Source organism: Cupressus sempervirens, chromosome 8, assembly GCF_028749045.1.
Source record: "Cupressus sempervirens isolate cs-2001-9-10 chromosome 8, ASM2874904v1, whole genome shotgun sequence".
In the NCBI taxonomy this organism is placed as follows: domain Eukaryota; kingdom Viridiplantae; phylum Streptophyta; class Pinopsida; order Cupressales; family Cupressaceae; genus Cupressus; species Cupressus sempervirens.
In genome coordinates, this window is record NC_143125.1 from 8,032,097 (window position 1) to 8,176,275 (window position 144,179).

At 35.5% G+C, this 144,179-nt stretch overlaps 2 protein-coding genes across 2 annotated transcripts; one reads left to right on the forward strand and one right to left on the reverse strand.

The window, feature by feature from the left end:
• Positions 1-18,930: 18,930 nt before the first annotated feature.
• On the reverse strand, positions 18,931-99,386 carry LOC149541301 (protein ALTERED PHOSPHATE STARVATION RESPONSE 1-like). Its single transcript, XM_089796593.1, has 5 exons — positions 98,060-99,386; positions 74,446-74,712; positions 42,297-42,463; positions 41,940-42,160; positions 18,931-20,015 (listed from the first exon to the last, which is right to left on the reverse strand). The coding sequence occupies exons 1-5, from the start codon at positions 98,763-98,765 to the stop codon at positions 19,208-19,210; spliced, it is 2,169 nt and encodes a 722-aa protein (XP_089652719.1). The 5' UTR covers positions 98,766-99,386; the 3' UTR covers positions 18,931-19,207.
• On the forward strand, positions 21,800-24,042 carry LOC149541302 (uncharacterized). Its single transcript, XM_089796594.1, has 6 exons — positions 21,800-22,171; positions 22,337-22,635; positions 22,751-23,148; positions 23,267-23,490; positions 23,616-23,803; positions 23,910-24,042. The coding sequence occupies exons 1-4, from the start codon at positions 21,810-21,812 to the stop codon at positions 23,408-23,410; spliced, it is 1,203 nt and encodes a 400-aa protein (XP_089652720.1). The 5' UTR covers positions 21,800-21,809; the 3' UTR covers positions 23,411-23,490; positions 23,616-23,803; positions 23,910-24,042.
• Positions 99,387-144,179: the final 44,793 nt, after the last annotated feature.

Genomic DNA, 144,179 nt, shown 5'->3' on the forward strand with positions numbered 1-144,179 from the left:
TACAAGAAATAGTGGGAACTTTTGTACACTTCCAAAAGGTAAAAAATAGTATTTCGAATACCTTTTCCAATTTTACACCGTCCCAATCTATAACATTTATGACATTTGTGAGGTTCTTGTGATTTTTCTTTGATTTTTCTCTTCTTACTTACATTGTAATAGGTAAATTTATTTGTATGGAATAAACACATAAAAGCTTTGGATTTAGATTAAAGAAAAATATGTTAGTAAGTGATGAATGCTTGGAGATCTTTCAGGATGTTGGTTTTGTGTAGTCTTCCATTACAATATTTGTGATGTGCTTTCTTGTTGCATCTTATCCTTAAGAAAAAAATATGTTAGTCCTTGCTTATCCTTGTTTCCAAGGATCTTCGAGTGGGGCATTACAAACATACCTTTATCACTTCTAGAATCAAACTTCCCAATATCATCATCACTTTTAATATAACACTTACTTCCAAAGATTATAAAGTGTTTCACTATAGGTGTATGTCCAAACCAAATCTCATAGGGTGTCTTACAAGTGCCTTTCCTTATCTGCACTTTGTTCATTGTTAAAATTGTGGTGTTCACTGCTTCACTCAAAAAGATACGTGATACATCATTCTCAAACGTCATTGCTCTAGTTACCTCACTTACTAATATGTTCCTCCTTCTAGCTATACCATTTTTTTTTGGTATCTTATGTCTCTTAACTCCACTATTCTCACAAAATATGTTAAACTCATTTGAAATGAGTTTTTCTCCTCTATCTGATCTCAATTAATTAATCTTTAAACCAAATTCATTCTCTATTATATTCTTAAATTTCTTGAATTTCTCAAAAGCTTTATATTTATCTTTAAGAAATACTATCCACATCATCCTTGTGCAATCATCGATAAGAAGTATGAAGTACCTTTCACCATGAAATTCTCTTGTTCTTATATGACCACTCAAATCTATGTGCACAATATCCAATTCTCATGTATTAGTAAACATATTGCTCAGAAATGAAATCTTCTTATGCTTTATCATCACACATTCCTTACAAACCATGTTAGAAGGATCCACAATCTTAGGAAACTCTATAACTACATGTGTAGTACTTATCTTCATAGTTTTATCAAAGTTAATATGATAAAATCTCTTATGCCATAACCAAGTATCATCAACCTTTGCAACCAAACATTTCATCTCAGTGGGATTCAATTGAAAAACATTACCTCTTGTTCATGTTCCTGTGTGCATCAAATTACCATCCTTATCCTTGGCGATACAAGTCTTCTCAATGAATTTTAACATATATCCCTTTTCTACAAGTTTTTCAACACTCAAAATATTATGTTTCAAACCATCCACGAAGTAAATATCTTCACTGTTAGTCTTTCCATAAAGTGTAATACATCATCTTCCCTTAATCTGACATGGTGCATTATTTCCAAATCTAACTATCACTCCATCATAAATTTTATACTCAAAAAATATACTCATATATTTAGTCATATGATGAGAACAAAAAATATATATAATCCAATCAGGCTTCTTGTTTTGAACATGTGACACTAAAGTGCTTTCTTCTATTACCTCTTCTTTCTCGAGACTTTCTTCTTTAATATAAACAAATCCAAGCTCATCATCTTCATCATCACTTTCTAATAAATTCACCATCTTAAAATTGAATTCATCATCATAGAAGCAATCTTGTGTAAACTTTGAATTATAAAGATTCCTAGGTTTTGTCATCTCCCAAAACATACTGACAATCTCCATAAAGAATTCGTGTGAACAAAATTATGTCATGATCAATGATATATATGTACATTGATGCAGAAGCATAATGCTTCCAAAGACTTTAAAATCTTGGAGGGAAAAGATCAATAGAGAGGTCTAAGCATCCAAGAAAAAAATTCAAAATTCTTAGAATAGAAACATTATGCTATTTGTGTTTCTAAAGAGGATAAGTCATACTCTAAAATATTTGAATGGATAGATTTAGATGAGTGAGAATCTACTGTTTCAAAGGCATTAGAGATTATAGGAAGAAAGATTGAAAATATTTTAGGATCAGTTAGCAAGATATTGGAGTTTTGATCTTAAATTCTACTTTCCAATGTAAGCCTATGAGAATTAGGAGATAGTAAGAAATGAATAAATTATATAATAGAAGGAAGAGGTCAAGTGTAAGAAGAAAAAGGGAGGTCATGGTTGTGTATGCATGTGTAGTATATCAAGGAAAACATTGTGTACTTAGTAGAGATTAATGAATATAAAACATTTTGCATGCTCTTCTTTATGAATATCTTTGCTCATGCATGATAATGTTATCGTTTGTGTTAAATATTTAATGTTTTCATATGTGGTTTAGGGTACATTGATTATATATCAAATAGACATAATTACATGTATTATGAATTCCTATAGAGAAGGTTGTGAGTACCTTTGACAATTTAGATTGTCGTTATATTGGATTGAATCCTATCGAAGAGATAGTGGGTTTTTTATGCAAAACTTCATCATTTTTTGTACCAAAATTAGTTAAAGGTACTAGGTTAGAAAATGTTGAAGAGTTATATAGTTTGAAAGGGATGATTTAAAATTATCTACAAAGGTATATTTGTCACGTAAGTTTCCCACTTGGATATTTTGTAACCACCCGAAGATATCTTGAAGATTTGATTTTATATAAGATCCAACAACCAATCAAAGTAAAAAGAAATTGACATGTTGAAATCTACCATTATTACCTTTGAAGGAGAAAATAACAGAAATCACAACCTTTGATTTGAGAATAAAATAAAAATAATTTGGAGTTATCTTTTTAGGGAGATCAAAGACACTTCTAGTAGAAAGTTTTATTGTTTAAAGAGATTGACATCAAGAACCCTCTATTTGTAGCCAAGATGTTTGTATTTTGAAGATTAAAAGTCATTATGTGAGAAAATAATTTATTGACCAGAGGTTTGTAAGATACATGTGGCCACCAAAAGTCAAAGGTATGGATTAAATTATCGTCATTTATTTTTATTCTAGACCTATAATAGTTTTCTGGTAACTCTATAGTGATGGTCATTGAGGAGGTCACTCATGAAATTCTAAATTTATGGGAGTTTCTAAAGAAAATATAAAGAGATCATCAGTAGCTTCTCACAAAGGAGACTCCAATTATTTTGTGAAGGAGATATTATATCTTGTCACAAGGCCTTTTTTATTGTTTGGAGATTAATTTTTAAATTGATAATTATAGTAAGGAAGATTGTAGATATTAGAATGTTGGAAGGTATTTTTGTTAATTAAATAAATTGTAGGCCATAGTTATTGAAAATCACAAATAATGCCAGATTAGATCCCAAAAAATCATGATCTAAAGTCAAGGTTGGTCACTTACAAAGGAAAAGAAAGTCAAAAGTTATTAAGACCATTTCAAAGTGTGTATTGTTGTTGCAAGAAGAAAATCAAATCGTTTCTAGAAGTCATAAACTTTCAAAAATATTGTTAATAAGAGCATATTATCAAATTTATTTAAAGTCGTTAGTGCAAAAACCATCCCTGGTAAAATATATGTGACTTTTTTTATTCCGAAAGAGATTGAGAAGATTAAAATATTTCATAAAGTTGCAAAGAAGTAGCATCAATCTTAGAAGTCATTTTCATAATCAAATAGTTATGATCAAAATATGATGAGTTTTCCTATTGCAACTATAAATTTGACATCAAGGAATCAAATGTACAAGTCAGGTTGGTGTTGGAGCATCCTGGGTGTCAGAGCAATCTTGCATCACCCAAAAATATTTTTGCTTTCAATCTTTTTTGTTTTAATAAGGACTAGTATACAAGGGGGTTACTATTTTGAGGAACTTGCTATTTTTAGTAAGTTTTTTGTACAAGCTTGGAATGCTCTCATTTTCTACATGAAGGTTCATTTTAGAATTATAAGCCTACCATAAAAATCCCATTGCTCCATCATAAGTATCAGAGAAGTTATTGTAGATTTTTGATGGAAAATTTTGGAGAAAAATCTTTAAGCGTAGTTCTGAAGGCCTTGGAGGCCCCGGATGAGGTTCAAAAACTCAATAGAAGGGCGCTTGCATAGTTTTGAGCCTGTAGATCAAGAGCCAACATTTTTCAAAAGTGGTTATAATAGCCAATCAGAGCAATGGTACAAATGTTATGGCCTTCCAAAGTTGGGCCAAAATTTCTAAAATAATTGTCAAAGATGTATTTGGCCAACTCTATATGTGTTTTTATGGTCTGTCAGCCCTAGGTATTAAGTTTGAATGTCTAGAACCTTCCTAGGTGGCATAAAATTGCCTATTTAAGAAAGGCTCGAACATTGTCTAGAAAAGCTCTAGGTGGTAGTTTGCAGTTTAGTCTTGCAGACTACTATAATGAAGGCACCTATGTGGGTTAGCATATTGTACTTGTGAATTCTATAATTCTACATTTCTAGCAATAATAAGAAGTTCATATTTTGTTCTTGCATTTGTTGTTGTTTCTTTGTTTTTGTTATGTTCTTATGGTATTAAGGGGAGCACCCTTCATCAAGTGGTATCAAAGCTAGAGTTCTTGAGTGTGAGGATAGATCACCAACTATAAGGAAATTTGACCCAGGACCATTGTTTGGGTTGAGCATGTAGACAAATCACTGATTGTGAGGCAATTTGCATCAGGGTTTCAATAGAAGCACGAAAATGCCTCCATGAAGAGAGTGTGGTGAAAGAGTTGTCGGTATTACACTTGAGGGTTTTAGAGCCCTCCAAAGACAAATGCAACCATTGGAAGAACAAATGCATAGAGGAATAAATATTTTCGTAAGAGATGAAAGCAAGGATGAGGACAAAGAAGAAGAAAATGGAGCAGAGGTAGTTCTAACCCAGAGGAAGAGAGGCTTTTTAAGGCCATCTCCAAGATTGGAAAAAGACCTAAGTTTGAAGTTCCCACATTTTCAAGAAATCTTAACCTAAGGAGCTGGTCAATTAGATCAATGAACTGGAGGAGTACTTTGAGTATGAAGATATTGAGGATCCTGATAAGGTCAAGTTTGTGAAGGAAAAACTGAAGGGACATGCAAAGATCTCATGGCAAGAGGTTCAGTTGGAGCGAAATAGAAAGGGAAAAGACAAAATCACCAGATGGGATTAGATGATAACTAAATTGAAGAGAAAATTCATTCCCATGGATTATGAGCTTGATCTATTAAAGAAAATTGAAGCAAGAAAAAAACTTTGTTCAAGAGTATACCAAAGAGTTCTGTCGAGTTCTCATTAGAACTAGCCATGCAGAAGCTGATAAGGAGAAAGTAGCCTGGTATTGTAATGGGTTAAGGCCAAGTATTCAGGATGAGCTAAGTCTAGTTCAAATGAACAATATTGAGGAGGCATACCAGTTTTCCCTAAGAGTTGACGAGAAACTAAGTAAGAAGTTTGACAACAAGAATAGTGGAAGAGCTCGCAATGGAAGATCTAGCGGATGATTTTATGGAGGTCGTAATGATGATCAGAAGAAGAAGGATGAGGCTAGAAGTAGTAGTCAAAACTAGAGGGGAAATAATTTCAATCATTTCCATGATTAGAACAATAGAGATCATAGAGGAAGAGGTAGAGGACAAGGATCTGGAAGATGAGGCTTCTATGAGGAATATTTTCACTGCAGAGAAGAAGGGCATAGAGAATTTGAATGTTCCCAATGCCAAGGAAGGATAGGTTGAATAAAAAAAGGGCAGGCTAGAGTTGCACATGTTGATGAAGATGCTAGATCATCACATTCTGAAGATGTTGAAAGAGGAGAAGTCCTAGTTAATAGAAGAGTCCTGTTGAGTGGTGAGAATGAACCTAATCAAAGGAGCTTGTTTCACACAAGGTGTAGATGTGAAGATAAGTGTTTTTGATGTGATCATTGATGGTGGAAATATTGAAAATATGGTGTCAGAAATGATGGTAACAAAGTTAAAGCTGAAGAGACATAAACACTCACATTCATACCGTATTGCTTAGGTGCAAGATAACCACAAGGTCATGGTCAATGAGCAATGCTCAATGAAGTTCAAGATTAGAAGCTACTAGGATGAGGTACTTTGTGATATCATGGCTATGGAAATATGTCATATGTTTCTACATAGGTCGTGACAATTTGGCAAGCATGTTGTACACGATGGGTGAGCAACTACCTACACTTTGACCAAGGATGGAGTGAACCATAAGTTAAAGTTGTTAAAAGAGAAAGAAGAAAAGGTATGTAGTGTAGTGTTGCCAGAATATCTTTTTTTGATGAAAAAGAGTTTCTCAAAGGTATGAAGCATGAGCATATGTGTTTTTCTATAATTTGAAAAGATAGTAAAGAAGAAGTAGATGAGATACTTGCAAAAGTTGCAGATATATTGGGGGAGTTTTTTGATATTGTATCAGATGATGTACCTAATGGATTGCCCCCAATGAGAAAGATCAGTCACCAGATCTATTTGGTTCCAAGAGCCAGTTTGTCAAACAAGGCAGCACACAAAATGACACCAAGAGAAAGTGAAGAGTTGAATAGACAAGTTCATGAGTTATTGCAGAAGGAGTCGATTCGAGAGAGTCTAAGTTCATGTGTTGTACTATTTGTATTAACACCAAAGAAGAATTGATAATGGAGGATGTGCACAAATTCTCACACTATCTACAAGATCACAATCAAGTACAGATTTCCATTTCTAAGGATTTACGATATCATGGAATGTTTGAGTTGAGCTAAGTATTTCACAAAGATAGATCTGAAGAGTGGGTACATCATATTCATATCAGAGAAGGTGATGAGTGGAAGACTATTTTCAAGACAAAAGAAGGATTGTACGAGTTGTTAGTCATGCCTTTTGGGATAACCAATGCACCAAGCACTTTCATGTGGCACATGAATGAGGTACTGAAGGAGTTTCTAGGTAAGTTTTTCATTTTTTACCTAGATGATATTTTGATCTTTAGTAAGACATTGGAGGAGCATTTTATTCATATTCGTAAGGTGTTTGATAAGTTGAGGGAAGAAAAGTTGATAAACCTGAAGAAATGTAGTTTTGTAAAGGAGTTGGTGTACCTAAGATTTTTAGTCTCAGTAGAAAGTCTGAAAATGGACCAAAAGAAAATGAAGGTTATCCTTGAATGGCCTACTCCAAAGAGTGTCACAGAGGTAAGATCTTTTCATAAACTGGCTAGTTTTTATAGAAAGTTCATTAGAGTTTTTGGCAGTATTTGTGGACCCTTGACAGAAACAATGAGAGGGGATAGAAAAAAATTTAAGTGGACTATAGGAGCAGATAAGAATTTTAATCTATTGAAACGAAAATTTACTGAGCAACCTATTTTAGCACTTCCTAATTTTAACAAGGTGCTTCAATTATACTGTGATGCTAATGGTATTTCAATAGAAGCCTTTTTGAGCCAAGAAGGTAGACCTGTTGCTTATTTTAGTGAGAAGTTAAATGATGCAAAAAGAAAATATTATGTTTATGATCAGGAATTTTATGCTATAGTTCAAGCATTGAAGAAGTGAAGACACTATTTTCTTCCTAAGGAGTTTTTTTGTATACTGATCATCAAGCTTTGCAATATTTGAATAGTCAAAGAATTTGAAGTGGGTTGAGTTTTTGCAGAGTTTAAATTTGTTTTGAAACATAGGAGTGGGAAGTCTAACAAAGTTACAGATGTTCTTAGTAGAAGACACCTTTTGTTAATAGAAATGCAGATAGAGGTGATTGGGTTCAAGAAACTCGGTACTTTGTATCTAGATGATCCTGATTTTGGTGAAACGTGGAAGGCTTGTACAGAACTTGTTACACTTGACAAGACAAAGTGCTTTAATTTCATGATCGAAGATAGTATGTTGTTTAAAGGAAGCCAATTGTGCATCCCCAAAGTTCAATGAGAGAGAATCTCATCAAGGAGAAGCATAGTGGAGGATTGGCTAGAAATTTTGGCAGAGATAACACCATTGCTTTGCTTTTTGAGAATTATTACTAGCCACAATTGTAGGAAGATGTAAAGAAGTTTGCACAGAGTTGCAGAGTATGTCAAATGGCGAAAGGAATGAAGAAGAATATAGAGTTGTATCAACCATTACCTATACCAGAGAGGCCATGGCAGGATGTCAGCATGGATTGGATTACCGAGGACTCGGCTAGGGCATGATTCTATTTTTGTGTTGGTTGATAGATTTTCAAAGCTAGCACATTTTATTCCTTGTAAGAAGACTAGTGATGTTGTTCATGTGGTAGAGTTGTTTTTTAGAGAAGTGGTGAGACTACATGGTCTATCAAAGAGTATAGTTTCAGATTGAGATACCAAATTTGTTGGGTATTTTTGGCATATTTTGTGGAAGAAGTTGAAGACAGATTTGAAGTTCAGTTCATTGCATCATCCACATATTGATGGACAAATAGAAGTGGTGAATAGGAGTTTGGGAAATTTATTGAGAAGTTTGGTTGGAGACAAGCCAAAGGGATGGGATTTGATTTTACCACAAACAGAATTTGCATATAATAATTTTATCAATAGGAGTACTGGTAAATCACCATTCCAGATTGTATATGGGAGTAGTCCCAGAAATGCTTTTGAATTGTGGTAGTTGGATAAAGGAGAGATAAGTAGTGCTGAAGCAGAAGATTTTGATGATCATTTGAAGAACATCCTTGAAGAGGTGTGGAAGCACACCATAAATATGAATACACAGTACAAAGCTTAGGCATATGTGAAAAAGAGGTATAAGGAATTTCATATCGGAGATGAAGTCATGGTTCATTTGAGAAAGGAGATTTTTCCAGTGGGTACATATAATAAGTTGAAGATGAAGAAGTTTGGATCGTGCAAGATAGTGAAAAGGAATGATTCTAGAAATGCTTATGAAGTGGAGTTTTCTATTGAGTTGGATATTTCACTAGTATTTAATATTTCATATTTGATAGAGTATTATGAAGGAGGTGATGGAGACAAATTTGCAAAAGTGCAGTGGAGTATTCCAGCAACTAGTTTGGCTACAAAGGAGATTGAGGAGATACTAAACAATCGTATTAGAAAAAGTACAAGGAACAAAAATTATGAGGAATACCTGGTCAAATGGAAAGGGAGACCAATAGAGGATTCATCGTGGCTAACAAGGGAGGAGGTTAACTGTCTTGGTTTTCCTCTGCACACCTAAGACATGACGAAGTCACTTCTCAAATTAACCCAAGTGTCTAATGCAGGAGCATCCTAGGTGTAAGAGCAATCTTGCATCACCCAAAAATATATTCTTTTTTAGTCTTTTCTATTTTAATAAGGACTAGTAGACAGGGGGATTACTATTTCTGGGAATTTTCTATTTTTAGTAAGTTTTTCATATGAGCACGAAATGTTCTTGTTTTCTACATGAATTGAAGGTTCATTTTAGAATTATATGCCTACCATAAAAATCTCATTGCTCTAACTTAAGTATCATAGAAGTTATTGCAAATTTTCGATGGAAAACTTTAGAGAAAAATCTTTGAACTTAGTTTTGAAGGCCTTGAGGTTTGAAATCACGATGGAAGGGCGCTTGCACAATTTTAAGCTTGTAGATCAAGAGTTGGTGTTTTCCAAAAGTCGTTATAATAGCCAATTGGAGCAATAGTTCGAAAGTTTTGGTCTTCCAAAGTTGGGCTAGTTGAAATTTCTAAATAATTTTCAAAGATGTACTTGCCTAACTCTATATGTATTGTTAGGTTTTTTTGGCCCTAGGTATTAAGTTTGAATTTTTGGAACCTTCCCGAGTGGCATAAAATTGCTTATTTAAGAAAGGCTCAAACATTGTCTAGAATAGCTTTGGGTGGTAGTTTGCAGCTTAGTCTTTCATATTACTGCAATGAAGGTGCCCACGTGGGTTAGCATATTGTACTTGTGAATTATATAATTATGCATTTGCGGCGATAATAAGAATTCCATATTTTTTTCTTACATTTGTTGTTGTTTCTTTGTTTATGTTATGTGTTAATAGTATTAAGGGTAGCACCCTTCATCACATGTCTAGAGTTTATTTCAAATGTTGAGAATCAAGTTCAATAAGTAAAAGTATCACAAAAGTTTGTAACAATTAGAGAGAGAAAAGTGTGGTAACCCTTATAGTAAAGGTTGCATGATTGAGAGAAGAACAATTTCCAACTAAGGTTGGGTAGAAGTTGTTAAGACAACTCCACAAGCTATGGATGTGGGTGGAGTTTTCTAAAGAAAGAACTAGTGAAACTCTTAAAAGTAAGTAGTGTACATAAGCCTAGAGGAGTAGAGGAATCTCAAAGGTGGTGGAACAAAGAACCATTGTTACCAAAAGGCCAAGTCCAGAGGAGAAAAGTTTGGTGAGGTACTTATATAGAGGTGAAAAAAACTTGTTGTTACAGAGGCTTAGTGTAGCTCATAACTGTAAAAGGAAAATTTACAACCAAACAGTGAAAATGGCTACTAATAGTCATGACAAGGGTTAAAGTAAATTCCACAATAGAATGTAGGAAAATGCCAAAGTAAATGGTATAAAGATTAAGAAAGTGATTCAAGATGAATTTGATAGAGAAATTACTAATAGGAAGGAACAACTCAATATAATGATGTAATTGTTACAAGAAAGTAAAGAAGACCAAAGATATGGATGGAGGATGAAGAAGCATGTCACATAGCCTGTTAAGAAATTGTTTGCAAAAAATATGAAGAATAAGTTGAGACATATGTTGAATTCTCAAGTGAAGGAGGAAGTTAAAAAATATAAGTTTGAGGAAGAAGTTCAATATTGTACCAAAGCAATGTTCATTCCTAGGAGAGGATGATCATAATACTAACAAATCACTTCATGAAAGTCTTACAAATTATTTTGAAATTTCAATCAACGTGATGATCAACCAATAGAGATATCAAATGAGGCTAGAGAATCTTACATTTTAAAAACTAGCAATTTGTCTGCGCATGTAGATATTGCAGGTATGGAAAATGATGCACATTCACTTATAATTATCAAATCCTATTGCCAGAGAGGGAGACATAGAATTACCGTATAAAGGTAATTAGAGTAGAAATCATCTACAATAGAAAAGACTGTGCATGAGAGAAAAACCGCAAGAACCTATTGTTGCAGTGAACAAGTTCATGGAAGTTTATGAAGACAACCCAAAGAAGGATTAGGAAAATGACCAAGGGAAGAATTAGATGTAATTCTCTTAAAGTATTATGAAGGAATCAAGATGGTTGAGGAGTTCCTGAGAGAAAATGAGCAGATGAATAGATTACAACCAATGATGGTAAATAATCACAAGTACCTAAACGGGAAGTGAATTTGGAAGTGTCTAAAGAGACAGAGATAATTTGTGGTTGTCAAACTCGTTATAAATGTAAACCTCAAGGACAAACTTTAGAGTAAATGTTTAAATCTTATGAGGAAAAGATGAGGTTCTTAGATGAATGGTTAAGATGGGATAGAGGTGATCACAGGTTACACAGAGTTTGTAGACTTAGTTCAAATTGTTTTTGAGAAACATATCAAAGCATCACACAACAATAGGATGAATGATGAGGAGACATAACTGGTGAAGATTAGTGACAATAAACATCAGCTAAGAAATTATAGCTTCAATAGGCGAAAAGATAAATTATCTATATAAAAATTGATGAGATATGAATGGTTATGAAGAGCATGTCAAAATGGTGATAGAACAAGAAGAGAAGGGAAATAATAATAAAATGCAATTGATTGAAATGTTTTAAATTAGAAAAGAAACTATAATATAAAATTTGGAAGTATGGAAGGTTAAATATATCAGTAGCAAATCAACAACATAAATGAATGACTGATCTGTAACATAAAAATTGTGATCTTACAAACTTAAATAATCAACCATGACCAGGAGGTCATGAAGTTTTTCTACTTTGGGAGTCTGATGTAGGAAAATCATGCTTCCAAAGACATCAAACTTTGGAGGTGAAATTCCAATAGAGAGGTATAGGCATTCAAAAAGAAATTCAAAATTCTTAGTATTAAAAAAAAATTATTTTTTTTTAATTTCTAGAGAGGATAAGTCATAATCTAAAAGATTTAAATGGAGAGAGTTGGTTACGTGAGAATTTTTCTTTTCATAGGCATGAGAGATTGTAGGAAGAAATGTAGGAGATGTTCTAGGATCAATTAGCAAGATATTGTGGACTAAGATAAATCTTCTTTGTTCCTAAATTTTATTTATCATTGTAAGCCTATGAACGTTAGGAGATAGAAATAAAGGTGTCGATGAGATAATAGTAGGCAGAGGTCAAGTGTGAGAAGAAAAAGTGAGGCCAAGGTTGTGTATGCATGTATTCTATATAAGGCCAAACATTGATAAGGTATTTTACATGCTCTCATTTATGAATATCTTCGTTATGAAAATTGATAATGTTTGTCTCTATGTTAAAATTATTTTATGTTGGATCAGGAAATTATGGGTGGTTCCAGATACATTAATTATATATCCAATAGAGCTAATTGTAGGTATTGTAATTTCATAAAGAAGGTGGTGAGTACCTTTGACAGAAGAGATTGTCATTGTATTGGATTGAATCTTGTTGAAAAGATAGTGTGTTTGATATAATGTAGAACTCCATCATATGCTCAAGTACATTGGTCACACACTCCCACCCACAAATCTTGGTACAAGAATGTCTTACATTCATTGATATGTTTGTATGCTCAAAAACATTAATCACACCTCAACCCATAGAGCCTTGTGTTTGATATTCTATCTGCGCACTCAAGAACATTGGCTACGATACTACTAATGAACAAGTACTCTCCCCAATACTACTTTGTTACACTAATGATTGGTACTCTCAATAGACACTCAAAAAAATTCTTTGGTATACTTGTTGAAGAGTTACTCCGCCCGACATTCACAAATAATGTAACGAAGAAAATAACAAAAACAACTTGCAAGAAATAACTTTCCACTTAGGCTTTACAATAAGCAAACTAAAGCAAAGAGATTTTTTTTCTCAAGCTCAATCAATTCCTGATGATTAATAACATTTAGGACAAAAATGATGGCTCCCACTCTGGCTGCATTTCAAAATGTTGCTCTCGCTCACCGTTGCGTAGCTTCTGCTAGAGTTGTCCTTCCTGTTGTTGCGCTCCCTCATACCGCATTTAAAGGTGTTCTGCCAACAATCACCAGTCTTGGGAAGCCTTTTGCCCCTGTTGTTGTGTCTAGTGGTGGATCTTCTGGGTTGCCTCAGACATTGCCAGGGTCTTCCCAAATGGCCCTCTGAGGGTCTCTGATAGCTAAGGGGAAGTCAATGAATTTTTATGCAGACGTGGTTGCTTTTGAGGCAAGTATCATTATAAGCATATGAACATTAGGAGATAGAAAGAAAGGTGTCAATGAGATAATAGTATGCAGAGGTCAAGTGTGAGAAGAAAAAATGAGGCCAAGGTTGTGTATGCATGTATTCTATATAAGGCCAAAAAATGATAAGGTATTTTACATGCTCTCATTTATGAATATTAGTAGCCAAAGGTCAAGTGTGAGAAGAAAAAGAGGACAAGGTTGTGTATGCATGTATTCTATATAAGGCCAAACATTGATAAGGTATTTTACATGCTCTCATTTATGAATATCTTTGTTAATACATGAAAATTGATAATGTTTGTCTCTATGTTGAAATTATTTTATGTTGGATCAGGAAATTATGGGTGGTTCAAGATATATTAATTATATATTCAGTAGAGATAATTGTAGGTGTTGTGATTTGATAAAAAAGGTGGTGAGTATCATTGACAGAAGAGATTGTCATTGTATTGGATTGAATCTTGTTGAAAAGATAGTGGGTTTGATAAAATGCAGAACTCCATCATATGCTCAAGTACATTGGTCACACACTCCCACCCACAAATCTTGGTACAAGAGTGTCTTACATTCATTGATATGTTTGCATGCTCAGAAGCATTAATCACACCTCAATCCATAGAGCCTTGTGTTTGATACTCTATCTGCACACTCAAGAACATTGGCTACGATACTACTAATAAACAAATACTCCACCTAATACTACTTTGTTACACTAATGAATGGTACTCCCAGTATACACTCAAAAAAATGTGTTGGTATACTTGTTGAAGAGTGTTACTCCGCCTGACATTCACAAATAATGTAACAAAGAAAATACCAAAAACAACTTGTAAGAAATAACTTGCAACTTAGGCTTTACAATATGCAAACTAAAGCTAAGAGAATTTTTTTCTCAAGCTCAACCAACTCCAGATAATGAATAACATTTAGGACAAAAATGATGGCTCCTGCTTCGGCTGCATTTCAAAATGTTGCTCCCGCTCACCGTTGCGCAACTTCTACTAGAGTAGTCCTTCCTGTTGTTGCGCTCCCTCATACTGCATTTAAAGGTGTTCTCCCAGTGATGGCCAGTCTTGGGAAGTCTTTTGCCCCTACTGTTGCATCTAGTGGTGGATCTTTTGGGTTGTCTCAGACATTGCCAGGGTCTTCCCAAATGGCCCTCTAAGGGTCTATGATAGCTAAGGGGAGGTCAACGATTTTAAATGCGGATGTGGCTGCTTTTGAGTCAAGTATTTGTGGTCCTGCCTCAGTTGGGAAAGGGGGATCCCATCCTTTAGTGTTGCATGTCTCTATAAGTAGCCCCATCGTGGTTAATCTTGATTCAAATATTATGGATGAGATCTTCAAATTTGTGGAGGATTTATCTTCTACTAGTGTTATTTTTTTGTTTTAGGGGTTTCTAGCCCTCTCTCTCTAAGTTACATGCTTGGATTTCCAAACCTTGGGAACTCATCATAATAGTTGCACATCATATTTACCTTGTGGCAAGGGGTGTTTTTATTGTGAAATTTGAAAATGATGCAGATAGGAACACCATTTTGTGTAATTGTTGTTTCTCTTGGGAGGAGCGGTTTCCCCTGATGGCCAAACCCCAGTATCAGGGGTTTGATCCTCTTACTGAATCCTTTAATAAAATACCCTTATGGGTAAGATTGTTGAATCTTCCCCTTCATCTTTGGCTAGATTTAGTCTTGGAATCCGTGGGGGAGGCCATTGGGGATTTCCATATGATTGATACGGATTCTTCTAATATTTTTAAGACAGTGTATGATCGGATTCTTATGGAGGTTGATGTTTCTAAGGGTCTCCTTGAACAAATTAGTCTGGCTTCTTCAAATAGTTCTTGGACCCAGAATCTTGATTATGAGGGTATTCCATTCAGAAGCAGGAAATGTCATAAGACTGGCCATCTTGTTGCATGGTGTTCCTCTGATAAGGTTAGATCAAAGAAATCACCTTCTTGGTGGTGGGGGGTTTTAGACCATCATTATACAGTACAAAAAGTTTCCAAGGGGGTATGGTGGATTGCTCACCTCAAATTGATCATTTTTTGGCAGTTGTTACTCATGCTATCTTGGATGCTGCAGATGATGTCTCTAAGGAGGCTTTGGTTCAAAATGTTAAGGTTGTCATTTCTATTGTTGTTGTCCATGTCCAGAACATAGTTGTTAACGTTGGTTCAACTGTCATATCTCTTGTTGCAGGTATTGATGCCCATGTTTCTCTTGTGCTTACTGATGTTTGTCTGCCCTTTAGTAGGGCCTTCGAGTTTTTCTTTGGATTGGCAGATGGCTACTAAAAAGGTGGAGGATGGATGGACATCAGTTAAAGGGAAAAAACTTAAATACTCCAAACCTTAGTTTGATATGTCTTTACGTTCTCATAAGATTGGGCCAAAATGATCTTGTTGGTCCTTTGTTGTGTTTAGCTAGGATGGTTTTTGTTGGGTTGGGAACTATGGTGAGTTCTTCTAGTTTGTTGGGTGGTGTTCCACAGTTGTTTTAAGATCTTTCATTGCTATATCTTTCTTTCTCTTTGTACAAGGTTTTAGATCCTTTCAAAACTTGTTTTTACTTAATCAAAACTCTAGATGATGAACAACTAGTCGAAGCTCTATTTCTTGTGCCTCTTGGAAATCCCACTCCCTCTCTTGATGAACAACACATGGTCACCAATGAGATCAAAACAACCAAAGGTGGTACCTCTTAAATTTTATAAAGTAGATAACTCTCATTCCTAACAATATCTTCCCATTCCCCAACCAAACACGAAGGTAGAGAATTTCACCGGATTGAGTTATTATTAATGTTGAAATATTTATTCTTATTCAATACTTTATGTAATTCTAAAGAGTGTCTTTGTAATTCCATATAGAAATTTATGGAATTTGACATAGAAATCTACCAAATAGTTACGTCAATCAATAACTTATGGAAATGCAATAATAACTATTTTTTATTATGTCATTCTCCATAAATTGTTCCCTCTAAAACCTTAGATCTGGACATACAATCATGGGATCATGTTTAAATAACTTTAATAGGTTTTATAGATTACTCAAAACTTATCCAAACTAATCCTCGAGCAATTTTTTATAATATTAAGATAAGTTATCATTTTTGCAACTTGACAACTTTTTGCCTATCTTGCAAATATGACCCCAAAACATGATGATCAATCCTAATACATATCACCTAGGACCAAAGCAATCCAATTACATCAATTCAACCTATTTTGACCATTTGTCTAACATTTGACCATAGTTGACCAACTCAAGGTCCATTAGGCCTAGTGGTTACAAGATGGCTTAATGGTCTTACAATTTGATTCAAATGACACAATAAACTTATTTAACCTTGAAAAATTAACATTTGTATGGCCTCATTTTGGCCTTACTACAATAATTTGATCCATGGTGGCCCAATGTGTCCTTGATACTCTTGCATGCATCATTATATTAGGTTTCAAAGACCTTATTTGAGCTTGGTGGCAAGCCCTATCCCTCAACCCACCTTGTATCACAAGAAGAAACATACCAAGAGTGTTTCCCCTGACCTTGATAAAAGTGTTTCCCTCAAACTCCATGAAGGATGATGCGCTAGTGTCTATCCAACCTTCACAAACTTGAAATTCATCAACGACCATTCAAATAAGGAAAGTTGGGTTGATATAATTTAGGTTTGTAATGGCCGAAATTATGTTTCTAGATGCTATCACTCAACTCCATTAGGTAGTCCACTCTCAATTCCACTAGTTATTAGGATTTCATCATACAAGAAAATTGATAATGAAATAATAATAAAAATATAAAATTGTTGTGCTAAATAAAACATAGCCTATTGTATTTTCTGGGCAGATTGTGTTCCTTTATGTTTACATCGATGTTTCAAATCACAGTCTATGATCCATCGTCAAGATGAGAGGCAAAGAAGAATGATATCATCTATCATCCTAATGATGGATCACAGAGTGGTCCAAAGAATTGATACAAAAAAAAACAAATACAATCTACCCAAAACACACAACGAACATTGTAATGGATCATGGAGAAACTACTATCTTCTAAGATAATGTCATTGCACAATTCTTAAATATCTTTTTATACAAACTGAATTTTATATGATATAGCTACTTAAAGTAGCATTAAATGACAAAAAATTAGATAACTTTCATGTTTAATAAAGAACAATATAAAGATCGTGTATACATTGATTATAATTTATCATACTTATTGACAATTAGAGGTCACTTGATTATTCTCATTATTTATTAACATTTTGTTTATTTATTAAATATGAAAAAGTTTTAAAAATAAACTAAAGATCACTATTATAAATCGATAATTGTAACTTTACACTTTCCCAAATAAAGTTATTGTTTAAGTGTAATCAATAAACATATATGAAGACGTAACCATAATAATGTCATATCGACCAACACAAGCCTACCCTCAATAATACACAGGACTCAAAAATAGATAATGAGATTAAATAAGAACAAATACCACAAAGTTACAATAAACTGGATATAACATGTATGTTCATATGAACTTTTCTAAATTTCTTTCAAAACTTTTCCATTCAGAAAATGGTTAATACTGCTACTGCATATAACTTGTATGTTCATATTAACTTTTCTAAATTTCTAAATTATTTAGCTTTAAAACTTTTTTCCATTCAGAAAATGGTTATAATACTGCATATAACTTGTATGTTCATATTAACTTTTCTAAATTTCTAAATTAATAGTTATAATACTGCATATAACTTGTATGTTCATATTAACTTTTCTAAATTTCTAAATTATTTAGCTTTAAAACTTTTCCATTCAGAAAATGGTTCATGACCGACTTAAATTGAATGGAAGGGATGGTGTGTATATAAGTAAAGAGTTAAGGGATGGTGTGTGTATATAAGTTATGTACTAACCTTTTTACTTTATTTTCTATTTTTAACATTTATATGTTTTAAAATGTCTAATTTTAAAAAGTAAGGTTTTTTTTCCAAGGAGTTTAGTTTGATTGAAGCAATGAATTCTTTGTGGAATTCTAAATTGTGACTCGTGGTATTCCATTAATTCTATTTGTCCTATTGTAAAAAGTCAATTTATGTTGCATCTCTTGATCTTCCAATTTTTATTTATAGTGTGACTGCTCTAAAGAGCTCAATAAGCTTATAAGTCTCATCATGATGTTTGAACGAATATAAGGTTTGTAAATAATCTTTAAGAATAATAAAAATTAACTTTTTTCTTGCAAATTTCCTTCAAAAATAATCCAACTTTTAAACTTTTTTCTATTTAAATGATTTTTTAATTTCAACTGTGTCAAACTCATTGACCCATATTTCACAATTATTAGGACTATACTCTACTCAGTTCTCTACAAAATAACATAAATAGGTTGGCATGCCATGAGTGCAGATATATTGAGAAAATATCAATGTTAAAAGTGACTTTTAACGGTCCAAACTTCATTAAATGCTCTGTTTTCGATGATTTTGAATGCCATACAAGTTTTTAAATGTGTGGGCTCGTAACTGTAACCCAGAGGTAAATAAAATAAAATTAAAATTTAGTTATGAAGAAGGTGAAAACTAATCTGAGAGTTTTCCAACCTCAACAATGAAAATCACCTCCCTGATATGTCATTCAATTACAATAAATACATAGTATTAGACATCTGCTGTCAAACAATTCATCAGCAGCGGGGTTAAAAACTCATGTACTGAAGCAAATAGCAACCAAATAACATACATAGGTGTGAAGTGTAAGACTCTGACCGGTTCACAGCAACATTCTTAGTATACATTATACTCCAATCTCAAATGATCTTTGTATAAGATAATCTACACAGGAAAAATAGTAAATACACAACAGAAATTGCACAAATTACCTCTACTGACCATTTTCCAATGGTTTATCCAATAACTTATCATTTAATGTATTCAGATTTTTGTAAACCTCGGAGCAAACACGAGCAAAGCCAACCATACCCTCAAACACTGCAGGTAAGCCAGTTTTAAGACTATTAAGAGACAACATTCTAGTATAATGGCAAGATTTCTTGTGTTTCTCTCTCTCCTCATCTTCTCTTTTTCTTAATACTTCCAGCTGATTTAATCTTTCTTCTATTACTGGATCCTTATTGTCTGGCCCTGTCGGTTCACTTCCATTCTCTACAAATAGTTTTTTCTCTCTGTATCTTTGATGCCATTCCTCATAAGCTCTAAGCTTTTTTACATGCTCAAGCTTGATCTCCTCATATTTTAGTTTCTGTTTTATTTCTTCTTCTTGCTGTTTGAGAATCCTGTCAACAATTGCTGCAAAGCTCTTTATTGCTTCCAGTACTACAGTTTCTGGCAATTTGTCAAGTTCACTACGCCATGCTTCTAACAGACCATGTATGGGTGGCACGACTGTCCTTTGAGGAGAGGAAACTTTCTCCTTCAAGTTGCTCTCAATAGGGACAAGGTTCAGACGTAGCCAACTATCTAGAGCATTGACATACTCTTTTTGAAACCGGACAAGTTTGCTAGACTGTGATTGCCACTCATTGACAACATTATGCAGCTGTACTGTCCTCTCGTGGTGCTGCTTGGTAGTTTCCTCTGGAGCATTTGAAATATCAATGTTCCTCAAACCAGTAACAATTTCCTGTTGCTTACAATGACACTCATACATCCTTTTCCACATTTTTGCCATCCTGAATCCAAAAGGAATGAAAAGATGAGTGATTAAATAAATGCAAAGTAGATAAAATGCTTACATGTAAACTACTTAAAACTTTTCCACTGCTCAATCATGTGCTTTGCACCTAGAAAGAACTGAGGGCTAACATGAAACCAGATCTTTACACTAGCTTTAAAAGGATTTCATGAAAAAAAAAAATCTTTTGACATGCATATTGCTTAACTTGTTTGTATTCCAAATGATACAATACAAAATTTGTAAAATTTGAGTCAAGGATCAGAATGATTCCCATATGTACTTCCCACTGAATAGATTCAAGAAAAGTTTTGAGGACAGCGTCTTCTCTAGGTGCATCTAAACAGCAGGGAAAACATCCTAGATACCCATAAATCTTTCAAGTGAAATTTTCTAGAAAGAATCCTTGAGAAAATAAAAATATCCAATACCCAACGAGATCCATAAAAGCTAAACAGCTCCTAACTATTTTACAAGAATTGCTTTTGAATTTAAGGTCTGTTCCATGGTGTTTATGATAAGCCTTCCCTCATTAGTGCAAAAGAAAAGGTAAAAAAGTTCTTAACTTGGATTTTCACAATAAAAGCTCAAAATACACAACAAAAACATATATAGTTCTTCAAATAAATCAATTGAAATCAAGTCATACTAGAAAACAAAAAGGAAGCCCAAACAGTACTTTTCCAAATGAAACGTGCAACCATAGATGTGAGTATCGCCGATTAATCGGCGATACGAGATAAAATCGCGATTTTTTGGGGCCGGCGATTTAGTCGCCCCAAAAATCGTGATTTTTTTTTGCAGATTTTTTCCAAAAAATCGCAGATTAATCGCCTAAAAAATCGCCTAAAAATCGCGATTTTTTTGCAAAAAATCGCTCGCGCCCGGCAGTCACATAAAGTGACGAAAAAACACGTTTTTTTCATTATGTTTTTACATTGCTTAGGGTGTTTTGGAGAGGAGAGGATAGAGAAGGAGTTCTTGGCAAGAAATAGGCAGAATCAAGTGCATTTGGAGGCCTTTTGATTCGATTTCTTCGTTACTAGGTAAGTGATTTGAATCTTTGTTTTTTGTTTTTGCAAGAGATTGTATTTTTTTTTCTTGCATGTAAATGGATAAAAATACATTCCTAATTAGTTAGGAATGCATTTGATGAATGTAAGCAAGATTAAATGCATTCATTTGCATTTTTTTCCATTCTAGATCGAATTTATGCTAAAAATTTGCCCTTTATAAAAAAATTTGAAACCCTAGCAGCTAGTTTGTTTGAATGTTATTTGGATTTCAATTTATTGGTGCTGTTATTGGAATGTTGCTTGAATTCTTTGTTTAACTGTTAATTTTGATCTTGTTATAATTTATTTATAGTTTTTTTTTAAAATTTGTATGTGTAGGCAACCCGCAGCAGTTTTAAATGGCAGACAAATGGCCATTGACTCCATGCCCCTCAGGCTACATTGGCACCAGGCCAAAGAATGCGAGAGATCAAGCATGGAAATATGCCTATGAAGCACCTGATGAACCAACCAAAGTGATTTGCATTCGATGTGAAAAAGTAATATCCGGGGGCATTTACCGGTTCAAATATCACATCGCAGGGATCTCAAAACATGATACAAACCCTTGTGAGAATACAACAGAAGAAATAAAAAGGTTTGCAAATGCCTTGCTCGCAGCTGGAGAGCAAAAAAAATTGCAAAGAGAGCGGAATAAATTGCATGTCAGGGCAGCCATAGCAGAGACCCAGGGCAGTTTCGTTGATGTTCAAGAGGAGGAGGCAGCCATTGAGAGCATGGCTGGCTCTTATCGTGGGCCGCGTGTCCGCAAACAGGGTGTTTTTTCTTTCACGAGTTCCACTCCCACTCCCACTCCTACACCTCCTAGCACTTCCGCACCATCAGGATCAGCAGGTGCTTCTGGGATAGGGAGCTATTTTGTGACGAGGCACACACCTGGTGCACAACCTTCATTAGAGGCCACTAGATGGAATAAGGAGGTCCATGACCAGTTGGACAATGCACTAGCAGATTTCTGGGTTTTCAACAACCTTCCTATTAGTGTTGTTGACAGTCCCTATTGGGAGGCTTTGGCCACAGGGTTGACAGTTGCAGGAAAGGGGTACAAGTCCCCTTCTCGTTTTGTGTTGGGTGGCAGGTAAGCGAATAATTTTATTACACTCGATTTCCTTTTAATTTTTAACTTTTTACTTAGTTCTAAATTTTAATTAATTTATCTAGAAATTAGAATGTTGATTACTAAAGTCTAAATCAATTTTAAATTACTAAGAATCTAAGACATAACTAAATTTTGTTTTTGTAGGCTTATTGGAAATGCTGTTGAGAGGGCCAAAGCATTTGTTGAGGAACAGAAACAAGAATGGACAAAATTTGGTTGCACCATTCTTTCTGACGGGTGGACGGATGGGAAGAGCAGGACCATAATTAATTTTTTGGCCTGCTGTAATGATAATGTGGTGTTCCTGAAATCAATCGATGCCTCCAACAAGGTAAAAAATGCTCAGACATTAGCATTGATGTTGGAGAATATGGTCTTAGAGATTGGCATTGAAAATGTGGTGCAAATCATCACAGACAATGCTGCTGCATATGTATCAGCAGGTAAACCGTAATTTTATGTTGCATGTGCATTGTGAATTTCACAACAAGAATTTTTAATAGTTTGATATATTTGAAAAGTTGGAAACTAATTAGTATTTGCTTTTACAATTGGCAGGAAAACTCCTACAGCAGAGGCACCCCACTCTCTCTTGGACCCCGTGTGCAGCACATGTCCTTGACCTTCTTTTGGAGGACATGGGCAAACTTGAGTGGGTCACTCCAATTGTGGAGGATGCAAGGCGGGTGACAAAATACATATACAATCACCCATGGGTCCTTAGCCTGATGAGAGAGCACACTGATGGCAAAGAAATTGTCAGGCCTGCCGTCACAAGGTTTGCAACGATTTTTTTGACATTGCAAAGCATTCTCGATAATTTGGCTTCTTTGAAGCAAATGTTTGTTTCCAAAAAATGGCTTGCTTCCACATTTTCAAAGAAGAGTGAAGGAGAGAATGTTGTGCGGATTGTGTTTGATAAATATTTTGAAGATAAGGCTGATGAAATAGTAAAGGTAACTACAAAACTTTAAGTTTTAGTTTGCACTTTACAACTTTATAACATACTAAGTTTGTAACTCAAGTAAATAATAATTTTGTAACTTGTCAACTAATTTCAAATTTATATTGCAGGTGTCTGAGCCTTTAGTCAGAGTTTTGCGTTTGGTTGATGGAGACCAAACGCCAATGGGTGAACTATATGAGGCCATGGACAAGGCCAAAGAATCTGTCAAAAATTACTACAAGGGGGAAAGCATCAAATATGAACCCATTTAGCAGATCATTGATAGAAGGTGGAATAATCAGCTTCACCAACCCATTCATGCAGCAGGATATTTCCTCAACCCACGTTTTAGGTATACTGTAAGCTCATTCTTACTCAAATTTAAGTTAACAAAGACTTGAGTTCATTTTGCTTTCGTAGGGTGTTGGGTGTGTACTAAAATTGGAAGACTTATTTGTTTTTGGTTTTTGGTTTTAGGGCTGATGGTACATATGCAGATCCTGATGGAGAGGTCATCAGAGGCCTAAGTGAGTGCGTCGAAAAGATGGTAACCAGCGAGGAAACAAGAGATAAAATCATCGTTGAGCAGGAGATCTTCACTTCAGCAGGAGGCAAGGTGTTCTCCACTTCTCTCTGCAAGAGAGCAAGGCTTACACAAACCCCAGGTAATACATTTGCAAACTTCTGAATCTCAAATGCTAAATTAATATTTATGTTTCATTTTTTGTTGTCTATTAGTATTTTCTAACTTGTACAATTTTTGTGATGCAGTGGCTTGGTGGACCACTTGGGGTGCAAGCACTCCAAATCTTGCAAAATTTGCTCTCAGAATCCTATCACAGCCTTGTAGCGCATCACATTGTGAGGGCAACTGGAGTTTGTTTGAGGCCATCCACACAAAAAAGAGAAACAGATTGTCCCAAAAGAGGATGAATGACATGGTCTATGTGCAATATAATCTTAAATTGCGCATGAAAAAGGCGCAACAAGATCCGCCTGGGCCAATCGATTTGGATGAGATAGATCCTTATTATGATTGGACGGCACAAGAGCAGGCTCCCTTATTTACACAGGAGGACATCTCCAATTTGGAGAGGGAGGCCGCGGAGGAGGCTGCGAAGGAGGAAGGGGGTGGAACTGGATATGACATCGATTTGGATGACATCGAGGAGGGCGATGATGAGGATGATGACATTGAGCTTACTGCAGAGGACCTTGACATCTTGCGCGCAGCGAATGTGGAGATACCGACATCTAGTTCTATAGCTACACCATCTCCTGCATTGGCACAGACACAGACACGGGCACAAACCCTGTGGGGTTCTAGTTCTAGAGCTTTACCCTCTCCCGCACTCGCTAGTAAAGTGACTGGGAAGAGGAAGATGTAGTCCTGTATTTGACATTTGTACTTATTTGTAGTCATGTTGATGTGCTTATTTGAACTCTTTACATTTGACACTTTATTTATGAGAATACTTCTCATGTGTTGTGAACTTGTTAGTTGTTAGTAATTTACAACTTGTCACTACTTACTTGTTAGTAATTTACCAATTAATAACTCTTTTTGCATTGATATATATCTAAACATGATTGTTTCTTATGTATTGTTAGTAATTAAGTCATTAGATGCAAAAAAAACATTGAATTCTGTAAAAAAATCGCATTTTTTTATTAAAATTTAGTGGTTTTTTAGTTCCCGATTTTTTCCCGATTTTTCCCGATTTTTCCCGATTAAACTTTTTCAGGCCTAGGCGATTAATCTCCTCAGGCGATTTTTACATCTATGCGTGCAACTATGAACTCGGATTTCCCTTCAAGAAGATTAAAGCAAGATAACATCCAAGGAGAAAATTTCCAAGGATAAAGAAGACGTTAATGAAGATGAAGCAATTTGGCAATATGAAACATCACATTTAGTCAAAAGCCTTAAACATTTAGATAAAAGCCTTAAAGATGTTTGAGCATCAAGAAATGTCTTTTCTCTATGATAAATGATGATGTTTACAAGATTAATAACAAGCTGATGTGGCACCTACGTATCCCCAACCAATCATAATTCCAAGGGAACATGTCCAAGATCATCTAACCCAACCCATTTGTAATCAATTTTGTCACTGGTTCAAATTTAAAAAATACATGTACTTAAAGATTTGTAATTTCCTCATTGGATGGCATTTAATTTATGTAGGTCATAGTTGTAACTATCCCAATCAAGGTTTTCTTTGAATTATAAGTGACAGCTGTAACTACCCCATTCAGGAATTTCTTTGAATCATCTTGGCCATTCATTTAGAACTAAGTCACCGATCCTTGTTCAGATTCAGATTCCAATTCAGGCTCTCTGCAACAACAAAAAAAATTGACCGGGTTCTAGTACTGCAGGAATATATTAGAATAGTTTTAGAATCCTAAGTCGCTAAATTTAACTCATTCCTCTACAACCTTACTTAATGGTCATTTAGTCTTTCTTTACAGTTTTTTTTCTATTAAGTCTATTTTTAGACTACGCTATAATTAGTGTTTGTAAACTCTATTTCAGAGTCCATTGTTAATGCAATATTCAATTCTGTTTCTTCGGATCATTCAGCTTCCAACAATTTCATGGTATGAGTGTGTCTGAGTATGAGCTCGGGATTTTGGAAGTTTTCAATATTTGTTTGAACTTTTTGAAAGTTTCCACTGTGATCAGATGTTTACTGCAACTCCATGTGCATCTGATATTTTTTAGACACTGGTTGCAGGTTTTTGAAGTCGCAATAAACAGTGGTCCCATCTGTGTATTTTTCAGCTACATATTTTTAGAAATTTTTGGTAGTCTGAAATTACAATTTTTTCCTGGTCCATGCCACATCCGTAATTTCCCTGCACTTGTTTTTGGCAATTATTGGCAGCCAGCTGTGTTTGGAAAGAAAAATATTCGAACATATGTTCGTGACATTTTCTGCAAGGCCCGCAACTTCCAGCTATGCAAGCATCTTCTGAAAAAAATTGGTATTTTTCCGGCACTAAACAATTACTGAGTGGAGTTAGAAGATTCTCAAACTTTTGGCGATTAGGAAAAGTTGTTTTTATCGGTAGAAAATACTTAAGCCCATTCGTGATTTTTGCATGTCATCTGTTTTGGTAAATTTATTGACATTTTCTGTCTGCAAACAACCCACAACCTGGCAGCCAGCAGTGACCTGGCCGTCAGCACAGTGCCTTCAGGCCAATTATTTTCAGCGACTGTCTTTTTTCTACCCCGCCCTGCATGTACCCGAGTTTTTATCTTGAGACTCTCTTTGGCAATTTTTGCTTTCGTCTGCTTTCTGCAACTTCCTCATATCTTCACCGCATTTCTCTCAAGACTGCGTCTTTGTCTGCAAGCAGCGATTTTTCCTGAGACATTTTTTGCAATTTTCTGCATTCAAAACCTACTCCAAAAATTTAGGGCCCGTTTGGTGAGCAGAATAGGAATACGTATTCCAAAAATTGTGAATTCCTTGTTTGGATACACCAAAACGGGATTGGAATACAAAGCAAAAATGGAGTACATATTCCATTTTTGGCCCAAAAATGGGGTTTTGCAATTCCACCAAAATAGGTGGTATTGGAATACGTATTCCTATTCCATTTTTTTTTATTTTAGAAAACATAAATTTTCGGGTCCGCGAATTCCCATCAAATATTGGCTGAACCAAACGGAGAACAGGAATACGTTCTATTCCAGAATACGTATTCCTATTCCGCTCACCAAACGGGCCCTTAACAGTTTCTGTTTCTGGGTTTCCAGTTTTTTTTTTAGATTTTTTTGTAATCTGGGTTTATCAATGTTTTCTGATCAGCTCAAATTATGGGAGTGTTTTAATAATCTTTTCCTCAAAAAATTATCTGCTGGGTTTTCTTCAAAAAAAAACAAATTAAAAGAATTCAGTTGGGTTTTTTACTGTTTTTTCTCAAAAACAGAGTTCCGTTTTCTCTAATCGGTATCTACATTTCTATTTGGTTTTGATTGATTTTCACCTCTAAAATCATGTTTGGTTTTAGTCAATTTTCCGCCTCAAAAATCGTTTCTGGTTTCTGTAATATGCAAAGTTCACATGGGATGTTATTTCAGGTTGTGATGTTGCTATCAGGACTTAACTGTGTGATTTTGAGTCAAACTCATTGACCCATGTTTCATGAGTAGTGATTCAACATGAATCCATCTCTCATGAGAATAAATGGAACACTTAGCACTCATTGGATCTAGGTGATGCTCATAGGGGTGAAGCACCGAGACTTCCCGGGAGGTCACCCATCCCAGTACTACTCCAACCTAAGCGCACTTAGCTACAAAGTTTCCTCCATAGTTAAACCCAAAGCTTGCAACCCCATTTGCAAAACCTTCACCAAGTTTTGTGCCTTATGAACCATTCATTAGAAAGCCCCTTAAGCTCATCAATTGATGAGTACTACTGGGATGGGTGACCTCCCGAGAAGTCCCGGTGCTTCACCCCTGTGAGCATCACCTAGATCCAATGAATGCTAAATGTTCCATTTATTCTCATGAGAGATGGATTCATGTTGAATCACTACTCATGAAACATGGGTCAATGAGTTTGACTCAAAATCACATAGTTAAATCCTGATAGCAACATCACAATTTGACTTGCTGTGGAAATTATCTCCTACTTATCAATTGATGAGCTTAAGGGGCTTTCTAATGAATGGTTCATAAGGCACAACACTTGGTGAAGGTTTTGGAAATGGGGTTGCAAGCTTTGGGTTTAACTATGGAGGAAACTCTATAGCTAAGCGCGCTCAGGCTGGAGTAGTATTGGGATGGGTGACCTCCCGAGAAGTCTCGGTGCTTCACCCCTGTCAGCATCATCTAGATCCAATGAGTGCTAAGTGTTCCATTTATTCTCATGAGAGATGGATTCATGTTGAATCACTACTCGTCAAACATGGGTCGATGAGTTTGACTCAAAATCACACAGTTAAATCCTAATAGCAACATCACAATTTGACTTGTTGTGGAAATTATCTCCTGCTTATCAATTGATCAGCTTAAGGGGCTTTCTAATGAATAGTTCATAAGGCACAACACTTGGTGAAGGTTTTGCAAATGGGGTTGCAAGCTTTGGGTTTAACTATGGAGGAAACTTTGTAGCTAAGCGCGCTCAGGCTGGAGTAGTACTGGGATGGGTGACCTCCCGGGAAGTCTCGGTGCTTCACCCCTGTGAGCATCACCTAGATCCAATCAGTGCTAAGTGTTCCATTTATTCTCATGAGAGATGGATTCATGTTGAATCACTACTCGTGAAACATGGGTCAATGAGTTTGACTCAAAATCACACAGTTAAATCCTGATAGCAACATCACAATTTGACTTGCTGTGGAAATTATCTCCTACTTATCAATTGATGAGCTTAAGGGGCTTTCTAATGAATGGTTCATAAGGCACAACACTTGGTGAAGGTTTTGCAAATGGGGTTGCAAGCTTTGGGTTTAACTATGGAGGAAACTCTGTAGCTAAGCGTGCTCAGGCTGGAGTAGTACTGGGATGGGTGACCTCCCGGGAAGTCTCGGTGCTTCACCCCTATGAGCATCACCTAGATCCATTGAGTGCTAAGTGTTCCACTTATTCTCATGAGAGATGGATTCATGTTGAATCACTACTCATGAAACATGGGTCAATGAGTTTGACTCAAAATCACACAGTTAAATCCTGATAGCAACATCACAATTTGACTTGCTGTGGAAATTATCTCCTACTTATCAATTGATGAGCTTAAGGGGTTTTCTAATGAATGGTTCATAAGGCACAACACTTGGTGAAGGTTTTGCAAATGGGGTTACAAGCTTTGGGTTTAACTATGGAGGAAACTCTGTAGCTAAGCGCGCTCAGGTTGGGGTAGTACTGGGATGGGTGACCTCCCAAGAAGTCCTGGTGCTTCACCCCTGTGAGCATCACCTAGATCCAATGAGTGCTAAGTGTTCCATTTATTCTCATGAGAGATGGATTCATGTTGAATCACTACTCATGAAACATGGGTCAATGAGTTTGACTCAAAATCACACAGTTAAATCCTGATAGCAACATCACAACTTGACTTGCTGTGGAAATTATCTCCTACTTATCAATTGATGAGCTTAAAGGGCTTTCTAATGAATGGTTCATAAGGCACAACACTTGGTGAAGGTTTTGCAAATGAGGTTGCAAGCTTTGGGTTTAACTATGGAGGAAACTCTGTAGCTAAGTGCGCTCAGGCTGGAGTAGTACTGGGATGGGTGACCTCCCGGGAAGTCCCTGTGCTTCACCCCTGTGAGCATCACCTAGATCCAATGAGTGCTAAGTGTTCCATTTATTGTCATGAGATTTGATTCATGTTGAATCACTACTCATGAAACATGGGTCAATGAGGTTGACTCAAAATCACACAGTTAAATCCTGATAGCAACATCACAATTTGACTTGCTATGGAAATTATCTCCTACTTATCATGTTATTTCAGGGTTTTTACTATTTTTCCCTCAAAAATACAACACTTTCTACTCTTCAAATAGGATACTTGGTATTTCATTCTATATTCGCAAGTGTCATAAAAAACAAATTAGGGAGTGGTATACAAAATTTCTAAAATGATGCATCTATTCCTTGTGAAGATTGAATGACGCATCTAACATAGCTAATTTGTTCTTTGACAAGATAGTTTTGATGCATGGGTTGTTGAGCAACATGACATTAAAACCAAAGATCCCACAATCACAGTGATTCAGGTGATCTTACGAGTCGAGTCAAGTAATCCGAGTAATGGTGACTCGGTAACTCATATTGGCAAGTAATCGCTATAAATCACCAAGTTAGGCGATATGCCAAAAATCGCCTGGAATCATCACAACTCAATGGCATTATTCAGTTACACGGCTGAGTAATTCGGCCATCATTGTTGGTAGTTCAACTCTATCAAGGGTCTATTGAATGTTCAACTTTATCGCTGACGTCTACTTGCCAAAGAGTAGGGTGATGAGTTGAATTGACTTGTGTCTATTGCTATAAGGATGATTCCACGCATGAGCCCTTCCAATTTATTGTACGAGTAGCATGATGAGTTGAATTGACTTGTGTCTATTGATATAAGGATGATTCCACGCATGAGCCCTTCCAATTTATTGTACACATTCCTCAACCACGCATGAGCCCAACATGTCACGCACTGTGTTATTTTACCACCAGGTATATCTGTTTGAATATATTAGCCCATGTCTTTCTCAGTCTATTTGTAACGCTTCCTCATGGTCGAGTTGATGTACCCTCAGTGCGTTGTCACTAATTTGGAATAATAATATTTTATTCCTATCTATGAATGATGCACACATACATGACAAGTTCAAAGGTTAGTTGCAACCATATATTCTCAATGACATACGATTCAAAGTTTTATCAGAGGGCTTAAAATAATATATTACTCCCGTGATCCTTGTTGCTCCATATGTTAGCTTCTATTTGATACTCATAGTGTTTTTAAGTTATATTCAATAAAGGGTGCATGAAATTAGTTTTCAATCATTAAAATCTCTAAAAAATTTAAGGGTTTTTTCATTTTGCCAAGTCATAGCCGAGTCACGAGTTGGATCGACCTTGTTGAGTTCGAGTTTGTGAGCTATGATTAAAACACAAGACAGATTTAGTATTTTCAAATGCACCTTGTGGGAAATGTTGGGTACACAACTCAACTATACATATCTAATGTGAGCAAACAAACAAATAAAGGTTATCAAAGTCTTGGATATCTACTCAAATATTTGGTACGAGAGAAGTGTAGTGAGTGTGAATGTGTTAGTGCAAGCGGAGTTTGCATACAATTGTCAACAAACAAATTGTCAAGATACCATTTCAAATGGTATTGACACATCTTTGTGAGGTGTCACAAATCTATCAAGTAGAGGCCAAGGAAGTACATGAGGGGAAAATCTAAGGACTTCACACGACATTTAAAGGAGATTCTTGCACAATTCAAGAAGCAGCTAGAGGTGAGCAATGCAACATATTAGTGGTTTACAAATGACTGTCGAAAAGAGGAGGGTTACTTAGAGAGCAAGTTGCCTATATACTAAAAGAAATATATTTACCACTTGTTGCCATCAAACCATGATTGGTACTTCCTACATGGCAATCAATCAAAGTCACAAGTTATTTCTCTTTTTTATCACATAATAATCTATAGCACACAATAACACTGGAAATCAGATCTATTATTAAGTAATGTTGTGAAAAGAATGACCTGCAAATTGATGCTTTGCATTTGAAAGGATATATAAGGACACTTAATATGCTTCTGTAAGGATCTACACAATAAGTCATCCTACAAGGACTCAGAGTGTTGGATTACATCCAAAACTCCCCTTTCAACTGATTATGGTATAGCTCAATTACATCTCTCCCCTACTCAACACAACCCTTCAACAACAAAATTCATGATTTGGAGAAGATTCCTTTATATTCATATAAATCTCCATGATGATTCATTCTAATCCCTTTACTACCCCAACAACTACAGGCTCATCACGATTAAGCATACATTTGCCATGTTGAATACTGTCTTATCTACGGAGCTTGATTGTCAACACTGTCGGGCTAGGGGGCAAGCCAGTTTTTGTAATGATTTTCAAACCATGCACCATATCCTGACTCTGTGGACTATCATTGAGGAGGCTTGACAGTTCTTGGCGAAATTCTATTGTTGTTTTGTAGACTTTTGCGAAGCCTTTGATTCTATACCTCAAACGGCTCTCTTCTAGAGACTTAGGGAAATTGGGATCTCCAAGATTGACACCTATCATGAGGTGATATGAGAGGGTTGTAGGCAAGTTCAAGACTCCGCAGGGATTCTAAGACCCTATTTATAGCACCATCAAGGTGAAGCAGGGCTACTCTCTCTCCCCTACTCTTTATGGTATCTACATTGAAGAGCTTGAGGCTTTCCTTCAAGACTTCTTGTTCCTTGACAATGGTTGCTACTTACGCTAGGTTTTGATCTCCATTTTATTATTTGTCAACAATGTGATTCTTTTGGCTTCCTCCCTAGAGGAGCTCTGATAGCTTCTTGATGGGTTGGCCTCCTTTTGTGACTTGCAATGATTGGTTGTGAACCTAGGCAAGACCTCGGTGATGGTCGTCAATTGCTTGAAGAACTCACATTTCCACTTCCGCTTTCAAGACGAGGAGACTGAGATCACATCATCCTATAATTACCTACAGATTAAGTTCTTTGGGCTCTGTTTCAACTTGAGACCTGTCATGCAGCCCCGAGTTAATAAGGACCTTTGTTCCTTGGCTATAGTTGAGAGACAGTGCTTCAGACATCACTTCTAGGATACCACGACCAAGATGTCCCTCTTGGACTCCTTGGTCAAACTGACAATTCTCTACAACTCTATCGTGTAGACAACTCTATTGTGCAGGGGCTCTCTCTCCCAGAGTTCAATTGAGCTTTGGTCGAATAAGTCCAGGACCTCGATCTTCAGTGCATTAACATGTCATCGGTCCACTCCCCACAGTGTCATCTTGGCCAAGTTTGGGGCTCGTCCTTTTAAGCTCGAGAGCATCTTTGATTTGGTTTGGTTTCTGCATGGACTTTGGATTTTTGCAGACTTTACTGAGAGTCGTCACAAATATATTTGGTTTGGTTTCTGCATCGACTTTGGAGTTTTGCGGATTTTACTGAGAGTCGTCACAGATATATTTGGTTTGGTTTCTGCACCGACTTTGGTGTTTTCCGGACTTTACTAAGAGTCGTCACAAATATTCTTACCTAGCCTATTGCTCTTTTGACGTGGTGGCGGGTTTTGATCCTATTGGCAAAGCTCGTTGCAATTTTGCCAAGATCACTTCTCATCTTAGCTCTATTAGGACCAAGATGGACTGCCTTCTTGAAAAGTGCACGATTATACTAAAAGAAAACATTAGAGACTTTACTCAGGGTCGTCACAAATATTCTTACCTGGGCTATTGCTCTTTTGAAGTGGTGCCAAGTTCTAATCCCTTTGGAAGAGCTCATTGTCGATTTGCCTAGATTACTTCTCATCTTAATTCGATAAGGATCGAGATGGACTGCCTTCTTGAAGAGCACACGATTACACTACGAGAAGGGGGTTAATTAATATTATAACCTTGTAAATTTAAAACTTTAATCCAAACAATAACTTCAATTGCTGAAATAAACAATTGTGCATATGAACACAACACAATGTTTATGTGGAAACCCAATGCGGGAAAAAACCACGGCAAATAATTGCTTTATGTATAAATTTGTTCTTTTAGAATGTTTTGTAGGCTCCAACCTACCAGAGGCTCCAACCCCTATGTTTATGAGCATCGACTCACTGGAAGCTCCAACTCCCACACTTCACAACCACCGACCTACTGTAAGCACCAACCACCACTATTGTCTTCGTAAGCAACAACCCACAACACACAATTTGTTATTCAACCTTATCACGTTGCTTACTCAATTGATGATGGATGTCTCGAGCACACAATTCCTCTTTTAATCTGTATAGACCCTCTAACTTCAGCACACAAATTTCTTGTATTTTATCTCCGAAGTCAGCCTCTAAACACACACACACACACACAAATATATTAGATTTTCAATCTGACTATATATTCCTTTTTAATCTTTTCACATATTCTTCATTCCATATTCCTCTTCTTCATGTACACTTCACACTTACCTTTTTTATTTATTTTACACTGCTCAACAAATTTCTCTTTCTTCTACTATTTAAATATACTCTTTACTACCTCTTCTTTTTCTTCTTACTATCACCCCTTGCTTTTCGTAAATGATACACTCCTTATTTATATTTTATCATATAAAGGAATGTGACTTCGCAAAGTCAAAAGTCATGTCTCTTCCTTTATATCCAATGACTCTTCATCAATAATTTCCATAATTATCTTTAACTTTAACAAAACATTTTAAATCTGCCCATTAAATATGATATTGCTGCTATTTTCTCTGTATTACAGACGGTTTATGAGGCATATAGTTTAGTACTGTTGGTTTTTATTCTTTCCAAATCACTGTTTGCATTAGCCGCACAACCTGCACACTCCATCTGACGTGGGATGCCCCTTTCTTTAGTCTGAAATATTAAATCATTTCGCCGTCTTATGAAGTTTAGTTATTGATTTCTTTAATCGTTGATCTTCATTTGATCCATAGTTTATAGTGTCGAACAAATATTAAGGTAAATATTGTCTCCACAGTTGATGTCAACTATTGGTTATTGCTGTAAAACTCCAACGCACTGACCAATGCTCTGGATTCCTTTTCTATACTTCTCCAGCAATCCCTAATTGCCGCTGGTTTGATATTTCTTTGTATTGCTTAATATCACTGCATATTGTTCTTTGTCGTGTTTTTCATGCTGACAGGATTGTCACTGTGGCACTTATCCCTGCCATAACACACACAAGTCTCCGTTCTTTAATATCACTCATAATAAATACTCTTTTATTCGCTGCAAGGACCACCCTCATTGTTTTTGGCTTCATGATGATTAATTAACTCCACCGTTTCTTATGAGTGTTTCTTGTTACAGACTTCTGACTTCATCGTATAGGAAAGATTGCCGTTTGGATGGCGTGGCAGATAGATCCCAGTTGCATTAAATTAATCTTCAATATCATGTGGTTTTCCAAATATCCATTGCTTCCATAGTACAATTGTTGATTGTATGTTAGTTGCTATTGATGCCACACTGTTCAGCTCATGACCACTGCTCTGTATCATCTTCTTATTACTGTCCTTACCCGTGTGCTATACATTCATATTTAAAGAGTTTCTTATGTATAAGAATTTCTCATATATATATATATATATATATATATATATATATATATTATCATTCCATATATATCTTCATACAGTAGCTAGTTTGCATCAAGGTATAGGCACGAATGTTTCTTCAATAATAGCTTTGACGTGGTTCAGATCTTTTTCTCACTTTGACATGAAAAGCCTTCTGTAAACATCAACATAAACATTGTCTTCACTCTTGACATGACATGATCTTCTTCTACTATAGATTACATGTTAATAGTCTCTCATTTTAATCGCTCAATTTGTTAATGCTATTAAGTCTTTCCAAGTGCCGAGCTTGGTTTTACCCATTTTCTTTTTACCTAACTTATATCCATAATTCTTTCAGACCTCTGACATTGATGATGCTTTCAGTTCATTCATGCTCATGAAATCCTTTGACATCAATGACAATACTTCTATCACTTCCCCCCTTCCAGTTCTCTTTGGATGCCCCCGTTCACCTCTTTCCCTCTGAACAAGAGTTGAACGAACCCATTAGGGCCAACATCTACAAACAGCATATTATCACGACATGGAATAAACCTTTGGGGGGCCTCCGCCCAAGGATGGCTTTCTATGCTAAGCACTACATGGGCATCCAAGATAGGGTTATTGTGCGCCCTTGGTACCTCAGTCACTGCTGGACTCATGCAACAATATCCCCTTTTCCACAGTGAAGTTGATAATAAACAATCACTTAAAAATAACAAAATATATATACAGATATAAATCTAATATAAACTAGATTTTAATATATCAAAATGGAAGATTACATACAATGGCATAATCTATATTTAAATATAAGATATAAAAATACTAATAATATCGTTTAAAATCAATAAACAAACTAAAAATAATTGATAAACAATTATGAGAATAACTATACACTTTTATTATATCTATAATATAAACATTAAATGTAATCATATATTTGATTATAAGATATAATAAATAATATATTTACTTAATTCAATATAATATATATATAAATATAACCAATATCCAGCCGACAAAAGGTTGCAGCGTTAAAAGCCCACGATCTTTCCCATCATCGGGTATATAGTTTAGAGTGGATGCAAAAAGAAAAAGAAGGAAACATGAGTGATTTTTAATAAAGGAAAGACCCCAAGCTGATCGCTGCATATGGGAAATGAGGTGGCATTGTATCCCCCATTTATATGTCACCACCTTAATACGTAAATAGTATAAGAGATGGAAACAAAGAGGGGGTGATTTTAAATAAAATAGTTCATATTGGAGCAGCAATAAATATTCAGTGTGTTTTTAAATAAGAGCAGAAAATAAATATAAAATAAAGTAAAATGTAGTAAGATAATTCTTTACTAAGGCATAAAACATAATAAAGTAAATAATAAGATGTAATGCAGCAAAAAGGGTATGGAATAAGGGATAATGATATAAAAGGAATTCTAAGATATAAATTAGTAGTAAGATAAGTTTGCCATCATTTCAATAATATTGTATTACAAGGGATTTGGATGAGATTTTTATTGATAGAGAATTACAAACTAAATAACCAAAGTTTAATAAGGGAAAATAGTATTACAAGAAATAAGTTTTTGGTTGAGCATAGAGGGGGATATAAAAAAGAAACAAAAAAAGTACATGTTAATTTAAGAACTATTTTGACATTATTTTTCTACATGTTTATAAGACCCTCACAATATTCCAAACACTAAAGTAAGAACCAAAAGAAAATTATAGGTGGCTCACAAGAGGAGACGTTACAAGTGATATCAAAGCATTATCTTGCCATCCTAGAGGATGAAGTCCTTGTACAAAAATTATTCATGATGTAGAGAGATAAAGAATAATTTAGTCATAAAGCATTTGTACAATTACATCTTAAGGACATAAATTGGATTTAAATGTGGTTATATAATAAGGCTCATATAATCTTTAGTAACAAATTGGAAGGAGAACTAAAGGCAGTTAATAGTAGATTCTGCTGGTCCATGCTTTTGAACTTGATTATAGGAGAGAAATATGTATCAAGGTGGATGATCCTAAAGGGATATTGACAGAGGCCTTAGGATGAGATAAAGTCAATCCTAAAGATCCAATAGAGATGGATAGTCCTAAAGGGATAAGCATAGAGGCCTGGGATGAAATTAAGTCTCTGCTAAGGATTATAAAGAGGGATACTCCTAAAGGGATATCCAAAGAGGCCTAGGATGAGATAAAGTCTCTCTTAAGAATTCTAGAAGGGATGGTCCTTAAGGGATATCCCCAAAGGCTTTGGGTAGGATAAAGTCTCCCCTGAGGTTTATAAATGCATACTAAAAAGGGTATCCATAAGATTTGGGAAGAGATGAAGTCTCTACTAAAGATTATAAGGATTACCCATTTGGACTTTACAAGGATCAACTCAATGCACAACTAGGAGAACAAAAATGCTACATTAAATCAAGATAAGTTTCATCTTTTGAATTTTTTTTTAGTAATTTTGAATATAATCTTCACATTTAATACATCTATGGCAGTTCTAATCTCAAGTTTAAATTTATGTTTCAAGGTTATTCAAACCTGCAAGCAAGATGATATTTGAGTTGCATAGCAAACACCAAAGTTTCAAATTTTTTGAGGACAAGCAATTTTGGGAAGGGTGAATTGTAATATCCCCTTTTCCACCATGAATTTGATAATAAATTATCACTTAAAAATAACAAAATAAATATGTAAATATAAATATAAATCTAATATAAACTAGATGTTAAAATATCACAATGGAAGAGGGCAGGGGCCCTAGCTCGGTTGGCTAAATCTTCCCAATTGCAGGGGGTTGGTGACGGGTTCTAGTCTCCCCCGTCCCCGTGGTACCGGTGGGCGTGTCGCGCCAGCGCTACCGGTCACGTTAAAAAGTTTACCCGGCGCACTGCAGTTTATAGGGGGGGCCGTGCTGCACCCGATTCCTGCAGTCTAATCAACAAAATATCACAATGGAAGATAACATACAATGGTATAATCTATATTTAAATATAAGATATAAAACTAATACCAATATCATAATAAATTAATAAACAAACTGAAAAATAATTGATAAACAATTTTAATGAGAATAACTATAAATGTTTATTATATCAATAACATAAACATTAAATGTAATCATATATTTAATTATGTGTTGATATAATTAATAATATCTTTACTTATTCAATATAATATATATAAACTAAAACCAATATCCAACCGACTAAAGATTGCAGCATTAAAAGCCCGCGACCTTTCCCATCATTGGGTATATAGTTTAGGGTGGATACAAAAATAAAAAGAAGGAAGCATGAGCAATTATTAATGAAGGAAAGACCCCAAGCTGATCACCATGTATGGGAAATGATGTGGCATTATATCCCCCAATTTATATGTCATCACCTTAATACGTAATGGGGTTGGAAAAATAGTATAAGAGATATGGAAACAAAGAGGAGGTGATTTTAAAATAAGAGTTCATATTGGATCAGCAATAAATATTCGGTGGGTTTTTAAATAAGAGCAGCAAATAAATATAAAATAAGTAAATGGAGTAAGATAATTCTTTAGTAAGGCATGAAAGATAATGAATCAAATAATAAGATGTAATGCAGCAAAAAGGGTATGGATTAAGGGATACTAATATAAAAGGAATTATAAGATATAAATGCATAGTAGTAAGATAAGTTTGCCATCATTTCAATAACATCGTATTATAAGAGATTTGGATGAGGTTTTTATTAATAGAGAATTCAAAATTAAATAACCAAAGTTTAATAAAGGAAAAGAGAATTACAAGAAATAAGATTATCAAGTTAATAGTTGAGTATAGAGGGGGATATAAAAAAGAAAGAAAGAAAACAAGAATATCATAAATTACATGTTATTACAAGTATTATTTTGAAATAATTTTTCAACACATTTATAAGTCTCACAATATTCCAAACACTAGAGTCGGAACCAAGAGCAGATCAAAGGTGGATCTCAACAAGGGACATTACACATGCCCTCCGCACTCCCATCGGTTACATTTACAAATCGATAACCAGATTGAAAGAGAGGACAGGATTTTCTACCTCTATTAACTTGGGGAGGAGGAGATCAAAGATGAAGACCCATTTTGTTTCTCCTTGCCCCGTCTACCATGAGATCAAGGGGAGGTTCTACTGCTTGTTCAAAGAGTACAAGTCCCTTTCTTCATTCTTTAGGTACAACAATCAGCAATGTCTTTCGCTTGATGTCCAAGAGGCCATGCGGCTTCGTGGTCACACTTTACAACTCCAATTCCCATCGAGACAAACTTCAAACCAGCTCGTCACCTCCTTTACTCCTAGGTCTTCTGCCTATGGGATGAAGTGGTTGCTCAACCATTCTTCAGGTGACCCCAGATGTATGAGGCCTCACGAGGATACAATCAACAACATAACCCTATCTCCAATGGTTCTCTAAGATGATCCGGGGCTCACCCTTGCCTTGAACCATATCCTTCAATTTTGGACTACTCACCTGTGAGGAGTATTTAGTCATTTCTTGTTTTGTACTTTTGCTCTCTTGTTTGTTCTTTCCCGAAACCGTTTAGTTCTCTCGTTGTTGGTTGTTGCCTTGTACGTCTTTCCGTCCCTGAGACCCTCGTGGTCTCTTTTTGGACATTTACAAATTTATCTTATCTTATCAACAAGCGACATCTACATGTTTTAGGGTATTGAAAAAAGGATATACATTTGAGCTCGCTACTCTATCCAAATTGCCCAATCGCATGGGCCACAATTGCTCTTCGCTCTCAGATCTCTCATTTCTACAACAATGTACTTTTGTGTTTTACTTTCAAATGGCAATTCCTTTTTAACTATGTTTAACAACAAATATATTATATGAAAACCAAAAGTGAAGTTATTAACCTTGTGTAGGTGTAAATAAGTATTTACTATTTACACTTTACTTAAGTTTACTTAGGTTAATGCATTATTTTATTATGTTGCATTATTTTATTATTTTATTTTGTGAGACACTTAAGAGTTTGTGTACTCTCATGAGTTGTCATGTTGACAACACAAAAGTACGCAACTCTAATTCAACACATGGTGTCTACAATAGTGGAGTTTGCATCATTCACTGAGTTGTCATGTATACAACACAGTTATTCGCACTCCCTTTTTAGCACATGTTGTCTACAACATAAATTTGTGTGTTACACCATTGTAGGCTTATCCTCTCATCATCGCACTTACTTCTGTGCTTAATGGAGGAATACCCATATCTAGTGGACATGTGCCTGGTTGTATGACTTATCATGTTGCTAACTTCTATGCATTCTAGAAGCTCTCCAGAGGCCTTTATATACAAGCACTCCTAGTGTACTTTCATATGGCATATTGAATGAATATATCGTCATTCTAATCATACTTTGTCTTTGGTCTACTGTTGTGCTTGTGTTTGAGTTCCTTGGTCTTGGGTGAATTCTGCCCTAACGCAAATTCTTACAACTTTAAATATGCAATGCGAAAGTGACAAGCATTTTCTCTAGGAGATTGAGGGAATATGCCAAGAAATGCAAGTCATTACAATAAAACATGTCAATTTTTATGAAAATTCTAAAACATTTAAATTTCAAAATTTTGCAATTTTGGTCTTCAATAACAATTTTTTGCATGTCAAACATTTGGACAGTCAGAACATTTGGCCATGTAAATCACTAGTATTTTAATTTATCATCAGAACATTCTATTGAATAGCCACAAGGATCACCACAACTTCTAATGAGCTAGAATTTATATTTAAAAATTACTAAATCCAATTCCAATACCTACAAGATCTGGAAGCAATTATTATTTTATACAATATTACATTTTAGATGTTTTTGGGTTGCTCCTAATATTTCCTGCATTGAGTCCTTCATGTACCTTTACACTATAGCAATGTTAGCAATATCGTTTAAATAGAGAAAAGGACAACAATCATGGAAATCATCAACTTAATCAGAATAAATATCTAAATTTTACGAATTCCCAAGTCTATGTAATAACTTTAACACATGATAGACTTCAATGGCACTCTTTTGAGCATCATTTGCTATCAATGTAAAACATATTCCTTAGTTGAAACATTTATACAATCCCTATAATATACAAATTTGTTTTACCATCCACTCCAGGATTATCTGTCAACTATGTTTGAAGTCTTTTTAAGGTTTCTACAAGTTTGCTACCAATTATTTACCAATATGAGTACACATTAGATTAAAGTTTGGCTTATGCATTCAAGAATAAGAGCAATTTGTGCATTCCTATACCAGGTTGAATCGCAAAGCTTCAAGTGCATGCAATCAAAGATTAAAATCGTTCAGCACAAAATCCTTCCAAAATATAGCAGTACTTGATTCTGACTTTAAATTTGTGAACATTTCAATGCATATCAGTTATCACATCTAAGATAAAATACAGTATAGAGAACAGAAGCCATGCAAAGTTGCCAAAAAAATACCTAAGATAAACAAAAGACCAACAGGCAACTAAAAGCTTGTCAAAGAAACTTGGATGCTAGAAATGTTTGCATTATTTCCAGACTAATATGTTTTTGTAGATTGAATATGAGATACACTAACTAGGACAAAAACGCATTGTTAACACAAGCTTAAGTCTTGAAACCAGGGAAGCAAAAAAAATCAATGAAAAAAGAGTAGCATTAGATAAATGATAACTGAGATGGCTAAGAGCATCATGCTGGAAATTAACTAGCCTTCTCTAAGTGAATAGTTCAACAAAAACAAACATAGAGAAAGCAAACATAGAAGAAAGCAACTCAATTAGTATAAGCAGAGCAAAAATACATACAATTTCCAACAAGGTCATATTATAAGATACAATAAAGGATCGCCCTGGCAGTCTCATCCATATTTCTAGTATGTTGTATGTTTTTCCATTAAAAATTATGCAATAACATTGTTCTCATCATTCCACAGGTTAGAATAACATACCCAGCAACCAGACCTACAAGATTTGGGTATAATTGTTCATCGCGAAGCCTCTGTATTTCTGAAGAAGTTGAATCCATTGCTTGAAAGTCAACCATATACCTTGTATGAAGATACTTTACAGCAGCTTTGGTTTTCTCTAGACCTGAATTTCTCCCTCTTGTTTTTTGCTTATTCAACAATGCAATCTTTTTTTGATACTCAATTTTCATAAGTTCTCCTGCCTGTGGAAATACATATCAAACAAAGCATATTAAAATATATATATAAAATAAAGCTCTCCTAACAATAAATCCATGGTCTCACACTTTGCTTTATCTAATTTAGTATTCCTATATGACAGCAAGAACTTCAGTCTACCTTCACTTCATCATAAAGTTTCTTTTCCCATGCCAACAGTTTGTCCAATACAGAAGCATGGGTTTCCTTCTCTTCCTTTGTATTATCATTCCCATCTTCTGAGGAAGAAAGTTTGAAAGACCTATTCCATGTTATTGCACGCTTGACCCGATCTGGATCAATCATACCTACATGGCCATCAATTGGAAGTTCATTTAGCTTGTTATTCAAATAAAAAGGATACCATAAACATAAGTGAATCAAGACAACAGTTCATTTACTATATGAATAAATTTCTTTCAACTTTAAGACAAAATTCTAGACTAATATTATGTTGAAGACAATAAAGGGGTGACCATGTATCAGAAATCGTTATCAAAAACTTGGTTACAGCAAGCGTAAACATATAAGAAAATTAATCAGTTCCCTGTTGAAAAGAAAAATAAAGATCAGATTAATTAAACACAACTCAGAGAAGACACTCAAGACCTCTGTCATTAGGTTTGTATGCATTTCAACAATTTCTATTTATAATTCACAGCCTGAGTAGCTATAGAAGTCTAGAATAAGCAGTTAATCAATAACCAAGGCCTGCTTCCATTGATAAATATAGCTAAAAGAAGCTTCCAGATTTTATAAAGGAAACCAAAGATTTATTGACTTCGGCAGAGTGGACAGAGAATATTTTTAGTAAACGCTGCAAATGTATGTCCAACTGTGGGAACAGCTCAAGTGAAAAGAAAGAAGATTTAGTTAGAAAAGAGCAGAAGTTCCACAACATGGCAACTAGGGAAGAACAAGGGGAATGAGAGGGGCACCAAGCGCCTAAGTTTAGGGACAGATGTGGGGGTAGGGAATGGAAAAACTAGTAATTGAAAAATTAGTTATAGAAATATTATAATTTTTAATTTTCAAATTAAACTTTGAAAAATTAGTAAAAGAGTAAACACTTAATGCTACTAAAATTTGAAGTGGGCATTGAACATTAACAGTTTTACACTGAAGTTTGAACAATCAAAATGTCAATCAAAATTTATACTATTTTCAAGATTATATAAAGATGATTAAAATTAGTACAATTATGTCGAAAAAACAAAATTTAGTGAAGTGACAAATAATCATTCCTAGACTCCTCATCACTAGAATTGTTGAACTCCACATGGTCAAGCTAAAACCAACCAGCCCCAGCTCTAAAACTGTAGCATCCTCATCAACCTTTGTTCGTTCCTCTGCCATTATCTCACTGTGTTTTGGACTCTATATAAAAATGTAGTATGGTCAATGAGACGCAAAGCACCTTGTACAACACAAACTTCTTTGCTTTCCTAGAGATAAGTTTGTTCCTCTTAACAGAGTGGTAAAAGCTATAAGTAGAGCAGTTCCTCTCACAAGATGAAGAACAAGATATCTGTGATAGCAGTCAAATGGGTAAAGTGGTAGACAAAGAAATCAACACAAGGCATTTTCACAACAAAATTGGATCCTCTTGTGCCATAGTTACCATATCCATCTTGGCCGCTTCAAAACACACCTAAGAATGGCAAACTTTGTCCACTCAATATGAACAAAGATGACCTTTATAGGATAATACTTCGTTTTAATGACCGTAAAGAACCTTGTCCTCACCTAAGCATCCTGTATGTCTGCAGACTGATGCAGGGGCATCCAGTGGTGTAAGGGCAATCCTGTATCACCCAAAAATACGCTTAGAAATAGTTTTTGTTTAATGTGTTTTCATTTCTGAATACCCATTTGGGTCAAATAAAGGTTCCAACTCTCACAGTTCCACTATTAGTGTTCTAGGTTAGAGCTTTTAAGCACCTTGGGATACGTGTAAATGCCGAAAAAGTAGGACTACGTAATTGAGCCATAATTATGGTGAGTTAGAGGGTGTAAATTGGAGGGATAGTTATATTTGTAATTTAAAACACTCCAAAAAAAGAAACAAGTCAAAAGACTTCACAGTTGGAAAGTTATTGCAATTTTTCGGTTCCTGGAGACCTCCTAAGAGCGCTTCAAAGTCAGATATGGGGCACTAAAGGGCTCGTACGGGGCCAAAAAATGGGGGACGAGCGAAGCTGGTCCATAGGGCTGTAGAGCACTTCAAGAGCTTTTCGGAAATGTAAACGGTTCGTCAATTGGAGTTACGGTTCAAAAGTTATGCCTTCCGAAAGTTGGACTACCGTTTCTGGATTCTTCTAATTTTACACCGACTTCTAATGTGATTTCTGCAACCTTCTGTTTTGGCAGTGGATGCCAACTAGCATATTCTAGAATGTATTCCTAACCCTAAACCATTTGGGTCTTATTTGAGAACATTTCTAGCATTGTAAAGGCAATTCTTAGTGGAGTTAGAGAGAAGGTACTGTGTAGAGGATTTCTTTCTCCAGAATCATACTGTTGCAAGCCCATAGGACATTTTTCATTGATAATAATATTTTCCTTTTCCTGTGTGTTCATTCTGGTCTTTGGTTGTGTCTCCATCAAGTGGTATCAGAGCTGGTTTTCTTGAGTGTGTAGACAGAGCGCCGACTGTGAGGCAGTTTGCACCAGGACTATGTGGTTGTGGGTTTGAGTCAAGAAGATGCCTCCATGAAGACAGCGTGGTGGAAGGGCCTGAGCTATTAATCCTAAGGAGGTTAGAGCCTCCAGAGGCAGGTTCAAGCATTGCAGGAGGAGATCCGTAGAGGACTGAGTGTTTGCCACAGGCGACGAAAGTGAGGAAGAAAATAAAGAAGAAGAAATTGGACAAGAAGGGGAAGGCGAAGGGGAAATCCTAAATCAGGCAAAGGAGAGGCTTTCTAGGGCCATTTCTAAGCTTGGAAAAAGACCTAAAATTGATGTGGATATGTTTTCAGGAAATCTAAACCTAGATGAGTTGATCGACTGGATCAATGAACTAGAGGAGTATTTTGAGTATGAGGATATCAAAGATCCAGATAGGGTTAAGTTTGTGAAGACCAAAATGAAAGGCCATGCCAAAATCTGGTGGCAAGAGATTCAGCTGGAAAGAAATAGAAGAGGAAAGGAGAAAATCACAAGATGGGATTGCATGGTGGACAAACTAAAGAAGCAGTTCATTCCTGTTGACTACGAGCTTGATTTGTTCAAGAAAACGCAAGGATTAAAGCAAGCAAGAAAATTTGTCCAGGAATATACGGAGGAATTTTACTGACTTCTTATTAGGGCAGGGCATGCAGAAGCAAATAAGGAGAAGGTTGGTTGCCCGTTACCTCAGTGGGTTACAACCTAGCATTCAGGAGGAGTTAAGTATGGTTAGAATGACTAGCATTGAAGAGGCATACCAATTTGCCCTACAAGTCGAAGAGAAGCTAAATAAAAGGTTTTAAGGAAGGCAAAGAGAGCATGGTCAAGGAGGAAGGGGCGGCAATAGGTCATCTGGAGGCCGAAATGAGACCCAAAAGAAAAATGAAGATGTGGGTGCTAGCAAAAACTAGAGAAATGAGGGTTTCAATCGCTCCCGTGATCAAAACTTTAGAGATCAGAGAGGAAGAGGTAGAGGACGTGGACAAGGATCAAGAAGAGGAAGCTTTCATGGTACCTGTTTTCATTGCAATGAAGGTGGTCATCATGCCTTTGAATGCCCTCAATGACAAGGAAGGACAGATAGGAGAGTTGATGGTCAAGCAAGGGTTGCTCATGTGGACGAAGATGCACAATCATCGCATTCTGAGGATGCAAAAAGAGGAGAGGTTCTCGTAAATGAAAGTGTCTTACTAAGTGGTGAGACAGAACCTGGACAAAGGAGGAGTTTGTTTCGTACCAGGTGCAAATGCGAGGATAAGTGTTGTGATGTGATTATTGATGGTGGCAACACTAACACTCTGGTGTCTGAGGAGATGGTCTCTAAGCTAAAGCTAAAAAGGGAGAAACACCCCCAACCCTATCGGATTGCTTGGGTGAAGGATGATCATAAGGTCCTGGTCAATGAACAGTCTTGAAGTTCAAGATTGGGAGTTACCATGATGAAGTTCTCTATGACATTATTCCAATGGATGTCTGCCATTTATTGTTGGGAAGACCGTGGCAATTTGATAGACACGCTGTACATGATGGTCATGCAAATACATACTCTCTAACAAAGGATGGAGTTTGCCACAAACTGAAGCCCATGATAAAGGAAGGTGAAAAGGTATGCAGTAGTGCTAGGATATGTCTTGTTGATGGAAGAAAATTCTTGGATGGTATGAAACATCAGCGTATGTGTTATGCTTTGATTCCTAGAAGAGATAAGGAAGGTAGTAGTGAAATTCCACCTAAAGTTTCAGGCCTATTAAGTGAGTATGGAGATGTCATCTCAAATGATGTTCTAGAAGGGTTGCCACCAGTAAGGCAGATCAGTCATCAAATAGATTTAATCCCTGGAGCTAGTTTGCCTAAGGAGGCTGCTCATAGGATGACTCCTACTGAAACTGAGGAGCTAAACAGACAAGTTCAGGAGCTATTGAGGAAGCATTTGATTCGAGAGAGCCTCAGTCCATGTGCAGTACCTGCAATACTAGCACCAAAGAAGGATGGAGAGTAGAGAATGTGCACAGACTCTCGAGCTATAAACAGAATAACCATCAAGTATCAGTTTCCTTTGCCAAGAATGGACGATCTTATGGACTATTTGAGTGGGGTTCAATACTTCACAAAGATAGATCTCAAGAGTGGCTATCACCAGATACGGATACAAGAGGGAGATGAGTGGAAGATTGCATTCAAAACCAAGGAGGGTCTATATGAGTGGTTAGTCATGCCTTTTGGACTGACCAACACACCGAGCACCTTCATGCGGCTTATGAATGAGGTACTAAAGAAATTCTTGAAAAAATTTGTTATTGTCTATTTGGATGATATTTTAATTTTTAGTAAGACTTTGGATGAACATTTATTGCACATTTGTAGAGTCCTTGAAAGGTTGAGGGAAGAGAAAATGTTGATTAATTTGAAAAAGTGTAGCTTTGTAAAATAGGAATTAGTCTACTTGGGGTTTGTTGTATCATCTGAAGGTCTCAATTGATCCAGAGAAGGTAAAAGCCATCTTGGAATGGCCTACTCCAAGGCCTGCTACTAAGGTGAGATCATTTCATGGTCTGGTTAGTTTCTACAAAAAGTTCATTAAGAATTTCAGTGGCATATGTGCACCCCTGACTGAAACAATAAGGGGGGGATAGGAAAGAGTTCAAGTGGACTACAGCAGCTACAAGGAGTTTTGAATTGTTGAAGAAGAAGGTGACAGAGCAACCTGTGTTGGCACTTCCAAATTTCAGTAAAGTGTTCCAAGTAGATTGTGATGCTAGTGGCAGTGCTATTGGGGCTGTATTGAGCCAAAAAGGTAAGCCTATTGCATATTTTAGTGCAAAATTGAATGATGCAAAGAAAAAGTATTTTGTTTATGATCAGGAGTTCTACGCAATCGTTCAGGCCTTAAAGAAATGGAGGCATTATTTATTGCCAAAAGAATTTGTCTTGTATACTGATCACCAGGCATTGCAGTACCTAAATAGCCAAGGTAAACTGAACCAGAGACATATGAAGTGGGTAGAGTTCTTGCAGAGCTATACATTTGTGTTGAAACATAGAAGTAGAAGGTCTAATAGGGTTGCAGATGCATTGAGTAGGAGACAGTTGTTGCTTACAATAATGCAGGTTGAAGTGGTTGGGTTGATGAACTCAAGAATCTGTGCCCTAAGGGTCCTAATTTTGCTGAAGCATGGAAGGCTTGCAAAGAACCTGTTACTATAGACAGAACTAGGTGGCTAGATTATTTGATTCAGGATGATATGTTGTTCAAGGGCAGTCAATTATGCATTCCAAGGAGTTCCATGAGGGAAAACTTGATCAAAGAGAAACACAGTGGGGGAATGGCAAGACACTTTGGTTGAGATAAGACCATTGCCATTCTTAGAGAACATTATTTTTGGCCTCAAATGTCACAAGATGTGAAGAAATTTGTGCAGAGTTGTCAAGTATGTCAAGCAGCCAAAGGATTTAGTCACAATACTGGACTTTATCAGCCCTTGCCTGTTCCATCAAAGCCTTGGGAAGGCATAAGTATGGATTTTGTTCTTGGATTGCCGAGGACACAAAGGGGTAATGACTCAGTATTTGTGGTGGTTGATAGGTTCTCCAAGATGGCACATTTCATCCCATGCCACAAAACTCATGATGCTGTACATATTGCAAATTTGTTTTTCAGAGAGGTGGTGAGACTACATGGCCTCCCAAAGAGTATTGTTTCCGACAGAGATACTAAATTTGTGGGATATTTCTGGAGGACTTTATAGAAGAAGTTGAGGATAGAATTGAGGTTTAGTTCTACACATCATCCGCAGTCTGATGGGCAGACGGAAGTGGTAGATAGAAGTTTGGACAATTTGCTGAGGTGTTTAGTGGGAGATAAGCCCAAGGGGTGGGATTTGATTCTACCACAAGCAAAATTTGCTTACACTAACTCTGTAAATAGGAGTACCAGTAGATCACCATTCCAAATTGTGTATGGAAGTAGCCCAAGGACTGCACAAGAATTGAGGGAGATGGAGCAAAGGGAGAGGACAAGCGCCGAGGCAGAAGAATTTGCTGAACATATCAAGAGCCTACATGAGGAGGTCCATGCACACATTACTAAGATGAATCAACAGTATAAAGCTAGGGCTAATCAAAGGAAGAGACGTAAGGAGTTCCAAGTAGGGGATATGATTATGGTACACTTACGAAAGGAACGGTTTCCGATGGGTACTTACAACAAGCTGAAGATGAAGAAATTTGGCCCCTGTAAGATTTTGAAGAAACATGACTCGAAAAATACATATGAAGTGGAGTTGCCAGATGGGATTCACATTTCTCCTATCTTCAACATTGCAGACTTAACAGAATATCATGATGATGGCGCAAATGAGGGGTTGATGCTGGAACCATGTCCAATTCCTACTTCTACGAAGGAGGAGATAGAAGAGATTCTGGATAGTCGTGTGGGTAGGAGTACCAGAAATAGGCAATATGAAGAGTACCTGGTGAAGTGGAAAGGACGACCAATAGAGGACTCAACTTGGATATCAACAGCAGAGGTTGCCCCTTTGGGTTTTTCTCTACTATAAAGTGACAGGGTCACTTTTCAATATACCCTGGGTGTCTGATGCAGAAGCATCCAGTGGTGTAAGGGCAATCCTGTATCACCCAAAAATATGCTTAGAAATAGTTTATGTTTAATGTGTTTTCATTTCTGGATACCCATTTGGGTCAAATAAAGGTTCCAACTCTCACGGTTCCACTATTAGTGTTCTGGATTAGAGTTTTTCAGCACCTTGGGATACGTGTTAATGCCAAAAAAGTAGAACTATGTAATTGAGCCATAATTATGGTGAGTTAGAGGGTGTAAATTGGAGGGATGGTTATATTTGTAATTTAAAACACTCTAGAAAAAGAATTAGGTCAAAAAGCTTCACAATTAGAAAGTTATTGCAATTTTTCGGTTCTTGGAAACCTCCTAAGAGCGCTTCAAAGTCAGATATGGGGCACTAAACGGGCTCGTACGAGACCAAAAAATGGGGGACGAGCGAAGCTGGTCCATAAGGCTGTAGAGCACTTCAAGAGCTTTCCGAAAATGTAAACAGTTCGTCAATTGGAGTTACGGTTCTAAAGTTATGCCTCTCGAAAGTTGGACTACCGTTTTTGGATTCTTCTAATTTTACACCGACTTCTAATGTGATTTCTGCAACCTTTTGTTTTGGCAGTGGATGCCAACTAGGATATTCTAGAATGTATTCCTAACCTTAAACCATTTGGGTCTTATTTGAGAACATTTCTAGCATTGTAAAGGCAATTCTTAGTGGAGTTAGAGAGAAGGTACTGTGTGGAGGATTTCTTTCTCCAAAATCATACTATTGAGAGCCCATAAGACATTTTTCATTGATAATAATATTTCTCTTTTTCTGTGTGTTCATTCTGGTCTTTGGTTGTGTCTCCATCACAGACCCATGCTAGTACAACTTGGAGTTCAGTGCATAGGCAGCCATGAGCAAGGGAAAAATGAAATTCTCCCCATCTCCTATGAATGATTGGTTGAATGTGCTCATCAAAGAATGCTAATGTGGGATCCTTCCGCATGGAAACCCTCATTTGGTAAAACATACTATCAATGCACCATACACCTCTCCAAGGTTAGGTACATTGAAATCCCCATCAATGACCTGGAAAACTAAAGCAATTGATGAAGACTGTATATTTTAAATCAACTGAAAAAGCATCACTCTTCCCTACATCCTTCACTCTCCTCCCCTACTTTGCTCTGGACTTGAGCAACCAATTCCATTTTGCTGTCATAACCATTAGTTGCAATGTATCATGCAACTCAAGCATTCTCTCCAATTGAATGAAATAGGATGCATATCTAATCACAATAAGTTTCAAGAACTCCTTATGGAGGCTCTTGAACTGTGCAATAAACATTTGCAAATCTCTAAAACCATTGACCACTGATTTGATCCGGTCAATCTTTCCCATATCCCTGACTGGATTATTTATAGGATGCACACAATAAGGAGTCCATAAGTATCCATAAGTCGCCTCAATCAATTCCCCCAAAACATTGCATACATGGGCCACATCTATCACATTTTAAACCATTTTGTCACCCACCCTCCTCAATAGCATCCTTTAGAATCTAAAACTGAAAATCAGCAACTTTGTGATGCCTTGAACAATCAACTGCCTTACCAAAACATGGACCCTTTATACATGTTGTTTACTGCTTACTGGTAAACGATATTTAATGCATACTACTGAAATAAGAGATATATCAAAAAGAGTAATTGCAAACCATTATCACAGAACTGTCAGATTTCATTAATCTCAGCAACAGATTACATTCACAAGGTTACAAGCAAGTATGATAGAACACAAAATTGCTGCTCTCTTCCATCCGAGGGAATGTGCATATAGTTTCCGAGGGGAAGCAACGTGACCCATCACAATCCTTGGTTATACTAACTACCACCAACATAATTAACGCTAACACATTTAAGACAACACAACTTTTTTCCCAACGGCTTAATACATTTTGCCAACAACACGTGTGATGTTGACAAGTGGAAGATGTCTACTGTTAGTCCACTCATAAATGACTAAACTACATCCAATTGCCACCCAACATTTCTTGATTTTCCATTAGCCTATTTATGTTGGAATAGTTCCCCCCAGTCTCTATTACATGGGCCACTGAAGAAAAATTGGGGTATGTGCAACATGCCACTACAAAAAAGAAAAAGAAGCAAGTGATTGGCCTTAATGACTCTACGACCAATAAGACAAAGAGGCAGATATTGGTGCACCTACATCGTCTTCACTGACACCCCATAGATTATATATCTCAGCTTGCATTTCAAGTTTGTCAATATCCCAAAAATGTGCGTCCTTCCACACCTTTTCCATGGACACAAAGGAGGTGGGGCATCATCTCTACTCATGTTGCCAAAAAATTCAAGGGCAAATTTGTGGCACTTTTGTAGCCTTGTGCCCCCAAATGTCCTAGGTCTGCTTGGTAATTTTCTCTCAAATTGTTTTAAAAGAGACTTGCAATCAAAGGACCGTTACCAGACTTACAACATACCAATAAGTGAAGATGTATTAATTTCTAATATTTTGAATTCCTACAAGTATGTCTTACTTCTTTCAGAAGTTTGGGTAACAAAAACGCTATGTTGCATGGGTACGCATGCCCAAGTACCAAGTACTCAGACTCGGTGGAGAAAATCATAGCTAACGACATTGACTAAGATTTCTGATTTTTGTTTGCCTATCAGCTTGTTGTTTACCAAGACTAATTCAATATGCAATCAGTTTGAAACTATGATACAATCATAGTTGAAAAACTCAAGACTCGACAATATCTCGACCGACTCAAAAAAATTGACAAACTCAGAAACATCAAAGAATTGGCGAAAAAATCACTACTTTTATCAAACATTTGAAAATATATATTTCTTAAAATACACCAAATTTCTAGAACACACTAATTTAAGATTTCCGTCATATAAAGATCAAGGTTTTAAGTTAAATACATAAAAACTCGAACTTAGCAAATTGATACTAGAAGTACTAATGTTAGCTACTTATTATTTACATTTTAAATCTAAATAATAAATATATTTTGATTTTATATACAAATATTTATTTTCTGTAAATATATTAAATATTCATTTAAATATATTTCAAATATGAGCAAACTATGTAAAATTATGCATTAGATAATTTAAAAAATATTGCAAGCCTATTGGTAAAAATAGCCCTTGTAAAATTTATTTTATAAATTGATTACAAGACTCTTAGGAGTACTAGTATACAAGTTTTACAATAATTTATAAAATAAACTTAACAAGAGTTTTATAATTAATTTATTTTAAGAAGCGTTTTTAATTTTACCATAATTTATAAAATCATAGCTAAAAGAGAATGTGATTCTAGATATATTCTTATTGAGGTGGAGACATTTTTAAGGGAATTTGAATTGACAAATCAAGAACAAAATACCAAATAAATGGGGCTTGGATAATCTAGATAGGAACAGAACGGAAAATTCCAAAATTGGGAGGAGTTCGGGATCTAGGAATTAGAAGAATTTCAGCAAGACAGATAAAAATGAATGGTGAATATAGTCAAATTAAGAAAATAATAGGCAGAGAAATTGACGAGGATGATAGAGGATTCAGTAACAAAATTATGAAAGAATTAGAAAAATAACATTTAGATAAAAAATGGAAGATGTATCTATTGCTGCAAGTGTGTAGAACACTAGTAAAAATCTAGACAATCTTGGTATTGTGGCAAACTTACAAGGTTTAGAACATCCAATATGTGGAAAACAAAGCAGTAAAAAAGGAAGGAAATCCTTAGCTAAACTTAGAGCAGTTGCAGGACTGGCTACCAACCAGAAAAAGATTAACATTCTGATGAATGTAAGGAAAGGGAAGTTCCTTCCCACGGAGCCATGAAGCTAACCACATGGAATGTTAGGGGTCTAAATGCCCCTACCAAAAAGCGCAGGCCCCTAACAAAAGCGCTTACTCAAGCACAATCTAACATTATTTGAATCAGATATAGTATTATTAATATAAGAATAGAAACTTAACAAAGGAGAAAAATTAAGTGAATCACCAGGTTCTTGGAAAATGGAACCACTTAATTCAGTAGGGGCCTCAAGTGGGATTGGTATTATATGGGACCCAAGGATAGTACATTTCATTCCACTTTTATCCAACAATAATTGTAAGGGGGGAGAGTAAAAAGCTTCAAAAGCATAATTCAATTCCTACTTATTAATGTGTATGGGCCAACACCAACAACGAATAAGAAAGAAATTTGGAAGGAGATTAGCAATTGTTTAGAATTAAATCCACAAGAAAATATTTTCATTGGAAGAGATTTTAATGCAACTCAAGATTCAGGAGAAAAAGCAAGTGGATCCACGACCATTAACCAAGTTATGTTAGATTTGAAAGCACGATTCGCAAAAGATAACCTTATTGACATTCCAACATCTAACGAGTTCTTCACATGAAATAATAAATGAGTTGGCTTCTGTAATATACCAAAAAGATTGGACAGATTATATTTAAAGGAAATTTAACATCTTTTAATCATCCTTTCAATACAGTCATTCTCCCTAATGCAGGATCTGATCACTATCCAGTTAGACTAGAAATTGGTTAATTACAAAAAACATCAAGAAATCCATTTAAATGTGAAAAAATGTGGTTTCTAGATAAATAATATGAGTACCCTTAAATAACAAGAGGGAGTTTGCCACATCTATCAAAGAGGGAGCAAATAGATGATATGTTTCACTTTGCTTCCAAGAATCTTGGTCATATTGGTTCAGAAGGAGTAGAATATGCTGAGATGGTTTCTCTACTAATCATAAAATTATAGCAGCTAAAGGGACTATGATTCATGGTATGAAGTTCCATGTGAACCAAGAATGTCTAGACTACAACATTCCTAGATAGATGGATACTTGTTCAACCAGGGAGCATGATAGTTCATTAAAGGCAACCCTAGACAAAGAGAGGAGAGGACACATGATATGTTTCAGATTCAGAGAAAGTCTTGACACCTTATTGGAAATAACCTTGACATGGAGGTCAAAAGGTTAGTGTTTCTTTATGACAAAGTTCCAAGTGAAATCGCTCGTAAACCATTCTTCTCCATGAGAGATAAGTTTGAGGTGAAAACATTATTCTCTGATATGATCTGTGATGGATGTCATGACAACACCACATGATAGTATTTGTGGTGACTTCATGTGTGTATGGACCTGCCTCCTATGTACATCATAAGGAAGTGACGACTTCCAAATAATTATTACTTGTACTTGCAAAAATTATTGAAAGGTGACGATCTTACAATAACTTAATCATGATATACGTTTTATGTAAATGTTCAAATAGATCATGAAAGTCTTTATCTTGTAAATCAACAACTAAGTGTTAGATGTCATCAAATTGACGGTCTATAAGTTGTTTGTATAGATATATGATAGGTACTTGGTAAATATCTTGCCTTGATATTCTGATAGGTCATTACCGTATTGAGTACTTCGTGGATATCATTAATTTGATGTTCTGATAATCCATTACTCAGAGTCATTGGTGGATATCATTAAATTGATGTTTTGATGGCCCAATGCTCATGCTACCTGATATAATATCAAATTAGTACTTGGTGGATATCATATGTTTATATTATGATAGGCCAATACTCCTATTATATCATATATTGCAAGTCTTCTGATCAAAGACTTCCTTTATTGTATTATTTCTAGATATTACTGATGGTGTTCTATTTATCCTGTGTTTGTCCTCCCTCACTAAGAGGGAGTGCTAATGTTTTGTAGCTTTAGTTGGATAAACCTATGAATAATTATATATGAGATATAAATTTATTCATTATATAATAATTATGTAATTAATGAATGTCTAATGTTTCTTAATAACCTTATTCCCAATATAAATGCAAGAGTGATTTTTGTATTTGAAAGATACACAAATCACAGGCAGTATTATTTCATTTGCAGCAATCCTCTGATTTTAACAAACACCACTACTTCATGGATGGATTTGCCAGTTAACTGCCACTAATTAAGGAAATTTATTGTTTGTTCGTTGCAACTAATTTTGGATAACTTCCCATTATTATCATAGGGAGTTGGGTCGATAAATCAAAGCATAAGGAAAAGATGAGGCACTTTCAAAAAATTTAAGAACATTCAACTCTTATTTCAGTGTTTGTGGCATTGCTACAGCGGCCGGGCACATTGGAGATGAAACCCTTCAAGTGTGAATCTATCATCTTGGAGATAAAAAAACCTCAAGGGCAGTACATATCAATTAGTATAGAATCTGTAAGCAGGTAGTACCAAGTAAGTTGTATTAAATTGGTATGCTAACCCTTTGACTAAAGGCATGTCAAAGCAACAAAAGAAAACACACAAGCATTAATAAGAACTTAAAGGAGACTGCAAACACACCACAGTAAAGGAAGACTAAAGTTAATAGGTAGAAGATATTTTCCACAGCAAAACAAATTGTGATATTGCTATCAGGATTCAACTGTGTCATTTTTATAGTCAAACTCATGACCCATGTTTCATGATAATGAATAGAACACTTAGCACTCATTGCAACTAGGTGATGAAACTCTTAGCTGGAGTAGTACTCGGATCGGTGACCTCCCAAGCAGTGCTTCACCCTTGTGAGCATTACCTACAAGCAATGAGTGCTAACAGTTCCATTCATTCTCATTTGAGCATCACCTACTCACGACACATGGGTCAATGAGTTTGGGTCAAAAACTACACAATTGAATCCTGATAGGCTAATAGCAAAATCACAATACTAAAGTTTTAACAAAGTAATGGCACACACATCATAGAAGAGAAATTAATTTAAAGAAAATGCATCCAAGGCAATGGTGTATGCCAAAAGCTGTCAATGCATTCAAACAATCATAGATTATTCCTTAAGTCTTAGGCCTTTTCAAAGAGACCATGCCAAGAAGGCCAACTGCACCAATATAAAAGGTGCCTACAAAGTAGATATCTCAGCAGAGCCTTGTCAATGAAAGGTGCATATGGTAAAACTTTCACAACGTGTCCAATATAAAGAAAAGGAAAGTTTTAAAAATTCAGAAACATAGTGTAATTGCACACATTTGAACAAATGTCTCTATTTAGACACCTAAAGGAAGATCAACTCACTTAGACTACTATCACTTTTCTAAATGGCTTCTCCTAACTCTTCCAATATGGTGCACAAGCATATTTCAATAGAACTTCAACGAATAAAATACACGATGATAGAAAAGTCCTATACAAAGTAAATTTTGGGAATGCTCATAAAGAAGGAATGCCAAACACCATCAAGTTGAGAACTTGAACTCGATGTAAGTAGAGGATTAGATGTGCCTCAAAAAATATCATTTTGCCTACCAAAAACGGAAGGTTTGCAAACATGCAGTGAAGGAACTAGACACACTTTCACAAAAGAGTTAGATCTTGAAATATGTCTTTACTATTGGTGAGCACCAAGAGTCTAACATACACCAATAGAAAAATACTATCATTCAAAAAGTTGAAAATTGTTTTACAATATTGATGCACAGCAAGAGACTAAAACCAATGTCAATAAGAAACAAGCTCAGGTCAATCAAATTTTTCCTTCAATGTCTGGGCTTGCACCTAGACACTGGCACACATCAATATAAAGGTGGGGGATTTTTTAAATTTTATAGTCGTATAGGCACATGCCTAGACAATGGTGTGCGCCAATACAAAGGAGGAAATTTTGTTGCCAATTTGCTTAGCATCCAAGTTTATAGAAAGGAAATGAAAAATTCAGCCCAAATTCAAGTGCACATAGATACATACGTGCCTATACAAAGGAAAATGAATGAGTAGATTTTTGAAGTTTTGCAAAGGATTAGTCATGATCAGAATGAAAGTTGCAAATTCATTAATGTCATCATGAGCCATTAGACAAAAAATCTTTTTTTTAGAGAACATTAAAATAAACACATGTTATAAATAGCTCATACTAGAAATACCATTATTCCACGGGGATGATGCATCCCCCCACCCCTAAAAAAAATTAGAAGAAAAGAAAAACCTTGCATTTTAGCATTTATTATTTTAAGCTGATGCCCTTTAGAACTTGTGCTAAATTTAGCAATCTCTAGTTTCAATACAAAGAGTCCATGTTATATTTAGCATTCACTATTTATAGCTAGACATCAGACATCAATAGATCATCTATCTCATCATGCATAAGATAAAAGCTTTAAGAAATAATAGTAATAATTTGCTCGTCTCTGACAGATAATTATAATTTTAGAATTAGTGGATGAAATAATTTGTAATTAAATTTGTCCATGATACAAACAATCATGATTATGATAAAAGTGCAATTATTTTAATTTATCTATGTTCATGCAATTGTCTATTGACAAGAATAAATTAGTTGCCTTCTTGCACTTATGGAAAAGATATTATTGAATAGTAATTCTCATGCTCGCATACTGTTCAAATTGTTATTCAGTGTTAATGTCAATCCAAAGCTTGCTAGTTCAAAAGAATTTATTAAGCCCATCATACTTTTAATCCTCATTATATGATTTTGTCACAAGTACTGAAATAAATTTGTATACCTTGCATTGCAAATCTGTTCAAAATTGGAAAGCATGGCTTTGTACACATTCCTATAATTAACAAAGTGATAAGTTTGCTATGTTTCAAACTTCATGCTCCTGAATTATCTAGTCTCTGCTTTTCGATGAACAACGAAAGCATCTACTGGTAGCATTTCTTCTCAATGAAACATATAAAAACTATTTTCCCTAAATGGAAGATCATTTTAGCATATCACCCTAAGCAAAAGAAAAAACGACATGCATTTATTCTACACCAATGTGATCCACCCCATAGTCACTGTACACTTTGTAAATTCTAGTAGTTATTTTTCAATTAGGTTAGCTTTTGCTTTAAAATGAGTATTACCTTCAGCTTTGAAGCGTGATTTTACCACACATCTGTTCTGCTGTTTTGTGTCACAAAGAAAGATGCAAATTGAAACAGTAACATACTTTTAAGTCCCACTAACAATTGTCGTTGTTCATTGGCATCATCAACATATCATTTCATTTCCAAACCTAATTCTTGCTCTCAAAAAGCTTGCAAAATCAACAGAGATAATATGGAATCAGAAGAATAATACAACATTTTCTGGCTTTGACAATTCCTTATTAATTTGTTGTCAAACAATTTAACATTTGGAAATACTCCTTAACTTCAAATTATTTTGTATAGTCTCATGCTTGGTAAAAGAAAGCATAGTTTAAACTTTAACACTATATCAAGCCTATTTGATTGAATAGGAAATATTAGAAATTGGCTGATAATGCACATAGATTTGACATCTAAAGGAATTTGAAATCATCATCACCACTGCCAAGTGACCTTCAAAACATACTTGATTTTCACTATGATGGTGCATTAAAATAGTGCAATGGCAATCAAATCTTTGAGACTTCCTTGCCAAACATATCTAGAGGCTAATGTTAATAAATTTTAATTTTGCGTACAAACATAAAAAGTTGAAGAAGTCTGTATTTGCATTATTTGAAGGGCTAACATAAACCATTTTTAATTTTCCTCAAGACCATCTGTACCAAGTCAAAAACAAATTCTAAGTTTGCACGCATTTCATCTGTATGGTTCACAATATCTGTTGTATAGTCATATCTTTCAAAACAAATATTTCTACTAAGAAATACAGTGTTGTCAAGGCTTGCCATCATCACAGGACAAATTATATTAGATCTCTTACGCCTGACATTCGGACAATTTAAGACTGACCCCCAACATGCTGCAAAATCATGTAAGGCTTGACATCATAATACAATAGACTGTGACAGGCAACTGTCACGGCCTATTACCATTTTAGCCAATTTACCAGAGACCTCCAAATTCATCAGTCCAAATCACCCAAAAAAATCATAATAAAGCAACTTTTAACTGATATTTGATAAAATTTACAGGAAAATGCATCAATTAACTTCAATTTTGTTCAGCATGTTGAATTTTGAGATTGCTGCAAATGTTTTAACACTGCCTGTAAAGTATGTGTTTTCCAAATGCAGCAATCTCTTGTATTTATACTGAGAATGAGCCGAGAAGAGACATGTCCCTCCATGGGACATGTCTATTCAATACTATGTAATTAATATAATCATACTCATAATTTTATATTAATTTCTCTCAATATATTTATTTATTTATTATATCTCACATCATATTAATTATATATATAATATCTTCAATAGTTTAGACTCGTAGATTTATTCGACTAAAGCTACCCAAAACAATAACACTCCCTCTTAGCTAGGGAGGATCAACACATAAATTTGATATTACCTTACCGTAATATCAAGGATGGCATGTTTAAGAATATTTTTTATTTAAAGATACTCACCATTAGATATCATCTCATGATATCAGGAGTAGCGGCCTTAGAATATCAAGTCACTTGATATTCACCAAGTACTCCAAGCAATGGTCTCAAAATATAAATGTTGCATGATATTCACCAAATACATGAGTAATGGCCTACAAAACGTGAAGTTGCAAGATATTCACCAAGTACTCTAAGTAATGGCCTCTTTAACATCAAGTCACGTGATATTCACCAAATACTCGAGTAATGGCCTTCTAAACATCAAGTTGCATGACATTCACCAAGTACTCAAAAATGTTCATAAGGTATGTGCACACGTATATAGGAACATTCATGGTTTGTTTAAGGAACTTAATCCACCATGCAAGATATAATCTATCATAAGCTACTTAGACATTATAAGATATCCATCATAATAGAAGATTAAGTTATTGTAAGACAGTCACCTTTCAATAACCTTCTACAAATATAAATGATAATCATTTGAAAGTAATCACTTCCTCATGATGTACACAGGGGGTAGGCCCATCAAAATGCAGTTACTCACATGGATTTTCAGACTCCATCTAAATATCAATCTTCTGAACTACTCATCCAATGTTACCTAGAAGTGTCAAACTCCCTCTAAATCAAATATCAATCTTCCATTTCTTGCAAGAACATCCCTTGAGAGAAAAGAAAAGATCCAAGGCGAATAGCTCTTATAGTAGGTACTTAAAAAAGAGAGAGAGACTAATATGATACTCAAGAATAATAATTTTGCATAATAATATAAGATCATTTAGGCAAGAGCCTGCAAGACAATGGTAAATTGTGAGCCTCTTATCTTGGAGGTCTTGGGTTTGATTCACCTCGATTTTAACACATAATAATAATTAAACTCAACAATTAATGATAAATCAATAACAAATAATCAAGGCTTCAGCCAATTACCTATCAAATATGTATATTCATAAAATAGAGATAAATATTTAAATTAAATATATACTCTGAATATATATGCATATATTCAATCTTTTATATATATACTTTAATCTATATTTTCAACATATTATTTCCGTATTAATGCCACATATAATAATCTAAGGTGACCACAAAAAAAAAAAAAAGTAATACTGAAGATAACAAAAATATACTTATCTCATAAAATTTGCTCTTGAGAATGTATTATATGGACAAAGTACCAACTCAATTTCAATCATGATGGCTATATAGGTCACATTCCTATATTACCTGGGTGCACCAATACTTACTATATTTTTCCTTGGATATGTTTGTTGTGCCTCTACTTAGTTAACAACATGAATCTATCAATTAAGTAATCTCAAATGTACCATATTCATATGCACTACAACTGCAAATGAGACTTCTTCATATTGAACAATATCGAGGAACACAACTGATAATGCATTGTTTATTTGTATATAACCTAGGTTTATAAGAGGACCCAATTCATAAGCTACAATGCTCGTAGCTGACTATAAAGCCAATGTGAAGGAGCATAAATATTGATCCAAATAAGTATTCCAACTGCACTTCCTCATACCCACAGCACTATCCACAAAAAGCAACTCTAGCAACATCTTATTACAACCCTCGCCACCCCAACCATATTGTAGAGGCTTTGAAATATTGTATTGAATTGCAAATGCTCTTCTATTGACTCGCGATGCCTCAGTGTGTACAATACCTGCAAAGTGATTGTTGTTAGTAAAAACTCTATTATAGGCAACGAGTTGAGATGGTATCCGAAAGGTCACGTGACAGTTGAGTCACCCCTTCAGGAAGTATATGAACATCGTCCGAATGGATTTATGGATCGTCATTGTATTTGGAATTGAATATGCACTTATATGAATAAAGTATCTGTTCTGTGTTAATTTATAATCTATTAATGCGATAAGTATCTGTTTACCCTATATGGTAAACATTTGGCGTCATTGCCAGTCGACCCTAGTACAAAAAAGGTGTTATGAAGATTAATGCCAAATATGCTCAATAAGGATAGGAATAAAATAAAAGACAAGGTTGAGATATGCACAGCACGGGAAGCATTAATACTCACACAACAGGCAGAGCGCAAACAGAAGTTCCAACAGCTCACCGACAGGCACCTAAGTGGTGAAGGGGCACAAACAGAGGAAGTGCATTCACCTAGCAGACTGAGGAGTACTGAGCACTTGCTTGAAGAAACGCACCAAAGATTGAATTTGGTAGAAGAGACAAGGGAGGAGTTCCTAAACTTGTATACCCCAAGGGTAGAAAATATGAAAGGAAGGAAAGGAACTCGCACGACTGGCGCTATCGAAGGAGCACGAGTGTGGGGTGAACTATCCGTTCCCCATACACCTGACGAACAGATACAAGTAGAGAATCAAACAACTTCACTTGAAGAAGATCTCTTCACACCAAATTGGGCGGTTGTCCATAGTAAGGCGGTTGTCTTAAGTAGCACGATTGTGCAGAGCAACATGAGTACTCAAAACAACGCAAGTACTTAGAGCAACATAGGTACTCAAAACAACACGAGTACTCATAGCACCGCAGGTACGCAGCAAGTACCGCAGATTCAAAAGAAATTAACAATGTAAGGACCAGGGAAAAATTGCTAGGATTTAATGGCGATGGGACGACCAATCCAGTCAAACATTGTAAAACATGTGAAACAATCAAGATTGCAAACGATGTAACAGATCAAGATGATTGGATCCGACAATTTCCGACTACCCTACGGGGTGTAGCGATGGATTGGTTTTCCAACACCGATCCGAAGAAGTTAACTACATGGCCACACGTCAAGAAAGAATTCATAGCAAAGTTCTGACTACTCAGAGATGATAAGGAGATAGTAGTGGAAATCTACAGTACCAAGCAAGGCAAGAATGAAATAGTTCGTGTATGCTAGGAGATTGAAGGAGCTCGTAGGGAAAATGGAAAGCCAACCAGCAGATGGGTTGAAGAAAAGGTGGTTCGTCAAAGGGTTACAACAATCACTGCAAAAAAAGATGAAAATTGTACCTCCAGCATCATGCGTTGATGCATATAACTACGTGATGGACTTCGAAAGTGAACAGAAAACGGATAAAAAGAAGAAAAATAGATCGTCGAACTCAGAAGATTCATCCTCGAAAGCAACAGCGACGAGGAATCAAGTAAAAAGGTTCCGGCACCACAAAAGGACATGTTACGCATGATGGAGTTCAAAAACATGAAAAAGAATCCTGGCCAAGCGAGAGAAGGGGAACTGTGGTGTACGAATTATAAGGAGGAGGTCCCCACAAAGGGCTCCTGCCCGAAAAACAATTTTACGATATTTGCAAAATTGTGGAACATTCCACCAAGGAATGCTCATTCAATATGAAAACAAAGGTTGTTCAACAAGTATTGCTAACGCAAGAAGTGTCCACCTCGAGAGCAAAAACAAATACAAACAATGATGCGGCAACCTCAAGAAGGTCTTATAACAACAACCAACACAGACGAGGCATAACAACAATAATAATAATAACAATAATGGGGGCAACATCTAGGGACACTTTGCCAGAGAAAGGGAATACCGCAACTGTTGTGCAGATGGTGTGGCCCTAGAGACCATGAGGATTCAAAATGCCCTAAGCCAGGGTGAACCGGTCAAGTATAGAAACATGTGATGATGAGGAGACATTAGCCATCACTCACGCACAAGCGAAAACGTATCCAAATTTGGAAGAGGAAAAGAAAAAGTTGCAACGAGCGCGAACAGAATTAGAAAAAAAAATGGAGGCTGAAAACTTGCAACCAAAGAACATTGTCAGCACCTCAATGAGGACCCTAGCAGAATAAAATGTCATACAGCAAGTAATGCAAGCTCAGGTTCCCATGAAGTTGAATGACCTTCTTACAATGCCTCAGTTACGGGCTGCAATCCTAAACATGACATCATCCCCAAAGGTGACAGAAGAGCCACAAAAAGACACACAAGGTGGAAGCGGAACGACTACAGCGGACCCAATGCTACTTGCGCTCACCACAGGAAGACACCCTATAGTAGTAGAGATAAGTATTCTAGGAACCATCCTCACAGACACAATCGTAGATGGAGGATCAAGAATGAATGTACAACTGGAAGATACATGAAAGAAGTTGGGACAACCTACACTATGGCCATCTACATTTCAACTGCTCACCGCCGATCAACACGAGATCAAACCCCTAGGGACTCCAATGGCACAACTTGCAACGATCGAGACACAACCATTCTTACTGAACTTCGTGGTGATACCGTTTAAAAGAAAAGGCTACAACGCCATCCTCGGACAAGGCTGGCTAGTATAGGTGAAAGTAAAACACGATTGGAAAAAGAACACCCTGTCCATGGAAAGCGAAGGCTGTAGATTTGTAATTGACCTACATACACACATGGTAGAAGAGAAGGTAGCATCGTCGAACTCCAAAGGCGAAGGTGAAGGAGACGACACAAGAAACGAATGGAACTGAACAAAGAAGGAATCCTGAGATTGGAAAGAGGGTCTAATGATGACGACCTTGATTTGGTGAACAGCTTACTCCATTGGCAAATGGAGGACTATGAGCTCTTCTCGAGCTATCAAAAGTTAAGGGTCGAGGAAGGAAATGAAGGAGAGGAAAATGAATTCCCGAAGGAATATAGAGAAGTGAAGGAGGGAGAGGTGCAAATAGACGAAGCACCAGCACATACATTTAGCGAAGATAAGCCTATTAAATATGAAGTACCCACAGTAAAGATGAACTTAGGGGACGAGGCTAACTCGAAAAATATATTTGTGGGAGATAAATGGAATCCAGTTCTAAAAGCAGCAGCAATTAAAATATTTATGGAATGTAAGGATGTTTTCGCATGGATGTACAAGGACCTAAAAGGGGTACCAACGAAATTATGCGTCCATCGTATACCACTAATAGAAGGAGCAATACCCGTACGGAAGCGAACGTACCAAATGAACAAGAATTACGCTGCAAGGGTTACAGATGAGACTAATCGGATGCTTGAAGCAGGCATTGTTTTTAGGGTACAGACGAGTGAATGGGTATCACCGATAGTGATATCTTTGAAAAAGGATACCACTCAGATAAGGATTTGTGTAGACTTTCGATGCTTGAATGCAGTAACGATTAAGGATCCATTTCCAATACCGTTCACCAACAATATTTTGGAAGAAGTTGTGGGGCATGGAATCTATTCATTCATGGATGGATTTTCTAGATACAACCAGCTATCCATCGCAGAAGAGAATAGACTCAAAACAACTTTCATAGTAGAAGATGGGGTATATGCCTACAACAGAATGTCGTTCGACCTATGCAACGCTCTGGCAATGTTTCAAAGAATTATCTTGCACATCTTCAATAAGATATCAGTTGGAAACTTCAAAGCCCTTTTGGAAGATTGGTCAATTTTCAATGCAGAGGACAAGCATCTGACCGCACTCAGAGAATGCATGGAAAGATGTCGACAAGCAAGACTAGCACTAAACCTGAAGAAGTGCAGATTTATGGTACCGCAGGGGAAACTATTCGGACACATCATGTACAAAGCAAGATTAAAGACAAATATTGACAAAGTCCGAGTAATCTTGGAAATGCCACCTTCAACAGATGTGACGGAGGTAAAATCATTCCTGGTAAATATTGAATGCTACCGAAGGTTCATTAAGAACTTTGCGAAAATATCTTACCCACTCGACAAACTAACATGCAAAGGAGAACCCTACAAATGGGAAACTAATAAGAACGAAGCCTTTGAGGTATTGAAAACACACTTAGCCATAGCACCAGTTCTAGCTTATCTGAACTGGGACAAGGAGTTCCATGTACATGTCGACGTATTGAACTACGCAGTTGGAGCAACATTTGCATAGACAGGCGATCACAGATTGGACCATCCAGTATACTTTGCAAGTAGACTATTGTTTAAAGCAGAGAAGAATTATAGTACAACAGAGCGAGAGGCTCTCAGAATGGTGTACACCATACAGAAGTTTAGACATTATCCATTGGTGACTCCATTCGTATTTTATGTAGATCATCAAGCGTTGTCATATCTCGTGAACAAACCGATTATCCAACGACGAATAAGCAAATGGTTACTGTTGTATAAGGAGTTTACATTTAAAATCATAATACGGCCTGGGAAAAGCCATGTAAGAACCAATCATTTATCAAGGATCAAATCGGGAGAACCACCAGAGGGAGTCAACAACAATTTTCCTGACACACAACTATTCCAGATCGTCGTACTAACATCCTCATATGTGAGTATCAGGGAATACCTTTCAACGGGGCAATTTCCTAGAGAAATGTCGCTAAGTGAAAGGCGGAAACTAGTGTTGAGAAGTTGAACGTTCCAATTGATTAACGGATTGTTGTATAAGATGGGACCTAACTAGATTCTACGACGATGCGTCATAGAGGAAGAAATCTCGAAGGTATTGAAGGAAGCACATAAAGGACCCGCAAGACATATGAGGCCAGATACAACTGCATGGAAGATACTTCTCGTAGGATTATGGTGGCCAACTGTGCACAACGATGCCAGGGAGTGGGTCATTGCATGCGATACATGTCAGAGGGTCGAGAAACCACTGAAGAGGGATTTCATGCCTCTGAACCCTTCACACGCTCAGGATTATTCGACGTTGAGGGTTGGACTTTGTCGGACCCCTCAAGGTGAGTAAAACCTATAGATGTAGGTACATTGTGGTAGCAACAGAGTACCTTACCAAGTGGGTAGAGGCGCAAGCCCTACTAGACAATTTTGCAATAAGCACGGCGAGATTCATCTACGAGCAGATCACAACGTAGGGAATCTCACTACAATTGACAAGCGACCATGGGGGATGTTTCGTCGATCACGTAATCCAACTATTGACCACAGTATTCAAAATATACTATTCTCTATCGAGCCCGTACTATCCTAGAGCAAACAGACAAGCAAAAGCCGCAAACAAAATCTTGGTTGCGGTCATGTACAAGACCTGTGCAGTTAAAGGGGAGGAAACGCTGCAATCGGCATTATGGGAGAACAGTACCTTGTACAAAGTCACCACGCAACACACTTTGTTCAAGTTGATGTATGGTCAGGAGGCTGTAGTACCAACAGAGTTCATAGTACCAAGTTTGCGAATAGTAATCGAAAACAAGTTGGGAGATATGGAAAGTCTCAAGGAAAGATTGCACAAATTGAATAAACTTGTCGAACAACGATTACAAGCACAATGGGCTACCAAAGTTTCACAGTGCAGACGCAAGGTGTGGCATGACAAGCACTTAAAACTGAACAAGTTCCAGCCAGGTCAATTAGTTTTAAGATATAATGGGTACAACTAGATCAAACCGGGCAAATTCAAGGTGAAATGGGTCGAGCCATATAAATTCGTGAAATGGGTGATAACGGATGCAATAAATGGGTCAAAATTAAAAATCTACCATGAAAGAATAATAAATAAGTAAAACTAGTAATTATAAATAAAAGATAAAAGAAAAACTACAAAAAGATGAGAAATAAGATCAAGGGAATAATAAAATATCGTATGACCAGAAACAAGAGAAAGATACCGTACAGGTAAAAGGGTTGCCAACAAGGTATCAATACACGCCGTATGGCCAAAGTCAGAGCATATAGTCAAAATGAAGGATACTGTACGGCCAACATGTAAAAAAACATAACGTACGGTCAAGGGAAATAGCATTGTAATAATGTCATAAAGCAATCACCGTACGAAAGTAAAGATGCATGCAAAGGGATACCACACATACTGTACGACTCTTGATAGCTCTTGAAACACACCACACATACCATGCAGCTAGACGGCCATCAGAAGGCAGAAGATGGATACAGAGTATCGTATGGTGCTAACGGAATAGAATATAGATTATCGTATGGCCAAGATGATTTAAATGTGAGCCACCATTGCAACATAGAAAGTGAAAGGAGCATCTGCCATATTGTACAGCTGGAGGGACAATACACACGCATAGAAAGCGTGTCATACGGCCACGAAAAGAAAGTAGTTGTTGCAATTCCGTAAGAACACCATGGAAAGTTATAAAGAACACTAGGTCGTACAGGCCATACACAACACAAGTAAAAGACATCACGGTTGATTGAGAGAGCAACAGAGAAAGCATCGTACAAGCATAATAGGAATTTAGATCATCACCGTACGGCAAGACTCATGCAAAGGACCGGTAGATAGTAGTTGTAAAACCATTTCACCATCTGCAACCGTTTTTGAAAAGCAAAAAGACAAAAGAGGTGGCAGTTATGAATTCAACCAAGAAGGGAGCGTGGAAGAAGAAATTAGAAGATTCAGCCAACAACACAATGAACAGGAACGTACAGGCTTTACCATCGAGAGTGCGTATTGTAGAAAGTACAGGTAAAAGGAAGGCAAGGGCACAGTCGGCTGCAACTACACACCTCACACCCCAAAATGTGACGTTTGAGGGCTAAAACGAATTGGAGTGTAGGAAGTGGTGGCAAGAGGCCCCGAATGACCATTTTGCGAAGGAAAGCATACGTAGGGCGCAAATGGAATGGGCGCTATGGATGCCAGTGTTCTGCATTCGCAACTTCAAGGGTTTTCTCCACACCACGCTAGAAACCTACGACCGATTTTCACAAACAAGTTCATTTTCGTATCTCAGACAAAAGCTTGTGATATCTTTTAAAGCAACAGATTTTACAAGGGTATTCGGCATACCAGGTCATGCGCAAGGAGGGAGAAAAATTAAAAATAAACCAAAGAAATTAAGTAGAGAAGTGAAGCGCAACTGGTAGAAATGGTGTGTGGCAAACAACCTCAAGCAGAAAACGAATCCCTAATGGATACTTTGAAGGGAAGAGGATTGAAGAAATCCGATATACAAGGACACTAGTGGTGCCTAATGGACCTCGTAAAAAGTAGACTCACTGGATCAAGTAGGGCATTACATACTTCATTGCCACAGGTGAGCATGATGAACAACATTATGATTGGTAGAGTATATGACTAGGCATCTTTATTGGTTGAGCTCATGCATGAGTTCATGACACTACAACATAAAACATTCTATATGCCACACTACGCCATCGACCTATTTCTTGACGCCACAGCACGGATGATACCTACTGATAGACTGGAGATCAAGTCGGGTCTGATAAACTTAGAGGAACCTCCAATCATGTAGTGGAGGCACCTTGATACTCCATGAGGGCAGAAGGCCATCAAACAGAAAAGAATGTGACAAGATGTAGAAAGCTCAGAGCACAGGAACACTGATAGCGAGAGATAGGAAAAATCCTCCGAAGACACTAATGACTCAAAGGAGGAACTGAAGGACAAGGAGGATGATGAGGATGTCAAGGTTATCACAGCACCACCACTATTATTTTCGAGGTCCCTCGCAACTACATCTCACTCTCACTTAGTCCTTGCAGGCGTTCACATTCCTGGAATTGGATAGTTTAGGCAGCCTATGGTTATGACTCTGGTCACCGTAGCAGCCAAACCGATAGTGCGGCTAGCACCTCGACCATCAATCTGCCAAACATTAGCACCTTCAGGGGTTGTCGAGCCTTCAGTCGATCAAGAGGCTTTGCCAGCTACAATCGTAGTTCTACCAAGATAGCGGCTGAGACACATACAACTACAGATATACCTGATGATGAGGTAGACATAGGAGGGAGTGATGGAGGTACCTACAGAGGCAGAACAGGAGGAAGTGATCGAGGTACTTATACAAGCAGAAATAGATGAGGGTTTGAGGACACTTGATGTTCACTTAGATGTAGTGGGCTCGGACGCAGTGGTTACAATCGATGCAACATTGTTAGCAACGGCGGTAGCAGAAGAGTCGAGCAGGGCAAGCAGATCTCAGAAATTGAGCACATACTTGAATACGAGGTTTACCGCACACCAGCACCACGGGCTTCATGCATTCTTTCACCTATGCAAGAAGTAGCCCCAGAAGGAGACTCTACTGGCACACAAAAACAAGTGGAGGAGAGTTGCCTGATGCAGATTGATGAGATACCACACTCCTCGATGGATAGTACTGCGAAGCGGATGATAGAAGCAGTAAAGATAGCTATGGGTACCCAGCAGCCTACAGTGGGGTCGGAGACATCAATGGGAGAGGATGTTGAAACATTTCTGGCTGACATGGTGACTCAGGCTTGCTAAGTGGTGATCTTTGCGCAGAAACATGCTTTGGATTCAGTGGTACAGGAGCTGGAGCACGTCATATCCTTCATGAGAGTAGGGTGCTCAAATGCCTTTTTAGTCTACTTTGAGGAATGCGGGTGGCTTAGAGTAGACACTTCGGAGATGTGTCAAGATTGGACCACCACCAAGGAGCCGGTTGTGGAGAGTCGCATAGAGACTCTGACTTGGGAGGTAGTCCAGATATATCATGATGCTTATTATGCTCTTCGAGGGAGCCAGGCAGACCAGGAAGCGGCAAAGAGGGCTCGAAAGGAGTCAGCTACCAGGTTAACAGTAGTGTAAGGTAGACCTGATTGCAGAGAGAGCAGCTCAGGAGTCAGAGAGCAGCTTGGGAGTCTGAGAGGATAGCATTTATGGCTCAGCTAGATGAGGCTAGGTAGGAGAAGAGTCAGCTACAGCAAGAATCAACAGAAAAGGAGACAGAGCTTGGAGAGATTGCCAAGATGATGCAATCAGCCTTGGAGATTCAGATGCAGGCTGAAGCAAATTTGGAGATACGAACTAGACAAGAACACGAGCTACAAGCACAACTGAACAAACTTAGGGCATAGAAGACGTCTACCACATTAGCACTACCAGGACACGTCCCTCTAGTTGCTAATTTGTTGCGAGTCTTGATGTAATCAGTAGTTTGAGAAATATTTTGAGTTTTGATGTATAAGTGGTCTCTATTTTGTCATCCGAAGACGACTTTACTGTTTGGGGGGGGATTATGTTGTCAAGAAAAACTATATTGTAGCGGACAGGTTGTGTTCATATCCGAAAGGTCGCGTGACAGTTGAGTCACCCCTTCAGGAAGTATATGAAAATCATCTGAATGGATTTATGGATCATCATTGTATTTGTAATTGCATATGTGCTTATATGAATAAAGTATTTGTTCTATGTTACATTCTAATCTATTAATGCAATAAGTATCCTTTTACCCTATACGGTAAACAGTGTTTTCATAGCATGTCACCTATGTATTAATTGCTTGCAGATTAGTTTAACAAGACATAGACATGACATGTGAATGGTTTGAAAACATGCCTCTAATAACCATAGGTAGAAATAAGCATCTGAGATGTGTTTGCCAATGCCTTCAAATTGTTTGACAAAATGTTTAGAACAGAGGTTGATGCATGGAATGTGATTATTGAATGAACATTCAGAAACCTTTCAGTTTCCTTGATTGTTCAACATACATGCATAATATGGAAGCATCGACTTGGAACATGAATATTTAACCAATTAATGAACATTTCTCATCTTATTGAATGCAATGATTGTTGAGCATGCGCAGATTGTATGCATTGCAGCAGATTGTATGATTACATAGCACAAGCATAAAATCTTTCTATCATGTTTTTGACCGCTTTTCTTAGATTTGCAGCCTGGCTCTAATACCATGTTGAATTTTGAGATCGTTGCAAATGTATTAAAACTACCTGTAAAGTATGTGTTTTCCAAATGCAGTGATCTCTTGTATTTATATTGAGAATGAGCCAAGAACAGACATGTCCCTCTACAATGTTTTTGACCACTTTTCTTAGATTTGCAGCCTGGCTCTGATAAAATATTGAATTTTGAGATCACCGCAAATGTATTAACATTGCCTGAAAAGTATGTGTTTTCCAAATGCAGCGATCTCTTGTATTTATATTGAGAATGAGCCAAGTCTATTCACTAGAATGTAATTAATATAATCACAATCATGATTTTATATTTAATCTCTCTCTCTCTCTCTCTATCTCTCTCTCTCTCTCTCTCTCTATATATATATATATATAAAAAAATTGTTTATTATATCTCACACGGTATTATATATGATATCTTGCATAGTTTAGACTTGTAGGTTTATTCGACTAAAGCTACCAAAAACAATAATACAACAAGCTTTTAAAGCCAGTAATTTAAAGCTCCATAATAATAATTAACTTTCTCCATATTCTTCTGTAAATTAGTAGTTTTGTGAATAAAAACAACCTGTCATTTTAGTGATATTTTATGCTATAAATGTAAATATGTGTCACAATGCATTCAGTTTTCTGAATTGGCATTTGTCAGTAGCTTAAAACAGCAAAATGCTAATTATTCTTCTAAACACTGAAACATTAATTTGTTGTTGTGTTAAACAAAGGAGAGGAATATTCCTTATATAGATTATTACAATAAGACTTTCCATAGGTAAAACAATCAAGAACTAAAGACAAAATAGAAATATACTAGACTAACCAACCGCTTACAACATAGATAGTTACTAACTAAACTAACTAAATGACTTTAATGATCATTATAAACTAAAATTACAATATTACTTTAATAGACTCCTTTAATGGTCATTCTATTAACTACCCTTCAAAACGCTCAACATAATCTACAAGTCATTTGGCCACGAATGCATGGAAGTCTGACTGCTCTTCAAAATGCTCTAGGACATGAGCCTCGAGCTAAGACCCTCACTGGTTGAACTTCCTCTCTACCAAACCATTCTATAGAGACATAAAGTGGGATAAAAATCAGCTTCAAAAAAACTCTGATTTTTGTTGATAAAAATTAGTTAAAAAACTTTGAAACCACATAATTGCCAAAAACTGTCAAAAGAACCAGGTAAAAAACATTCCATTGCTTTTTGGAAAACGACAACAGCTATGATTATTTTTAAAATAATCATCAAAACATTTGACAAAGACAGAATCCACAATTTTGTAAAAAAACGTAGTGAAACCCCAAGACTCACAAATTCCTTCCCCCCCCCCCCGCGCGCTCACCCAAATAAAAAACCTCGAAGTACCTGTCCCCACACCGGGTACTTGGTGTACCCAAGTACCCCCACCCCCACCATTCCAAAGCCATGCCACCGTCAGGACAGATACTTGAATTTCTCTTTGAAAATTCTGATTTTTTAATGTTACTATTGGGAATGTACTATGTTACTATGTTAATTGTTCAATGGTTCTAGTTAGTGTTGCAATTTTGCTTTGTTCAAGTATTTCAATTTTATATGTCATACTAAAACATCATTTCATAATTGGTATAACAAGTTCTACATGTATAGTATACAAAACCTCCTGCCCACCCTCCTCCCGCAACCGTCCTGAAATTGAGGCCCTTTGTTCCCCCCTCCTGGCATCCTGACGTACCCCAGTGCTGGTGTTAACACTGAAAAATCATCAAAAACCTTTGTTTAATGCAAAACGGGTAAAAAAAATCCCATGATTTCAAAAGCAAGCCCCAGACAAAGAAAACCAATATTCACTACAAAAAATCACAGAAAAACCCTCCACATTTTTTTTGGAAAATAGGTGAAAACCCCTAAATGTTGTTAACGAATCCTAGGACAACTGCGATGTGTAAAAAAAATAGAGAAGAAACAAAATCACAATAAAACCTCATGCCATGGCCCAGCCATCGTGCAGTATTGCAAACAACAAAATCCCTTCACATGGGAAAACACCTTCAATGCCCCATTTCAAAAGAAAATCCTCACAATACAAAACTGCAGAGATACCAAGGAAAAGAATTGCAGAGAAGGCATGAAGCAAATCTCTAAGCCATTGCAAAGGCCCGTCACACCTAGTAAAAGCACTACATGGCTCAAAACAAACATGATTCCAACATAGGCAGCACGAAACGGCACCTTTCCTCCAAAAACAAAGGCACAAGTATGCTGTAGAAAACCCTCTTTGCAGCAAAAAACAAACGTGTGATTTGCAGGCAAAAAAAGGTACCAAGAAACCCTTCAGCTTAAATAGAAATAACAGCCATCCTTCGTATCTGCAAACAAATCCTCAGGAAAAAAAGATCTGTTCTGAAAACTATGATTTTATATTGAAAGAATGGCAGAGAAACTTCAATTTTTATTTTAAAAAATTGGTAAAAAAAACTTCTAAAACTTTTAAAGAAATTATTAGGTAACCCTCAGAATTTTTTGTTTTAAAAAATCAATCAAAGAACTTCTCCAAATTTCTAGGTTAAAGGATCCCGAATTTTAGGAAAAATCCACCAAAACAGAACCTTTGTTCTGATACCATGAAGTGATAATTGACTATTGTTGCATTAAATGAAGCAGATGAACAGTCCTTGTATAGATTATTACGAGATCTTTCCATAACAGAATCAATCAAGAACTAAAGACAACAGAAAGTTATTAAACTGAATAGCTAACAGAATAGAAAGTTACAACTGGCTTACAGAATAGAAAGTCAATAACTAAACTATCTAAACGACTTAAATGACCGTTATCAACGAAAAGTTACAATATTACTTTAATAAACCTGATATACTTCAAATAAAGAGCATATTTCATTATATTTTGATAACGAAAAAATTCTTCAAAGTCCTTCAAATCTGTGAATCACCTTCATGTTTCGTAACAAAAGCAAATTTAAGTTCCAAAAAGCTTATCAGAATAATAAATACAATAAAAATCCTCTTTAAAAAACAAAATCTTAATACCATTGTTATCTGCAAAATTGGAGTGATAATGTAAGCGATTGGCCTCTAGCATCTTAGACACTTCCTGTCCACTCTCAGAAGCCTTAAGAAACTGATCATCAATTTCCTGCAAAACCTCTAGAAGATCTTTTCCATCTTTTCCACCCTTTGAAACAGTTAAGGGCATTGGCGTCTCCTCCTTAATCACACCAGCCGATTGAGATGCCTTATGACTATAAGGCTTCTGTACAATTTCCTCTGGTGTATTTGCAGGTGAATCATGCGCATCTGTAACATCAAGAAAACAACTTTTAAGGTATGGGCATTCTTTTACAAGTACTAAACGTAAAACATTTCTGCATATGCTTGCATGAATATGTGTATTCAGACAGTATACAAATGTACCTATGGATTTTATGTGTCATACAAAAATTCTAAGTTTTTTCAGCCATATGTGGGCAGTTAAGCTTTAAGAAAAACAATAAACATATGAATTGTTCTGTAATTCTTGCACAGAAAAGCATAGGAAGCTATATATGCCTCTGAAACTTGTAAAATATAAGAAGTTAAACATGTGTTAAGAACTTGAGCTGATAGTGGTCAGTGAAGAGAATACAGATCGGCTGGTCTAATTTTTTAAGTTTGAGTTTGATGCAGGAACTCCCAAGGGTCATGAACTTTGACTCAGATGTGAGTTTTTGTTGAAATTCCACAGGTAGCTTCATCTGCAAGAGTTGTGTGGGTTGCCAACTAAGCTCTTCTCTGTTTGGTGACCTTTTTGAAATTTTCCGGAGCAAAGAAAATCCTTTTAGACCCCTCAATTTAGCTGTTAGTGTTTTCTGTGTTTTTTATAAGTGTTGCTCTTTCTAATAAATTCAAAATTATGCTTCTAATTTCAAAGATTAGTTGGTGGTTTTTTTGTCTTACTCCAAGGCAACTTTAGTTAAAATCTCGCTTTCCAGGAGTTATTTCAAAGATAATAAAAAATGGCAAAATTTGAGAATTGGGAAAATCTGCCAAAAGGGGTTAATTTTCTTCTTTTTTTTGTTTTGAGAGTTTTTCTTTTTGTTATTTAAGGATTTGCTGAACATTATAGAAGCAGGTTGGTGAATGGAAAGTAATTGGAGTTTCGAATTTGTTTTGTTGTCTCACAATTCTGGTTCCATAACAGCTGAATTAATTCAAATACATATTTTGTGCTACATCATTTGATATCAGAGAAGATTGGAAGAGGAAGAGGAAGAGGTGTTGCCAAATGCAGAGTAATACAAAATCTACAAAGGCAAGTAAGAGAATTTACAGAGCAATTAGACAATCAAAGAATACAAGGAGGGAATGAATCTGATGAAGAGGAAAGTGAAAGGGGTGTCAATCAAGATGAAGAACAGGGAAGAAAACAAGTGGAAGACATGAACTTCGATGAAAGAATGCTCAAGGCCTTAGAAAAGAAAAATAAAGGGATTAAGATTGACATTTCAAACTATGCAAGTAGTCTTAAGCCAAAGGAATTGATAGACAGGCTGAATGAGATTAGAAAAAATGTTGAATGTCAGCCTATGATAGAGGAAAAGAAGATAAAGTTCACATGCACAAAACTAAAAGTTCTGCAATGAAATTGTGGGATCATCTCCAAAAGGAAAGAAAAAGATCAAGGCATGGAATAAGATGGAGAAAAGGATGAGGGAAAAGTTTTTGCCCATAGATTATTCACAAACCCTCTTTCATAGGTTCCAAAATTTAAACCAAAACTTGTCTTTTGTGCAAGTTACACAAATGAATTATACAAGTTATCCACACATATAGAACATGAAGAAAATGATGAGCAGATGGCTACTACGTATATGAATGGCCTGAAATTCACTATTCAAGATGAATTGTGCATGCATTGTGTCAACAGTATGTAGTAAGCCTACCATTTGGCTCTAAAGGATGAAGAAAAACATAGCAGGACAAAGGGGTACATCAAACCCATTTCAGGGAGGTTCAAATTACGGCAAGGGAGATTCATCTTATGAGTTTGAAAAACAAGTAAACAACCGACAAGATCCTTAGAACCAAGAAAGAGGAAGAGGGTTGTAAAAAGGAAGAGGTTATGGTAGCAGAAGAGGAGGGGAAAACCAAAGAAAACCTTTCACTTGTTTCAGGTGTGCAGAGGAAGGATACAGAACTTTTGAAAGGTAAAATTATAACATGCGAGAAAGAAATCAAGGGGGACAACCTAGGGTGAATCTGATTCAAACTGAAAATACAGTAGAAGGCGCAGAACAAGAAGTTTCACCAGATGTGGGAGAAAGTCTCATGATGAGAAGAACAAAGATTATTCCAGGGAAGGATCAAGGTCCAACTAAGAGCTCTAAAGATTCATGGATTTGAAGTTTGAACCAATATTTCCAGAACCTGAAGCAGTTCAGACGGGGCAAGGTATGTCAAGTTATTGTTGATGGGGGTAGCTGTGAATCTATGATATCTAAAGAGATGATAGAAAAGTTGAATCTACATTGTTAGAAACATCCTGGTCCATACCACATTGTATGGTTTAAGAAAGGAAATGAAACCCTTGTTGATAAAAGATGCTTAATCAAGTTTAGCATAGGGAAGTTCTATAAGGATGAGATATAGTGTGATGTAATTCCAATAGATGTCTATCATATATTGTTAGGAAGGCCATGGCATATGCTAGAAAAGTCATGCATGATGGAGAGAAAAACACATACACCTTTTGGAAGGATAGATCTAAGGTGATTCTTTTGCCTCTTAAGGATGAGGGGAAGAGTAAGCCCATGTTCCCTACAAAAGAATTTGTCAAAGAAATGAAGGTAATAGGATGTTATGCACTAGTAGTCAGAAGAAGAGAAGAGACACACAATTTAGTACCACCAGAAGCACTGAAGATACTGGAAGAGTTTCTTGATGTTGTGTCTGATGAGTTACCTTATAGTCTACCATCAAAGAGGGACATTGAACACCATATTGCTATGATTCCAAGGGCCACTCTACCCAATCAGGCAACTTATTGGATGACTCCAACACAACATGCAGAACTGAATAAACAGGTCACAGAACTCATAACAAAAGGTCTGGTCAGAGAGAGCATGAGCCCAAGCTCAGTACCTACAGTGTTGACTCCAAAGAAGGAAGACACGTGTCAGATATGCACTAATAGAAGAGCAATTGATAAGATTACCATTAAATAGTGGTTTCCAATTCCTTGCATAAAGGACACAATGGATGGTAGGGGCCAAGTACTTCAGCAAGATTGATCTGCAAAGTGGCTATCACTAGATCCACATTCAAGAAGAGGATGAGCGGAAGACAACTCTTAAGTCTAGGGATGGTTTGTATGAATGGATGGTTATGCCATTTGGGCTTTTCCTAATGCGCCTAGTACACTCATGTGGTTGATGAATATTGTACTACGGCCTTACATTGGTAAGTTTACGGTGCTCATTTTGATGACATCTTGGTTTTTAGCAAAAGCGGAGAAGAACACTTACAACAGCTGAGGATTATCTTGGTTGTACTAAGAAAGTAGAATCTCTATGCAAATTCAAATAAGTGCTAATTCATGCAAAATAATTGGACTTTTTTGGGAGTTATCATTTCTAAAGATGGTGTTCAAATGAATCCCAAAAAGGTCAGGGCAATTCTAGAATGGTATAGTCCCAACAGCATAACAGAGGTAAGAAGCCTTCATGGATTGGTGACTTTCTATCAAATGTTAATTAGAGATTTTAGTAGCATTTTAGAGTTCTGTTTCTTGTAATGTCTTTGAAATTATGCTTTTAATTTCGAAGATTAGTTTGCAGTTTTTTTTTGGCGTAGTATAAGGCAGCTTTAGTTAAAACTCCAGCCTCCTAGGACTTTTCTCGAAGATTGCCAAAAATGGCAAAATTTGAAAATTGAGAAAATCTGCTGAAATGGGTGACTTTTATTTTATTTTATTTTTGACAGTTTTTTTGTTCTTTAAGGATTTGGTGAACATTGCAGAAGCAGGTTGGTGAATGGAAAATAATTGGAGTTTCGAATATGTATTGTTGTCTCACAATTCTGGTTCAATAACAGATGTTAATTTGAATACATATTTTGTGCTACATCAGAGTTGAATTGATGAATTGTTCAATAGTGACGCCCTACATATTATCTACATTCAATTTCATTTTTAATTTTCAAGAATCAATATTATCTGCAATTGCCAGAAAAGGAAATGAGACAGCATTTCTAGAAAGTTAACCATCTAAAAAGCCTTTGCAGAACTTGGGAAACTCAAAGAATATGCATACATTCTAGATAAAATCTATGTAAGGGTCTATGAAAAATTTGCACACTGTACTGGCCAATCCATTTTTAACAATGGTCACAAAAGTAGCTAGATGACCAAAAATACCTATAATAAATTAAAAATTGATCAATATGCAAAAAAAATGGCCCATAAAAATTACCATGTCATTAAATTCAGACAGATTCTTTTAGGGACATATTCCATTAAAAATGAATCAAACCTATGAAAGAAAAATATTATAATTCCAAAGAAGCACACAGGATTTACTAATATCACATATGGCAGAAACGCCAATGTCCTTATCAACAATAAATTATAATAGCTCACCAAATATTTATTTATGACAAATCATCGAAGTCTAAGAACACTTACCAGATTTTCAAAATATTAATTGGTAAGGCTAAGTTTTTAATAGGATACAAGTTATAATCTATACTTGTATATTTTTAGCCAATCTAACAAATTTAGCAAAAAGACTCACTGATTGTTTAAAGTTTTATGAAAATGAAGATTTATAAAATAAAACATGCATGTCTCCTGGACCAATACTGGTAGAATATTGCTGGTACATAATATTATTTTGTGAATCAAGGAAAGTGTATAAGAAAACATTAAAATCTTTTCTTTCTAATCTTATGCAATCTTAAACTAATTCTGAAAAAGAATTATACAATTTAGTATTAATTACTGGCAAAATAAATGAAAATGTTCATGGCCAATTTCGGAAAATTTTGCTATAAATTTGGTTCTTCAATAAAACTTGACTAAGTTATTTCAAAACTGCATGCATTAGATTATTATCATCAGGAAGAATCATGTGAATTGTAATTCTACCTGGTAGGTAATGCCTGGGAGGTTCCAATTTTTACTTCTTCCATTGATCAGAAAGCTTTTGCTAAGCTCTAACTATTAGGAAATGTTGCTTTGTCTGATTGCAATCAAACTTCTTGTAATTCACTTTGAAAATCATAGTTGCTTTCATTTCCATAGAATCAGGCCTTTGTGTTTGCCTTGAATATCTTTCTTGAAACTAAGATGCACAAAATTGTGAAACTAAACAAGATAAAATATCATACTGTATTTGCTGGAGGATATGTAACTCCGTGCAAACTTAAGTTAACAAATGGTTTGCAAGGCACAATTTCATGGTGTTCTTATTTGAGGAGAGAAGCTTCACAATTGAAGTTATGTTTTTTGTTGCTTCATTTCAAGAGGTGATATCTTTGCCATTTTGTACTCAATTTTGACAGTATGAAACATATTTGTACACTTCACAATTGTGTAGATAAACTATGCATTTTGATGCCATAAGTCACTTTGAATACCATAGCTACTTGCTATATAGATGCTAGATAGGTTCTTTGGGATGTATGTTACTGATGCAGAGCATCCACCCACTAACTCACCAACTAGGCTGGTCTATTCCATGTTGCAAATGAAGGTATTCTTCCCTTGCCAGTTCATCAATACCTTTCCTTTTCATAAGATTTCCTAAACCCTCAGGCTACCACCTATTCAACAGTTGCCCATTGACCTGACAAAACAGCCTTGAACAATCATTGCTCGAACTGTCCACATACTCCCTTGCCTCTGATTAAACGCTGACTCTATGAACATTCCCAATGCCCTTCTGAACATCAGACAACTAGCAACTGTCCAATTTCCCATTAAATGCTTAATCCACTTTCTCCCTGTTATTTGTATCAGAACTACCCCTTCCCAAGGGTTTTCCCACACCCACCCTTAAACAGATACTTGTCCCAATCCCAAGCCAACATTCAAACCCAACCAATCCACCATTGGACCATTCTTAACAGTTTACTGTCATTAAGACATTCAGACAACTACTGATTTGGTCACAATTAAAAAGGCCTCCAATTGAGTGTCCTTCCTTCCTAACCCCTTGGACACACTCGAAGTCATCCCACACCTCTCATCTTACTCACTTTTCCCCACAAAGACATTTCTGATTGTGTAAAGTGGAACCTAACTTTGTAATTTCTGTCAACACCTGGTCTGAGACTGTGTCAGTCCATTCCTTCATTGGATCCACATGAAAATGGTTGCATGTCTCCCTGCAAATGGCCTGGACATCAAACATACCTTAACTAGATTCATCCCTCTCAGTTAGAGGGCTTATTGAACGAAAAACATAGAGAGTTTTACATTTTATACCAGTCCCTGGACACCCTAGGTAGGGTTTAAACCAGTTTTACAAAAACTTGAATATCTTTCTTCAAACTAAATGAAATAGATTGATTCCAATACAAAAATGAAGAGAAAACAATGCTTTACGACATTGAGACAGCAACCAAAAGATTTCAATAAGTTTTTACCATGAAAAGTGTCTGTGATCAGACAGTTAAACAGGAAAACCATGAGTAATTTGCAAGGAACCTTTGATCTTTATTGCCAAACTTATAACTAACGACCCAATACATACCTTTTGGATCATTTACAACATATTTATAAGCATGCAAACTTGTTCCAGCCGATAGAACTTCCCCAAACAACCAAAACTGATTGGTGCCAAAAAGTTGTCAAGCTAATGACCCCAAATGGTTACATTATGTGTTTTTACATCAAATATGGCTTAAAATTCCCAATTCCACCTTTCCTCTTATAATTGTGACCATGTGACACATTGACAATCTTTTGCAACATGACAATTTTTCAGGACCTATGAACCTAATGACCCTACTAACATGTTAATTGGCTCTTAATGGCCTTATTACATCATATTTGGTACTCATAGACCTTATTTACATCCATGGTCCTTCAAAACACAAATAGGGGTAGGGGGGCTCTTGTATTAACCTTCATTCACGTGTACTTTGCTATTAAACAAACTTTTGTCCATTTATTCTCATGAGAGATGCATTCATGTTGAATCACTACTCGTGAAATATGGGTCAATGAGTTTGACTCAAAAACTACAGAGTTAAATCCTGATAGCAATATCACAAATTACTTGTACAAATTGTTCACATTTTAGGGATAGCTGCATGTCTTTACCGCCATACCTTTATCTACTCAACATTATATGTACTATTTGCAATATGGTTAATGCTTCTCTGATTTCATCTTTGAGCAAATAATGTACCTATTATTTGTTCCTACATACAAGGAAAGTGTAATGGAAAGTTACTCATGCACACTGTTGCGATTCATACGCTGGAGTCCTTTTTATGGACGCTTTGCATTTCGTTAAATATTTGTGGAAGCTTACCTCCTCCATTTATAGATACTTATGTGTTGTCCCAAGCTTTGAATTTGAGTTTGTCTTTTGTGATAATGAAATTTGGATATAATTTAACAAGAAAAAACTAGAAAAAAAATCGTGATTAAATTTGTATTTACAAATTCGATTTTTCAAAGATTACAATTTATAAAAATATATATATAATTGTACTAAAATTAAATATATTATTATAAGAATCAAAAGTTTAATAAAATATACTTTTAAAAAATGTATTTATTTTTAAAGTGCAAGCTAAACTTTTTGACATGATTAGTGACTTTGGCACGACACACCCTCCAGCTCCCAAGCTAAGAACTAGTGAGGCCGCAAATGGGGGACTTCATCCCCATTACAAAGTTGAGGCCTGAGCACATTGGATCAGCAAATGTCTAAGACACAAGCCCACAATCACAATGGCCCAGCATAGGTTTCAACTTGAGTGGGGACAACAAAATCACCACCACTTTAACAACACAGTTACACACTAGGTAGTAAACCCCAAAAATACAATCAAAAATTTAATCTAATTTGTATTGATATTAAATTTTAAATGTTAATATATAAATATATTAGAATTAAAAATCAAGTTTATATATTTTAAACATATTAGTTTTAAAATAATGAATAAGGAGCAAAATTAAATAACAAATGGACGTGTAAAACATAAAATATGAATATGCAATGTTTTTTAAATAAATAATAATATAAAAACTGAAATAAAACCAAAAAACTATAATGAAAATATTAAATATCAAAGCCTTGTCACATTAAGCGTCCTACGATCTGAAGCATATAGTTCGATTTTTTTTTTTTGTCTAAATCTACTCGTGATTCACCTTGGTCCACTTGTCAATCAGCTCGACCCACTACTGAAATATGAAAAATGAATGATGTTACATACTCCAAGCCATGGAAAAAATGTCACAAAACAAAAATATCACAAAGGGTTACATTCCATTAGTTTCTTCTCCAACAACTTGAAAGAAACCCCTGAAAAATACGTTCTCCAATATATTTAATTTGAAAAAACATCCTAGATTGTGCAAATTCTAAGTGAATTTAAATGTCTTTTTTCATTATTTAATGTTTGTCAAATTTCAAACCTCACGGCTGGAATGCATCAAACATTCTAACTTAGCTTTAAGGAATTTATTTACAAAAGACACCTTTGGCATTGTCTCATTTGCATTTTTGACATGCTCCAATTTTTTGGCCATCTTTCTCTCATTCATGTGGTTTTGTGTCTCTCTTAACCCTTAACCCTTGATGGTAAACAAATTTGTCACTGCAAATTCAAATTTAAAATTGACCCAATTTGCCCATGGAGCAATGACAACCATACCAATAGTTTGAAAGATTGCAATCAGACTACAACCTTCCTCTGAGTTTGAGAGGGGCAGCACCCTTGTATGATAAGGATATTTGTATTTTGTGTACTTTTCAGCTGAGAGTGCCAAAAGGAGAAAAACAAAATTGTAATGTCCCTTATAGGACCTATCCCAGTTTATGCCCTATAATGTAATTGAAGTAGTTCGAGTTATGATGCAGGAGCAGAGTTGTCTCAATGCAGAGTTGCTATTTGTGGAAGCTTGCTATTTAGTAACTCGGTCATACGAGCTCGGAATGTTCTGATTTCAGAGGTGGAAGTTCATCTTGGATATATCAACTTGTCAGTTGAAGTTCACTGCCATATCATGAGTTTTCGAGAAGTTATTACAGATTTTTGGTATAAATTTTTGGCATAAGACTTTGAGCTCAGTTTTGAAGGCCTAAGTGGCCCCGGATGAAGGTCAAAACTCGGCTGACAAGAGCTTGCTCCAGTCAAGTGTTGTAGAATAAAAGTTGGTGATTCCAAAATGGGATTAGAATAGCCAATCGACTCAACAGTTCGCAAGTTATGGTCTTCGGAAGTTGGGCTACTTGAAAACCCTGAAATAAAATTTGCAATTGTTTTGGGCCGACATTGTATGTAATTTTAGTGTTGGTCAGCCTCAAGGGTTAGGTATTGAATGTCTAGAACCTTCCCGGGCAGTAGAAAATTGCCTATTTAAGAAAGGCATGTAGCTTGTCTACGACAGTTTTGGGCGATAGTTCACAGCTCTATCTTACAGATTATTGTAAAAAAGATGCCCATGTGGGTTTGCATATTGTATTTCAAAATTTTGTGATTCTACATTTGTGGAGATAATAAGCCCATATTTTGTTCGCACAAATTGTTGTTGTTTCTGTATTTATGTTATGTGTTTGTGGTATAAAGGGGTGCACTCTTCATCAAGTTAGGAGAGATGTCTTACCAATTGGAAAATTTCCTCTATTTTGCCTAGGGAGTGAGCCCTACAAACATCAAATAGAGACAAGTGCACATACATAGATACATGCATATAACTATCATGTAACCTTTACAAACTAATAATTAAATAGATGCATAATGCTAATTCTAGGGGAACAAAATTAAGAGTTTGCTCATAGTATTAATTTGTTCTACTCACATGAACTGTCTCCTTACAATTAGAACATTTGCATGATGTAGTCCATGCTCATTCCACCACATGCCCTATTCCCTTGCCCTTGTATGATATAGTTCATGCTCATTCCGCCGCATGCCCTATTCCCTTGCCCTTGTCTGATGTAGTTCATGCCCATTCCACCACATGCTTCTTGCCTTTATCTGATGTAGCATGGCTCATTCCATTAAAGACGTATCATTGGCCCTTGTATGATGTAACACAATGTAAGATGTAACACAACCCATTCTACCACAAGACTTATCTTGTGAGGAATTGATATGATACATGAAGAATGCATGTAGTCTCCTACTGAGATTTCTCAACTTATTTATTTTTACAGACTATAATATACTATAGAATACACAAAACCTGACCTTTTTATATAGCATATAAAATTATTAGTAGAAACTTAAGAAAAGTAATGCAGTGCATGTACACGTAAAATATATAGACATATACATATATGTGTGTGTACATAAAATGACGTTCGATAATTATCTAAAATTTATGACATGCGCACCAAAATACTTTAGAAATATAAGCTAATGAGTATAGTTAAGTCACATCATAGCCTACCTCTGCTATCTGGCTATGATTCTAGGCTTGTAAGTCCTTGGAATTTCCTTGTATATCGTTATCTATGTTGGGTGCTTACAACTTCTTCCAAGTTATTTGTGGTTGGCTCTATTGATGATCAAAGCTGATTTATTTGTTCAATATACTGGTGGCTATTTCCTTTAAACCGACTCTTCATGCCTTCCTTTGTTCTCATATCATCCTATTTTATAATTGGCTCACAAATGTGTATGCGAATGGTTGTGTCTTTCCTGTGTGTGTTATTCCTTTAATAATAAAGGTAATCAATATTGATTCTGAAGTAAACACCCTATAGTTCATGTGATAGTTATACCACTGATTATGGTTATCATTCTGGAAAATATTGAACTATCAAGTTATATCAATAGTTTACTAATTAATTAATTTATCGAATTATCAAATAATTTGGTATGCTAATTAATATTAGTAAGCATCATGGGCGAGTGTGTAGCCGAGTTGGTGTGAAGACGAATCATGAGGTGTAGTACTAAGCTAATGATCTTGGTGCTACTCATAAACTCTAGTTCGAGTCACACCTAGATTATGACAAACCCTTTTAAGGGCGAGCATGTAGTTGAGTTGATGCGAAGGCAAGTCGTGAGGCGTAGTGTTAGGCAAATGATCTCAGTGCTACGCATCAACTCCAATTTGAAACACACATAGATTATAACAAACCCTTTAAAGGTCAAGTTTGTAACTAAGTTGGTGTGAAGGCAAGTTGTGAGGTATAGTATTAGGCCAAGGATCTCAATGCTATGCATCAACTTCGGTTTGAGTCACACCTAGATTACCACAAACTCTTTTAAGGGTGACTAACTAGCCCAGTAGGTGTGAAGGAAAGTTGTGAGCCGTAGTGTTAGGCTAATGATCCAGGTGCTACCCATCAACTTTGATTTCAATCACACCTAGATTACCACAAACCCTATTAAGGACGAGTGTCTAGCCGAGTTGGTGTTAAGGTGAGTCGTGGGGCATAGTGTTAAGCTAATGATCCTAGTGCTACATATCAACTTTGGTTCAAGTTACACCTAGATTACCACAAACCCTTTTGGGAGCAAAACATGAAAGCAAAGGCTATGAGGGAAGTTTAGAAATCTTTTGGGGTTAGGGTCCCTCCCTTCTCTCCCTCCTCCCATCCTTCCTCAACCATCTAACCTAGCTTTGCGTAGAGCAATTTAGAGTGTGTGGCAAAATAAAGTACATTTTGAACCAGGTGGCTCCTCTGGCCACATTTTACTTACAAATCAAGGTTGCGCAGGCTCTAGTAGAATCGGGTGATTTGTTGGTTGGCAGGCATGCGTCGGTTGGAGATCCTCCCCTCACAACACCCTTCACCAAGTTTTTGTCAGGAAATGGCACCAAGACAACAGTCGAAGACCTCCAATACAGCTTTGCACCTGCTAGAGGGATCAACTTTTGGGTGATTTCCCTAGTGTTGGTGGTGCAACAAAGCGGACCATTAAGATTTCCTATAAAAGACTAGGGTTGCAGAGGTTGAACCTATCAGTGGATAGACAAATTCCAACATCTTCTAAAGATTTTAGTATTGATTTGGTTGATACCATCAACAAGGAGGTAATTCACAATCTTTCAATTTTATTTGGGAGCGATTTGATCGACATATTTAGGGGCTTTTTACCAAGCTTGCATACATGGAATTTTTCAACTAGGAACTCATGCTCATAAGATGAGTTCAACTTTATCCCACTGCCAAGGGTTTCTTTATTATAGTTTTTGAAAAGATTCAATACTGGAAAAATGATTCTTTGTGACCAGGTGTGGTGTTGGGGAGAAGTTTTTGACAAAATACCAATCTAGGTAAGGCTCCTGAATCTTCCTCCTCATTTATGGAGTCTTGTCTTGAGGCAATTGGTGATTCACTAGGGAATTTTTTGTTGGTGGATGAAAATTCCTCAAACTTGTATCACTCAACCTACGTACATATTTTAGTAGAAATGGATATTGCACATGGGCTTCTTGCTGAATTTTAGATAAAAACTTCGAAAGGTTGTTGGGTACAGGCTTTGGATTACAAAGATATTTCTTTTAGGTGCAAGATTTGTTTCCAGGCTGGTCACATGGCTATGAAATGTGAAAAAATGAGGTCATACAAGGATGTTTCATAATGGAAAGATGTGTTTGATCACCACTATATGATAGAGAAGAAAGGGGGAAAACAAAAGAGTTTCTCTCAGGCTGCAATGGAGGAAACACCTCAAAAGAACACAGGGTCAATTTCACAGAAGGTGCCCAAAACTCAACTACCTTAGGTGCCCCTACAAAAATCTAACACTGGAACTCTAGAGGACAAACAAAATATTATGGCAAAATAATGAATGTGTTATTAAACAGAGATCATAAATGATCTATATATACAAGTATACACAAGAATGTTTCTATAATGAACAAATAAAGATAAATAGAACCATTATGGAGAGAGAAAGAGAAAGTTTCCATAATGAACAGAGAGAAAATATGGATTCATAGAAGAAGAATGACCATTAGAAATAGAAGAAAATATACGGAAGAAAAAGAAACTAAATTAAACAGATTACTCAAATACCCTCCCTTAATGGTCAATCTAACTTCAAAACAAAAAAAATTGCGGGAGAATCCTTAAAAGTCATAAAAGGCAAACTCGAGCTGATCAGTGAGCTCTGCATGTTCCGCAATATTGGTATGTGGTAGCATCGAGTGTGGTAGGATGAGTCTCGGTACCCGAAACAAGTGCCTCAAGGCAACAGTACTCAAAGATCACCATCATTCTATGCTTTCAAGTGTTGTAGTTATTTCCGTTAAATTGTTGACAGCCTTCTAAGAGAAGATTGGTGAGAGATGCCATGACACTTTTTTTTTAAACGTAAATATCTGAAAGCGCATGAACTTGAAGGCAATTTGATGGAATGAAGAGGTACCCAAAAGAGAGCTCAAAATACCCAAAAAGAATATGTTGTTTGATTCTGGTTCTGTTGGCTCAAAAATCAAGGCACAAAAATTGAGGCACCCGAAAAAATGGACGACAACCCAGTTGAGCTCTTGAAAAACCCACCAAGAATCTATTAAAAAAAATGATCCCGTATGTAGTGGCTCCCATGTTTGCATTTTGTACCTTGTTATATTTTGTTTTCGAGAGATACATTGACACTCGTGTCTTACGACATTTGAGATGACCTGATGTTCAGATACCATATTTTGATTGTCGATATCATAGATGTTAGATGCTATGTTGTTCAGTTTGATCATATTTGCACGATGATGTGCATTGATGTGATAGGATGCTTTATGATCATATTTGGTTATTTGTATTCGAACATATAATCTGTTTATGTTTATACAATGGACTTATTGGATTCTGGATACTTGGATTTGGGGCTATGGTTATTTACTACATTCTTGCTTTGTGATGCCTTATGCAAAAGTCAATGATGTAAATGGATTATTTCAGTATAATTTGATAAATGGTTATTTAATGTGATTTAATGCATTGTCACTTCAGCTACATTATTATATGCAATTACACTTGATCGTGTTATTTAGTGTGCAGGATTTATGTCCCTAGTAGTGGCACATGGAGTTAGTGATTCAGTTGTTCATATTTAACCAATGTCGTCCCTGTATGGTCAACGTATCCTATTTAATTGTTTAAATTAAACCCTTCGGTGATTTAATAAATTTGGACTCATTTGCATTATGTGATTAGACCCATGAGCGTGTCTGTGCATTTAGAGGTCTGCATTTGTCGTGAAAGTTATTAAGGAAATTCTATGATTTTGGTTTAAGGGAATTTTGGGGTTTATCTTATTTTATTTTATTTCCCGACAGCTTTGTCATAGTTGAATTCTAATTACTTGGAATAGCTTGTTTTTGTTTGGGTTGATTTAGGGTTTAACTAAGTGACCTGGTTAATTACCCTAATACTTTATTCACTCGAAAAGTGAATAAATATCCAAAAAGGAATTTTATTCCTCACTTCTCACTCTCCAAATTTAGGATATTTCAAAGCAAATTCCAAATCCTCCTCGAGAGGAATTATTGTTCTGTTCGCTATAGAAGCTATGGGCGTGGGATCGTCACGAGATTGCTCTCGTTGGATCCAGCTTGGGGAGACCTTGGATTGCCATGGATTTCAGCAACTTTAGCAAGATTTTTATTCTGTTGTTCAAATTCCCGTTTTTTGCCCTTTTGGCTATCAAGTAGGGCTCTACTGTTTTTCTGTTTCAGCTCCGTTGTTGCTTCCATTTTTGGTAGTTGTACATCAATTTGTTGAGAGCTAGTGTTCTCCGTTTCTGATTGCTAGCTCTACCCAGTTGGTTGGGTATGAGAGTTTCCCTATTTATCAGGATGAGGGTTTGGGGTTTTGCACTGTTATGCTAGTCTTTTTGCATACGGTGTTCAAACCCGATTTTTATTGGATTTTTGTGGCTCATTTGCCCAAGGGTAGAATGTGTTTTATTTTAGTTGATTTTCGTCAACGTTTGGTTTTTGAGGTTTACGCCTTGATTTGCATGCCACTCAATTTTCTCAAGATTTCTTGGCATGGTATTGGTCGTGGATGTAGATTATCCGTAGGATGTTAATTTGACCACTATTGCATTTTTATGTTGCATTGGGATACATGCCACATACGTACTCTCGATCTTGTATTCAATTGAGTGTTGTAATGCTTGTGTTCTCATCCAGCCCTTGTTTATTATGATCTTCGTAGAGTTGGTGTGCCCACACAAGAACACGTGTGCGTGATTTGTCAGTTCTTGTGAGACCCAAAGTCCCAAGTGATTCCGATAGAGTTATGTTCATTAGGGTTGGGTTGGGAATATGCATTGCTTGCAAGCACTCATCATGTGATGAGCATGGGTATGTAGGGTAGGCAATGGAGGGGCTTCTCTCGTAACCTTGGTGTCCATTTCCCAATTGGTTGGCATTAAGAAGTTTCTAAGTAAATGATAACTAAAGAAATAAACTGAGTAAAAAAACTAAGATAATTAAAATGTGATAACCTATAAGGTTTGATCCTTGGGTACGTGCCTATACGATTTATCCGAGGGCGAGTGTCTTGCAGTTTGATTCTAAGGACATTCGATGATAGCCTCCAAGGGAGTACCTTGAGAGAGTTTCTGCACTAGGTCTAGCTTAGGAGTACCAAGCATATTACTCTCCACTATAGTCCCTACATAGTTGACCCATAGAGTGTCTGACCAGGACCTATTGTAACTACATTGTCTTGTGATCTTGGTTTCAGTCCTCTTTACTATCTAGCGTGAGTGTTAGCCATGAACATTTGTTTTATGTGTGTTTATGGTTGGATCATTATCTCCATCAACACAATGGGAGTGGGCCTACAGGTTACACATGGTTGGGAGGAGTAGCTACCTATACCACTGTTGGGGACCGATGTACAAAGACGGTCTATTTCCAGTGGAGACCAATGTTTGATGTTCACTTGGTATATTCAAGTTTCCAGAGTATGTTTCCTTGCGAGTTATGCCTTAATTGAAATGCTTGGATATCATGTTTAGATGATGCTAGTTTCCTTGATGCATTCCTTTATTATGATGTTTTAGCATATGGTTAGATGATTTCATTTACTTTTAGTTGGAGTATCTATGCTTTGTTGGATTAGCATGTTAGATCTTCATGTTCTTATGTTGTTATTACGTTGTAGTAGTAACACCCTCACAAAACAGCTCCGACTAGCTAGTTGGCAGTTTGGGATGTTACACTTGGGGAATGGCTAGGGCCCTTGAGGTCTCATGATGCTATTACAGTTGGGAGGAACAGAGAATGAGTTTTGGTTGTTTTGGTGCTTAGTTGTTTATGTTTTCTTCATATGATGTTCAATTTATGAACCGTGTATGTAAATTGTGATGTTGCTTTCCGCATGTCCCTTCATATGTTGTTATGAATTAGATGGTTAAATGGTTTCTTCTTCCTGTTGCATGGTGTCTCCTATTTCATGCCTTCGAGTGACATTTCCTTGATTACAATGGTTTTGACACTCCCCAGTGTGGAGTTTCTTACCTTGTTTGCCTTCTAAACTTGTTATCTTGCCTTTTGGTTTTGAACTTAGGCAATATTTGTTCAGCATTGCGATACCTAAAAAGTTTCACACCATAGTAGTGAGAAATATCGTACGGCACTAGTAAAGTGTCACCTGGCCATACTGAGAAGCATCACCTAACTATAGTGAAAAGTATCACCTAGATGAAAAGTATCGCATGGCTGTAGTAAAGTATCACTTGGCTATGGAGAAAAGTATCACACGGCTATAGTAATGTATCACCTGGTTATAGTGAAACACTGAAATGTATCGCCTGGTTATAGTGTTGCCTAGGATTGTGAGTAGACCTGCTCGAGCAACAAGCATGCACTTTTTGACTTGTTCGATACTTTTCGAGAGGTGATTCGGCTACCCTTTACAAAGTTCTTGAACTCTATAGAGTTTGACTTTTTGAATTCGGGATCTTTCAGATCCAAATGTGTTTGTAACCTCTATAGCATTGTAGTTTTGGTTAGTAGTGTCGCTTGGAGATTTGTTGGTTGTCTCGATTGGTTGGTTAAGTCTTCCATTGCATCTTATGATTGATTGCATGTTGATGTTGTTTAATACCATGCTTGTTCAAAAAAAAATGTATTGGCTTTTATTTTTCTTTGTTCCACGGATCTCCAAGCAGGGCATTACATCGTACAGAAAATAAGGGTTTCAAACAAAAATGGCCTGGGCTGAAAAAAGCTTCAAAATAATGGCAGATTTGCAGAAAAATAGCAGACTCTAGACGCAAGTTTAATGTAGAGGGTTTTAGAAAGCCTAGAGGCCTCCAAATAAGTAAAGAACCATAAAAGAGGTGAAAACAGTCATTGTTTTTTGCAGAAAAAAATGACCAGGAGTTGCAGAAAATCTCATGAAACTAGACGGGATTTGCAGCAGAAATAACTCCAAAAAACAGCAACTTCGACACCCTGCAAAGGCAGGAAAAAAACCTAAAATGACCAACACAAGGGCACAATTTGCAGACTTAAAGCCCAGGCTGAAAATTATTTTCAAATAAAAAAAGGTGCTGATAATTTCAAAAACGAAATTCTTATTTTTATTCAAAAAAAGTTCCAAGTATTTGCTCTAATACCATATCATGGTAAAATAATGAATGCGTTATTAAATAGAGATCATAAATGATCTCTATATACAATTATACACAAGAATGTTTCTATAACGAACGAATAGAGAGAACTAAAAAGTTTCCATGATGAACAGAGAGAGAATAAGAGAACATAGAAGAAGAGTAACCATTAGAAATATAAGTAAATCTATGGAAGAGAGAAACAAATTAGAGAGATTTTACTCTAATTGAAAAACACAAGAATATCAGTTCCCAAGACTTTGAGAACAATAGAACTAGGCATGTTGATGCTCAACATGTTGTTTTTCAGAGACACAGAATCAAGAGTATTTCATTGAGAAAAAATTTGTTGGCTAGGAGGTTGATGCTGTTAGTGTGGAGGTCGGATGGTTTACTGTGAAGAGTAAAAAAGAAAGGCAGTCAAAGGGTGCTTCCTTTGATATGACTCTTTGTTCACATACTAAAGCTCAAGGCAAAGTTTAAGTTATTATTGGTTTTGTGATCGATTTTTGGTTCGGAATATATCTGTGGGTTGTAATGCTGGGGTTGGGATTTTACTAGGTTTATCTTTGTATGGTTTCTGCCAAGTGGCACTTTGTAATTCCTTCAACCATTAATAAAAATAACCCTTATTACTCAGAAAAAATATATTAATAAGTATTAATTAATAAACTAGGCAAATATTTTTAATTTATTTTAATATTATACAATGGATAATTTTTAAAATTATTCCAAATACAAAATTACGGTTAATGTCAACCCTTATGAAGGTATATGACAAACCACCCTTCCCAAGATTGCTTGCCCTCGAGAAATCTCAAATTTGGGTAATCAAATATTTTGGGTCCTTCCCATGTAGCATCCTCCATTGGTAGACCCATTCCATTTGACTAGGTATTCTTCAATAGCCTTGTTTCTTAATATTTTCCATCGCACGTTCAAGATAGTTTTTCGTCCTAAAATCAGTTTGCCTTCCTCATCTAGTGGTAGTAACTCTAGACATGGGGTGATATGTTGGCCTAACATCTTTTTGAGGCGTAATGCATGAAAGACATTATGAATTCTACTAGTGATGGGTAGTTTCAATTTATACGCCACTTCCCGTAAAATCAAGGCTTCAATTATTCAACTTCACTAACTTTGAAGAATGATTATTTATATGGTTAGAACTACAAAAAGACCATGTCTCCAACTTCAGATTTGCGTTCAATTCTTTTCCTATCGACATATAGCCTTTGTAGATTATGTGCTTGATGTAGACTGTCTTTAAGTGAATTCATGATGTCTGTATTATGTTGTATGAAATCTCTAGCTCCCAATATAGGACTTTCTACTCGAATCAAATCTCCAAAGCGTGTTGTATCATATCCATATAGGGCTCAAAATAGGCTCATGCTTATTGGCATATGGTGGATAGCACTATAATAATACTCTCCCAAATATAGCCATTTCACCCAACCTCCTTCTTGCCATGTAACATAAATTCTTAAATACCCTTCTAGCCACTTGTTGACAATTTGTGTTTTCCCATCTGTTTAAGGGTGATAACTCTTGTTGGGGTTTTATTTTGTTCTTGCTAATCTGAACAAATCTCACCAAAACAAGCTAAGGAATTTGCTATTGCGATCACTAACATTGTTTTGAGGGAGACCATAGAGTTTGAAGACCTCCTTGAAGAATACCTTGGCTACTTGAGGGGCTTTATAGTCAATTGATATGACAACGAAGTGTGCAAACTTGGTTAAATTCTCAACCACCACATAAATGCAATTTTTACCTTGTACTTTAGGTAGTCCCATGATAAAATTCATGAAGATGCTTTCTCATTTCTGGTCAAGTATGGGTAGGCGCTGAACTAAACTTGTTGGGTATGTGTGTTTTTTATTCCTTTGGCATACGATACACACATCTGCATATTTTAAGATTTCCCTTTTTAGTACCTTCATGTGAACCTTTCTCTTATTTGCCTATAGGTCTTGAAGTATTGTAGTCACGTCATTGTAAATAATGAGGTCATTAATGACTCGGTACTTCTCATCTTACAGCCTCCCTTCCATTAAGTAACTTGGGAACTAATCCATAGCATATTCACTCATTAGGGAAGTTTTCCATTCTATAGCTATTGCCAATATGGCACACAAGTGAGGCCTTTGAGATAGTGTATCAACCACAACATTGTTTCTACCGTTCATTGTATTTAATTTGCAACAGCCAAATAATGATGATTTTTTATAATATTTGATCAATGATGGTTGATTATTAATGTTAACATTACTATTTTTGAATTGGAACATTGATATGGTGGTATATTTTAGCATTTTATTATATCATTTGGACTAAAACATTATCATGAACCACGATTAATACATACATACATATATATATATATATATATAATAGGAAATGCATTTTTAATGCATACATGAATTGTTCCATATTATACGCATGCTTTAAATATATAATTAAATTCTTGATATATATATATATAAGCAAATTATTCTTATTAAATATATTATATCATTAAAGAATGTTATATGATCATGATGATGTAAACAATCAATATTAATATTAATGATATAAATAAATTATTATTAATTAATCAATAAAAAGATAAATAATAAGTAAAACAATGTATAATTTAATTACAAGCTAATTTAAGTTAATGGCAACATTGATAAGTATCATCGATGAGAACTCCAATGGTATTGTGTGTGGGTCGAATCAAGAAATATCGAGTAAGGAATAATAATATATGACATTACTTATAACAGTTGATCGGATACAACTAACTAATATCGTAGAAAATTATTCATGTTATTTGATTTCAAATTATATTAAGGATGTCCATGAGGACTACGTGGAGTCTTCAGTGATTAACATAGACCAAACAAACACGATATATTGCATCACTAAAGGTGTTAGAAATGTTTGATTTATATCTCTTTCACATAATACATCTACAATTATTTTGCGCAAGCAATATGTTGGTTATGAAGAGATGATGGCAACCGTCTACTGATGAAGCATTTAGAAGGCAGAAAATAATATGCAAACACTGATAAATACTACCAAATATAATACAAGTATAAGTCAGCGACCCTAACTAGAGGGAAAGCAAATTGACTATATTTGATCACTGTTAGGGAATATATACTACGTGACTAAAAAATATTGGTGTAAATCACTTGTGAAAAGTTTCAGCAACACTCACGTATAAGTATGATTATGGAATCAAGAAGTGTGATGATTATATTATTACTTAGCAGTGATATTACTTATAAGAGAGTGAGGGATAATCAAATATTTTCAAGATAACTAATAGAATAAGATTAGTATATTGTTTAGTTTATAAGGTCACAAACTCCATGAGACATGTCTCATGTAAGGCAACTCTTCGATCCCGAGGGTATGTATTTATAGTTATACTCAAGGCATCATAAGGAATAGGAAAGGCTGCAATCAATGTATATAATACAGTTCACAATTCAATCTCTTGAGGAGATGTGATGTGTAATCCAGATACATAACAAGTACAACATATAATCTTGTTACTGCCAAATGGATAATGCACAAGGTTATATTAATGATTAAATCTAAAAATATCAAATACATAACCGTGAATATGTAATAATGATAAATAGATTTGTGATATAATATATATAAAACAGGAGATGCAGAACAGAACAGATATATATAATTCTGCAAGTCTATACCAAATATACAGTCAGACATCATCAAAAACTGATGATAATAATGAGAAACAATACATAATCCAATCGGAAAGAAACATAAGAATGAAGATTATAAAAATATAAATGTTATTTTTTACAAGAATAAGATAAGGGTATCATTATAATGAAACAGAAAGAAATAAGAGATAAGAAAGGAGGAGAGAATACTATAAAATATGGAGAATACTCTTCAGTAAAGAAAAGCGTAATATGACAGATTAAAAGAAGCTGAATTAGATATTAAATTATAGAACTTTATTAATATATTAAGGATGCGAGGTCATCATATTATCATATATATATATATATAATAACAAGCTTATAATTATAATATAAATTCATTAATTAGAATTATAAACTCATAATTAGTATATATGTTCCTACATATACAAATGCATCTATATATTCTGTCCTTTCACCACATAGCTTAAGCAAGGAAGCTAGTAATGTCACCACGGAGGGGCTTGTATAAATCCAAGCAATGCATCTTTGTCCCAAGATAGGGTAGGGGTTAGCGTTCCGTAAGCATTCATGATACTGACGTAGACCTGTAAACTTCAAGGGAATCTACTGATAGTGGTATCTAGGCAACTGGGATAACATTTACTCCTTTCATTATGTCCAAATAGAAATAAGGTACATAAGGATGATAATTATTTGAGCAAATAGCTTAAATCAAATAAGATGAATAACTAATCATATAATGGACATTACAATCCAAACCCTAATCAAAATTAAGAGAAATTAAGTAAAGTCCCAACAGAGGACATTACAAACATTAATATATACGGTGGCGTAGTTTGCCATATTGCTTTAATATTAGCATAGTGGTGTATGAATTTAAGCGCTGCTATGTATATAGTAAAAACAAACATAAGTTTTTGCACAGACACAGACAAACACAAAACAAATTTGAACCCACCCCAAAAAAAAATTTGAACGAAATTTGAACCTGAGCCTAAACCAACAACTTAGAATATTATCAATCGTTGACAAAACTGAAACTGTTTGATCAAATTCTTCTGAAGAGAAAGTGAAAACTTTTGGGCAAGATTCTGTAAGGAATATTTCAGCTCCAGATATCTAATTCTAAGGAGAAACTATTAGACTAATAGTGATACACACATATTTATAGGAAACTGAATGAATCTAAACAACTTTTGTTCACTAGATCCAAGGAAAAAAATTTGAGTTCTTATTATTCATAGGAAGACTTGATTAATTTTAAATAATCTTGTCCCTGTTATGCTTTATGAGCAAATAATCCAAAAAAATATATCCCTGTGGAAGACTTATTGATTGGCAAATCAAAAAAATAAATAAAAAACTTTTCCTGTAGTCTTTCATCCACAAAGTGACGCTGTGTAGAAGACGCAAATCTCACCAAGAATCAATTATTAATAGGAAGATTAGGGAACTAACTTTAACGAGGGGAAGCCAACTTTATCTCCCTCACAAAGGAATGTGGAAGAGTCGAATCTGTAAAAACTAAAAAGGTTTACTACCAGTAACAAATTTAACATTACCGAAGAATTCTGAAGGGAAAAAACAAATGTCCAAAGCTTTGTCTCGATTGCAAAGGATTATGTAAACATCAAATGTCCAATATGATTTACGAGTATGTGATCCAATAGTTTTACTTTTTACCCGTGTGAGATTTATTAATCGGCAGATCAAAAAAATCTAGAAACTTCTCAAGTAGGTCTTAAGTCCACAAGTAAAGTTGTATGGCTCACAAAAACCTGAACATGAACCACTATTTACTTAATACAAAGATCCTGCACCTCGCAAGATAAGACTGAGATTGACACCGAGACCAAAACAATGTGACACAGTGAAAAAAAAAAGCCAAATAAGATCAGTAGTCCTTGAAATTACAATTATTCAATAAAATTTATACCTTTGTTCATTCCATCTTCTTTTTTTTTAAATTAGAGTTATCATTTTGTCTAGACTTGGTACCGGTGCACCAGATATTGATGAGATTTATCTCGACCTCATCCCATTTAACCAATTGACTAGTTTTAGAGGACTAAAACCCCTCTCCCTCTCGCTCTTTCCCTATGTATGTTACAATAAACGACGCCTAATATAGAAAAAATCTTCCAATTAAAAAAATAGCAAACCGGTAAAGGTTAAGGTAATCCTTAATATATACAAAATACCTGTGTCATCGTCCTTATGCTCATCATCCTCCACATAGCCATCCACAGCAGCCTCGTCCTCACTGATCTGCTTGATCTCCGATTTAGAATGCATTGCATCTTCCCCCGTCTCCACCTCCTCGGGCATGGCCTGATTATGAGTTGTATCGAAATCGAACATACCAAAGAAATCCCATCGCGGGTGAGGAGGCAGTGGGACATTGGACTCCCTTGGCGGAGGAGGAGGTGCGCGAGCGGCTGCAGTTTCCACAGGGATCTCCTCCCTCTCAACCTCCTCCTCTGTGTCATCATCTTCCCTAATGGTAGACTTCCGCGGAGGACTATCATTCATCTTAGCCGCCGCTGCCGCCGCCGCCTGTTGCTCCTGCAGAGCAATGGGCGGCAGGCTCATCGACCTCTTAATTGGCGACCCCTGATCCAGAAACCTTGAAGGCTCGGGAAACGGAAGCGGCGGCGGAACCAACAGCGGGTCGAGTATCTGAGGATGCGCAGGGATCCCCATCATCCCCTGTACTCTTGTATCATTCGTTTCACCCTGCCCGTAATCATTCAACGCCGCTCCAGTGTTCTTCAGCAGTGTTATGTAAGCCGAATGCGCAGCGGCAAAGGCGTTGCGCGCGGTAACCGCTTCTTTCATGTTCTGCTTCCGCTGCTTGCACCTGAACACGGATTCCTCATTGTCGATTTTAGACTGCGTACACCCCATCAAAATCACCGGCAAAACTCTGATCTTTATCCCTCGTGCACTTTAAAAGCAATTTTTCCCTGTATTTTGCACTCCAACCCTCGTTTTTTCTATCCCAATGTAACCCTTGATTTCCGCTCTTCCTCCTGCCCTGTGGGTTTTCACTTAAATCAAATTGAAAAACACAAAAGCCCTCATTTTCCTCCCTTGTGGAATGTGAACACAATTTTTCCTGTATTCTATCTGTAACCCTCGTTTTCTTTCAAACTGTAAACCCTTGCTTTCTTTTCATCCTTCTATCCTATGATTAAATTCAATTGAAAAACTTGAAAACCTTGATCTTTCTTCCTTGTGCACTGTGAGCATAAATTTTCCTGATCAGTAACCCTCGTTTTTCTTCACTTTCTCCTGCCTGTGATACTTCTCCTTTTGTGTCCTTCCTGTGCAGATTTTGAAATATACCGAAAGCTCGTGGCAGAAAAAAGCAGAACGGAGATAAGCCGACAGTCCCTGTTGCCCTGGCGCATTTACTAGTACACAACAGACTCTACAGGCTTTCCTTCTTTTGAAAAGCATATACGACTCTTTGGCAAAATAAGGAATTGTTTTTATTTCATAGAATTTGACAAGAGGACCTTCTACTTTGGCCACCTACACTTTATTTTGGTAGGGGAATAAAACTCCGTTACTTACATCTAGGCTAATTAAACAAATTTTAATCGTAAGCAATCAATTAATGAATCGACTAAGTTCTAGAATGGCAGCATATGGAGGTTACAAATGTATGTCTATTCGATTCTAAGGGTCCGTTTGGTTGCAAGCTTAGGAATTGAAAATTAGAATAGAAAATTTGAATGAGAATGGAGAATGAAGAATAGGAATTGAAAAATGCAATCCAATCTTGTTCATCCCTTGTTTGGTTATGCAAGCTTAAATTGGAATAGGGTTAACTTGCAATCGATGCCATTTGAAAATATTTTTGAAGATGCAACCGGTGCCATTGGAAAATTGCTGAAATATTTTAAAATATTGAAGACAAAGTTCCAGCGCTCACCCCAGGTCAAAGCGGATTTGAAAATTTAATCAAATTTGAGAAAGTTAAAATGAATGTAAGAATAGCAATTCCAATTACAAGTATTTTTTGGAATGGACAAAAGCTCATTTTGGGGCTCAAATGAGAATACGTATTCCTATTCTCTATTCCTATTCCACGCACCAAACAAAGAATACAAATCATATTCTAATTTCCTATTCCTATTCTGGTTGTATTCCAGCAACCAAACGAACCCTAAAGGTTCCATTTGGTCATAGGAAGAGGAAATAGGAATAGGCATATATTATTTTGGATTTGATATTCTTGTAGTTGTTATTCCAAACTCATTTGGTGCAACAAAATTAATTTTGTATTTGCTATTCTAAATTTGTTTGGTTTGACAAAACTAATTTTACAATACAATTAGAAGACACTGGACACACTTGGGTTTTTCAAGGATCTTGGCATTTTCTTAGGTCTTTTGAATGAAATGTAGACAACAGAGTGGGCAGGCTTTGAGTTGATCCATATCATGGACTCCTTGGTCTCTTCCTCCCACAGGTTGCCACTGAACTCTGTGTTTCGAATTGTGCATTGGTGTTATCTTGTTTAGTTGTGCTAGGATAACATTGGCCTTTGCCTGGCAGAGCATGCAAACTATCCCCTATGGAATTCCCTTTGTAATGAATGAGTTTTGTGCTTGTTTAATGAACGATGGTAGAGGTGGGGTGAACCTACGGGTGAGGCTCCAGCATGGAGTGCACCTCACCTGTGTGTAAGAGGATGGAGCCAAGCAAAGTTGACATATTCACTATCGTGGGTGACTTGTATGTTAGGAGTCTACCTTCATTAATTGGTTGTAATACGAGCACGTGATGTTCAACAGGGTTTCTCTATTGTGGGAAATCTTCTCTATCTTTTTTAGACACGCATGTCACAACATTCACCTCTACACATATGGTGACAATATTGATAGCCACACAAGACAACAAGCACAAGAGAATACCCCCTTTCTTTATATGAAAATGTTGGATTTGTTGACAAGAATGTTCAATGCACAACCAATTAGGTCACTGGAGAATATGTTGAAGTTAAGTTTTAGTGAAGGATGTAGTAATGATGGTAGGTTTGATGCTGAGGTTGAGGCAGATTTGAAATTTTCATCAAATATGAAAAAGACAAAACTGGAATAGGAATAGACTATTCCAATTCCACCTACCAAATGGGCCCTAAGAGTTTATAGGGGAAGAGTTCTAGCATTTGCATATTTTGATTTTGTGTATTTGTAGAGTAAATTGTGTGTTGGATTTGTAAGAATTTTTTGTTATTTTTATATGCAAATTAACATATTAAACAATATTTATTGGCTTTTAAGTTTTAACAAAATTACTTGTGGAGATTGTCAAGTGTTGAAGGGTGAAAAAAGGGCTATTTCAAAGTGTCATTTGATGCAATGCACTGCTAATTGTACACTCAAAATTGTTTGCACTTGTGGACAAATGTTGAAGTAGTCATGCACAAATGTCTCAATAGTGGAACACAAATGTTTTGATTTCCAACCAAAAAACCTAAAGAATATTGATTTTTTATCGGTAGAAGTGTTATCATTTTTGGAGCTCCTTTAAAAATGGTAAGTAGGGTGTTAGAGTGCATAGAGTATGCAATTATAGTATGTAGTGCCTGCCCCTAGTTTACATTTTTTTATTATTGTCGAACTCTTTTATGCCAGTTTATACTTGATGATTAGTAGCATTATCTTTCAGATTATCAGATATTGTTTCACACTTGGTTGATTTTATGATGAGACTACTTGGTACTAACTACTTCATGTATGCATGATTATGCCTTAATGATGATTATTACAGTGATTTCAGTTATTTGATGATAATTAGTTAGATGGATTATTATACGTGTTTTCTTATGGATACTTACCCCATATTGCATGTGTATGGTGTGCATGTATGTTTTCTTTATATATGACGTTTTTGATGTGGTTAAGGAAGGGAGTTGTAGTCACCTACTAGTCAGGATCTACACGATGCACCACTTCCTGCCACCGCCTGTTTAGTTTGGAATATATGTGTTTGTACATGCATGAATTTTATGTAGATTACAGGTACTGAGTATCAACTTCCCTAAATTGCTAGGATGAGCGTACCCTATTGCAATATCTCAATGGTGAAAGAGGGGAGATAAATTCTTGAGTCCAAATCTTAACCTTTAAACCCATTTATCCTAGAAAATTAGGACAAGTATCTGTGATGATTACTCTTCCAAATTTATTGTATGACGTAAATTTGTGATTATAACCCTTGAGTTTGATCTTGTATGTGGTATTTTATGATGGGTTTTTATATTTTGTCTTATAGGTCTTTGGTGATTTTTCTATTAATTAAGTCAAATTAAAAGATCAAATTAATGATTTAATTTAATGAAAAATTATTATGATATATTTCATATTTAATTTATTTATTTTTATCAATAAATGACCAAGGCCTTGATTAATTTATTAATTCAGATAAAAATTTACAGCAGCGTTACTTTGTTCAAATGGGCACTGGTAGGAAAGAACAAAGAAGAAAACCTCTAGTCTAGTCCGGTACTATCGTTGTTTATTATTACATCATAAAGGGGCATACCCCAGTCAAAATACAACAAATTTTATGTTTACAATAGAGTAGATTACAAAATGGATTGATACAAATGACAGGAGTACTTGAAAGCAGTTGTGACCAATTATATAAGAGCCAGTCGTGCCATTGTCATAAGACTCCTCCCATTGCCAAGCAAATCTCTCAGCCCTCCTTCTTGACTTCACAATCAGCATGGTTAGTGATAAAACTACAAATTTCTTTATAAGTTAATGGTAACCCAGGAAAAATAACCAAATATTTCTAATAATACCTACAAAAATTTAAATAAGTCCAAAATCATTATAAATATATTCATAGCTTCACTAGCTCCTTAAAACTTTGATGTTATTAAAGTAGGATATCTTCCTAGTAAAGCCTGAATCCTAGCATTTGAGTCAGATTCAAAACTATGATTTATAAGATCAAAAACCTCATACCAGTGCCTATAAAAGATACCCAATAATTTATAGTTACAACAACATAAATCGGATTAGAATCAATCCACCAAATAAAATAGGGAGCACCATTGTATCCAGGGCATATTTACATAAACAGAGTAAAATACTACTTAGTATCAGACATCATTTCAAGACTCAAGACCTCAAACCCAAAATGCTTACCCTCTGTCATAGGGCTGACAAAAATCTTAAACCTAACCCATCATGCCCTATTAAAAAAGCATAGAAAATAGAGGACCAACCTTAATGTGAATACAATGATCCTTAAATATTAAATTCAAAAGAGAACTCAAATAGCCTGAACACCAGAGATCATACAATCCAGTCTACATAAATAGAATTATACTCTATATCTATATTAGAAGACCAATTAAGTAAGATATGCAATATGTTCACAACCAATGAGATAATATAAATCTAAGAATAAAACCAATAGCCTCTTTAAACAGATCTCGATCAGATTGATCAAACCTAAAGTCATAAATTGAATAAGTTACAGTGTATCATCAGTTGACTGCTCTAAACTCAAGACCTCCACCTCGGATGCTTAGCAATGGCATTGGGGAGCTAATGAATTAGAAAACTCCAAAGTAGAAAAGAAGACTAAACAACCAAATGAATGCAAGCCCCAAAATAGCTGCCAAAACCATTAAAAGGCCATAAGACTAAATCTTGAACAACTAGTCCCCTTGATCAGAATAAAAGAAGGATAATTCCGCTAACTAGGATTAAAAATCATACATCGAGCTCTAATCAAAGAAAAGTGAACTCTAAGTGTCCTTCTAGAAGCAAAACCATAACCCAGGAAATAATGATCATCGAATTATACACATTGGATTTCAAACTACCCTTATTGAAACTGAATGTCAATGCAGTACTATATAGCTTGTAGAAAACACATCTGCCTAATTAGACAAAAAGAGCTACCCCTTCTACTTAAGGGGAGAAACAAAACTTGAAATTAAATCGAAATAATCAGCATCAAAGGGCTTAAACTGCAAATCTGAATGCCAGTCAAAATATAGCACCAAAAAACTAATATTGAAGCTAGTCCGAAAGGGATAAAATGTCAAACCACCTTATTTGAGATGCATACAAATCTTAGATATGAAAATACAACTAGACAACTAAGTACCATATGACAAACTGCCCATTTTAAAATTAAAGAGAACATTTCACATTAAAAAAAAAACAAGCATCGATGAAGGATACATGAAACCAGACATCCCATCTAATTTAAAAATATGCCATATAATATGTCTTATATAACATTCATCCTAATAGAAAAAAAAATTCTAGAGTACACCAATAAAAATACATTCGAGGGCACTAAAATCACCCCAAATGAAAGCTATCCGAGAGGCACCATCTTAAGAAACAAGCAAAACCTAAACCCTATACAAGCCGAAGGCAATCTAGAAGAGTATTAACCAGACGAGTACTAGAAGAAAGAAGAGCAACCTGAGAATAGAAATGCCATAGAAGCGAAAAAGCTACTTGGCCCATCCTTGGGCAAACACTCAAAAACCTGAAGCTACAATTCCTCAACCGCCTCACTTTTACCAAAAGATCATGATAACTTCCACCATGTCATTAAGATTATCTATCTGAAAGTGTGGGGGAAATTAGAAAGAGGACTTCTCCCTATTGGATTTTTTAATATTTGGTGTACAAAAATCCAACTTATCCAAGTTGCCCATTCCCACTCCAGGATGTATATAAGCCTTGAAGAGGTTGAGATAATTGATAGGCCATCCTTGGTCAGCAAATGTCAAAATCTTCCTCCATTCTAGAAGAAAATGGAAGCATGACTCCATCTTGGGCCAGGCCAAATTGAAAGCCACCCTGTCTCTAATAACTAGGGTTGATCTCCTAAGGATATTGGCCACCATGAGACTCCCTAGAGGATGGTCCATATACATTTTTGATAGGAGCACATTCAAATCTTCATCCAAACCTATAATAGCTTCAATTATGCTCAAAAATGTTAAGACAAAGTCTTACCATAGCCCACTTGTTGAATCCTACTTTAGCCATGCAGCCAATGAAAGTTCCCATAATGTCACTATTCATCCTCTAGGTGTGCTTGTACTTGAAGACTCCTTCCCCGATAGCTTTGCTCACTACAATACGAGTCATACCATCTACTACCCTAAGGATACGACTCCACCTTTCAAGCTTGATATTGCCTCTGAATGCCATCATGCGTACCTTTGAGGTGTGGAAAACACTAATGTTCGTGTCCCTCTTTTATGAGGGATAACCTGATGACAGAGACCTACTACTCAAACAAATCGAAACACAATACGAAGCCTCTGGAAACACTTTGGATGTCTAGAAGTTTCAGTGGAACTTGACGTCACAACATAATGAAGACAAGGACATACTATAGCCATATAATGATGATTGGATCACTAGGAACACGAAGAATAGATGACTGGGGAAATCCTATCAAACTCTAACAAAGTCTAACTGGAAGCCTAAAAGGCGCCCCGTAGGAACCCAATATACTAAGTATGTATGTAATAAACTAGAGATCACCTAAATACTATAGCTTACTCGATGATCTATGATATGAAATATATTATAAATAACTGAAAACCTCGAGTACACTCTCCTAATATTATGATGGTCAAGTCTATCTAACCTAAGTTAATCTAAATAGATACCAAGAGATAAATTAATCAAAAATGGAGAAAAGACTAAGAGAAAGATAACAAGGAGGTCATAGACTCTTTCTGAATTCCAACAAATTGACACCATCCGCACCCATATTAGTCAGACGATCTGCCTTTTGATTTCCTTCTCGATAAATATGATAGATCCTGGTATCCTCAAACCTATCTATAAGGCTAATAACTTCTTCTAGTTTAGAGTTTAGAACCCAGTTTGGCATACCTCTATTTCTAATTGCATTTAAAATAATTTGTGAATCACCTTCAATGATGATGTTAGTTAAACCTAAAAGAAGGTGAAGTTTTAACCCTTCTTCTAAAGCTTTGAATTCTACCAAGTTATTAGAGGTAGGGCTAATTGACATTGCTTTTGTAGCAATCCATTGACTTGTATCGTTGTTGATGATGTAACCAATACCAACCGACCCTGGATTTCCTCTTGCAGATCCATCGAAGTTAAGCTTTGCCCATCCCATCAGCGAGGGGATCCATTTACAATTTTTCCTAGCCTCCTTTTTCTTTCTAAAATAAACAATAGGAGGATTGATCAAATTAGGCCATGCCTTTTTTATTTGACTATCCCAAAAGAAGAAGGAACCTTCTTCCATTCTGGTCTTTCTAATTTAAGCATTAACTGTCTCAACGATGCTAGCTTCTATTTTGAGAATTAAATCTTCTAATTTCACCTCAGAATCACTAAATATCCTTTTGTTCCTTTCTTTCCATAATTCCCACACAAGGATGGAAGGACAGATACACCAAAGTTTGTAATAGATGCCCTTGCGTTGGTGCATAGGCCAACCCCTGAGAAAATCATTAAGCGATTTCAGATAAGGAGCATACCATCCTAGCTTCTGAGTGAGCCACTCCCAACAAACTCGAGAGAATGGGCAGCTATAAAGAAGGTGATCAACATTTTTGTTGTCCTATTTGCAAAGGACACATCTCGAGGGACCTATATTACCTAGTTTACTGAGTCTGTCTGTCGTCAAAATCTTGTTTTGAAATGCAAGCCATAAAAAGAAGCTTGCCTTCAGTAAACAGGTCATGTCCCAATGAAGATTAAGTGGGATTTCCACATCCTCCCATCTTTTAGACTTTATCAACACTTTGTAGCCATATTTCACAATATACTTCCCATCATTTGTGACAACCCAGATGAGCTTATCATTCCTATCAAGCTATTTGATTTTCCTATCTCGGATGATATTATTGTAAACCTTGATTTTCGCCAAATCCAATTCTACCTCTTCTGGCAGTTTCCAGATCCAATAGGAATGATCTCCCAAGGAAATCTTAGTCTTGTAATCACTAATTTTCCTGCCCCACTAACTAGTTAATTTATCTTTAAGGGACCCTGTACGGAGCTTATTGTCTAATGGAGGGAGCCCATCCCAAGAATCTTCCTAAAAAAGGGCATCATCACCCTTGCCAACATCCCAGGTCAAAAATTTGCAAACGAGATCTTGACACTTAGTCATGAAGTTCCAACTCTTTGAACCTTTAGGAAGGATCTTCATCCTAAAAATTGAAGCAAGATCTCTCGCATCCAAGTACTTATTATACATTATCTTGGCCCATTTCTACTCTCTTTCTAAGTAAAGATGCCATATTAATTTGGCCCCTAGGGCTTCATTCTGTCATTGAAGATTTTTAATACCTAACCCTCCGCACACCTTAGGTCTACAAATGTTGTCCCGTTTAACGAGGGCTAGTTTTTTAGATTCTTCACAATTATTCCAAAGGAAATTTCTAAGTTTAGCATCCAGCTTGTGGTGAAGAAACTTGGGGAGTGGATATATAGGGATGGTCGATAAAACCGAACTTATCTTTACGCTCTTTTCAGCTTTCGTAAGCCATTTATCTTTCCAACAACAAATCCTAGCTTCCATCTTTTCCAAGATATTATCCCAAACCTTACCATATTTCACACCCTTTTCTAGCTCAATACCAAGATACTTACAAGGAAAAGTACCTTTATTAAAGCCTATAATATGACAAATCTAGTCTTCCAACATGGGGTCCGTATTCAAAAAATAAATCTTGGATTTAGAGTCATTCACTATCTAACTAGAAGCTTCCATATATTGCTCAAAGATGGATCTCAAATTAGTAGCCTCTATCTTAGAACTTTTGCGTGGCAAAATCGTATCATCTACATACTATTGATGTGTAATATTGGGGACATTGTTGGTGATAGTAATGCCTTTAATATCCTTATTGTAATAAGCCTCGGTTAGAGCTCTCCCTAAGGCTTCCGCCATGATGATGTATAAAAATGAAGACAAGGGGTCTCCTTGCCTTATACCCTTGGAGATCCCAAAAAAACCCTTAGGAGATCCATTAATGAGGACCAAAATCTTGGTAGAAGAAATACATTTATAGATAAGGTTAATCCATTGGCGAGAAAACCCAAATGCTTCTAATGTTTTATAGAGAAAATGCCAGTCCACCATATCATAGGCTTTTTGGATATCAAGCTTCATAGGTTCATACAAGCCTCTTTATTCTTGTGGGCCGAATGAATCGTTTCTTGAATGGCGAGAATGCCATCTAAGATAGATCTACCTAGAACAAAACCTATCTGTTCCTCAGAGATAATCTTAGGAAGAATTAATTTAAGATGATTCGCTAATAATTTAGAAAAATAATTATAAATGGTATTACATAGCGCAATGGGCCTAAAATCTCCTCGATATACAAGCTCTGACTTTTTAGGAATCAAAGTGAAAAAAGAATAATTAATCTTGGATAATATATATCCTCCCTTTCGTGACGCTTTAATTGCTTTCCAAAGATCTATCCCTGTGATATCCCAGCATTTTTGATAGAAAAATGCTTGAAATCCATTTGGACCTGGTCACTTGTCTAAGTTCATGTTGAAGACCATCGATCTGATTTCTTCTAACGAAATTGGTTTATTAAGAGCTTTATTGTCCTCTATTGTGACTAGATTACTTTGAGCATAGAAGCTTGGGCTATTCTATTGGATCCGTCAAAATTGTTTAAATTTTTCTAAAAGTGTTCCACAAATATATGTGCTATTTCTTTTAGATTATTAGTCAAGATACCCATTTGGTTTCTAATACTTGTTATTTTACTTTTAGCCCTATTATAAAGAGCAGAGTTATGAAAATATTTCATGTTTCGATCTCCCTCCATTAACCATCTTTCTCATGATCTCTGTTTCCAAAATATTTCTTCTTTAGATAATAAATCTTCTTGTTTAGCAAGCAGTTCTTTTTCTAACATATAACTATCATTGTTCATACCATACTTAATAATTTCTTAATTTAACTCTAGTTTGTTTTCTACATCCAATTTTTCTTTAAATATGTTATTGAAGTGTTCTTTGTTCCATCTCAGAATCTTTTCTTTAAGTAGTTTCATTTTGGAGACAAAAATAAACATTTTAGAGCCTTCAAACTTACTTAGAGACCACTAGTCTTTGATGTGATTTTAAAAGTTGGGGTCTAGAAACCACATTTTTTCACATTTAAATGAATTTCTGACCAGTTTTTGAGGCTCAGAAATATCCATACTAACGGGAAAATGATTAGAGCCTACAATAAGGAGAATCGAGGACTGGAGAGTGAGATTATCAAAATCGAAGTCTCCTTTGATTAAAAATCGATCTAGTTTTTCGACAATGTATGCAAAATCCTTACATTTATTGTTCCAAGTAAAGTTCCTATTATTACACATAATATCAATTAAATTAAGACTCTCACATCATTTTTTGAAATCTTTAGTAGATTGAGGAATCTGTTGAGAGCCCCTTGTTTTTTCATTTATGTTTAAAATAGTATTAAAGTCTCCTCCTAATACAATAAAACTGTTCTGATAATTATTCAAAAGCTGGCTAATATCTTCCCATATTGATCTTTTCTCTATATTACTAGTTGGACCATAAATGTTGATAAGAATAAATTTGAGTTTTGATTTCAAACTTTTAACTAAACCACTAATCCAGTAATTATTAGAGCTTAATAAATCTAAAGTAAATTTCTTGTGGTCCCAGATAACACCTAATCCTCTGAATGCACCTGCAGATTTGTGGAAGAAAGAGCTCCAATTACCTAGTGAATTTCCTAATTTGGTTCCTTCTTTCTTATTTAGTTTGGTTTCCTGAATTATTATCATTGCAGATTCAAATTGTTTAATGTTTTGTTTTAATATTCTTTTTTTGCTAGGGGCATTTAATCCCCTAGCATTCCACATTGTGATCTTCATGAGTCCTTGGGAAGGCTCTTTCCCTTCCCACTGTTAAAAAGCTGGCTGATTTTTTGCTGCTCATGGGCCATACCCTCTGCTTCTTTGAGTTCCTTGAGTGATTTTCTTCCTCTCCTAGATTTCAACTTGCCACATTTAGGGGACTTCATCCCTTCTAGATTTTTTATTATACCCAACTGTTCCAAGTTCTCATTTGCACTTTTAACTGTATTATATGGATCATTCCTTTTGACCTTATCTTCTTCGTCACTCAATTCTTGTATTATCTTATCTATCATATTTGGGTATTCTATGATGTTATTGTCCTCAACCTCATGTTTCCTACTTGTTGTCATATTATCTATGCTTGACTTATTTTCTTCTTCAAATGATATGAGGTCCCTTCTGAGATCTTCAAATGTATATTTATCCCCTCCCAGCTATAATACTTGTCTTAAAAGATCTTCTTTTTGAGATAGACTTCTTTTATCTTCATTATCGAAGTCAAATACCTAGATCAACTCTTCTGAAAGCCTTTCTATGTTTCCCTTTTCCTCCTCTGTAAAAAATTCTACTTCAAAGTCCTCTTTTTCTTCCAAATTCTTATTTAAGAAATCTTGAAAAACTTTTACTGGAATATCATCAGCCCTGTTTGTTTCTGGTATGCAAATTTTGGTCTTATCTTCAGAATGCTCTTTCTTAGGGGAGGGAGTCTGCCAAAATTTGTAAAGCTGCTTCGGAATCTTGTTATCTATTGTTGAGTTCAACCGAGGCGACTCTTCAGTTTGCTATTGTTGAATCTGCATAAAAGATTTGGTAAAAATACTTTTTTCACTCGCAGGTACTTCTCCAAATAAGAGAGATTGTTTCATATCTTCAATATTTTTAAGTGGAGAGGTTGCACACTTACAGCCTACCATATTGGTGTTTAAGGGTTTCTTCTGATCACTGTCTTCCTTAGTTGCAACTTTACTTCTTTTGATATTCTTTTCTTTCCTCTTATATTTTTTGCTCTGACCACCACTACTCTGTACCAAGGTCCTCCTATATGAATTGGGGCACTTTTCCAAACTGTCCAACTTCTTCAGTTCTGGAGGATGCCACCTTTCTACACTCTTGTTTGTATTGTTGATCCTATCCATTTGGAGACCTCCTATGTTATTATCATGACTTTCTGTAATAATGCTTTGCTGATTTTCAATCCTTTGAAATGTAGGATCAAACTCTTTCTCTGCTCTTTCAATATTTAGCTCTTCATCCCTTGATTCACCTGCTGGAACTATAATGCTCTTTAAGTGAGCTTCCTTAGCTTCATGTTCCTCTTGCAACATGCTTTGATGCCTCATTCTGATAATGGAATGGGATCTATCAAAATTTGATGTCTTTTGTAATATACTGAAGGAAAACTTCTGCTCATCATCAAGTTTGATAATCTCTGTGATATTACCCTCATATCTGTGGATGTTCAAATTATATGTAGATCTATTCATGATGATTTTGAGTGAATCCAATTTCACTTTATTAATTAGGAGTTTAATGTTATTACATCTCTCAAAGAAGGCATCTAATCCGATTGATTCTCCCATAGATTGACCTATCCTTTTAATGATACCTATTTGGTTTAATTTTAGAGGAATAGGGTTAATGGAAAACCATGTTGGAATAAGAAAATTTAAATTATCTTCATTACAATTAGGAATCCAATCAAAAAAATTAATAGCATGAACATTAAAAAAATACTCGGAGTCAGCAAGAAAACCTGTGTTCACATCTTCCTCACAACAATGAATAAAAGCCAATCTATCCGTATAGTGAAAAATACTTACCTGGTAGCCACAATAATCCTTTAGCCATTCGATTAGATTATGCAACTCTTCTTTAGGACCATTCCAATTGGCAAACAGACTGACCTCCTAACATTCCTGCCTACATTCTTTGCTATCATGGTTGCTAATAATAAGAACCTTATCAACTTGATTTGGAGGGGAGACAGAGGGAGTCTGTGGGGAAACCTGATACCAGAGAGGTGAAGGGTTAGAAGAATGCAATCTACGATGGGGGGGAATGTATAAACTGGGAGAATCCTGAGTAGAAGATTGCTTCAAGTGACTTGACTTAAATGAATCTGAGATGAATGTGAATCTGGATTGCTAGGAAAAGAAGGGATTGAGATTACGACAAGAATATTTAGTACGATTAAAGACATAAAGTTGCTTGTCTAGGTCAAAAACTGAATAAATAAAACAATTTTCACTAGGGAAGGATGATGAAACTTCAAGGACTCTATGCCTAGGGCACAGGTCCAAAATAGGATTTACCTCGCGATCCTGAAGGCTAGATAAAACATAGAAGTTATTGGCAACCTCAATATCACAAACTGCTCTTACTAGATATGGCTCGCCTGGACATTCCAATGCCCATAAGTTGCATAGCAGATCTCAATATGATCTTTTTATTGGCGACAATGCAGGACTTTGGACTAAAAACCTTCATTTTTTGGAATGTAATCTTCTACAGGAGAGGTCTCTTACTTTTATTGGATTCGAATTAAATTTATTCGTTGCTCTGCTCTTTGCTCTGAAATTCACTTTTCTCGCGATTTATTTTTTATTTTTATTTTTGTCCTTACTAAAAATAGTAGGGAAGAAATATTTCATATTTAATTAATTGGAAAATTAATTAAATAAAAGAATTAAATTTAAAAAGGAAATTATAGTTCTATTTTGAGAGCCTAATAATATTTAATTAATTTAATAATAATATATTTAGGAGATCATTTTTAAATAAATGCTAAATATTATTATTACTTAAGTTAATAAATATTATATTAAAAATGTTTCAAAAATTATTAAGAGAGAGTAAGCAATTATTTAATAAAGTTTTTTTTAATTAAATTGCATAAATCTTATGCATGAGATTAAAATATAATAAATAAATTAAAAAGAGAAAGCAAGTAAATTTAATAAAGATAATAGAGAGTTAAAAAGTTGTGATCAAGGAGTTCCCTCAAGTGATCGCACAATTAGTGCCTCGAATTTAGGAGACAACTCCTTATCAGCATTTGAGGGTCCATTTCCTAGGGATCGGGGATTTTGGAGAAGGAATTTTCAGAGAGCAGGTTTTGAGAGAAGAAATTTCTCTCACAATCTTTTGGGTGTTTGCGAATTTAGCATCAAGACTAGGTAGATTCTTGCATTTTGTTCACCTAGTTAAATTATGTTATTATCCTATCTTCTTCGTGACTGTGAATTGTTTATCCGAATTTCTTTGTGACGATTCTTTCAATATTGCATTTTGGAATTTACTGGTATGCATCTAGGTTTCTTCTGTATATGTGGAGATTAAAATATCATTAGAACCTTCTTTCCATAGATTTAAAACTGAAAATTAAACTGGGAAGGGTTTTGAACGGAATGGAAATTTTATATTGAAAATTTGTATAGTTTGTTGTATTTTACCTATCAGTGAATTGTTAGAACATATATATATATATATATATATATATATATATATATATATATAGTGGGAGGGATTTTGTTTTAATTTTATTAAAACAAATTATAAAACAAAAAAAAATATTAAATGAGAGGGGGTGGGGAATCCCCATGCCCCCCCCCTCGCTGTCACTTAATTTAAAGTTGCGACAGTAGTATAACCTGCCACCACAAGGTATAAGGCCAGTTGACTTACAAAATATATGCTTTATATTTAATTTTTTATTATTATTTTAATATAATATAATATAATTATTAATTGTTAAAAAAATTATTTAAAAATTACCAATTATTAATTATTTAATAATATATATTTTATTAATATAGTTTGTTTTTAATAATTATTAATTAATTTAATTGAATTTAGTTTTAATAAAGTTGAATTGATAATACGTATTTTTATTAAATGAGTTTTAAATTTATTTAGTTTATTATTAATAATGATTTGATTTTTAATAATATGGTAATTATTTTAGATCAATAATCACTATTTTAATAATTTAATAAACAATTACCTTTAAAGTATTTAAAACATTTAATTGTAATATGATAAGAGTAATTGTGCATTTTATTCAAATTCGAGAAATGGGTTATATAGTCAAGGGTAAAATGTAAAATTCATATGCTTGAAAACTTACATTGAATGAAAATACAAACCTTACAGTTAACTCAACTATGTATCTTCAAAATCAAACCAAACTATGAAACTGCACTGTTATCTATATGTTGTCTATGTTTTGGGTTTGGGTTGACTAGAGTGTTGACTAGTTTTAGGATGTTTACCAGAGGCTTGGGAGTTATGTGTTTGTGGTATTATGGTGATTTAAATTTGATCTTTTAAACTCAACCATGGTAATGTGTTTGGTATGCTCTATGATGAGTTTGATTGTATTGTCCATTATTGCTTTCAATGCCCTTGTATGATTATGAGATAAATGGTATGACATATTTGTCTTGACCTTTGAGTCTTTGATCAGTATTTTTGGGATGCTTTCTAATTGCTCGTAGAGAACTAATGGATTATTGTGAATTATCCTTTGATGTTTTCCAGTCACTTGTATAGGATTGAGGGAAATACTATGATTCTTTGATTTGTTATTTTATGAGCTTAGGGTAGGTTATCTATATGTAATGTCGGGAAGTGGCTTGTAATGGAGGTCGAGGCCCAAAGTGGTTGCTAGGGTAACCCATTGTAAGTTGTTTAATTAGTGAAAACACTACACTAAATGATAGTAAAATGAACCTAATAAGAGTCTTTGCATGTTCTCGCCCATTCTTTGAGTGCCAGTATAGACTAGGATGGGAGTAGAGATAACGCTTGGTTGCCACCATGCATCATTAGTATGCCTTGTTAGTATGAAAGGATACTAGTGCCGCATAGAGTCACTAGGGGGCCAAGGTCAAGTTAGACTGCCAGGTTAACTCTAGCATCGATTCGTGTGATGACACTTGCCCTCTTGCATAGTAGATTTCCTATGTGTCTATGTTTGCCTCTGGGTCTAGATGTTGATTTATCTTGGAACCTTTTGAGTTTGATTACTTTTAGGTTTTCCTTGACACAGATATTACTTTTGATTTTGGGATTGATATCATGTTTGGGACTTGAAACTATCTCCTCAGCATAGTGGGAGTGGACCTTTTTGGGTTACCACAAGGTTGGGTGGTGGTGCTTTTTACTCTTACCATTGAGATCTGTCCATTGATGTCATGGTTGTAGTTCCTTGTCTGCTTTTCCTTTCTTTCCATCCTTGTGTATTATGATGGATGATTATATATTTATGATGGATGTTTTCACCTATTATATTGTACATTTTTTCATGGATCCGAGAGGGATGATGTAATATATTTTTATAAATGTATATTATTTTAGCCTTTCATACCCTATGACATGTATAGTGGATGATTGAGCATTCCAAAATTTATTGCCAAGTGGCATTCATAACAAATGTATATTATTTAAGTGGAATGAACTTGTACTTGTACTTTCATGTGGATGTGTTATTTATTTGACTTAGTATCATTTAAACTTAAATGTGATTCAACGTCTTGGGATCCTTAAGGAATGTAATCTGTTATGTTTGCTTATGTATGATTGTATGTTGTTGCTTCCGCTACTTTATGATTGTTGTGCATGTTATATTTTTTAAAAAAAAATATATGTTTGGCCAACTTAGTAAAACTTTAGGTTAATTATTTTGGATCCTTTTGCAGGGCGTTACATTGTATCACATTCACTTACTAGTGCTCTTACCTTATTAATCCCCGCCATTTTTTTTTTAATGTTTAATATTTCATCTTAGCATTTGTTTCAAGGCGTGCATATATATATATATATATATATATATATATATATATATATATATATATATATATATATATATATATATATATATACTATTTAAATAATGCCATAAAATTTGTTTGGTATGGCATCTTATTAGATGGTTGAATTTCCTTAGTTTGCTATGAATTCCATATATTAGTAACCTTTATTCTAAATAGCAAGTTCTTATGGTCATAAATACCTTCCAGGGTTCAATAACAAGATTTGGAAACAATTGTCCAATGTTCATTATGGCAATTGTATCAAATAATAACAAGTAAAGGTCAATTTATAGTCCATGTAGAAATAATTGTTAGCTAAATACACACTAAATCAGTCTTTTTACTCAATGGTCTACTTAAAGTTCAAATTGAAGATTAATCTATAGATGACTTGACAATGAAAAGCAATGATTCCCATTAATTGATTCACCGCTTATACTTATTACACACAAGAGAATAAGGAATTCTTTGATTTTAATGTTCCAACTTCATATTGGAAATAGAAATCAATCAATTTTGAAGATGATATATGCTAACTACTTCTAAAAAATAATTATTTTTATCTATCTATTTATTTATCTATGAAACATCATAAGATATTATATATCAAATAAAAACATTAATTTAAAAGGAATGAAAAAGTATTATATTCACTTGTTTGTGATAAAAGCTTCCTTTAGGCATATTAATTGGTAGGTTTGGGTTCATTCAAAATCAAAGGAAAAAAAATACAATTATACAATTGAATCAATATCTCTAGATGTAAGGTGGATGAAAGTTAAATTTGATGGGGCTTCAAAATGAATCCTAACCCCTCGAGTGCATATTTTTTAACAAAAGGACATGAAGGAAACAATGTAGTTCTTGATGTATAAAGGCTTCCAGGTGAAACTAATAATTTGGTGGAAACTTGTAATAAATGTATGGTGAAACAACTTTCAGTTGAAAAAAAACATTTGGAGGAGTACTCTTGAATTATTGTTAATGTATTGATTAAAAGAGGAGTGGAGTCTTGGGCTTTGATTAAAACTATATATTCCCACCACTAAAATCCTAAATTCATTTGTAGATTTTAGAATTCTCATATCTTTCATTGCAGAAACAAGTTGGCTAACCAACTTTCTAAATTAACAATTGGCTTAACTAATTCGACAATGTGTGAGATCTAGGAAGACCTTTTGATTCCAACATTTAAGGAAGTCATACCCTTAAGTGTAGTGCTTGGAGGATTGTAGTGCTCATTGTATGAAAGCTATTAGCAGTATGGACAGAGATATAGAAGCAAGAATAATAAACAAGCAATATGTGTTTCCTTAAACAAACAAGAATAATAAACAAGCTCTTGGTGTTAGTAAGACAATGATGTTGACAATCTATATTACTCTTTATGTAAATATCTTTAAGTTTAATAAAAAAATTTACTGATCAAATTTGTGTGTGTCTATGATTTATTCATCTTATTTTATTAGGAATAACCTGCCTATTTTGCAGTGATTGTTATTCACATAACAATACACAACTTGCACCATGTGAGTTGTCAAAACAACTCAAACTATAATGTATATTATTGTTAATATAATAATAATATTACACTATACTTTTATACAATAATAACTATGAGCACATAATTGTTATTTACCCATATTCATGAAGTAATAACTCAAATTTCCCAACATTTCCCTTCTCGGCATGAACATGGTAGAAAAACATTGACACACTCTTTTGTAGTATGCTCACCCTTATGGCATGTCTAATTATGTGATTCATGACCTTGATCCAAAAGAAAGGCTCTCTCCTCCAATGGTTTAAAAAATCTTACCAAAAACCTTGACATGAATTGGAACATCCACCTATTATCCTTGTGTAGTTTTTGGATCCTCCCACGAACCCTTTCAAGATCCATGAACTACATTACTATGGTGTTATTCTTGTCAGTATGCTTGAACATCAAGAAAGTTAGAAATCAACGCACATATCACAAATGGGAATGTAACATTAGTTATATATGTCCCACTCCATGATGTGAAATTCCATTTATTCACACCCCACATAACACTAAAACACAAAACAATTCAAGTTGCATAAAATAAAACCAAAGCTAATGGGAGACCCCTTCGACAATGACTAATGAGAGTACGTTGATTGGACTCTAACCTCTAGTTTTGAATTTATCCAAAGAACATATTCTTCATCACTAGAACATGATATATCTTCATCCTTTGTAGGATAAATTCCCAATCATTTTCTTCAGTAAAGAAAGCATGGTGCTCCATTTGATCATCTAATATCTTGTGCTCTCTCCTTCAATTCAAAATAATTTGTATAATTTCATTACAGTAGAGAAATTTAATTTTTTCCTTTTAAAGAAATAATTTGAGACTGTATTTTTATTTTTTTACTTTGTTTTCTTCAAATATGACCTCTTTAGATTCTGAGATTTCATTGTGATCAAGTAGAACACTACTCATTAAAGACTAATAGTTACCTTGCTTAGTCTAAACATCATCCTGAAGGTACTTTTACGCAAACTATTCAAATGAATTGCTTTGACATTGTCATATGTTACTTTCTTATGTATCTTAGCTAGCTAACTTAGGAGAGTGTGATTATTTATATGATCCGTCATTTTTGTACTTTTTTCCTTTTTTATATATATTATCTATGCTTCAATGTTGTTTTGGCACTTTCTAATGATTCCCAAGTCTCCTTTGTCGACTTTAGAAAATCCAAAATGAATATTTACCAAATCTTTATGGTTTTTTATATTCCACTGAGCAAGTTCACTTGCATTGGTTGGTGTTAATTGAATTTAATTTGATGACATCCCAAAGATCTTTTTCAATCAAATGTAAGTGTATTTGTATATTTGAAGAATATGAATGAATGCTAAGAGATTTGGTATCAAAGAAAAATATTGTTGATCTAGAAGTTATGATCGAATAAGTATAACTTCTTTCCCATATCAAATTATAAATGTTCATTGTTGACAATTACCATACGTATTTGATATTAATTTCCTTCAGCTACCAATAGAATTAAGCACTATGTACTCTCTATTTGGATAGATGCATTGACTTGCAAAGTTGAGAATATATATTGTCAAAGCATAGAGGGTGTCAATAGAGATATAAACTATGCTTCTCTCAATTGATCAAGAACCAATTAACAACCTCAATCTACCTCCTATAATACAAATCATCACCAACAGAGGATGTATTGAGTTATAGGGAAGACTCATATAAAATTGAAACAAGTGCACATCTAAAGGAAAATCTCACTTTGTAAATAGAGGTTCTAGGCCAATCAAAGAATATATCTCTAATAATCAAACACAAACAAAATAAAAAATTAAAGCATGACATCTAGAAATATAAGAATGTTTTTCAATCATAAAGCAAGCCAAAAAAAGAGTCAACAAACATTAAAATATCGATCTAGAACACCCAATCGCCATGTATGAAGATATGCATCTCAAGACCAGATAACAAGACAAAGCAAGATTTCGTACAAAATCATGATTTTGTAGTTGTTGAGATGTTTGATCGTAAACATATTTTTCACCTGTATACGATAACATAATTGCAACTAATATTTCCTTGTATTATGTTATGAAAAATAGAAACATTCTTTTATTTCCAATGAATCTCAGATATTACATTTGATGGGTATTTTATAATATTGTGCATATGGTAGAAATCAATTAAATAATTTAATTGTGCACAAACTAATTTTGTAACTATCTAACCTAATCAATGTAATACATCTAATACCAATGTAATACATTATACTGACAATCCCCCCTTTATCACATTGTTGATGCACTTGGATTCATCTCTTGAGAAACCCCCTTTTAAGACTTACATTTTAAAATTTGTTGAATACTAGATGTATACACAATTTTGTGATTTTTTTTTACTGAAGAAACAAATCCTGAAGCAAGTGGAGTTCCATCATGTTGTCTTGTAACCCTCTCAAAGGTGTAGCCCCTATTTGAGATTCTTGAATCATCCCTCCATGACTCGTGAATCATAGTCTTGTAAGCTACTGAACAACTATCCATTTTGAACTCTACACAAATCCTAACCTATTACCTATCTTCACAAATAAAACTTTACAATACATGCATCTTCAAATATTTTAACAATAATAGGAATAAATAAGAAACCAAAAAAAAAATACTTCTCAAGCAAAACATCATCCCAAAATGAGAGGCTAACTTGAGATGAATAAAATCCTCCATCCTCTTGTGCCACCAACCTCTAAAAGTGGAAGGCTTATAATACTTCTTTAGGACCACTAAAAAATCATAATTAATAGCTTAATCATTTGATGAATTCTCATTCTCGACATAGGTAATATTGTCTTTATCTTTGAGATTTCCTTTAAGAAGATCTTTAGAATGTACTTTGCAAGACCAATCTATGTGACTCTTTTTCTTACAATAATAACACTTGATTTCCTTTTTTCTTGTACTTGATCTTGTGTGTATGATTTGAGCATATAACACATTTTCTAATTGAGAAACACCTTCTAAATCATTTGCACTTGTTCTTGTTTCTTTTGCTAAAAGAGTTGAAATCATATCTTCTAATTTATGAGAAGATATTTGGTTGAGTTTTTAAAAAAAAACATTAATAAATTTTGTAGGAAAATAGTTTAACAATATAGTTTTAGCATCATCGACATCTATTGTAGCCTTGACTTCAGCTAATTATCTAAAAATAGACTTAAAACTACTTATGTGACTTTCCATTGTGGTTCCATCTTCCATTTTAAATATGAACAATTGAATTTTTTTGTCCAAGTCTATGTGATGCAAAAGATAATCAGAAAGAGCAATATCGATTATAGAATTGACTTTATCATCTTTGTCACTCAAATCTAATAACTTATTTGTACCTACAGGTGGACCTTTTTTCCAGTAACTATTGCCCATAAATTTGTGTCATCAATTGCATTTGAATTTTCATTCTCTAGATATGAAAATCAAAACCTGAATATTACCTAATGTATCAAACACAATCTTCACAACAAAATTCCTTTATTTATTTCATGTAATTATTTCACTAAAATTGAATACTTATATCTAAGTTCTAATTTCCTCTTGCCAACGTAAACAATAGAAGAATTATAATCAGTTTACATACACACAGATTTATTTAATAGTCACAACATAGATACAAAGATTGTTCTCTCGCACAATATTTCACAGGCACAACTTCAGATACTTAGTGCATATTCACAAATGCTTAAGGAGACTGGAGGCCGCTCTAATACCAGTTGTTATGAAAATAGAAATATTCTCTTATTTGTAATGTATCTCATATATTACATTTGATAGGGATTTTATAATGTTGTGCAAACAGTAGAAAATAGTTAAACAATTTAACTGTGCAAAAACTACTATTGTAACTATCTAAACCTAATCAGTGTAATACATCTAATAACAATGCAATATATTATACTAACATATTAGTGATTGGTCACTATTTGTTAGCACCTCTAACATGTCCATAGACATAGATGAGTTTCTTTCTTTTCACCAAAATAATCGAATTTGGAAAAATAATATAGGTGGTCTCAATCACTTATTAGCATGCCACAATATCAAAGGTTCAAAAGATAAATAGACATGACAAACAATTGAGCTCATTACTGTAGACACCTAAATCTGATTACACCACTATGTAATCTTATTTAGTTATCTTCTAGGACATTATTGATTAAATATTTTATATTTAATTAATTAATTGTCATCCCCTAGTTAATTAATTTATTAAATTAACTATAGTCCAATTGATAGAATCAAATGATAACCCAAAATCAATTTATCAATTAAATTCTCATTCCTATATTAAATTAAATAAATGCCAAAATCTATTTAATTTAATCCCACATCCCCCTTTTATTAAATAAACCATCCTAAAATCCTAAACCATCATCCCTAATCCAACCCATTCATCCATACTAACCTCACTTAGCCAACTAACTAATCCATCCCATCAAAGCTTAAGCCACTTACCTCCTAACCCCCTTTCTAAGCTAAGTCTAATCCCCCTCCTAAACATGTGCACAACTTTAAGCAAGGATTAAAACTCTCCTTAAACCAAGCTAAAGTCAATGATCTCCCTTATCCTCTTCCATTCCTATCCAAGAGCATTAATGGCTCTTACATGCCATAAATGCCCTTAAATGACTCTTACATCCTTGTTACACACTCCTCCCTTATAACTCCCTTTGACCATCCATTTTTTCCATCACCTCACACTCATCCTCCTTGTGACAAGTGTCAGTCCCTCGTTGGCTCCAAACAAGCACAATCCATGTGCTTTCCTTTCAGAGCATCCTAGCCCTCCCTCACCATTCTTCCATCCTTACATCTTGACCCTCCATTTCACTACCCCTTGGCCTATAAATAAACCCCCCCTCTCACAATTCATATCATCTCCTAATGCAAACTTATAATGCCATATTGATCACTATAGCACAACCATTTCACACCCTTACCATGATAAAATTTCTCTTCGCCTCCATTGTTGAACCTTTTACCCACCTCCATGCATGACCATTTACCACTTGAACCTTTGAGCACATCGTAAGCATACATCCATCCATATCAAGACATATCGATGTCATCATAGGCCAAACACTTGAGGAGCTTACCACTTTTGGTTTGCTTTCCTCCTTGTTGTTTTACCTTCGTCTTATCATAAGTGTTAATTTATTTTGTATTGTGATGCTTTGTTAATCTTTGTATTCCATTTCGCAACTACTAAAATGGGTGATACATTTTGGAATGCTCGGTGGGACCCCACATTTAGGTAATTTTGATCATGTTTTTGCACTTATTTTATTAACTAACCAAACTAACATATTGTGCTTTTTTATCTTGGGTGTTAGTTTTTTTACATTTTTTGCAAGTGCATAACTGTCAATCCAAGAAATGCGCTCACAACCATATCACCAATTTTCCACCAACTCAACTTCAAAACATAAATTTTTCGTGAGCCTGCGGCTACAAGTTCATGGGAAAAAACTTGTGGGATTGTGAACTCATGATTGCAGGATCACATTTGTCAAAACTCTTTCCTTTCCCTTCAATCTCGTTGTCTAATATTCCCACAGGAACACAAGTTTTTACTAGTAGGTTTGCTGGAAAAACTTGCAAGAATGCTTCGCCAAAATAAGCCAACCTAGAAATCTAGTTTCTAAATTTCCTTGTAGAACCCACCAATAATCTATTTAGGGGGAACACCTTCTAAACTCATGAGATCACTTTGTGAGTATATCTCTTGCAGCCCACTTTTCCTTTATTTTTCACTAGTCTTTGCACCATGATCTCGTATTTTTTGACTACATTCCCATGCTGCAGGAATGCAGGTTTGCTAGTTTTATTAACCAATTTAGCTTTTTGATCTTTTTTTGCAATAATGATAGCTTGTAGGAATGTTTTATAGTCTAATCTTTAACTCTATGTTTACATTTTTACTTAGCTTTCATTTTACTTAGTATAAAATGAAATTTGACTTTTAGTGGTTCCATAGGATATGGGCTATTTTGAGTTGAATTACATATATAAAAAATAACAAAAAAAAGTTTATATAAAATTTTCCATAGTCAAACATTCATTTTTTTAGATTTTGGTAATGCTAATTAAGTTGTTTGTTTGCAGCATTACAAATTGGAACATTCCAGAAACAACAAACCATGTGTCTTGCAGGTTTTCCTTGAATGAACTTGAATGCTTAAACACCTGTCTTTGAATGCATGTTGCACTTGATTTGATCAATCAAACAAACTCTTGAATGGCTAAGATCAACAAACCATTGCTATGATTAGCACTTCAATTTGGGCATAAAACACTTTCAATCAATCTTGAATGCCTAAAAATCAATGAACATTATGGACAAACACTTTAAATTTTGGAGTTTCATATAATCTTGAGTGCCTTAAAGTAAAATTTCTCTTATTACTATCCTTTCCAAAGCTTTTCAATCAATCAATTTCTTATGTAACTGGCCCAATTTTATTATGTTGACCATTGTTGTAAGTTGGAAAAGAATTTTGCATGCTAAACATAAGTGTCTTCAAGAGTAGACTACAAAACTTAAAGCTCCATTGGGAAAGAACAAAGTCTCTTTTAAACCCAAGGCCACTTACATATTCTCTCCTCTCACACCTTTGAGTGATCTTGAGTGTGTAATAAATAAATGGTCTTAACTTTTTATATTTTTAGGAAGCCTACTTGGGGATTTCATCACCTCATGGGATGACCTCAACTCCCTTGTTTTGATGAAGTATAAATAACGAGAGGTGAATCTAAAGACATCTCTCTTGGAAGTAAAATCTTGTCATTGTTGGCTAAGCCCCAAAGAACTTTATACCTTTGAGAAGTGAAGGTGGAGATTTGGGTTACTGTCTCCTCTCGACTATGTGGCATTAATTTCTTTCATATATGAATTTGGGCCTCATGTACCTTGTGTATATTGAGGACACCCCTAGCTAACTTTGTATATCCTAGTCAAAACCTTATAAGATTGTTGGTGTGTTTAACATGCTTGAAGTGTCTTTATTATTGTTAGCCATGTGAAAAACATTTGTTGAACATACATATATTTCAAAGTCAGTTATCAATGTCCTTTTACCAAAAAGAGATCCATTAATTGTCTACCTCAAAATTGTTTTGTCCTATGAACGATTACTTGTCCACTTGATCCAAAGAAATTGTCTCAAAGTCAAACTAGGGCATACTTAGCATAGTCATTGCCTCATCAGAGATTTATCCAAACTTCCACAACATTGTCATCCTAATCACATTCTTTCTTACACCATTCTATGTCTTCCATCAAGTCTTCCTTATCCTGAGCTAGCTAAGTATTCTTAGTCATTCCCCACCCCACTTCCATATCCTTTGGAGTTAGTATTTCCTCCTATCACGAGCTTAATCCAAATCCAAATCTAAGCTTCCTTACTTATCCTAATGTGCATTTTCGTATTCATTTGTATTCATCCTTCATCCCCAAAACATAATGTCACAATCCTATTATGATGAGTTTGGTCATCCCACCTTTTCTCCCACTCCATCCTATTCCAATGATGATGAAGATCTGGTTGACTATGATGGGTATATTGAAAGCCTCAAAGATATTCCTCCAAAATCCAAAAATTCCTCCAAACTACTCCATCATTCTTCCATGCATACCCACTATTACTCCTTATCATACCTTTGACAAGGGAAAATCCATCATTGTCTTCATCCACACCTCCTTTATATATCATGCACACATATTCCTCTTATACATCAATCATGTCTCCATCTTCCTCCACCTACATATCCTAGTCTCCACCATTCCAGAATAATGCTAGTAGCTACGTCCCTAGTCCAAACCCACCATCTCAATATCTTCCAAACTCCTTTCCAAATCCTCCAACCAATCCTATTTATACAATAGATCACCCTAATCCTCTTACTCTTCCCAATACCACATGCGCATCTTTAAGGAGTTTTACAAGGAAACCCAAAGAAAACCCATCTCCCACCTATCACCCCTCTTCCATCATCCCATCGCTACCATCCCTATGTCATCCACCTCACTTGTCAATTCCCTTCCATCTCCTATCTCCCATCCATCAAATCCCTCCAAATCCCATCCAAATCTACTCCTCCTAGCATTACCCAAATCTCATACAATGAGCCTGATGAGTCCCTCCTCCATGAGCTCATCCCCATTAAAAAACCTCCTACCCAACCATCTGCCTCACTTAAAGAAACCGTTCATACTTCTCCTACCATACCCTCCACTCCAATCCAATCCTGTCAAGATCTTGTCCAAAAGCATGTTGAAATATCCCATGACACAGAAGAAGATCCCACCATCCCACTTATTCCCCTACATGATCCACTTTTACCATTCACTCCATCCAAAGACCAGTCACCATCTCCTCCATATCAAAATCCTACCCTTTCATCCACCACTCCGTTTCAACATCCTCTTGTTTTCATGATCATGCATATCCTATAATCCATGGTAATAGATCTACAAAAGAAGACCTCACTATCATATCTAAAACTTCAACACCTTCACCTACTAATGGACTCACATCTTGTGATCCAAATAATGAACATCATATTTAAAAAAGAAATAAAAGTATATCTCTAGATGTTGGCATCCCTCCTCCACCTTAATGGTCCCAAGTCCTTCCATCCTCACCCCAAAGTTCCCATTCATCTTATTCCACATCTATTTTGGGCCCTTATCCTACTACTTCTTTCCAAACCTCCATTTTGGGTCCATATATCCCTGATCTAAATTCCCCCCCCCCTTTCCATCCAATTTGGGTCCTTTTATACCTAATCTAAATCCTTTATCTCCATCTATTTTAGGTGTGTATATCCTTCATTCCCTCCATCCATCTTAGGCAATTATATGCATCCATATCCTATACACCAATCTATCACTCCATCCCCTCAAATCCACAAGCTAGATCATCAAAGGCACTCATCCTTGAATCCCCTCCAATCTTAAACCTCTATCATTTTATCCATAATCCTATCATATCCCCCATGCTCTTGTTCCCATACCATGGCTAATAGAAGCAAATTGGATGCCAAAACTAAAAAGCAAAAATCCAAAAATCCATCAAAGTCAAAGTATCGACATGTCCCTTCTAAAATAAATGTTCTAGAAGAGAAACATTTGATCCAAACAAAAGAAAAAGTCAAGAAGCCACAAAGGCCCAAGCTGAAAAAGTCAAAAATCATGTGGATACTTAGAATGCTTATTGTCGGTGTAAATAAGTATTTACTATTTACACTTTACTCAAGTTTACTTAGGTTAATGCATTAGCATATTAGTTGTCATGTAGACACCTAGGAGTTTGCATATTCATGCGAATTGTCTTGTAGACAACACAATAGTTTGCACTCCAATTGAGCACATGTTGTCTACTACATCTCTTTATGAGATACACCTTTGCATTCTTATCCTCTCATTCTTGCATGTACATTCATGTACAATGGAGGATAATCCACTCTTGGTGGACATGTGCTTAGTTGTGATGATTATCTCTTTGTTGACTCCTAATCATCCTAGTTACCTTTATATATGGGCACTTCTATAATGTATTCATCTAAATAACTGATATCCAATTATCTGATATCCAATCATCTAATATCCATTCTCATTTAATCATATCTTGTCTCTCTTGTGCTATGTACCGAGCTTCTTGATCTTGGCATTGAATTATTTCTCTCTACCAAATTCTTACATGGTATCAGAGCTATACCAAATTCTTACATGGTATCAGAGCTATACCAGATGTTGGCATCACATTCAGAAGGTCAAAAACCCCCCAAATTGACTTTTGTTTCATCAAAATCAGACATCTAAGGTGAAATCTAAAGTCATTTGATTTTTGAAGGTGTGACAATGGCGATTTAGGAAAAATAATTATCGAGGTGATTTTCAAACAACGATATCTCCCTCATACAGACTCCTTTTTTCGAGCAATTTTATTATTATTTTGGGGTAGAATTTCATGATCTACACATTGGTGCAGGTTTTTTGAGATCTTTGTTTCTGAATTGTTTGAAAAATTACCAATCTTGATTTTCACAACTTCAGAGGCTTCATTTGGGCTCATATGGACACATATTCAGGTGCTTATTTTTTTTTTTAAGTGCATAATTTTTTGTCTACTTTCTAGATCTGGTACCAATTTGGAGTAATTTTGAGTGGACATAGTACTTTAAACATTTGGTCATTTTTTGGCCTATTTTGGCACTTGTAATTAAGTAGATCCTTGAGAGGTTTTGTGTCTTATCTTGTTGAGTCATATACAACTTCATATTTGCTATTGTAACCATCAAATCAAAAGTCCACTTTAGTTCATTTTGACAAGTGGTTATTGTACACACACTTAGTATAAAGTGCCAAAGCATCTATTTTGGGGGGGTTGCATTGATTAGTACATCATGGATGAGGAAGATTTAATTACCTTGACAACACAAAACTATAAGCAATGGAGTGAATTAGCTCTCACTTATCTTAGTGAGAATAATGCATTACCATATGTGAAAGGACTTTCATACAATGGTGACACTGTAACAATCATTTGTCATGCATTCTTTCTACATATGGATATGGAGGTTATGGATTTAGTTGATGACATGAAGTCAACTAATTTTTATGATATTTGGATCTATCTTTGGGAGATGTAAGGAAATCCACATGTTCCTCCATTCCCAAGAGATCTTTTACCTCCAGTTGAGATAACTACATCAATTGTTGCTCTTGATGATGTTTGTATACACACAGTCATGGATTCACATGGTTCATTGTAGCAAAATATTCATTGTCTTCTAGACTCAGTTCCTTGGGATGACTTCTTGACAAACATTGCAGGTTTGTTTGTGGAGTCCTACATTGAGGATATGGGAGACACTATTGATGATATACATCTTCTCTTTATTGAGGATGATCCTTCTTCAATTGTTATGAGGGAACACTCTAACCCTCTTGATTCTCCACTTGATCTTTCTTTCAAGTTTGACATGATTGTGGATACTTTCTCACAACATTTGCAGGAGGTCCCTTTCACTTCAAAGAATACATTTGAGTCTTTGGACATTGCTTTACATTAATCTCAAACTTCACTTGAGATGTTAGATTGCATGGTTGATCATACTCATGTGTTATAGATTCCTATGCAGTTTCTTGAGACAAATTACATTCTAAGAGTTCTTCCTATTGATTGGGGAGGATTCTTTTGTACACCCATGACACCATTTCTTCCTCAAGGGAGAAATATCATTCTGTTTTCATGGTGCAGCTTCTACATTGATCTAGGAGCATATTTCATGGGTGCAAATTCTACATTGAGGGGGGCTTCCTTGTTTCTCTTTCTTCTTTTGAGGAGGCATCTTGGTCTTTGGAGTTTGATCCACATTCCTATGCAGAGCAATTGCCATTGGTTCATTATCTGTCACCTTCTTTAATTGGACTTGATCTTGATTGGTTCGTGACATCTTCAATATTCAAGGATATGGTGGTACATCTTCAGACTTTAGAGACAACATACTTCATATGGATTCCCCTTCCATCTTCCTATACACAAAGGGAAGCCTTCTTGCATTTGTATTTGGTGTATCTTCTTCCTAAAGGGAGAAATGTTGTTTGTAGGCATTGGATTCTCTTTTGTCTTCAAGCACTCATCATTCTTGTAGGAGATCATTCACTATGGGTGGATTTCATTTATCCTTATTTCCTTCTTATGGAGGGATTCTCTATTGTATATGCATGATGTATGTCATAATAGGGGGGTCTTGATTACAACATCCATGCATGCATCTTACTTTATTTTTCTTCTCTCTTTTTGGGTGAGGCTTTTTCCCATGTGGTTTTCCCTTTTTCTCTGCTTTATGAGAGATTGCATTGCATATCATTTGCACTTGCAGTTTGTACATGGGTACCTAACATGGCCTAGTAGCCAGGACCCATCTTGCATTATCATCTAGCTTTTGTGAGCTTGAGTGCATTCCCCTATGTTGCACTCAAGGGGGGGGTGTTGGTGTAAATAAGTATTTACTATTTACACCTTACTTAAGTTTACTTAGGTTAATGCATTAGCATATTAGTTGTCATGTAGACACCTAGGAGTTTGCATATTCATATGAGTTGTCATGTAGACAACACAGTAGTTTGCACTCCAATTGAGCACATGTTGTCTACTGCATCTCTTTATGAGATACAACTTTGCATTCTTATCCTCTCATTCTTGCATGTATGTTCATGCACAATGGAGGATAATCCACTCTTGGTGGACATGTGCTTAGTTGTGATGATTATCTCTTTGCTGACTCCTAGTTATCCTAGTTCCCTTTATATACAGGCACTTCTATAATGTATTCATCCAAATATCTGATATCCAATTATCTAATATCCAATCATTTGATATCCATTCTCATTTGATCATATCTTGTCTCTCTTGTGCTATCTACTGAGCTTCTTGATCTTGGCATTGAATTATTGCCCTTAGGCAAATTCTTACATGGTATTAGAGCTATACCAAATTCTTACATGGTATCAGAGCTATACCAAATTCTTACACTCATAAATGAAATGCATCTTAAATAAAAATCTTAATTGGCATCCATTCTCGCTACTCAAGAAGCCTCATCCGTTCATACTTTATTCAAATCTCCATATATACATCCTTCCACCCCCAATCCACTTTTAGTCCCTATGCTTCTTATCCTACATTTCCAGTCCTCCATCTTCCAACTTCACTTTTGGTCCTTATATTTCTCCTACTCCATTTTCTCCTTAATCTTGTTCAAAACCATCTTTCCCGCTACTTCATCACCTCTCAAGGTGTGTGCCAGTGATGATCTTTCCGTTTTCCTCATCCATTTACCCACAAGTTTTATGTCTTCCCATCCATTATATGTCAACTTCCACCCTTCCTACCAACATCTATGAGTCAAAGTTTAAAAAAGAAAAATAAAAATAAAAAAGAAACGTCCACTTGTGAGAACCTGGCAATTCAAGCATCATGGACAAGTATCATGATGAAAAATTGGCAAACAAGCGTCATGTGTAATCCCTCCATCCAAATGCTCTACACACTTGGGGGCAAGTTCCATCACCCTCCATACCCATCTCATCCCACCATACTAATCACATCTCATCCTCTTCACCCGCTATCCTCCTTCAAATCTTGATAAAAATAAAAGCCACCACTAGATACATGCTTTTGGTCATCCTCTTGATATCCATTTCCCCATCGCATCTTGTATCCACCTATCCCTTATCAAACTATTCTTTCATCCATATAATCCCTCCATGGCCCTCATCCACCCACCATAAGTCACCCTCTAACTCATTCACCTTTCACATCCTAACTTCCATCTATCTCCCTCATCCTCTTGTTGACTGATCTTCCATCCTATCACACCTCTTATAAAATATCCTCTTGAATAACATATGATAATTGGGGGCACTATATTCCTTGGATATTGTGTCATGTCCATCTTTCCATCCCCCCATTCTAGTATCATTTTCATCTAGTCATACCTGAATCCATTCATCTCCCACTCCCTAGCCTTATTTACATTCCTCTATCCAACCTTCTACAAGTCGCACCCTTTCTTATATCCTTGTACTTCGCACCAACTCTCCATCTTTCCATCACCTAGTACATCCCTTGTCATCGGTATCTATCTCTAGGCTATCCCCATATATCCCAATGTCATGCATTCATATACTAATGCTCCTAGAAATCTACCATCAATTGCACCATCTCATGATACATCTTTCAAACTCATCCAATTACATTGTTAAATCTTCTGCCTAGCCTTGTTACAAGCCTTGGTCACAATCCAGTCATCATTGAGATACATCCTTCTCACTCCCTATCTTAAAGTATATATATTTTCTTCTCCACACCACCCTATCAACCCTCAATTGGCTATCTCCTTATCTTGAGCTTTTCATCCTCTCGTCCTCTCATCCTCTTAGCTTAATTTCCAAAAATACCCAAAAACTAAAAATACCAAAAACATCAAAAACAACTACAATTTCAAAACCCAAAAGCATCCATATATTCCAAAAAAGAAAACATTGAGTGCTATCTTTATTTGCTTTGTTTAAAGGTATTTGTGAATATATTTTTCTTCCCAATGATCTAATGCTTTCATATTTATCTGGTGTCCACATATGATTGTTGCTCCTTCAGGACAAGTTTTGTGTATCTTGACTGGGTTTATATGAAAACATTGGTGAGGCACCATGTTAATATGCTTCCAAGTTCTTTTTTGAAATAACAATACATCATTTTTTTAATCTAAGAGAGCCATTTGAGATGATAAATAACCTGTCCAAACAACAAATGGATAACCATTGGAGATGATAAATAAGCCAATCAAAATCCACTTTAAATAACCTGTCCGAACAACAAATGGACATTTGTTTACAAACAAAACATCATAAATAAAGCAAAACACACTGAAAGAAAAACACAACACATGCTCATTGAGCTCCTCCTCATAGAGGTGGGACATTTGGGGGCATTCCCTCTTGCACTGTCCCAGATGATGATGCCCTTGGAGTCATCCTCGCCCCTGCCCAAACTATATCCATTGAAATTAGGATGTTGCCACATCTCAAGAGAGTGTTTATCTACTCCATAAATTATTTCTCTAAGCATACAACTCCTCTCCTTTGATCCAGAGGGACTGCCTGATGATATAACCCCATGTAGTATGCTGCCTCTTACACAACTTTAACAGGCTGCTCCATAACATCTTTCATCTTTGCATGCAGTCTTTCTGCCCCTGGCACATTTATTGTCCTTTATGCAATATCACATTCTCTTTCATATCATTTTCTAGCATTTTCATTGACTATTTCTAATGTTTCACCACATTCATATGATTCTAGTACCAAGTGATGTGTGCATTACTTACATTCAATTGTTCTTGTGACCTATACACGAAACTGTTGATTTGCACCATTGTTTCCCCAAATGCTTCTACTTGCAACAGCAGTAGAACCAATTCATTCTAGATTCTCTCCACAATAGCTCTCTTAGTGGGTAACACTACCTCCACAATCTCTACTTGTGCTCGCTCAACAACATTGTCTCCAAGTGTTTGGCTTCTATCTATGCACCATCTTCTCGAGCCCTTTCAATCAGACCTTGAAAAAACCCTATGTCTTTCTCTAGTTGGTTGGTCCGCTCTTTTTCTATCACCAGCACTTTCTTCATCTCTTCTTCCATCACCACTACTGCATCATGCACCACTTGTACTATAGTATCAAGGTATTAGGTTGCACCGCTTGAAATGGCTGAAATGCAGACAACACTATGTCATCCATTTGTTCTTCAAGGATCAACATCATGTCCCCCATAATGCTCTTTCCCTTCCTCCATAATGCTGCTACTAGTCACATCACGACCCTCTATTCCACTTCCAGTAGAGTCTCTTCTACAAGTGGCTAATCTTCTACATCCACTCCCTCTGACAACACTCTCGCACCTGGAGATTTTGACTCCTTTTCTTTTTCCCTCAATTTTGTTCATTGCATCACACCTTTTGGTAACCTCTCCCTCTTATGCTTGATCCTTAGTTGGGTTGGCTTTACTAACATCTGTCACTTCCTGATCATATCGCCATATGCTTCAAAAAGGTGACATTTCCCTCCCTTCTTGTTGGCTCCACTTTATGCCCCATTTCTATCTCCTCAAGCACTTTATTTTTGCTTGGCTTTCATTTTCCTCTTCACTTTGTCCCCCCTTCCTCCGCATTTGTTCTTTAGGGATCACTGTCATGTCCCCCAGAATGCTCTTTCCCTTCCTCCATAACGCTACTACTAGTCGCATCACAACTCTCTATTCTACTTCTAGTAGAGTCTCTTCTACAGGTGGCTGATCTTCTACATCCACTCCCTTTGACAACACTCTCGCACCTAGAGATTTTGTCTCCTTTTCCTTTTCCCTTGTTTTGTTCATTTCATCATACCTTCTACTAATAGTCGCAACAAAGTAGGATCTTCTTCTCCCTCTTATGCTTGATCCTTAGGTAGATTGACTTTACTAGCATCCGTCACTTCCCGATCATACCACCGTACGCTTCAATAAGGTGACATTTCCCTCCTTTCTTGTTGGCTTCGCTTTATGCCCCATTTCTATCTCCTCAAGCACTTTATTTTCACTTGGCTTTAATTTTCCTCTTCACTCCACCCCCTCATTCCTCCCTCTACCTCCTTTGTCTTTTGCTGCATCTTCTCTTGTAAATCCTCCACTGATACTTCACACACAACTCAATTCTTTACTTAAACTTATCTTATTCAAGAAAAACACTCAAATGCACTGAACATTCGCCAGGTTTGTTCACCTTTTATAAAAACAAAAATACTCTCCATATTTTCCACCACACTCTACTAATATCTTCGACGACAAGCTCAATTACCCACCATCATAACAGTCAAATCAACGATCACCTCCATCCTGCCTACACATCACATGCAGTGCCTTTGGACAATTTTCCCCTAGTATCATCTCATCCCAAGCTTTTCTCCTACTATCTCTTCATCTTAGTCTTTTCATCCACTATCTTGTTCTCCTAAGCTTTTTCCCCGCTATCTCCTCATCTTGATCTTTTCATCCACTATCTTCTTCTCTTGAGCTTTTTCCCCGCTATCTGCTCATCATGGTCTTTTCCCTATTATCTCCTCACCCTAAGCTTTTCATTTTCTATCCCCTCATCCTAAGCATTTTCCCACTTCTGTTATCATATTATGCTAAGCATTTGTATAGTAAGCCCTTTTGTAAATATCATGTTCAGTCTATTTTATATCCTCTAGAATCACTCATTATCTTATGCCCATTGTGCATGCCTCAGTTGTTCATGTTGATCATAAATTACAGTTCTCTTGGTTAGGTTCTTTAGTGAATCCTTGTATGAGATCCCTTGTCATCAAAATTTTGTCCTAAAAAGTTATGATTGCCCATCTCATCCTAGTCCCTGATATTACTGATAGATCCTTGCAGGATGCATCCTTCCTCTCATCTGATCTCAATCTGTTAGTATCCATTCCTATTGATCTCTTTGGCAAAAGGTTACTTTTCATGGATTTACATTTTCTTTCAATTTATTTTATTTTTGGGATTTCAAAGTTTAGTTCTTAAAGTATCTCTTCCAAGAATTTTTGGTTGTTCCCTCCTCAAGGTCACCGCGATCTTTTATATCATGGTGTGATACGAATGGGGCAATTTGAGAGCAAAGTTTTGATCCTGTCTCTTTCATCTTCTTTTTCTGCCTATAAGTTAGTTGGATATGACCCCTACATGTTCCAAACATATGATCACTTGTGGTTACATGATGCACATGGGAAATATCATTTTCTTGTGGGTCACCTAGTATCGTTTCCACTCGGATCCCTCTAGGACTCATGTGTGATGCTGGGGTGATCCTTGTATGTTTGTTTCGAGTAAATCCTATGTAATATTGGTGCAATTTCCTTGATGTTCTTGGTAAACTTGGCATATACCTAATATTCCTATATCAAAATAAGTGCTCAACTATATGGTGGTGCTTCCCTTTGGAACACCCCCATGCTTAAGCTTCAATGGATTCCTTCATACCTCACTTCCACAAAATACAAGCCTTTTTTTCAACATCCTGTCCCAGCCTCCCATCCAATCAATCCTACAATCATAATCATAGCTCCTGCATCAATCATAATCTTAGTCATCACTAATCATAATTCTAGAATCATAATCTCCCCAACCCTACCATCTTCCAAATCACTTCCTTGAGTTCCATTTAAACAACCAATCACCCCCCATCCCCCTGTAACTAGTGTTCGTAACTATTAGTTATCCTTATGCACAATGTTTTCCTTTGTATCATTCTCCCATAGCAAGAGTATGAGCTTCCTTAAACCCCATCTCTTAGCCACTCTAAGTCCTCCTTCTCACCCCAAATTCTTGTATTTTTCAAGAAGCTGTCGAGCGTTGACTTCTCTCCCTGCCACCTTCTTGAAGGGGTGTCATGTAGTCCATTCTCTCCCTTTCTGCTTAAGACTAGGGCAACCATGTTGCTTTAAAATTCTTCGTCGCGTCATTTATATCCAAACCATGTCAAAGAGGGGCAAAATGTAGACACCTAAATCTATTACACCACTATGTAATCTTATTCAGTCATCTTCTAGGACGTTATTGATTAAATATTTTATATTCAATCAATTAATCATCATCCCCTAGTTAATTAATTAATTAAATTAACTATAGTCTAATTGATAAAATTAAATGATAACCTAAAATCAATTTATTAATTAAATCCCCATTCCTCCATTAAATTAAATAAATGTCAAAATATATTTAATTTAATCTCACATCCCCCTTTAATTAAATAAATTATCGTAAACCCCTAAACCATCCCTAAACCCTACCATTACCCCTAATCCAACCCATTCACCCATACTAACCTCGCTTAGCCAACTAATTGACCCATCCCATCAAAGCTAAGCCACTTACCTCCTAACCCCCTTTCTAAGCTAAGTCTAATCCCCCTCCTAGACATGTGTAGAACTTTAAGCAAGGATTAAAACTCCTTAACCCAAGCCGAATTCAATGGTCTTTATCCTCTTCCATTTTGATCCAAGAGCATTAATGGCTCTTACATGCCATAAATGCCCTTAAATGCCTCTTACATCCCTGATACACATAAATCCCTTTGACCATCCATTTTTCCCATCGCCTTACGCTCATCCTCCTTGTGACAAGTGTCACTCCCTAATTGGCTACAAACAAGCACAATCCATGTGCTTTCCTTTTAGAGCATCCTAGCCTTCCCTCCCCATTCTTCCATCCTTACATCTTGACCCTCCATCTCACTACCCCTTGGCCTATAAATAAACCCCCCCTCTCACAATTCATATCATCTCTTAATGCAAACTTATAATGCCATATTGATCACTATGACACAACCATTTCACACCCTTACCATGATAAAATCTATCTTCGCCTCCATTATTGAACCTTTTACCCACCTCCGTGCATGACCATTTACCACTTGAAGCTTTGAGCACACCATGAGCATACATCCATCCATATTAGGACATATCGACATCATCATAGATTGAACACTTGAGGAGCTTACCACTTTTGGTCTACTTTGCTCCTTGTCATTTTACCTTTGTCCTATCATAAGTGTTAATTTATTTTGTATTGTGAATGCTTTGCTAATCTTAGTATTCCATTTTGCAACTACTGAAATAGGTGATACAATAACCACCAAAGAATATGCACAAAGAATGGTGTTTCTCCAATACCATATTAGCAATATGGACGTAGGTATACGCATGATTTACTAATCTCATTTTGTTGGAAACAACCTCCCAATTTAGTTGTGGTTGTTACTTACGTAACAATACGCAACTCACACAATAACTCAAACCATGATACATATTATCATTTATATAATAATAATAATATATTTTACTACAATTTATAGAATAATACTTATTCACATCATTATTATCTAGCCACATAAGCAAACTTCATTATTGTTGTAGAGTTCACCTTTTTGGGTCAAGTATTAAGGAAGCATTTTAAAGGCTTAATCAAAATTTATGATTCACTCTTTCTACAAGTATATTTGATTCTTGGTGATTGAATGATATGAAATTGGAGCATCAATATCATGTGAATTTGGATATTATCTTGATGCTCCTTGCATGGGCGAGCTAGAATTGGGTAGGTTGGAGGATGTTGTGTGGGTTATGATTTGATGTGTGGAAGAAGAATGGTTATTCAACGTCATTATAATGGTATTGATTATAATTCATACAAGAGTATTTAAAACTAAGGTGGGGGATTGGTAGGATTGTAAAAGAAATTAAGGAGATAATTGTCCCTCTATTATTTTGAGAACTTACACTAACATTAAAGAGAGGAAGGAGGAAGCTAGTATTGGATGGATTGCAGTAAAACAAATTATTTTCTAAGAAAGATGAGTTAGCTCAAGAAAAGAATGCAACTGGTAAGAAGAAATAAAACATGGATTTCAACTTCAAGATTATTTGTAATGGACACTATTTTTTAGGATTTTGCTTGGCATTTGAGAAATTTTATAATAAAAAAAGTTGTCCCAATTTAGTATGTTGTAGAATCTATTGCTTGCTATCTTATTCATGTGTTAGCTACATTTGTGCACCCTCTTGGTTCCAAAATTTTCCTTCTTTTATATTAAAGTTAATCAACTATCCCTTTCCATAGCTCGTAACATCAGCCAATTGGTGCTTGTGATAATCTTGCAAGTTGTGACCCTACTTTGAGCTTTTCATGTCCCTATGACTCGACAAAACTCACTCACTGTCCTAAGTTGGTAACTAAAATTAACATGTTTCAAATATACTAAAATTAAGTCTTTTCATGAGGTGATGTCATGTGACAACTTAATTTTCCTATGTTAACTACATCAATGAGTTAACTAGGTCTATCATAAATGTAATCATTGAACACCTTATTCTTCAAACACTCATCTTGCAAACTTTATCAATTTAGAGTTCTTTTGCTACGATGGAAATTCCACTGTCAAAAGTACACAAATGATAATGACCCTCAACATGTGTTCCAACTTAATATTTGGAAAACTAAAATAGAGGAGCAATACAACATCCTCTCTAGCTTGTACACTGTTTCTTGGGATTGTTGTCCCCTGTTATCAGAGTGACATTTACAAGCTAGAGCGAGAAATAGAAAATTTAGAATCTGGCTTCATCATGGAAGATGATAAGGCCTTGGATTTCATGATGGAGCTTCTCAATTTGCTCCACATAAACCTAGAGGAAGATGTTGAAGGAAGAGATGAATAATACATGGGGACTGCTCTAGAGGGAACCTAACTATTACTTTCCTTGACAATGGAATGCCTACAATTTCTTTTTATAACCATCACATAGTGTTATATAAAGAAGTTGTGTAAATGTATAATGGAAGGGTAGAAAAGAAGAAAATATTGTAAAGAAAGACACTTTTTAGTTTTGATATCTGTAATGAAAATGATTGTGATCTTTTTGTTCTACATATGAATATAATAGAAACTTTGTGCTGCCACTCTTTGGGCCCTTGTTACTATGTGTTCTATGGGTTATTTTTATATATTATTCAATTTTGTGCAATGTGTTATCTTTTAATAACAATAATATGTGCTACAAGTCTACTCCATGTTTATATTATGGTTATGTTTCTCATAAGTGAAATGTGTTTCATTTACATTTCTTTTTCCTTCTTGTCAATCGTTAGTTTGGATATTTTATATGCCTAATCATGCACCTTCATTTTTAGGCTAAGAGCATTCATCTTCTTTTATTCCTTGCATATATTACATTAGGGAGTTGTACTTCAAAAATTCAAAGTTGGGTCAGGTACTCTATCTCATCTATATTTTATGGGTGTTGTGTTGCATCTCTTTTGGGATAATGGAGTCAATTGCACATTTAAAGTTTAGGTAACAAAACATCCACTAATATACTTTTGACGACTTCACTAGGGATCAAACTATAAAGCTTCAAGGTTCTTTTATGGTGCTTGCCTTTTCCCATTCTTTTTTGTTTTTTGGCTAGTAATACTTTGAAATAAATCCCTCTTCATCCCTAAATGAGCCTCTACTAGGATGCCTCTAAATTCCTAGAAGAATTTAGTTGTGCACATGATAAGGTACTTCAATCATGTTAGAATGCTCTTAAGGAAAACAAAATTGAAGTTGAGAAACTCAAATTGCAACTTTTTGAAGATTCTCATTGTCACTTTTGAAGTGTCTAAAGAAAAGGCTTTACTATTTGGAAATATTTAAATTCTGGGAATGTAGGACCACGTATGAAGTCTTATGTGCATATAAAGAAGGCCCCATTGTGCACCACTCCCCCTCTCTTGCAAACCTTGCTCCTTAAGAAGAGTCACAAAGTCAGCCTTGAGATAACCATGAGTATAGTCTTTTCTTGCGACACCCTTATTTAGGGAACGATAAGGTTGATAAACATCCACATGAGCAATTTGATCTTGTGATTGATGAATGTTGTACAAATAGTTCTGGTGTAGAAAAAATGATTGGGGTGCAGGAGAACTAACTCCTTGTGGATTATTTTAACCCCTTTCCCAATCCAAGCATATCTATCTCAATCAAGTTCCTCATTCTGATTGGGAGGAGTAATGTTACCCTTTTAGAGGTTATCTAGTTTGACATGTTCACACATTATTTACTTGAAAAAATGAAGCTCAACATTTGTGGACACTTCGAAGGAGTTAGTTCAAATATGTTAGAACAGAGGATGCCAAGTTGATTTTTGGAGAGACCAATTTACACACACAGAGGACCTTGTGGAGGAAAGGGTCATTCTTCTTGTAACTATTAATGGATTAACTTAAAGGTTTTTTTTGTAACTATTGTACAATCATATTTGCTTCTTGTTTTCTTTGTCTATTTTTGCATGTGTTGTCATCTTTCTCTTTCAGTCACCTTCCCTGCTTTGACTCTTTTGCCTGATTGATAAGGCATTAGTCTCTTTTCTTTCTAATTTCTCTTCATCCTCTTAGTTCTTGCACCCATTTAGAGCTAGTTTTAGTTGCATTTTCCCACCCCTTTAGTTTCAAAACTTTCCTTCTCATCCATCAAAGTTGATCGACTGTCCCTTTCTATAACCCACAACATTGTTTGATCAATGCTTGTGACAACATTACAAGTCGCAACCCTACTTTAATCTTTTTGCATCCCCATAGCCTAACAACTATGTCACCCTGTTGTCGATTGTCCTAAGTTGGTAACTTTTGATCAACACTTTGGAAGTTTAGCTCGTAAGTGTTTCTCACTGATGAGCTCTCTAGGAAAAGGACAATATGGCTCTACTTTGTATTAAATGAGGTGATGCAGAGGGAACCATTTAACGAAGTATATTTTTTGAAAAATAGTAAAATTAAGTCTTTTCATGGGGTGGTGTCATGCAAAAACATAATTTCCCTTGTGTTAATTGCATTAATGAGCTAATTGGGTTTATTATATATGTAATCGTAGGCCACCTTATTCTTCAAATAAACATCTTGTAAACTCCATCAATTTAGAGTTCCTCTTCTATTAAGATGAAAACTCCACCACTATACAATCATGATGACCCGCAACCTATGCTCCAATATGATCTATAGGAAACAAAAAATAGAGGAGAAATACAACATCCTCTCTAACTTGTACATTGTTTCTTAGGACAGAAGGACCATCATTGCTCATCATTAGAGTGGTATTTATGAGTTGGAGCAAGAAAGAGAAAATGCATAATTTGGCTTCATCCTATAGGATTTGGAGGATGACAAGTCCCTAGATTTCATGATGAACCTCCTCAATTTACTTCACGTAATCCCAAAGGAAGGTGTTGAAGCAAGAGACAAAGAATACATGGAGACCACTCTAGAGGGAATCTAACCATTACTTTTCTTGATAACATAATGCCTACAACTTCTTTGTGTAATTGTTGCATAGTGCGATATAAAGAAGTTGTGCAAATATACAAGAGAGGGGAAGAATTTTTTTATTTTTATTTTTATTTCTAAAGAAAGCACTTTTTGAATTTTGATATTTGTGATGAAAAAGATTGTTTTACATACGAATATAATAGAAACTTTTTGATGACACTCTTTGGCCCATTTTTCTATGTATTTTATGGATTGTGTTTATATATTATTCAATTTTGTGCAATGTGTTATCTTTGAATAATAGTCATATGTGTTGCAAGTTTACTCTTCCCCATTCATATAGTGGTTTTTTTTCTTATAAGTGATATGTGTTTTATTCATATTTAGTTTTCCTTTTCACCAATGGTAAGTCTAGTCATTTTATATGCCTAATTATGCACCTTGACTTTTTGGATAAAAGCTTCGGGTTCTTTTATTCCTTCCATATCTTACACAAGGGAGTTGTACCTCTAAAATTCATAAGTGGGTCAATTTACTCTGTCTCATCTATATATTATGCGTGTTTTGTTACATCTCTTTTGGGCTTATGGAGTCAATTACACATTTCAAGTTTAGGTAACAAAGCATCCACTAACAGTATGCAATCTCAACAGACTAGCTCATTTTAGGGTTTCATGGATACATCTATTGGGGGTAGTGTTCAAAGATGATGATTGGTAGTTGAAGCTTTGTATGTAATACTCTTTTCTATTTAATAAAATATAACATATTACTAATTAAAAATGACATAAACAAATATAATAGAAAATTTAAACAAAAAATAATAGAAATGGTATGGTACTTTTAATAATTTTAATGATAATTTACATTGACTAATTATTTAATTCAATATTTATTTAAAATGAAGAAAACATGAATACAAAGAAAAAGACTATCATTTAATTTTACATATTGGATATAGTGATATCTTATTGCATATAAATACCTTGATCCAAGCACATTTGGTTCATGAGACTGTACATAGTGGATTCACGTATTCATGAGACCTTAGAGCAGGGTGCAAATAGAATGACAACAAACTAATCTAGACCCAAGAAATCATTGTCAAATAAAGACTCGATGAACATCCCATGTTTCCCTAACTACAACCACTAAGATTTCTTTCAGACCAACATCTCGGTGATGGTTCTAGAATGGGAGTATGCTATGGGTGCAAATCTACAAATATCTATGCAAGATCTATGTGAGAATGCAGATTATAGAAGTATAAAAACCCTAGAGTGCAATGATATATGTATGCAATATGACTAAACAAGTGCTAAATGATATTAGATAAACAACATAACAATGCCAAAATGACTCTAGAATAAAATGAAATCACTATAATAATAATGCTAACTTGATAACTCTAAATATGCCTATAGTGCAAATGCATCAAAATTGGGTCCTTTTGCTCTTGGATTTCCCTCCTATTTATAGGATTTCAGAAGGGGTTGGGGTAAAGATTAGAATTTCACTTTTGACTAGGGGGTAATGGTGAAATTGTAAATATCTTGTAAGGTACCAAGAGGAAAAGTCCAATAGACTTGGTTTGTGAGGATAAAAGAGGATTCTCCAAATCTTTTAAATGTAAAAAGGAGGATTTTCACTTTTGTGAGGATAAATGACTTTTATTGATTTAATTAATGTTCCCTTTATTTTCAACTTTTATCTTTTCCTTTTTTCCTTTTTTATTTCATTTTATGATTTTGTGAATTGTTTTTCCTCTTTTTAAAGTTGAGTTAGGTCTTTTTTTATTTGATAGGTGATTTAATTGATTGATAACCTAATGTAATCCTTAATTTTAAAGTCTATTGTTTTCCTCTTATTTGATCCTTGATTTGCATCATTTGATAAAAATTTGTGTTGTTTTAAGTCTTTGCCAAATTTTAGGTGTCTAAAAACCCCCTATTTGAGCTAATATGCAAAGCATATTAGTTTAAAGATTATTTGATTATTTGATTTTAGGTCAAATTCTGATGACTAAATGTCTGATTGATGGTGTTTTGTTGACTTGAGGTCGATATGATGCTTGATTGTTGATAATTTGATGTTTGATTACTGATGATTTCATGTTTTAAAATCTTTCATTTAGGATGCCTTGATTGGATGCCCCAATTTGATTTAATGTTAAGATTTTGGCTAGGGTAGAACATTTTTGATATTTGAAAACTTTTGATGCTCTGGTATGTTGCCCCCTCAGAAATGAAATTGGAAAAATTGATGTGCAAAAAAAGGGATATTCCAATTTTATTTCAAAAATGTTGATGAGAATAGTTGATAGGGAATGTGTAGGCACAAATTAATGTGTAGGATCAATTAGATGATATTGGATAGATAGAAAAAGTGCCCCCTCTCAGGATATAGAGTAGGGAAAACTATAATGTCCATCTCTAGATACAGACGAAACAAATAACAGGTACAACAATGTGTTTCAACAAAGTGATTTGTAAAATCAATTAGGTGATGTTGGATAGATAGAAAACAATGCCCCCCTTAGGATACTATTAGCGAACAAATTGTCCTCCAAGAAAATATACACAAATATAACCCTAAATGCCCAAATGAGAAGACTAATTGGCACCAACAGTTGGAGAGGTTATCATGGGGTTGATAACCTTCCTCTAAATTTTACCAGGTACAACTCCCCGTATGAAATATTCAATGAATTTAAATATCCTGCACTTTTACCCGAAAGTACGAAAGGATCTCTCATAGTTTCTTGGATCGTGAGGTATGGATTATTTCTAACAACAAAGAGATATTTTAACTAATCTACAGAAATGAATAATAACACTAATCTGCAATAAAGACAGTAACCAGATATCTAGAACTGATAAATCAAGATTCACAAAGTAATACTGACTTAACATGCCTGAACACAAGGTTTCTAAGCCATATTCAAGAAGATACATATATAGACATCAAATCTCTGTATGCACAAAGTCATGCAAAAACTAAAACATCCATATCATATCTACCAATTACTGTCATTACAATATCTGCCTATCTAAAACTCTAACCATTCTACCCTCCCCTTTGCAGCAGCATAAAATCCCCTGTAAGGAAAAAGCAGAATTCTCAGCCCAAACTCTCCTGTACTGCAGCACCAAAGTCTCCCCTCCAAAAAAGAAGTGGAACCCTTTTCACTCACTTGTTGTTGCCTATTTATCTTTTCTCTGTCAGTTTTGATTCCCCTTCTAGTAACTGTTTCTTGGAAATCTTTATTATTATAAAATCATCTCCGTGGAGACTTTTCAATTTCCTTCCTCCTTGGTTTTCGATGATAAACTTTATTTAAAGTTTATATTTTACCCCCACCATTCTGATGACTCCTCAACTTTTATCCTTGTAAGATCAAATCATTTTCAGTTACTAAAACTAATTCTTGAAATTGCCTCTTTCGGCTGCTAGATTGTCATCGGCTTTTTCTATCTTTATAAGATATTTAAATATCATTCCCCACTAATGATGATATAATGTTTATAAAACATTATAATATCATTTGCTTCTCTCTAATTTTTTATCCATGACACCTGCCACTATGTATCATTGGGCATTCTGGGTTCAATATATATTTAAAGTCATATATTGCTC

What these genes read in the sequence shown, in the direction of transcription:
- LOC149541301 (XM_089796593.1), bottom strand. Translation starts at nt 98,765, where the DNA reads ATGGGGTGTACGCAGTCTAAAATCGACAATGAGGAATCCGTGTTCAGG. An exon ending in CAATTTTGCAGATAACAATG is followed by an intron (nt 42,464 to 74,445) that starts GTATTAAGATTT and finishes ATGGCCATGTAG; the next exon opens with GTATGATTGATCCAGATCGG. An exon ending in CTTGTAGGTCTGGTTGCTGG is followed by an intron (nt 20,016 to 41,939) that starts GTATGTTATTCT and finishes TTTTGGATTCAG; the next exon opens with GATGGCAAAAATGTGGAAAA.
- LOC149541302 (XM_089796594.1), top strand. Translation starts at nt 21,810, where the DNA reads ATGGCTGGCTCTTATCGTGGGCCGCGTGTCCGCAAACAGGGTGTTTTT. An exon ending in CGTTTTGTGTTGGGTGGCAG is followed by an intron (nt 22,172 to 22,336) that starts GTAAGCGAATAA and finishes TTGTTTTTGTAG; the next exon opens with GCTTATTGGAAATGCTGTTG. An exon ending in TGCTGCATATGTATCAGCAG is followed by an intron (nt 22,636 to 22,750) that starts GTAAACCGTAAT and finishes TACAATTGGCAG; the next exon opens with GAAAACTCCTACAGCAGAGG.